The sequence below is a fragment of the Pogoniulus pusillus genome, chromosome 9 (assembly GCF_015220805.1).
Source record: "Pogoniulus pusillus isolate bPogPus1 chromosome 9, bPogPus1.pri, whole genome shotgun sequence".
In the NCBI taxonomy this organism is placed as follows: domain Eukaryota; kingdom Metazoa; phylum Chordata; class Aves; order Piciformes; family Lybiidae; genus Pogoniulus; species Pogoniulus pusillus.
Window position 1 is genome coordinate 17,875,468 of NC_087272.1, and position 143,090 is coordinate 18,018,557.

Below are 143,090 nucleotides of genomic sequence, written 5' to 3' on the forward strand. Positions count from 1 at the left end.
TGCTTTAGTTTAAAATAAGGCTGGCAGAACTGGTTTCTGTTTTGAGACACTTAGTGGATATACATGAGTACTGGGAAAAAATGTTTATGATGTCTTTGTACTAAAGCCCTTCAGGAGGAAACATCTGGCTCAGATAGTTTTTTCAGCAAAGGAAAGTCTCTCCTCTTTCTCCAGATGTAAATTCCAGTAATCCCAACTCATCTGTAATTATGTTGATAAAGAGGGTCTGGAGAGAATAAGAAGTCAAGAGACCCTGCAACACTGGTGCCTCTTAGGCCAGATGTCCAAGCCCCTTCAGGTTTTGGGATGTAAATCCTATTAAATGTCTGCAAAGGCAAATAAGGAAGAATAATCTCTATGAAATGATCACACATTCTTACAGTGCTAGTTGAACCATAAATGTATGTGATTCATAGGTAGGTAGATAGATAGTACTGCAGTGCTTCTTACTGTTTGTGTAGGGTGGCTGTAGATGAAATCTTTTTTTCCTCTCTCTGTTTAGACCAGTTAGATGGTCTTGTATTTTTATTAGGACACCTTTTAGTTTGCATTCATCTGAACTCAGGGAACCTGGATGTAGACATTAAATGAGGAACATACACTCAAAAGGTAACAGTTGCCCTGTAAAATATAATTGTCTTATTCTCAGTTACACTGCCTGGAAAGCATACCAAGGAGTTTTGAAAACAATGTGAATGAAATATAAGCCAAGTTATGTTCATTTGCATGCTTAAATCTTTTGGACTGTAAGACTGATGTACATAATGGACAATTTACATTTTAGAAGATGTATTCTGAAGTGTTATCTGTGCGATAATTATTCACATTGCTATAATGCAAAACATAAAGTTTGGTCATCAAATAGCTGAAAAAGCAAAAGAAGTTCTCTTCTTGGAGTATTGTTCCTAAATAGGAACCACATATTCTTCATGACAGTGGATGGCAATGTGGGCACAGTTTTCTTTTGATGCTTCATTCTGTACTTTTGTTTCACTAGAGCAGCTAAACATAGCTGACAATCTAGCCAGTATTTTCAACTGCAAATTTACTGTGCTTAATGAGCAACTTTTAGTTACCAAATCACTGTTGACATACCTATCATCTTATGGATCTTTGATTTGATAAAAGACATAAAGCAGCCTTCATTCTTAAGTAAACCAAGGAAAATTTCCACATTTAGGAAGCAACAGAAGTATTTCTAAGGCGTAAGCTACTCAATACTTGAAGCAGCATGGTAACAGGTACAGTTTGTATGCAGCCATCTGCCCAACATAGAGAAAAAGGTAGAGATACCTTTGCTTCTACCTGTACTGAATATAGCTGTTAAGCTTCAGGCAGAACCCTAAGCATGCTAGTGTCAGAGTTTGAGGTGAATAATTTGTTAACTTCCAAGAAAGCAGCTTCAGTCATAAGTAAATCTTTTTCTAGAAGCTGAAATGGAATTTTGACTTATTTCTACAGCAACAATGATTTGTATGCAGCTTAGTATATTTTTATTTTTAATGATGACACTAAAAATTATGATGCATACAACTGTGCTTTGCATTTCCTTCTACATAACACCTAGTGTGAGCTATAGAAAGAAGACTACAAGATGCTAGAACTTCAATAACACATTTGTAAGTACTACAAAATCACCATTATTTAATTCTATGCCACATATACTCAATTTAATTTCTATTACTTTGTTTATGGAAATGTGAGCCAACTTCTCTTTAACATAAAAGCCATTTGATTTAGTGAAACGGTTTGTTAACATTACCTGTCAGTTTGGAGTATAGGTGGCACAATGCTGGTTGAATGTCTAGGGGCACAGGTGCATAGAGTCCCCCAAAGAACTGACAAGTAGTTTTCAACAGTTTTAAAACTCTGTAATTTTAGATACTTTTTAGACCAATGTCGTATAGCTGCCAAGACAGAAAGTCAAACTGCAAGCCTTTCCCATAACCAGTAAAGAATTCAAACGGCACTTTCTTTCTTTCAGTGGAATCAGTTTAACGTGCTCAAAGCTAAACACTGTGTCTTATCCCATAGTACAGCTTTTCCGTGATGTTTTTGGAGATTCAGTTGTAGAATTCTTTTAAGTAGAAATATAAGCAGATATTGACTATCTCAATGAAATCAAATGTCTTCTGGAAATGAAGATGTCATTCTGATGTGCTACGTCTTACGCTGGGTAAGGAATTACCATGTAAAGCCTATTCTAAAACACAAAAATGTTGTGGCTTTTAAGATTTTAGGTAGGAAGGAAGTACTTACTGTCTTGCTAATGCAGACAAATGTTTCTTCAAAGTAGTAAAAATGCTTTCAAGTAAGGTAAGTCAAAACTATTTTTCAAAAACTAGTAATGTCCTGTGTCATGTTTTGATCCAAGAATTAGCTTGCCTCTCCTCCTTTTTCTGCTCTGCATTCCAAAGTTCAGCAATGTGCCTGTTTGTACCTCAGGTTTCTTGGTTTAAATATAACCACACTGAGACAAGAGGCTAGAAAGTGCTGCTGCTTCTCTATGTGTTATTATGAATTTAGAAGAGAGAAGTTCTCAGTGGATTTTCCATAGAGCAAATGTCTGCAGCAAAATTAAGTTTAGTGAGTATCATTGCTGAACATCTTTGAAAAAGAGGAGGGCTGGAAAGTGGCAACTCCCTTTGGGTCTGAGCTTCAGAAAACATATATGGTATGTACTACGTTTTGGGGTTTTCCCTGTTTATCCTGTGTTATAAAATCTTCAGCTTTTGTAGTTGGTCAGACTGCTTTTTTGAGAAATATCTTGCTTGATTTATTGTATTACCAGGCAAAAATAGACTATTCCAAAAGCATACATGATTCCTATGATGTAGCTATTTCCCATTCTCTAAATTCACTATTTCATGTATGTGTTTGTGCATGCACATATTTCCTTAGTCTGCAAGGTTTTCCTCTTGAGGTACCTGATTTAGGTGTTCATCATCTTGACTTCATCTCAGCTGACTGACTGCTTTTGAAATATATCTTACCTTGTTGACAAGTGTTAGCCTTCACATCATAAAAAAAGGTGATTTTTTTTTTTAACTGTGTGTCTGTATATGTGCCTGGTGGCCAGATAAGAATGCCTCAAAGTATTTAAACAAGGAGGAATCTGTGGAAAATCTTATTTTCATACAGTACATGTTTCCAAACATCCCTCTTTGCTCCTTCATATTATTTTCTTTAGACATGAAGAATGGTTGAAATGTAAAAATAGTGACATGCTGTTATTGGAAATAAATTACACTGTGCATTTTTCTGTATCTCAGTGAGTAATTGCATTCTTACAAAGGGACTCTGTTTATAAATTTCACTTCCCCTTACTTTAGGAACTACCATTTTTTACCTAAATAATAGCAAATGTTTGGTTTCAAATAGATTTGCATAAATAAAACTGCACTTTTCAGACCTCTCACAGTATGAAACCTAAAGGGAAAAAGAAAAAAGAAGAAAAGAAAAAAAAAACCCAACCCACACACACACAAAATTGACTATTGATGAAAATTCTCTGGCTGTGTTTTGTGCAGCAGTAGCTTTGTTTGGGGCAGATCTGTGTCTCTGCACACAGCTCAGCCTTTGGCTGCTGCAGAGCAGACTCCATCCTGCAAGGGAGAGCTTGAGGAGCTGGTGTGATCCCAGAAACTTTCCTCTGTGTATACCAGAGAGGGGAGTAAAGGAAACCTGGTGCAAGAGAGGAAGCAGGGGAGAGAAGGGAGCTTGCTTTGTACACTGAGAAGGCTGTCAGAAGCAGACTGTACAAGCAGCACGCTGGCTGGTGCGCAGTTTAAGGAGCAGCACTTGTTGACTTTATTCACTTAATTCACTGAAGGATGAGTATGACATCCAACTGCTGCTTCTATATGTTCTTGCTTATTGGTACCAAGGGTAAGTGTATCTGTTTTTTTCCTCTTGTTTTGAACACTGCAAATCAGATAGCTGATAAACTTCAGTAGTGTAGGGTTTTGTTTGGTTGGTTGTTGTTCTTTTTTTAAACACTAAACAAACTATGATATCTGTGATTTTTTGGTTCTTCATGGCAGTTATTCTTTGATAGAATCAAAATGCAATGCAGGCTAGCAATGTTACTAGCTACATGTAAGACTCAAATATTTTTGAGAGTTACTATTAATAGTGATGAGCTGAAATTGAGAGAGTTTAACCATTGCACAAATACTTGCTGCAAATATTTAATGAACGTAGATATGGAACTGACTAATTTCAGATGCCTTGAAATACATTTTTTTGTCTCCGTTCAGTAGTTTGTAGTGACACTGTGCAGTGTTACTAGAATCAGTAGTTCTCAAAAAGTGGATTGTGAGGGTAACAGAAATTTTTGCCGTATGATTCAGCATGATAGGCAGTACAGCATGTAAGATGAAGACTGAATTCAATTTAAGTTTTCCTTCAGATTTAAATCCCTTCACTGGTGGTAGCTGCAGCTGGTCTTCTGCTTCAGTAATGCTTTCTTCTTTTAATTCAAATATCCTGCTTGTAAGTGCTGGTTTCAACTTGGGTAAAGCTGTCCCTGTGAAGTTGCTAGTACTAATCTTTATGTTGGATTTCCTAATGATTACAATTTCTTTAGTTGTAGCATTTTTATTAATAATTGATTTTTTTGTGGTATTGTCAATGTTAAAATAATGTTTTATTGATTTTGCAGATGCAATCGCTACCTTTTGCTATATCAGCTAGTTTATTAAATTAATAGGAGCATAAGATTGAATTCTGCCACCTTTGTATTGGACAATATCTTGCTTGCTTTCGAGTTAAACTTTTTGGTGTTCACATGTGCATGCTATGAGGTTTAACATAAGATTTGTAAGAGATATTTCCCGTGCTAGTAGTCTGGGAAACTGAGCTCCACTTAGAGGTACTTTTACAGTTGGCAAGCTTAGTTAAATCTATGGGAGAACTATAAGCACTTTTCAAGGAATACTTAATATGTGAGCTGCAAACATAGAGGGAAAAAACAGTGATCCTAACATGCCAGTAGAGTGTGGTGAGATCTTATCAAGCCTGTCATCTTCACATGCATCCATGTTATACATGCAATAACCTAGTATATAAAGATAATACTGCAAGGTATGCAGAATAAAAGCTAAAGAATTTCAAGTAAGTTAAGACTCTCAAATTATTTTTTTCTATATCAACATTTCAAAACATTAAAACATCCATACAAAATATGCAAATTACAACTTACATAATTTCTGCTGGGTTAAATTGATCTCCGTTGTGGGATTTGTAAAGTCTATCAAAATACATGAAACCATATTGCAAAATAAGATAGTTGACTGAATGACTACAGAGCTTCCAGTATTTTAGTCGTGATGGCCATTACCTTTCTAGGTTGTTATTGGCTCATCAAATATAGCAGTTTATAACACTTAGAAGTAAACCACCTGGCTCATCTAGATTTCTTGAAGAGAGAAGCAGTGCAGTGACAAATTAAAGTGTCTTCATGCCTGGAGTCACTGTTGCCTGTCAGGACTCGGGTTTGCATTAAATGAGTGCCTGTTTAGTGACACTTCGAACCTCTCTCAGTGCACAGTTCACTGCCTTTTTTAGTTTTAGTCAGCAGCCTGAATTGTGACCACAGCTACAAGTTGGCTGATTTCATCCATGAAGTAGATTTAAGCTGTTCTCTGTTCTTTAGGCTAGCTGATATTAAATACTGAAGTAAGTATAGTTGCGCTTAGAAATGGGGTTTATTTGGTTTGGACTGCTAGAAGGCTAGTGATAGAGGTCTTTTGTTGTGTTTGGTTTTGTTGGTTTGCTCTTCTGAGTTTATTTATTTATTTGGGGGGGGTGTTTGATTTTGTTTGCATGATTTCACTTATGAGATTTGTTTTGTTTTGTTTCTATTTCTGCAATTCACAGATGCTCCTAATTCTTAAAAAGTAAAATGAAAAATATCTGTTGTGCAAAAACTATTCTTATCTTACCCATTCATATTTATTCAATCTACATCTGCTTAGCTTTCCATTCAATGCTACACTTGCACACAGATTACTCCAATACTTCTTTAATTTTACTTTCTTCTTTTGTATTCATCACCAAATATTTTTGTATTAATACCTTTTATTCCAAAATCCAGGTAATCAAACTATGAAGCTCTGTATGCACCAGCAACTCTTGGCCACTGCCTGATTATTTTTCCATGTGGAATATACTATACTAGGTAGAAGGCTTCTTTGAAAATGAAGCAGCATCTATACCATGGTTTCCACAAGTGCAGCAGTGTCAGCTGTAACACGGAGAAATGTAAATGTCAGACTGCACTTGTGGAACTGGCCAAGACAAACTTTCACGTGGGTAGCTCATCCTCCCTTGTGAATCTGCTGGGTTCATTTGGACTGTGACTTGCACTGCATGAGGTGCTGCTGTGTCTCCTGTCAGTAAAATAATCCACTGTAATTGCTGCAACAACTAGCATATATATTTATGTCTTTAGAGTCACTTTAATTAGCTTTCTGGGAACAAACTATTTCACCCTCCTGGTCTTTGGCTAAGTGACAGAGTCTCAAACAATTAATTCATAAATCACATAGAAAAACAGAACATTAGTATCTAGAACTATTCAAAGTGAATTCCAAAAGGGATTTGGCAGGCTCCTTGTTAAAAACAGTTGCAATGGTTACTATTCCAACCTTACATACGCTGTGTTCTTATCTGAAGTTTTACAACCCTATATCTGCTCTTGCTTATGGTTCCCTTTCCCTTCTCTTTCTTGTTCTTTCCTTTGCATTTTTTTTAATCCTTCCCTTCCCCTCCTTTAAAATGCCAAGGAAATATTTCTTAAAACCATCTGAAACTTCTTAGTCCTGATGCTGCATGCATATGACAGCTGTTTTGAAGGCCGAGTTCTCTCATACCAAATGTTTCCTGTCAAATGTGGGAAAGAGACCATCCCAAATTGTTTGGAGAAGTGCAGGTTTACAATTCTGCAGGATAGTGCTCTTGTTTACATAATTTGTAACAAATGTAATAAATCCTTCCAGATTTGTAAATAGGAAAGTGAATTTACTTCAGTCTTTGCAGGGGCTCAAATAATCATTGTGTAATGATTTTTTTTTTGTTATTTTCTCTTTGCCTTCATTTAACTCAAGTGATAATCTGCCTGGCTTCTCTGTGACTAGAAGAACCATGTATATCTTGTATATCTGTATGGAGATAAGTAATATCTTTACAGGAAATCAGGGCTGAAGATGATTTCCTGAGGAACAATTCCTCTAATGTTAGAGGATAGTGAAAAATCCACATAGTGATAAACTGAAGGTTTGAAATCTAGATCACTGTCTCCTGATCTGCCTTCAAGTGCTACAAGGGCAAGGCTGATTGCACCTCCTTATTAACAGCACTAGAGGCTGCCCAGCTTGCAAACTTGTCTTGTTTATAGCAACTCTACCAGCGTTGAACCATGTGCTCTGAAATTTTGTGTGCAATGTGGACTTTTTTCACCTTGAAATTGGCAAAATTTCCCCAAAGTCATTTGCATTTTTCAGAAAGTGAGGAACTGTGCCAGTGTTGAACAATTCTGTGAATCTTCTATTAAACAGTGCCTTTTTTGAAAGAAAGGACTGGTGTATTATCCCTGCACAAAAGCTCTGTGTCTGAAAGTCCTCTGACAGACCATTCCACTAGAACTAATAAGCCTCTTCAAGCCCCATTAGAGCAGTGTAAAAAACATCCTTTTCTGAAGGATGTTCTTGGATGCTACAGACCAGTGTGAAATTTGGTCTAGTTGATTGGACAGGACTGGGCGATGGGTTGGACTTGGAGGTCTCTTCCAACCTGGTTGATTCTATAATTCTATAACTGTCACTGTCAGTCTTGGCAAGGTTTTCCTGGTGGTGCCATGTGTCCTAGATTTTGAAGAACATAAAATCAGAATTTGAAATTACTGCTTCATGGTGAAAAGGTGTAGGAAGCTGAGAGAATCAGGAATTTTCATTGTGTCTTAAAGACAGAGGAGGTGAGAATATATTGGGAAGGACTAAACAAGGAGATGAAACAAGGACACTAAAAGCAGTGGCTAAAGGAAGAGGAAGGTGGGAAAAGGGAGCAGAGAGATGAAAAGAAAGGCTGATGCTACTTAGGGAAAATGGAAATTGGAAAAACGGTTGGTCTGGGAGGTTAAAGACAAGGAAAGGAAAGGAAACAATGGATTAACTAAGAAAGACAGGAGCTCTGAGAGAGGGGAGTGTCTGAACAATAAGGTCAGAGGATGACGAGACAGACAGAAGAGGATGAGAGGACAGGAAACTAGCGATCTGGGGGGGGGGGGGAATAATTGGTTGAAGTAAGTAGCCAAGGGGAGGAAAAGTTGAGACTGAGCAGAAAAAATAGTTGCATTTGGAGAGTTATGTACTCTATTACAAAACTGGAAGGAAGCCCAAGATTGTCCTGTTGTTTACTGTGTCCTCCTGTGTAACACACCTGCTCAGAGGCTGGTACTTATGTGCTGTATGGAAAGGAAAGTAATGCCTTAGTGAATTTAAAAGCCATGTGATTGTAGGTCAAATGCCTTGAGTAATCTAGAGATGTAAATAATAATATGATTGACAATGATTAACTACATTTTTAGAGGATTACTCATTAAAAAGTGCTGAGTTTTTTTACCCAAGTCTTACAAAGGGGAAAAAAGGTTAGCTGAGAGTATCTTGCAAAGATGTATTCAAGATCTGTTACTTGGGATAAGAGGAAATATGTTGTGATTTCCAAAATTGTAGCTGATGCACAGCTTGCTTAGTTCAAGCAACACTGCAGCAAAATAAGAGACTAAAGGGCAAAAGAAGATGGTAAACAAGAGAATAAAATCTCCCACTGAGCCCCTTCAGGTTCTTTTCCTCTGACTGTGATTAACCTAGATGGTCTCATCTATCTTTCTATCATCAACATTGCAAGATGTTTGTTCTGCTAGTTTGATTTTCTCTTTAATTTGATTTTTCCCCATCAGAAGAACATGCCAAAAGCTGGTATGAAAGAAGTACAGCTAAGTCATATAATTCTAGTTTAGTTTTGGTTTGTTTTGCTGGGGTGGAGAGGTGAAAAGGGGAGAAAAGATGAGGAGGGGGTAATAAAAAAAAAGGAAGGAGAGTTTTGCCCAATGGCATGTAATTCTCGGCTATTCTGCTTATTTACACATAAGGCATTCTGAGGATGTCACACAATTTGAAATATCAGCAAGTAATTTCCCTGTTCCTTTCTAATTTCATTCTCTTTCTTCTTGCAGCTTTCTTAGGGCTTTGCCACAAATACTTTGATTCATCTTCTGGAATTCTTTTTACTTTCACAAATGAATACATACACAAACTTCTCTCCTGTACATGATACTGTCATTAAAGTCACTTAAATCTACCTTTACTATATGGAAACTTAAGAGACATACTATGAATGGTTTTTGTTTGTTAATTTATCTTCCACTGATCTGTGTTTAAGTTTTGTTTACTTTACATATGGCTGACTGGGTTAACTTTTGCAATGCAACAAGTCTGAAGTGAATTCCTTTACAGTAATCTCTAATTACTGTCATAATGTACTTAATTCAGAATGCTGGTTATCTGGATTACATCAATGATTGTTGTTTGAAGGACACTGATTTGTTGACCTAGACTCTCCTGGATAATGTACATTTTAAATTATTTGATTGCCTTTTTAAAATCACTTTAGCTTGCTACTAAGAATGTTATAAGACAGAAAAATAAATGCAGGATACATTTATTGCCCAGCCCAAGAACACTTCTCAGTGACTGTGAGGGAGGATCAGCTCCTGGGAGGGTTTCCCCTGATTTTAATGGCTAATCATCACATTTTGGGGGTCTTTCAGGTGTGTTGGTACTAACACAGCATATTTACTGCATTTGCATTGATGTCTCAATTTTTGCTCTATATTCAATGCCACCCAAACAAAACCCTAGTCTGCAAGGGTGGTGGGACTTTGGAATAAGCTGCCTAGGGAGGCTGCCTGTGGATGCCTCATCCCTGGGGAGGTTTAAGGTTGGACGAGGCCTTGAGCAACCAAATCTAGTTGAGAGGCATGCCTGCCCATGAAGGGAAGGCTGAGGTGGATGATATATAAGGTCCCTTCCAACCTAAGCCATTCTTTCATTCTATGTTTCAAGACCCCAGGTTCAGACTTCATATTGCACTATTGTGAAAAATAGGTGAGTAAATTCAAAGGGTTTATATCAATGCAAAACAATACTAGAACAAAGGAAAGCCTACCTTGATTTTTTTTTCTATTGAAAATCATATCAGAATATGGAGACATAATTTATTTCTGAAAAGAAATGAGAGTCCAATATAATTTTGTGAAATTAAATAGGAAAAGAAGTTACAGAAAGTTCAGGTTTACTCATTAATTTGTGTCTTTGCTAGACAACGTGCTGAGCCCTCATCCTCTGGCAATGCCCTGCAAAATTGGAATTTCCAGATAAAATTAATCATAGTACATACTGGGGCTTTCTCAAATAATGTTATCTCTTTCAGCTTTTTTGGTGTGTCAGAATCTTCTTTATTCTAAGCTGTGTGTAAGCTAAACAAAGAGATAAATTAATAAAAGATATAAGAGCCAAATCCTCTGGCACGGTGCCACATAATCTGAATTGCTGAAGTTTCCATCCCTGGAGTGGATTTATCTGGCAGTTATACAAAGAGGACTATATCTGGATTAATTAGGCTGAATTATCTGTGGCATAACCAATAACTAACTTCAGTAATGTTGCTATGAGATCGGAGTTGTTGGTTTGTTTTCTTAAGACAGTACAAATTTTCTACTTCAGGAAACACTTCTGAAATGAAGCTACTGTGACATACAGGTGCTATTTGAAATTAAAATCCAAGATAATGACCTGATTGGTATGTGGTCTTGGCAGTCATAATATATGCATCTTTTGTGCTAGAATGCTTTGCACTATGCTGTGTTTAATGAAAGCAAACATTATACACAGTCTTTCATAAAAGTCTGTGTGTAGTTCAAGTACTACATATATTTCTGGAATGGCTTCTAATACTAAAGATAAATGTAATGCCATTAACCCAAAAAGTGTAATTCTGGTTACAAGACCAACAACTGAAGTATTTTAAATTGCTAGTGATTTAAAAATCAAGCTGTTGCAACCATTTGACGTTCAGAATAGATGCTGCTGTATCACATGCACTCCACAAACTCCAAAATCCCAAACACCATGTATTTGCTAGACAGGTATTTAGAAAATGCTATAGACATCAGGGACGAACAGAGGAGGAGAGGAGCAAATTACTGAAAAGGCAATCTAGTGATAGCAGTTTAATTATATTACTCTGGGGATCCTGTACAGATGATTAAATCTTTTAAGCCACTGATTCAATGCCTCAAGGACTCAAGCTAAATTATCTATTGCCACTACTGTAAGGTCTATTTCAGTCTACAAGTTTCATCCTAAAGGTTACACCAAATGGTTACATTAGCAGAATTTAAGTTCAAGTACATAAACTGTTTGTTATTGGGGTTTTTTTATTCTTGTATGAAGCTAAAATCTATTTTCAATGTGTCATTTATCAACTCCTTTTTAAATGTTAATGGAAGTTATTTTAATAGTATGAGATTCGCATTACATATTCACAGGAATCACTAGAAAGCATTTCCTGAAAGAAGTATCATGTTTAGGACAGTCTTTATAAAAGTACATACTGATAAGGCTGTAATAAGTTAAATACAAGAATGCAAGAATTCACTACACATTTCCTTCCTCAGATGCACTGGATTAAGTTCATCCTAGCCTCTATCATAACTTCCTCCAAAATTCTCTTGTTTAATGGGAAGAAGCTAAGTGATTCAGAACAAACCAAATAAAATCAGTGTAAGACTGAACTAAATATCATTAGCTTCTAGATACTACTGCAGTGGACAAATTCAGGCAACAAATTATTGTTTTAAAAGTTGGCATCTTTTTAAGATGTTTTGTCTCTGGTTTCCTGCCATTCGATGATTAAAATGCTTCTAATCAGAGCAGGTAAACCTCTTTTTGCTACTGTTCTTTGTCAACCATGAATTAACCATCTTTTAGGCTGTACGAATTCATAGTTTAAAAACTTAGTTTACAACCTTGTTCTGATGATTTATCCTTGAAAATAAAGGTTACAGGCTTGTAAGGTCTCCTACATTACACTAAAGGTCTTCTTTTCCAGAGGTCTGGAAAACATGACCTATGAGGAGTGGCTGAGGGAACTGGGGTTGTTTAGTTTGGAGAAGAGGAGGCTGAGAGGGAACCTTGTTGCCCTCTACACAACTACCTAAAAGGAGATTGTAGTGAGGCTGGAGCTGGTCTCTTCTCCTGAATTACTAATGATAGGACAAGAGGAAACTTCCTCAAGTTGCATCAGGGGAGGTTTAGGTTGGGTGTTTGGAGGAAGTTCTTTTCTGAGCAAGTGGTCAGGCACTGGAACAGGCTGCCCAGGGAGGTGATGGAGTTGCCATCCCTGGAGGTGTTTAAAAAAAGAATGGATGTGGCACTTGAGGCTATGGTCTAGTGATGAAGGATGCTGGGATGAAGGTTGGAGTGGATGATCCTGGTGGTCCCTTTCAATCATAGCAATTAGATGTTGTGCTGAGGGATTTGGTTTAGTCAAGGACTTGTCATTGTGAAACTAATGATTGGATTCGATCATCTTGAAGGTCTTTTCCAATCTAAGAAGTTCTGTAATTCTTCACAGCCAGGTCACATGCCATCCAAATACCTCTCATCAAAATAGGAATTATTTTTAGTCAACTATCATCCTGAAGTATTCGGGTTAGCACAAAAATTGTAAGCAAAATTGATTTCACCTTTGATGTTTTCTTTGTTGATTCTGTTTCAGTTGAAGAAAATATTCTGTTTCAAAACAAGCATTTCAAATAAATATTGAGCCCATTTCCCACAGTGTCTAGAAGTAGAGCAAATAAAATAAGTTGTAGAAGGGTGGGAGAAGTCTCACATTTGATAAATTTATACTGATAACTTTGAAAATCTTGGATGTTTGCAGGTAATATAACTTTCCATCACAGTAAGTACAGGGTGGATTCTTCAGCAGGATGGTCATTGCTCCGTTCTTGTCATGTAAGAACTTTTTGAAAACAGTTGGACTTCCTCAGCCTCAGTAATTTAAACTGTTATCCTACTTAAAGGGAACAGAAACATGTTAGCATATTTGATGGAACTTGAGAGTCATTTTGGACATGACAACTGGCCGTCTTCTGATTCAAATCTCTGACAACAACAACAAAAAATTGTGGTTTTATGATATGCCCTTATTTGAACATATATGCATTACAGTTGAGACTGATGTGGCTAACAAGTACCAAGAAATGAGTAATGCTGCTTTGATTGGTTTAATTGCTCGTGTATCAGTCTAATCTGCCCAGTATTGTTCCCATTACAGAGTCATACTCGTTTGGTTTGTGGAAGTCACAAGTAACTCTACTAAGTTCATGTCCTCCTTGTGCCCGTGTCCCTTATTTGGTTTCTCAAATAGCATTTTTGACGCAGTCTCTGTTCTCAAAATGTTGTGCCATTTTTCAAAGAATGTGCAATACTAGTGAGCTTCATGAATCAATTCAGTTGGAAGGACATCCGTGTTCTCCTGGGAGTATTTTGTTCTTGGCTTTCCCAAATGCATTCCCTCCTCTGATCTTGTTTTATGAGAGCTTAGAGAGGGGCTGTCATGTTCTTTTCACAGTGATTACTCATCTAAGCAAAAGAGGAAAGAGCCTAACCATCTTCTACTAGATGACAAGGCAATTCCTGCTTATTCCTTTAAAAAAGGAACACAGTGGAAAATTAATCTTATTTTTTAAAGACTAGCAGGAAAATATTTGCCTACTTTCTTCAAGCTAGAGGAAAGATCACAGATGTCTGTTTTACAATAATTGCTTCAAAGCAGGAGGACTGGACAATATTAGAAGTATTATAATGTGGGTTCTTGATTGTTTTTAATCTGAGAAGAAAAGAGGCTGGGGAGGAATCCTGAGTAAAAGATGGTCAGAAATATTTAATTTGCATGACCATGAGCCACTGGGTAGAACTTTACTCTGTATTGAGGTGGTAAAGTCTTGTCAGAAAGACACTTGTTTGTGTTTTTGCTTCTTTTACTGATAACAAGCGGCACCTTGTTCACCTCTATCATTTCTGGTTGTTGTTCAAGAAACACTGCAAATATTTTAACATTTATTCAGATCATTATGAGAAAAATAAGAGTTGGTGATATGGTATAGCTGAAATGTGCAAAATTATCTACATGTCACCAGAAGGCAGATCATTCTCTGTGTGAGGTATATAAATAAGAGGTAGTTTTATTTGGAGTGTCTGTAAAAACAAACATGATATTATCAACTCTGCCAGAGATTCATGCTTTGCATTTTTATGGCTGAGACCTAAACAAATTTGTTATGAGTTCCACTCTCTCTCTAGCTTCTGCTTTTGTAGCTAAGTTCTTCATAAAGACTTCCAAAACTTATAGTCTTCCTTTATCTATCAGTCTACATTTGCCATATTTCTGAAGGACATCAGTTGTTTTTTTTTCCTGTCAGCTGTGTAAGATAGCAATATTGACCCAAACTTACTTATTTTACATCACAAATAATTTATATTAATTAAGCCATGCCTGGGTTCGAATTGATTGCATGTATGCTTTGCTGGTGGTACTTCTTTTGTGCTGTAGGGGATCTTGTGCTTTTACAATGCTAGTTTGGTTATAAGAAGCAAAGCTCAGATGTTCTATGTTGGATTAGCTGTGAATGAGAACCTATAAAACAATAGAGGTACTTTTGAAGCTCGATATGTGTATGAGAGAGACATAACCAAAGGATTCATGAAAAGAGTACAAAATAACTAACATTTTTGTTTTCTTGAATTGGTACCAATGTGAACCAGTGAGTGACATAATGTGATGAAATAATCACTAATATTTTTACAGTTATTCTATCAGGAGGTTTTGCTGATTTTAAAAAAAAGGGACAATGAGATAAGATACTAGAACAGTGGTGCAACTTTCTTTATCAATCAATAACAGGTTGTACATTTGACACTTTCAATACTACATCACAAAGATAGTGTGACAGATCATTATCCTAGCATGATAAACTTATGTCACGAGAATTTGTATCTGCAAAATAAGAAGCATAATCTTCTGTTGATGTTGTTGCAGTGCTATCTTTATCCACTGTCCTCACATGAAAGACTCTATTTCATTTCCTTAAATCAAAACATAATTGTTTTAATATTATCTGGCATTTTACAACAGATTTTCCTGTATTGTCTCCTGTCTACCTTTGTTAGCTTTGCCAAATATTTCCTCAAATGATTGAAAGTTTTTCCATTAACAAATCTTCTGCAATCTGCAGGGTCCAAACTTCTGTCTCTTTTTGCATAAACAAAGTGATGTTAATAAGTCAGTGGACAAAGATCAGTGCTTTCAATGATTCAAACTGGGATGAAGTGTTCATGCCTTATCTTCTTTCCCAGGCAGATATTTACATACCAGAGTAATCCAACATAGCACAAAATTAATAATGCAGAGATTCAGAACAGATATCTTTTAAGGATATAAATTTAGAGAGAATTCAAAACATTAAATACAGTGAGGGATTGTGTACTCTTTCACAAGGAGTGATATCTAAACCCTGACATAAATTAATTATTTAGTTGACGGATTCTCACTATTTCATAGAATCAACCAGGTTGGAAGAGACTTCCAAGATTAACCAGTCCAACCTAGCACCCAGCCCTATCCAGTCAACTAGACCATGGCACTAAGTGCCTCATCCAGGCTTTTCTTCAACACCTCCAGGGATGGCGACTCCACCTCCTTGGGCAGACCATTCCAATAGCAAATCACTCTCTCTGTCCAGAACTTCCTCCTAACATCCAGCCTAGACCTCCCCAAGCACAACTTGAGACTGTGTCCCCTTGTTCTGTTGCTGGTTGCCTGGCAGAAGAGACCAACCCCTACTTGGCTACAGCCTCCCTTCAGGTAGTTGTAGACAGCAATGAGGTCAGCCCTGAGCCTCCTCTTCTCCAGGCTAAACAACCCCAGCTCCCTCAGCCGCTCCTCATAGTTTTTGTGTTCCAGACCCCTCACCAGCTTTGTCACCCTTCTCTGGACACATTCCAGTATCTCAACATCTCTCTTGAATTGAGGGGCCCAGAGCTGGAGACAGCACTCAAGGTGTGGCCTGACTTATTAATAATAATTTCTGGAAAATGTAATCAACATTCATTGAATGATAATGTAAGAAGATAAATGCCATCATTTGAAATTTAAATTGCATGAAGATCAATCTCTTTGAGCACAACTTTCAGATCAGTCTCAAGGGCTCCAGTGTGTAGGTTAAAAATGTGAGGGTTGTTTGGAGGGGACTTTTTAAAAGTTATTTATGTTTAATTTTTCTATATTTTTGTCTTTTAACTGGCTGTGTGGTACTTACTCATATTGTGATATTACTGTACTGAATGGAGCCTCAGTTGTCTGTGACTTCTTTCTCTTCACAGAAAGAGACCTTAGATACTAAGTACTACAGCTGTTCTGACTGTCCCTCATCACCATCCCTCTACCTTTCCCTTCAGCACTGCTTTAAAGAAGCCCCTGTGTTCTGTGAAATTACTTCCTATACAGCATGGGCTTATACAAGTTGTATCTGAACTTCAGACTGATAGATGCTGAACAATATCTTCTTTTGTTATGTTACTCATTTTTCAGCAAAACCACACCACAGATTTGTTCTTACTCTCCTCATTCTTTGGTCCATGATCAGTTTTACATTAGGTAATTGTTTTAAAATTACAATATATTTTAAAATACAGATTTTTTTTTACTTTATATAACAGGATTTATCTGCCTGGATCTAGAATTCAACTACAAATGAATATGATACAGTACATATCTGCATAACTCATCTGGCACGTTGCTATAATAGATTATTTTCTACTGCAAAGACAATACTTTTAAATAGTTGCCTGAGGTCATTTTTCTTGTGTGGTTGATATTTCCATCTTATTCATAGAATGGATGGAGAGCAATTAGCAGGTTTCTTTACAGCAAGCCAAATTTTTATTAGCTGCTATATTTTTTTTTACCAAGTACCTAAGAGACTATTGTAATTGCATGCATATTAGTATATTTATCACTGAACGTTTACATTCAAATGCAGATGAGTATTTATAAGAACATAATCTCAAAGATCACTAAAAACGAAGAGCACATCTTAATGTAAGCATATTGTTTCTGTTTCTATCTAGTCATCCACGACTCTTTGGAGGATCATGTTTCTGGAGTTGGGTTCAGATGTCCCCTGGGCTACTTTCCGTGTGGCAATATCACAAAGTGTTTGCCCCAGCAACTTCACTGTAATGGTGAGGATGACTGTGGGAATCGTGCTGATGAAGACAACTGTGGTACGTGGTTGAGATGTCTTTGTGTCTTGCACTTGTAGTCACGGAAACCTGTGTCATTCTCAGACTAGAGAGAGAGCTGAAGAGTGTTAGGAGTAGAAAACGGCTTTGCAGAAGGTATGGCAGGTCATTGGTTTCCCTAACGAAGCCATGCAACAAGTCATTTGTAGGAAAGAAGGATGTAGTGCCTTTTTGTTGATCTTGAGTGTCAATATATCAGATTTTATTCCTGCTTTGAACTTGTTTGCTAATATCATTTTGATGTGTGTGGTAGTTCAGCCCAGACTCTAAAACTGGGACAATGTATACAAACAGACATATGTAATCTAGCAAAGGTCTCTGCTGAGGAGAGGTAGATGTTTGCACTAACAGATTTTGTATAAAGCTAAGTGTGATTTCTGAAGCTGAATGGTTTTACAAAAATTCTTCAGGTTCTCTTTTGAGAGAAAAAAAAAAACATGATTATATGAATGTGCTGCAAAAACATATTGCTACCAGGCTTTGGGGTTTGGAAATGACAAAATGTCAGGAAATACATACAGTCAGGTCACTACTGCCTTCTGTTCTAATTCTTGCCACTCCTGGCCCTACCAAAGGGTAGGTGTGAACTTCACTTGGCTTGTAGGCTTTGCTTTTGCAGCAAACTGACTAGGTCCAGAGCATGGCTTTACACTGACACTCACTGGTCCCTGCTGTTTATCTGTGACACAGCTTTAGTCTACACCCAGCAACATTTCTCATGCTGCTGTGCCTGAACACAGTTCAGGGGATAGAACAGGTCTTCACAGTCTGAAAAAGACCTCACTATATTTTGTCAGAAGGGAGCTTAGCCAGTTGGCTGGGAGCTATGAATGCAGAGACTGGAAATCAGCACGGGAACATGTAATTTAATGGTATTTTCAGCTTACCAACAGCTGAATATTTTCAGAGCTACTCTCCTAACCTACTGATCTATGCCAGATGAGGAAATCAGACCTCTTATTCCTTAGTAGCTTGCCTGTAGTCATGGAGAATAGCCAGATGCATGGTACACTTCCTTAAATACTGCTTCCAGTTTCTTGGAGCCAAGCAGTTAATAATTTGCCTCTCCCAGCACAGTACACTGCTGTCAGAGCTGGGGGCAGGGAAGGGGGAAGAATTAAAATATTAAATGAAACTTCCAAAGTAAGTCTACTGAAATACATTTTCTGATTTATGGTAAAAGTATTTTTCACAACCATTCTCAGAAAAGCCAGTTAACATTTTGAAAACAACTGTTCTCATTTTATAGCCACAAAACTGGTTTTGGTTCTTATGGGCAGTATCTGGTTCTTAATTCTATCAAATTTCCCCATCTTATTCTATATGAAAGTCACTTTTCACTCTAATTCCAGCTAATGGGCTTGAAGCTTTTTTTACTTTTATGTCAATTGTTGATGCCATAAATATACTTTTTGTTGCCAGTAATCAAAATACTGGACAAAATTGACTCATTTTCTATTCTTCTGTAGTTATCTTACCCTATATTGACAGGAATTGCTAATGCTGATGCCTTCTTATGTCTGAGAAGCCCATAAACAATTTTTTTACTCATAATTTACAAGGACTTGCTGGACATGTACAGCTTGATCGATTGGCAGCTAGGGTATACATCGTAACTCAGGATTTGTCAGTGTGAAACTAATGATTGGACTCAATGATCTTGAAGGTCTTTTCCAATCTAAGAAATTCTGTGATTCTGTGGTAATAGGATGTGCATGAAATGATTCTGTGCAAGACAATTCAGCTGAGATATTGAATTAGTAATTCAGGAATGAGGTAGCCTCAATTTCTGAAAGTCTAAATTACCACAGATAAAAGACTCACTGCGTTGACTACTTGGGGGAATTATACTATTTGTGTTTTTCTCATAACTTGACCTCATATTCTCATTTAGAAATGCATGCCATGCATAGTGCATTATGGTCATACTCAGCAGTAATGTTTTCTCAAAACCAATATTGCAGTCAAACTTTGTTGTTTGAATAAAGGGAGAGTCATTTCCTTTCCTCAGAACATGGAATGTCCAGAAGACATTCTCTGTGGGGCTGCTACACTGTAGTGAGTGTGGGTGTCTTTGTGGGATACCTCTGATTTGTGAAGAGCCATCTTGCTTAAAAGTAATCAAAGGAAACCTCATTGATTAGCTGCCAAGGCAGAAAAACTCTCCAGCTACATTTTTTACTGCAGTTTCCTACAATTCCTTTAGTATGTTTGCCTGATATCAGCACTTCTATCTGGTTCCTTTTAACCATTTTGTAAATTTAGAACTAGTTTTAAGTTGAAGCCATTGCTCCTGGGTATGCAAAAGAAATTCAAAATTATATTATTGCAGCGTAGTAGTGTTGGGGAGGGGAAACTAATTGATGTGAGAAGACATTTTCCCAAATGAATATTGTTTATTAATTTTGATACTCAGAACTCTTGCCACCCTGAACCATTAATTTTAATAATATTTTGATTCTTACACCAAAATATTCTGGCTATGGAAACATTCTATGGATAACATCTACATCTAATGTGACCAGCAAAATATATAAACATTAATTGAACTGGAAGAGACCATTCCCGTGTTCAAGCGCCAGTTGAGGTCAAACACACTGCTTGCCCAGTAGATGGGCTCAAGCTCTTTCTGCTCTATGGCAGAAGGAAATAGAGAATTACAAAGAGGCATTGAAGCATTTGCTCACAGATTGTTATTATTATTGCCCTCACAGGGGCTAGCCACAGTCCAGACAGTGCCCAAATGCTTTCAGAGGACTCTGTCTTGTTGGAGGTTGAGGCTTGAACCTTCCTGGCTTCTGGGGAAAGGATGCAGACAATCTCTGATCTTGTCTCCTGGCTTTGTCTGGACTATCTGTGTATACGTCCAGGACTTCAGGGGCAGAGGCAGGATGTTGTGCAGTCTCAGCACGATGTCACGCTGGCCACACAGGCAGATTGTGTGCAGGCATCCAGGGTCTGCTCCTGGTAACTCACAGCAGTGGAGTTCACCAGGCAAGCAATAAGGCAGTGTGCAAGAGCAGCAGGGCTGGGCACAGCAGAGAGAGCACAGCAAAGAGCAGGGAAGCAAAAGCAGGTTGTTCACCTGCATATCTCCTTCTATCAGTGTGGGCCAAGATTAACTGCCCTTTGGACACAGAATAGCCAATCAGGATGGCAGTTAGCCAAACCATACCATATTAGGCAAATCCATAGGCTCACTTTTCCCTGATTTGGGAAAAGCAGAGGCCTTGCACTAGGCAGGCACAAGCTAAGTGTGTGTACCTTGCACCACAGGACCCTGGGCAGGCCAGAGTCAGCAGCTCCAGGTTCTTTTGTGTCCCTTTCCCATGCTTGCCTCTCTGGTGAAGCAGAAAAACATGCCTAGGCAAGGCAGGACATGTCTAGGCCTCTTTTGGGCCTGTCAGGCCTACCACAAGAAGTAGTTGCACAGTTTCACAAAGTGCCACTGGAATTCTCAGTCTAACTCACAAGGTACTCTAAGTAGCTCAGCTTTTAAATTCTTGCACACTTTTATCTTGCATAAGTTCGAACAAAAGCTTCGAGGTGGCCAATCTGCAACATTCAATCCAACAAGTGTGAGGAAGGAATAAATGAGCAGAGATTCTCAAAAGAATTCACAATCTTAATTTTTTTTTTTTAATCTCAAGCCTACAGAAAAATGTTATAGTGAAGACTTGCATCTATCTTATGTATAAACCAGTATTATAAGATGAAGAAACACAAAGTGAATATCTGTCATGGACAGTAGCTCTTCCTGTGGTGGAAAGGACAATACTGATGAAGAAGAAAAGATGGTTTCCTATGGAAAACCATAATATTGCTATTTGGAAAAAGACCAAGGTGCTCTAACTATATGAAATCCAAATCCACTTGCTCAGTACGAAGCCTTGGCACACAAAGATTGGCTTCCTGGTGCCTTCTTCAAATCTGCTTCATCTTTCACTTCTGCCATGCTCTCCATGTCCACATAGTAAATCTTAAACTAAGGTCCTGAGAAGCTAAATGCCCTGAAATTATAATCATAGACTGAGCTGGCAGCAGACTCTAGGTCTCAGACTGCTGTGTTAGTGCTTAACCTCAGGACATGAAGATCCTGCTGGTCAGATCAACTTCAGCATTTCTTCTACTTCTGGAAAGGGGATAATTGTAGCTGCTGCATTACAGCAGAGTGAAGCCATTTGTCTTTCAAAACTCACATGCCTTTGTCACCTAGTTGACTTTCTGAGACCAATAAAATGCTGTGTGTGATATCCTAATGGGGAAGAGCTTGAGGCAATGCAGTAAACTGCAATAAGAGGAGGCTAATAATTTATCGTGTCCAAACTGATGGCAGGTTCTTTTTGAACTATCTCTAGATAACCTTACATGTGCATGGAAAATTCAGTCTTACCTTTTGAACTTGAAAGCATAGTCAATCAAATAGAAGTGGGTAAGTGCAAATTTGTCATGAGTATGGTATTTTTAAACACAGGTGATTTATTGAAAGTCTCACAGTTTCTCATAAAAGCTTACAGTTTTGAAGACTTTCTTTCTTTTTTTTCTTAATTTGGCAGTATTTTTTCCTCTGCCATTCTGCCCCATGCTCATCTTTTCTGAAGCACTCTTTTCAAAAAGGCCGAGTGCATTTTCAACAGTTTAGCTTGTATCATGTTTCACTTTGAGCTATCTTCCTACCTCTTAGTAAAATTGAAAATATGTTGAAAAAATTTAACAAAATTCAGCAGTTTCAGCATCCTAGAGTGTTAAAGCTTGATTAAAGCTCATCAGCAAAGCAGAACAAGTGTAATCATGTTTTGTTCAGCTGACACTACATTCAATTTCAAATGTAGTGGCTTCAGCCTAATTTTCCAAGGAAAAGCTTTTCCTGTTTATTTACAACTGTAAGATTTTAGTCTGTAGCTACCTGATGTTTATAGACAGGAGGTTAGGACATTTGTTTACTTCACTACTTTTTAAAATGTAAGCAGGAAGGATAAATACTAGGCATAATCACAAATTCTGCTCACCTAATATTTATAGCAATCTCATCCTGGAATGGAAACTATCCATAAAACTAGCAGAGCGTATTTTTTACATTGAAGATGCTACTGCTGCAACATTATTGTTCATGTATTCTAAAAGTGCTGTAGGCAATGCTCTTTGAAGCCAAATGGCATAGTAACAGTGCAAAAGATATGTATTCCAAATTGGTTGTTCATGGAAAGAAGCATTTTGGAGTCTCTGCTATGACAGTGATGCTTAGTGATAAACAAAATAAACTTATAACTACAGCTGATAAAGCCAACAGTTATTAACACAAAACAAAATAACAGAACTACAACTACCTGAAGGGAGGTTGTAGCTAGGTGGGAGTTGGTCTCTTCTCCCAGGCATCCAGCAACAGAACAAGGGGACACAGTCTCGAGTTGGCTGGGGGAAGTATAGGCTGGATGTTAGGAGGAAGTTCTTCCCAGAGAGAGTGATTGGCATTGGAATGGGCTGCCCAGGGAGGTGGTGGAGGCACCGTCCCTTGAGGTGTTCAAGCAAAGCTTTCAGATTTTAAAGCTCTTCACAACCCCCATTGGGATTTGATAATAGCCAAACATGAATTCAAAATCTAGGTACTTGGATTTATGAAGTTTTATTCTAATTTAAAATGCAAATAGATCAGTATAAAATCTTCAATCACACCACATGAACTTTTGACTACAATGTGATGTCTGAGCTCAGGCCAGGCTCAGTGACAATGACCTAGACCAACTCCACTACAATGAATGGAAAGAGTCCTGTTTCAGTGAACAAAAATCACCACTTACACTATGCTAGAAGTGATTCCTTCTTTTTATCTAGGTTGTGATCTCCTCAGTTTGACACAAAATATAAAACACCATGTCTTCATGCACAGCCTGCAACATGCCTCTCAAAAATAATTGTCTTAATTATTTTCTTAATTGGGAATTGAGTAAGTATGGTTTACTCTGTGTTTAAAATTAAGGTTACTATTGCTTCTCACTACTGATATTGTGACATCTTAGAACTATTGTTGAAATAGGTTCTTCATTTGTTACCAGTTGAATATCTCCAAGTCATGGTTACTTACACAGGCAGAAGTCATACTTAGAACAAAAAGTATTTTAGCATAAGAACTTTAAAATAATAAACGAGGGAACTGCTACTCATTTCAAAATCAAAATCATGTGCATTGGGCCAAATCCTTTGCACCTCTTCAGAATGGATTGTTTCACCATGAGTGGGACATTAAAAAAGCAGCAGCTACTGTTAAATATTTCACTGCCACTCTGCTTACTAGAAATAATGAAAGGAGAATGGAACACCATGCTAGGGTGTTTCGTTTGATCTTTTTAACAAGCAGTCTTTAATTATGTAGGGTAGTTAAGGGAACAAAGTAGCCTGAACTATTTTGAGACTACAAGTTTCCTCAGTGTTCAGAAATTTGGCTTCAGGACAATTTTGCTGATAGTTCTGCAAAACTGTTTTGGTTTTTTGGCAGTTAGGCAATGGTTATAGTGTGTCTACATCTGGGTTTTAATCACAATGTCATAGCCACATTTTTCCAGTCCGGTGAAGCAAGAACAGGCACACAGATTTTATTTAAGATGTTTCTGACTCTGTGGAGGAGTTCTTCAACAGCTAAATGTACTTTAGCATTGTGTTGCTCCCAGACCTAAGAAGTCTCCAAACAAAATGGTAGCATTCAGCTCCCCCGCTGTAAAATTCATGTACATTAAATTCTGCCTAGCTGATAGGATGGAAATCAAAGACAGAAATTTCAAAGCAAGCTGGAGCAGGGAGCAGCTATTTGAAGTCCTCCTTACCTCTAAAAGCACAGGCCTCCTTGGTCACTGTGAACCATGCAGTAGCCAGGGGACTGGCTTGCCTTATTTAATTAAGTAGTAACATGATACCTCTTTTTCAGAAGGGCAAATAAATTCCAACAGCATGAAAGTAATAACAATCTGCATAGATGCCACGCTCTTTTCATCTATGAAAAAATTCATGTCAGATCTATAAACTTACAGAGAATTACTGCAGTTCTGCAGGTTCATTTAATCACCTCTTAGATATCCGTAGCAAAAATCTGAATTTCTATGGGATATTTCAAAAAATATACAAAATATATGTATTTTAATATTACAAGATTGCTCATAAAGGATGAGAAATTTTAGAGGGTCAAAGTTTACCATTTTTGCCTCAGCACACTACAGAAGACATTGATGACTTTATATTTCAAATTAATACTAATACTGAGTAATGCTATAGTTAGTCTCATCTTTTCCTGACATAGCAATTTTTCCCCATCATACTTAAAATATCTCATTTTAATGTATGAGACAATGTTCAGTTTTGAGCCCTAGATAGTAAATTGTGTTTATGAAGCAAAAGAAACCCTTGGAAATCACTGCCGTGCTCAAAATGTAGCAAATACCTGGCAGGAAGATCAGATTTTCAAGCTTCACATGGAAACCTTTTTGCATACAGTCAAATGTTATTATTAGCATCATTACCATTCATCCACGGTATCGGGCACTTAAATCTGGTTTTTACTGATGTGCAAATATCTGCAAATGGAATACCCCTACTGAGGTTCTAGAGGTTTTTTTAATCAATTTTTTGTATTGAGATTTTTTAATATTGTTGATAACTAAGAAGAACTTCTACATTTTACATTCTGATCTCCAATGTAGTGGCTTAGCACTAAGGAAACTTTAAAGCAACTCAAGTTCTTATAGATGCATTCATATTGAATTTATTTTGTCTCATTTAGTTTGAAAATAAAAATAGCTTGAGATAAACAGAATAGAAAATCACATTAATCTATGTAGATTAAAAGTATTGTTATATAAACTGGAAACATTTCACAGGAGTAAATTTGCAATATTGAGAAGATAGTTGTCTTTTGGAAATTTGAGCCTGGATTGTTGCACTGGATTAATTAATGTCTATTAAAATCAATAATAAAGTCACATAGAACACATAGTCTAGCTCAGCCAAAGAAGTGCAAATCTCACTACTTAAACTAATTTAATTGCTGTCTGTTTTTCTGTGATTATAGTGTCACATGTAAGTAGCCTAGCTACATTTCAGTTAATCAGCAGGTACAGCACACAGTCAGTGTGGAGATAAACGCAGTCTGATGTAGGATTAATTGCCTTTACTTTGGCTGGTAGGTGTCTGATTTTAGGTTCTTGGTTTTTTTCCACTTGGGTGTCTAATCTGTGAAATTTGCTCTGGAATTGAGAGCTTCAGGCACTGCAACACTCCATTTTGCAGAATATGAGTGTGGTTTTGGTCCTTAGTATGAGTAGACCAATCGTGGACTGCATCGGTATGCACCAACACTGTGGGAAAGGACAATCATATGCCTTCATCTGTAAACATTTTCAAAGGAATTGCTGCTTCTCTGGAAGAGAAAAGTTTTCCTTGTTGCACTAAAAGACATCTTTGTGAAAATCCTGAAGTAATTTCTTACAGCAAGAGATGATATATTTGTACAACTTCACAGAAAGAAATATGTCTATGGGTTATGACCACCAAAACAAAGGCAAAATCAAAGGGTGGCATAGTGTCTCTTTAGAGTGCTTATGCATTTGACTGATAGCTTTTCTCTGCATAAAGAGCTATGAAGACATGGCTGAGAGAAGGAGAAAGTGATACAGATAGCATCCTGCTAATAAACTCCATATTGAATGAGAGATGTATCTTTAATTGAGCAAAGATGGTATTTTCTTGGATCTGTCTTGCATCTGACTATTCAAATTTGTAGTCTGCCAAAATTACCATACTGTTTCTCTTTTTTTCCCCCATCAGAAATGGAAATTGACAACTTTTAGCAAAGAACAATGTAGTCAATCTGTAGTCAGGTAATTCCAGTTTACAATTAATTATTTCACTTAGCCAGTGTAGAGGAAGATTTTCTGATGCCTTGTTTTCTCAGATCTCATTTTTTTACAGCCGACTTAATCTGTTTTAGAACTGGCTCAAGAAAAAGCAATTTCTCATCTGAGCTGTACTCTCCCAAATGATAGATTTGGGATTTCAAGACCAGTACTATTACCAGTCATTTCTTAAAGTATTTGGAGAACCTCATCTCGACAGAGGTAAACAGGTCACAAACCTATCATAAAACTCTAAACGATCACAAAGTGATTTACAGTTCTGGCACTGAGTGCTTCACAGAGCAGTGGTAGTAAATATAGTTATTTGCACAATACGTTCTTCTGGGATTTGACAAAACTGCTTGTATAAAATAAAGACTGTCCCAGGCTCAGGCAGAAAGCTTGGCCCAAAGCAAACATTTTTGAAGATCAGAAGACTGAATAACTTGGTTTATTATATTCCAGTATGCCTTCTTATTTCTAGTAGAAGGTGGGAAAATCAACGCCACAAGAAAGGCATTAGAATGAAATAACTAGAAATTGCAGGCAATTGGAATGCTTCCAGTACAAAATAAACCATCTGTTTTATTCCCTGTAGCTTTTCCCCCCTTCTTTTCCATGGCCACCCAAATGTACACAGCTGCTTCTAGACTTTCCTTGAAATGATGGTGACCTTCCCCTTCCTCCTGAACCGCCCCCTTGTTCCAGTCGGTGTTAGCAGACACTGCTCAGCCTTTTTCTCTGCAGATGTAAATAGCAGTGGTGGTCAGCTGTTGTACATGTTTCGTGACATTACAAGGCATTTCAAAAGTACTGAAAGGTGGAATAAAATCTCATCTATGTACCTCTTTATTGTCAGAAGCAAGGAGATGCTATATATGTATATATAAAAGTATGTTCATTGGTTTATGAGAGGATTAAAATTGATTGCTTTTAACTCTGTCTTTAAAATCTGCTGCTTTCTATGGCTGCAATTGTGAGTTAGTCCAAAAATATTTTCAGACTGTATTCCTCACTGCATTTGGTATGATTATACTCAAAGAATAATCTCATTTTTAATAGATCTTTACAAATCTCTGATTTTAAAATTCTCAGTGAAAGATTCCTTTCTGCTTAAATCTCACCTGTTCTCTGTACATTCTATTCCCACTAGGTTCTTCAGGACCTAGTTGCTTTATCTAGCCTTGCAAATGAAAATTAATGCAGGGGCTCCAGTTAAATATTCAGAAATAGTGGTAGGGGAAACCTCATTACAACCCTAACCGCAGGGCAGTGCTTGGCAAAAGATCTGTTTTCATTGTTTCACCAATTACAGATTTCATGTTGCAGGAAGTCATAAAACTGAACTTCTGAGTTTTTCAAACAGGTAGGAGCAATATTTCTGTGGGTTTGTCACACGTGTTGTGTTGGTCCAAATCACATTAGACTGCTTCTGAGTATCAGCTTAACCATCTAAACTGGCAAAACTACTAATGGTTTAGAGCACACAAAGTGCTCTTGAGGAAGTCAGTAAATTGTGCCTAAATGTCTTCTCTGGGTGTGAAGATGAATGTCTCGTAGGGCCTAAATTAATTCACATCAGCTTTGAAGCCAAGGCAGCACTTCTCAGTTCTGTCTTTTCCCTTAATGGTGCAGCTTCTGAAGAGAGAGATTTTAGGTTGCTCTGAATCATTTATCTTTTCAATTTATATGTAGCAAATAAATAAGTACAATGCAAAGCGCTTGATAGAAGTTACTTGGTATTTCATAATATCTAATATGTATATATGCCTGTATAGTGCATCATTTCAGCTTAGACAGCAGAGAGGCAGGTGTCTATTGGAACACCTCCAACTGTTGGCACTCCATAGGCATGCTTCAGGAGATGCTTCAAGGCTGTTTCCCTACCTAACTGAGAAAAAACTAAGTTGTAATGTGACATGATAAATGAGACACCACTTCAGAATGGGAAAAATTGCAAAGGAGTAAATATATTTTATCTCTGTCTCCCTATTTTGTAGCCAATAGTACTAAGACTTTACTTGAATAGAAATTGTTATAGAGAAATATCCATGAGGAGTTGTATTTAAGAATAACAATTACCATACAAAACTGCAGGGAGAAAGTGTTGCTAGCAGATCATAAAAGCAGAACTACGACTGTAATAACTAACAAGGCAAAGCTATTCTCACAGTTCTCATCTATATGTTGTTTGACATGACTTATAAAGTAATGCTTTCAGTTACCACCAGCTAATGAATGCCATCCTAGCATGCATTTCTGCTGTTGCTTATTCATTAAATGAAAAGCTTTAAAAGTGTGTGGGTGTTGTCAAAGATGAGAAGTCAGATTCAATAGAACTAAAATCAAACCACAGCTTTTGAAGGCAAGTTCGTGGGTTTTGTGGGGTTTTTGTTGGTTGGTTAATTGGGAGGGGGGGTGGGGGTTAGGATAATGTGTATTCCTGCACTGTTTTCAAAGTGCTCATTTGATCAGTTCATTTACAGGTATACTACAGACCTCCCAGCAACATGTCTCTAGCTCTTTCCAGCACCACTGTCTCTGGAAATTCCCATTTGTGGGACAGAACCAAAAGGTCTCCTCTTCATTTTTCAGCTTTATGGCCATAAACCAGCCTGTTCCAGTACATTTAAAATGCACACTGATCAAATTAGTAATGTGGAAGAATGTTTTGTTCAAGAAGACACATACTAAGCTTAACTTAAACACACTGACTTGACATTACCCCTTTTCTTGAAAAGCAGTGTTCATTTGGCCTTCATCTAGATTTTCAGGGAAAAAAGTATGGGCTGTGATAGTGTCAGACAGCCCTCTGAAAGAAATAGTCAGAGCTGTTACAATCACAGCTTTCCTGGACAAAGTGACAAAGCAACATGTTTAAGGACATTGGGAAATACAACTGTTTCTTGTTTTCATACTCCTATGTAAACAAAAACTTATGAAGTGGAAGTTCACACTTTCTCACTGCAACTGCCAGAGAAAATGTTGTTGATGATGTAATAATGTTTTGCTACTATGCAGCTCTATTACATGTGTGTGGTTAGGCATTGTATAAAGATACGGTCATCTAATGGTCTAGGAAATATTCTGGGGTAAGTATTTAGGTAAACTTTGACACAATTAAATTTATTGAACATATTTCTACCTTCTATTTCTATTCTAACGTGTCTTCTGTTTGTGTTTTTTAATTAGAAGATAACAATGGATGGTCTCTGCAATTTGACAAACATTATACAAAGGACAAATATAATACGCTGAAATCTCTGTATGTGTTTAGGACAAAGACACCTGAATGTTGTAAGTAATTATAAATATAATATGTGGTGTTGTTGTTATGGATGATTCCTTGAAAGAAATGCATGGCAACATTCTTATGAGAAATAAGTACTGTATTTCCAGTCAAACAGAATTAGTGTCTCAGATGAACAAATGCACTGAAGTTAACTTCAGTTCCATTAAGAATGATAAATTTTCTGTAAGAGAACCATCAAATATATGCCAGTTAGGAGGGCAATAAAAACTCTTTGTCCAAATATATTAATAACATTTGAAAGATCATGAAATATACAGCTTTCAGACTAAAAAGAAGGTAGCATTCTTCCACAAGGGACAAAGACTTCCTGAGATAGTTTCATCTTGTTTTCATCATCTGGATAAAATCTAAAAAAGAGTCATGGATCATTTGTGCCAAATTCCTGTAATGCAAACCTAAATCTCAAGAGCTTTTACAAGCTCTTTTAAAGATGTCAGGAGTTAAAGTAAGTTTCTGTCCCTTTGTATTTATTGCTAGGACCTTCTGAGGTCTAAATCAATTACATTAAAATGTTTGCCATAATTTCTGTTTAACACAACCTAGTGGGTCTGTATTTGTGCTGAGTGCTCTTCCTTCTTTTCTCCACATCCCATCACACTATCCGGCTCACCTTTTGCCTCAACCATGTTCTTGTTCTTTTGCAGTAGCTGGTGCTGTGCCAGCAGAGTGTACCTGCCAAAGGCTGGAGATCTTCTGTGATGCTGCCAAGCTGCATGCTGTCCCATCAGTCTCTTCAAACATAACCATAATGTAAGTAGGGCAGAAAAGTGGACTCTGGCTCTGTTTGGATTTGACCATCAGTCTCATAACCTTTACACAACTACAGACTTAGATCTCTGACTGACTGATTGGCTCAGCTGGTGCAGTATCTCTCTGTTAACAAGTCCTTCAAAGTTTTCAGTACACCTTTTCCCAGCATTAAAGGAGAGAAAAAGAACTAAAAAAATCTGTGTGATCATCTAATGTGTGTACCAGTGGCTTGAGCAAGCAACAGATTCAGGAAATGTAGAGAAGACTTCAGAAGATATGCACTTTAAGACACAAGCCTTAGGAACTTTTCATTATTCTATGATACTGACAGTATTCCTAATCTGTACTTCTACCAATCACGTAAATAATCTTGAACTTAGTTGAACTACCTTCTTAACCACATCTTTTAAATCCTCCTTTAGTGTCTCTGAACATGCTGTTATTTAATTTGGTCTGGGTCATTATACAGATAGGTTTATGTAAGCCAGACTTTTTGAAGAGATCAGTGAATTGTTGCTCTTAATTTGCACATCTCTGTTTGGGAGGCTGCATGGTGAGCAAAGAGTAGCATTACATTTCCTTACCTGAGGATCTTCCCTGTGGAGCAAGGTTATGGATCTTTGCTCATATGTGGCTTAGGTTCATCTTGTTGGGTCCCTGTTCAAATACTACAATACTTCATAATGAAGATTCATGTGCAGTGTTAAATATGTACTTAAGTATGTATTTAAACTGGCTGTTAGCTCAGAGTTAGCAAAGACCTTTAGAAATAGCAGTGAGCCAGTTCAGCTGGCTTTTGAGATAGGCTGTCTTCTAATCCAGCCATGCCCTGAATGATTTTTATTCCTGATGGTACATTTGAGTTGATGCCCAGTGGAAATGGGAACACGCACACTGGGAAATAAGCTGTACAGGCATTCGAGGTTTGGGGGGAAAAAACTGTGATATAGTTCATATCTAAATCTTTTAAAGTATTAATTGACATTTTGTCTGTTGCTCTGGAGACATGAAAGAACGTTGGGGTTTTTTGATGATTTGGCTTACTGCTTAAGTAGATCTAAATACTCAGACAAGGAAAACTAGTGTATTCGGATGGTTTCATGGTGCTTTCGTTATTTAGCAGTGTGAAAATCACTCTTAATAAATAATAGAAGTGTCAGCACTGTAGAAAGCCGGGGGAGTAGTTTTACTGAGTGTATTTATTCCTACAGGTCTCTTCAGAGGAATCTGCTAAGGAAACTTGCTGCTGACGTTTTCAAGAAATACCAAGACCTTAAAAATCTGTAAGGGAGTGTTTCAACTTAAAATACCTATTTAGTGGCTTAAACATTCATCTTCTCATACAGACACACATACAGGGCTTATCACCTAAGTGACAGCTTTCAGTTTACACTTTTTGGATTTTTTCCCCCCTCCCCCCTAATTTATATTGGCAGAGTGCTGACTGTTAATTGTGTCTGAAGGAAGACACATTTATAATGAGCAATAGTAAGCTAAAATAAATTAATGTTAATCATTCCATTTATTCTCAGACCAAAGTTTGGAAATTTGGACTTCACGTTGACATGGAAAGCTCACTCACATGGCACTTGGGTTTACTCTTAATTATGCCTCATATCAGTTTGATTATATCCCAACCAGCCAAGTTCCTACGGCAAGACAATGCCGTGTTTATGTTTTAGGACATGTAATCTATATGGTGGTCAAAAATCATAGCCCTTAACAGCTTTACTTTGTGTGGGATTAGAGAAATAAAGAATCAATGAGGAAGAATGGTGCAGAGCTCCTATGGCACCAGTTCAAGACGCTTCACAGTCCTAGGAAAGTGCCCGAGTTTAACGCTGGTGGAAGCTGTGCTGTACTGCAGCGCCATCTTGTGGTCACAACGTTAACTGCCGCTACCACAGTAAATCCTGGGAGACACCTCTTCATTGAAAGGACTACATCCCTACCTCTCTGTACAAACCGTTTGTTTCTAATGCCAGCTTTATGCCTTTGTGATCGGTAATGGTACATTCCATAGGATCCTAGAATTCTAGAATGGCTTAGGTTGGAAGGAACCTTAGAGATCATCTACTCCAGCTTCCCTACCATGGGCAGGAATGTCCAGAGATCTCTTGAGCAGTGTTTGACACAAAGCTGTTTTGTACAAGCCAGTGACAAATTCCTTATTGCTTTTTAATAGGAACACATCCCAGGGAGGTGGTGGAGTCGTCATCCCTGGAGGTGTTGAAGAAAAGCTTTGGATGAGGCACTTAGTGCCATGGTCTAGTTGACTGGATAGGGCTGGGTGCTAGGTTGGACTGGATGATCTTGGAGGTCTCTTCCAACATGGTTGATTCTATGATTCTATGACAAGGATGTTCTATTAAATGTAATTTAATTCAAATTATTTATATTTAACTCTTATTTAGAAAATAACACTATAATGCCTTGAAATTACTTGAAAATGATTTAATGTTTGCAGTTGATAATATTTTTAACTCATTTATCAAAACATATAAAGAAAGACAGAGCAAAAAATTAGCATTCCTTAGTTCACAGAAGTTTAATATTTAACTATCATTTAGAAAATAACACTGTAATGCCTTGAAATTATTTGAAAGTGATTTAGTGTTTGCAGTTGATAATATTTTTAATGCATTTATCAAAGCATATAAAGAATGACCGAGAAAAAAATTAGCATTCCTTAGTTCACGGAAGTTTAATATTTAACTATCATTTAGAAAATAACACTGTAATGCCTTGAAATTATTTGAAAATGATTTAGTGCTTGCAGTTGATAATATTTTTTATTCATTTATCAAAACATGTAAAGAAAGACAGACCAAACATTAGTATTCCTTAGTTCACAGAAGATTAATAAGACTCAATTTACATATTTATTCTATTACCTTTTAATTGCATCATTTAGAAAATTCTCTGATACTATAAATGGAAAATTTGATTGTACATTTTAATTCAACATTAGTCATGCCAAATTTTGCTTTAGTGTTATAGCTGTGAAATGGCAACTGTCAAATTGAAGGTGTAACAACTTTGACAGCTTCAAGTATCACACGTACATTCAGTTTAGTTGATCAAATTTAACAGGTTATTGCTTTGACTTTCATAGAATCATAGAATCAACCAGGTTGGAAGAGACCTCCAAGATCATCCAGTCCAACCTATCACCCAGCCCTAACCAATCAACTAGACCATGGCACTAAGTGCCTCATCCAGTCTTTTCTTGAAGACCCCCAGGGACGGTGCCTCCACCACCTCCCTGGGCAGCCCATTCCAATGGGAAATCACTCTCTCTGTGAAGAACTTCTTCCTAATATCCAGCCTATACCTACCCTGGCACAACTTGAGACTGCGTCCCCTTGTTCTATTGCTGGTTGCCTGGGAGAATTATTGCCTGGGAGAATTATTGCTGGTTGCCTGTGTTTAGATAATTAATTGCTGTGTTTAAATCTTCTTAGGTATCTTCAAAACAATAAAATCAGAGCAGTATCTGAACGTGCTTTCAAAGGTTTATATAAATTGACAAAACTGTAAGTATTGCTTTACAAATATTGAACCAAAAAGCAGTGGGAAGATCTCTGAAAGTCACTGTGGACAACTCTTTTTTTTTTTTTTTTTAAATTTATTCAATGTTAAAAAGTTACAAAACTATCCAAATGTTTAATTCAGTGATTGAATTGAGAAAACAAATATAGACCTATACAAGTTTATGTGGCAGTACAACACTTTGAGCATTCACATAGGCTCTCTACTTCATTCCTATTCCCCACATCCTCATTATGGAAGAAGGTATTGTAGTTAACACTGCAGGCAGAGAGGGTGAACAAAGAGTAAAACCAAAGCAAGAACTTGTGATGGATAAAAATTCTGTAACGTTTTATGCTGGTTTACAGAGACAAACCAAAAATTATCAGTGTTGGTAATGAAAATAACACTTTTTTCTTTATTTTACAGCAGCTTTTTGAAAGGTTCTTCTAACTTTTAAAGAAAATGCTCAGTGAAAGAGATGACACATAAATTGCATTGTTTGGTACATTTTTCTGTTTCTGTAATGTTTTTTAAAAGGAAAACTTTTAAATGTTGTACCTCCTATTTTTCCATCAAGCGAGTATGGCTGATTATCTGTTATTACAGCTGCTGTTATTGCCTTCTCAGACCATTTATAGTGTCCCTCCCCCTTCATTTCTCAACGTTTGTAATTTTTTTCCATGATTATGGTATCTACATTTCTGACTAACATCCGTAGCAAAGACTGAATGAAATCCTGGGAACATTCATGGAATAAATTGCTTGCTCCGCAGAAGGAAACTGGGAAAGGCCTAAAACACAACACAGTGAAAATATTTAACTTGCTGTGTTTTCTTATGGATAAGATAAAATGTTCAGCATAATTGTTTTGAAAGGCCTCACTATAAAAGATTTCTGCTTTGCTCTCAAGGAAGGGTATGAAAATTACCATAATCAAGAAATATCATGATGAAAATTTCTAGCAGTAGTTTGATCTATTATCAAGGAAAAAAAAAAAGAAATCATAAAATTCATTTTCATTCAACTGATGCTCATTAATCATTCCATTAATAGATTTTTTTCTTGGATTTGTTTTAGATACCTGAGTAACAATAAGATAACCAGTTTGAAGCCTGGTGTCTTCGAAGATCTCCACAGACTCGAGTGGCTGTATGTTGGTTTCTCCTTTGTATGTTTATTTTATCAAGGGATAATTAAAGCATGAAAAATGAATACTTGGGCTGATTCCAGTTTTGTGCATAGCAGTACTTTATATTGCTGCACTTTAAGGTAAAACTCCAGCTGGTTTTGGTGAGAGCAGAAAGTAGTTCTTGGGCCTTAGTGGCTCCAGTGACTGACAACCTTCACAAAAATAAATTACATTTATTAGTAACCATTTGTTACAAATACATACATGAAAAAACTCAAGTACTGTAAAACAAAACCACCATTTTTAAGGCAGACCTTTCCCTGTGAATAGTGCTTGAAAAGTCCCAGACAAAATGACAGCCATAATCTGAAATAGTGGTTTATTATTACCTTTTAGATGAAAATTAAATACTATTCTGACTTGATAAAGTTATTAAAAATAAGGAAATAATAACATATCTAACCTTTTTCTTTGTGTTTGGAACTGTTAGATTGCCCTAGAACACTGTTATGTGGTGCTGCTTTGATTCACAGATAAGCCATTCAAAGCTCCTTGTAAAAACTCACAGGATAACACTTTTTTTTTCTCCTCAATTGAAAGTAATTAATTTCTCTCAGTAATTAATTTCTAATTTTTTTTTTTTATTCTTCTCAGAGGAAATGTAATTCAGTGACTACTCTGATCTGCTAAAGAGCCCTGCATTCGTTTTTAAAGTAGTTTGAATAGACATTTGAAGAAATCCACTTCAAAATGTTACTTTTTATCATCTGTTCAATTTAGGACTGTGGTCAATCATCAATCTGATATGTTCTTTGCTGTAATTTACAGGATAATTGAAAATAATAGAATAAATCGGATCTCTCCATTAACATTTTATGGACTCAAGTCACTTATTCTCCTGTAAGTATGGAATAAGAACCAATAAGGACTTTAAATAACAGAACAGAAAGGGCAGATACATATAAACCTCTTTCTGTAAGAACTGTGCTTGCTCACCATGGAGTGCTGGCAGTTCACATGCAGCCTTTTCTTCTCCTCAGGCAAAATGTGCTAGAGTTGAAGGATTTTGATAGCTAGTGGACACATGATCTCTGAGAAAATGTAGGGAGATCAGTGGAGAAAATGGTAAAAAGGCAATGTCACTGAGAGGGCAATGAGGTGGCAGCTGCAGCAATGTGTGCCAGTTGTTCTCCAGAGCCAACATGCAGAAGGCAGGGGGCACATAGCTTCTAGTCTCAGGCAGCAGCCTGGCTGACTTTATGAGAATCTGTCCATTATCTGCCACTGCCATTTCCAGCCCCAAACACAAGGGACCTTCTCTTGCAGCCCAGAGGGAAAGCTGCTTCCAATATCACCCTTCCTCTGTCACCCACAGAAGTTACCTGTTATGACTGGATACTCAAAATATTTGTACTGACTTTCTATGTTTTATTTGGACAGCAGTGATCATCCTTCCTTTACCTGGTAGCTAACAAGTTAAGGAAAAAGTACTCCTGTGCAGAATGCCCCAGCAAAAATACATGGAAGTTTAAGGAAAATACCACTACCATCTACTACAAGAAACAAATAAAGCTTTGACTGTCTTTTTACCAACAGTACAAACAATAAGAGATGTGATTTTTTTTTCCCTATACTGTAATTTGTGGGAAATATAGACAGCTACACTATTTCTTTCTTTTTCAGAGAGATGATGAATAACTCTCTTGCTCGTTTGCCTGATAAACCTCTGTGCCAATATATGCCAAGACTAAACTGGCTGTAAGTCAACTTATTTCACTAGAAAAATGTTTTGTTGCCTTTGCATAGTACTTTCATGTGCCTTTTTCTATAATAAGGTGCTGGATCGTATGAAGTGCCTGCTAGGTCACACTGCAAGGTTGATGGCCTGAAGTCATTATTTAAGCCTGTAGAAATATTACATGTCTGCTTCCGACTTTCTCTGCAGTCATGAAGTTCTGGCAGTAATTTCTTTAATTGCCTTACAACAACTACCTGAATTTTGGTGACTGACACTTTGGTTTTATATCCTAGAGACCTTGAAGGCAACCATATCCATCATGTAAGGAATGTCACTTTCGTCTCCTGCAACACTCTAACTGTACTGTAAGTAATAGGATGCACTAGCCAGAGTGAGATATGTTTGTGCTGAGCAGTCAAGTGATTAATTATAGCTAATATAGTTGTAAAGAAGCATAATATAAAAGTTTTTGAGTATCATGGTTACTTTACAGTGCTTGAGTTGAAATGAGCACCATACAGGTGTTTACATTTACAGCAAAGTTCAATGTTGATATATGCAAATAAACATCACTGGAGCAATTTTGACCGATTATTAAGATTTAGAAGTGTTCATCCTAAGTTTTTACTTAGAAAATGAGGGGAAATCTCACAATAAAAAGTAGTAGGTGCATAAAATACATTGTTCCTTCATTTTAAAGAATGTGATTGGCTGGTGGGGTTGGCTGTCTCATCTGCAAAGTTCATGAGTGATAATGTAATCACGTTAGGAAAATTCGTTGCACTTCTTGATAGATCAGTAAGCTCCAGCATACCTGTCACTTACAGTTTTATCTCTTGTGCAGTACCCATATTCTTGGCCTTCTCTCTGTTTTTAAAATACAGGTTGCAAATGAAATCCAGTGGCAAATGAAAAGTTGCATGGCCATGTGCCTGTGTCTGAGTTGTGGTTAGGTCCCAAGCCTTCTAGCCCACCTAAATCTTCCTGCTGCCCTCAGTTGATTTATACCAGCCTCCTATGGGTGTATATATATACACATGCACAAAAACATGTGTGCATATACAACAAAAGTCATATGTAAAATGGTAAGCTTCTAGATCCAGTTATCTTGTTAACCAATCAGGTCAGCATTCAAAGATGTAGAGAAGAGAGAATTAGAGAATTTTAAAAGTTTACATTTTTTTTTTCTCAAAAAATCAAATAGCTGTCAGGAAGCAGAAACAGAAGTTTGTTTTATTCTTTCAGGGTGATGAGACGAAATAAAATCAGCTCTTTAAATGAAAACAGTTTTTCTTCTCTTCAGATGCTAGATGAATTGTGAGTAGTTTTCTTCTCTTACTTGTATAAGTCATAGAGTTTTATAGCTCATATTGCAAATACAATTTATCATAATTTCTATTTTATATGACATGCTCTGGAGACAGCACTTATCCTCAAGGGGTTTTCTATATATTTTACAGGTAATAGATAATCAGTAAAACACATACTCCATGTCAATAATATCAGAGTTTTTGCTTATGAGATCATTAAGTACCTTGATAATATAAATAAAATAAATTAACCTTGCACGATCTCCAGTCTAGAGGTGTGAGTGCTTTCACTGGTCTTTAGACCAGTTTGCCAGTTCCAGTCAGACTGATACATTTGTTCCTTTGTACACTGTCATTAGGATTTAATTTCTTTGTGAAAATAAGGAGGAAAGCTGATAGAGGAACTAACAGAAAAATGTGATCTTTTGTCCATGTGAAAGAATTACCACCATAAAACAGTATATTTACTTTATTTCCAAGTTAAGGGTATTTTATTGTCTTTTTTAAAATGCAAATAAAATTGGAATAACTTAGATATCTACTGGCATGCCTGAACTAACTAGACAAAGAGAGATCTGCTGTATCGAGCTTCCCACCTTGTTTTAACAGCATTCTTTTACAGACAGGGTTTTTAATAACATATATAATAAGCAATATCCAACAAAACTCTGTATCTTGAAATTGCAAAACTGATGTGAAATTACTGAGCCAACAAAGAACTTACTGTATCCTACATGTGGCTGTTTCTGCAGAGATTTGGCTAACAACAAGATTGAATCACTTCCTCCATATATATTTAAGGATCTAAAGGAGCTTTCACAACTGTAAGAATTCTTTATTATTATATGAAGCTGTATATTACTTATTTGATACGATACTTGCAGTTATTAATGCTGGGAATGTACAAACATACAAACACCATTGTTTGTATGTATTATTTAAGCTCTGCTTTAAGAATACTTACCCCAAATGTAGTTCTGTACAACGTTTTACCTGAAAAAGTTCTGTAAAGGTTATGTATTTTTATGTTTTAAGTTCAAATTATACATTTTCCTGGATCTTGTCATTATATACAAATAGAATTACACTAGCTATATCATGAGAAATTGATAATTTGACAGGAACATTCAGTGTGTTGCAAAGATTTGGCCCTAAAAATAGATCATAAACATTTAAGTGCATCATAGAGATACCTTGATTTCAACTGTGTTATTCCTGTGAAGGATTTCCAGAGAAGCACAAAGTATTATGAAACCAGGACAGACTCACTTTTCCCATGGTGCATACATAGGCAAATTCTCAAATGTTGCTGCTGGGAAGTCTCAGTCTTTCTTACACAATCTGAAAGATGATCACAAAATTGAAGAACTTTCTGGAGAAGAGGAGGTTACTTATAGAGCAAAGGAGTTTGTGCTTTTCCAGCATCCTTTGGATCCATCATACAACAATGGGGCAACTAAGTGTGTACAGATGTGTTTATTGAGTTTTCACATTTGGTTACAATATCAAAATGAAAACATAAGGGAAAGTTATAGGGAACGGGGGGGGGGGGGGGGGGGGGGGGGGGGGGGAATGAGGAGGGGGAAATACCTAGAAACGCTCTTGGACCAAGTGTTAACATCTGTTTTTACATTTCACTTCTTCTGTCTCTTGAACTCACATGAATGATTTTTTTTTAATCTATTTTAGCAACTAGCAAAATCAATTGTAATTTATTTCTAAATGTGTGAAATTCAGATGGGTTCTTTTACTTGAAAGAAAAGTCTTGGGAGTGTATTTCTATATCCAAAACCTTTTAAGTGTTAGGGTGGGGAAGCAGTTGTGTGTGTGGAAAGCCTGTGAAGCGTCCAACTACAGTTTCCAGTGGCTTAGCAAGCTGAATAACACTTAATGAATGTTACTGTTTGCAGTTGTAACTGCCAAATGTACAAGTCATTGCTACAGGACTGGAAAAGCAAATGGGTTATGTAGTTTGACTTTACTTTAAGAACAATCTGTAAGAAAGATATACAAAGTTACTTATGTCCATACTATGTTTACAGGAACCTTTCTTACAACCCGATCAAGAAAATACAAATAGATGAGTTTGATTTTCTAATTAAACTCAAATCCCTGTAAGTATCAAGATATTATATTTTATCTACATTTCTTTTCTGATTATGCATATCTCCCTCAGAAGAACATGATCCAGGATATGTTTTTGTAAGAAACTGCCCTTGAAATATAGTTATGTTGATGATCTTCAGCAATTTGAGCCTTCCCTGCAATGTGCAAATCTTCCTTCTTGAAAATACCAGTTTCATATTACATTTTTTTATCCAACAAAAAGAGATCATAACTTCAGTTTAGAAAAGGACATTGTCTATTCACAGAATCATAGAATCACCCAGGTTGGAAGAGACCTCCAGGATCATCCAGTCCAACCTAGCACCCAGCCCTATCCAGTCAACTAGACCATGGCACTAAGTGCCTCATCCAGGCTTTTCTTGAACACCTCCAGGGACGGTGACTCCACCACTTCCCTGGGCAGCCCATTCCAATGGCAAACCACTCTCTCTGGCAACAACTTCCTCCTAACATCCAGACTATACTTCCCCCAGCACAACTCGAGACTGTGTCCCCTTGTTCTGTTGCTGGTTGTCTGGGAGAAGAGACCAACCCCCACCTGGCTACAGCCTCTCTTCAGGTAGTTGTAGACAGCAATGAGGTCACCCCTGAGCCTCCTCTTCTCCAGGCTAAACACCCCCAGCTATTATAGAAAAAAAAAGTAATTCAACCTTCATCTGACCTTAGACAATTGGTTCACTGGGATTAAGAGTCATGGAAGAACCATCTGGGACTATTGCACCATTACTACAGATAGATAAAACCAGGAACATCCCAAAGATGATGAAAGAACATCAGTAGAACAGTACTTTGGTAGGGCAACAACAATGGGAGATTCCTCTGCCCCAGAGAAGGTTTATTTGTGATTTTTGAGAGAACAGCAAGTTTATTAGAATTAACTGCTATTTATTTTATTCCATATCAGCTTTTATGCAGGCTCTCTGTTCAAGTTTCAAAGAGATGACAGATTAGATGTAATTAAAGTTCATCTCTGGTTTATTATAACAATAGATGTACAATTAAATGCTTGTAAAGTTTGTTCTTCTACTAGTGAGTTTCTTTTACTGAGAGTAAAATGTTGTTTACAGCAGCTTGGAGGGCATTGAAATTGCAAACATCCAGAGAAGAATGTTCAGACCCCTGAGAAATCTTTCCCACATGTAAGTAGATTACTTCAGTTTCCTTTCTTTGCTCTGGATTTTACAGTTTACAGACTGCTGGATAATTGAAAACAGTGTATGAAAAGTAGCGCATGAGCAGTTGTCAAATTTCACAGACTCTAATTTTAAATTTGTCTTCTTTGAGAATATGTTTTCTGAGTAGTTACTGGAGAATTTTGATATTCTGGTAAAAAACCCAGAACCATCTCTTATCTCTTTTTCTTTGTCACAACCAGATATTTCAAGAAATTCCAGTACTGTGGATATGCCCCTCATGTGCGCAGCTGCAAGCCCAATACCGATGGGATTTCATCCCTTGAGAATCTTTTAGCTAGCATCATACAGAGAGTGTTTGTCTGGGTTGTATCTGCCATCACCTGCTTTGGAAATATTTTTGTTATCTGCATGAGACCTTACATCAGATCAGAGAACAAGCTCCACGCCATCTCGATAATGTCTCTCTGCTGTGAGTATTCTGTGCCTAAAAGAGTATCAGTCTAGCCTGCTCGCAGTGTGTGTTCTTACGATGCAGATGACTTATTTCCAGTGTTGGATTAACTGATTTTTCATGCTGTTGCAAACAGCAATACAAAATGCTGTACCTTATGCACCAGGAGGTCTCGTTAAATGCTGCCTTTGCAGCTAATGTGTTCCAAAGGTTTAGCATTTGACTTATTATGGTGAATATTGTGTTTAATTCCTACTTTCTTCATCATAAAGAAAGAAAAATCCACTTTTTTTTATGACCTAGAAACATAAATTTCACTATTCATTTTTGAGTGAATAGCCATTTGTGCATGTAAATACTATGCTCAAGAGTATTATTCTATCTTGCACATGAGCAAAAATTCACTTATGCAAGTAAATAAAATGAATCGCTTTTTATTCCCCAAAAAGCAAGCCAAGTTTATGGATGATTTATTTGCCAGTACTGTCACTACAGTCTTGTACCCTGTCTCAATACAGAACAGCCTATAAATATTTCACAAATGCAATGAGTTGCATTTTGAAACGTAATTGTCAACAATATATAAAATGATTGCAACGTTTCTGAACACAGCATGTCTGGGATTTTGAAACCTTGCTTCTTCAATGGGAAGAAGCTGAATACTACACAAAACTACTAAACAAAATACCTGAGAAGCCTTCAGGTATATGTCAACAGCTCCTCTTCCCTTAGTATATTCAGAAAATCTTTGCAAGTCTGTTTAGAATTAACATAAGTTGGACAAACCAAAACTAACCTCTGAGTCCAGCAGAGATACCCTACTCAAAGCAAATTATCTTCAGTCAAATGTCAACACAAAATGGAATAAAACCTGATAAAATGATGTTCACGTGAATATTTTTTTTAAATGAAGCCATATATTTTTCCTACTTGCAGCTTGCAAAGGGAGAAAAGAATTGATTGATATTGCTTTAGCTATAATTCACAATAGCACTCCAGCAATAATATTCACTTTATGTCTCTGTACTAGCTAATTTGTAAATACGTATTCACATATACGTGTCTATGCCTGTTTTCAAATGCACAGCCACACACAGAACAGGAAATTCAGATGTGTAAATATTGATGTTAAGCACTGTGCCCACAGGTGCTGACTGTCTGATGGGAATATATTTATTTGTGATTGGAGCTTTTGATCTTAAATATCGTGGAGAATACAATAAGCATGCTCAGTTGTGGATGGACAGTATTCACTGTCAGTTGGTTGGATCGCTGGCTATTCTGTCTACAGAGGTATCGGTCTTACTGTTGACTTACCTGACTTTGGAAAAATACATCTGCATAGTTTACCCTTTTAGATGTCTGAAGCCCCGAAAATGCAGGACAATTTCCATTTTGGTTCTTATCTGGATTATTGGGTTTGCTGTTGCATTTATCCCACTGAGCAATAAGGAATTTTTCAGGAACTACTATGGCACCAACGGCGTCTGTTTTCCTCTTCATTCAGAACAATCAGAAAGTGCAGGAAGTCAGATTTATTCTGTTGTAATTTTTTTAGGTAAGTGGCATATCTTCACTCTATATGATTAGAGCTACAAATGAACTTAATCAAAACTCATGTTTAGATGCTCCATTTTGCACTTTTTTCAGTCTGAATATTTTACTATACTGTGTAGATTTGTATATATCTTAAAATGCATGAAGGGCTGAAAAAGTAGAATGAAATTAATGACTATTATGTTCTTGAATTAATAGACTTTGTCAGGGAAGTACAGCAATGGTAAGACCAGAAAAGAACTACATACTTTGGATCTCATGCAGCCATTTCACAAGTGTCAAATGAAATACCTACCCAAGTAGAGGCAGAAATTCATTGTTCAGCTGAAGGCAGACTCAGATTTTCTGGGCACTTAATTCTGTGGGACTAGCAGTTTAGATGAAATATTTCTCTTTACTTCCCATCCTGCAGACAGACAATGTGAAATTGCTGTTATGTTGTTACTTTACAACTCACTGTAACTTCTTAAACAGGTGTAAACTTGGCAGCTTTTATCATCATAGTGTTTTCCTATGGGAGTATGTTCTACAGTGTTCATCAAACAGCTATTACAGCTACTGAAATTCGGAATCACATTAAAAAAGAGATGATCCTCGCTAAACGGTTTTTTTTCATCGTATTTACTGATGCCCTCTGTTGGATACCTATTTTTATTTTGAAACTCCTTTCTTTACTTCAAGTAGAAATACCAGGTATGGCCTTCCTTTTGTGAAGCTGCTTCAGCTGTGCCTCTATGAAGAGTGTTGTTTACACTATAGAAGAAAAAGAATTTAATATGCTAAACTATATTACTACAATGAACTTTGTTATGTACCTATATGTGTGTGTGTGTGTGCATAAAATGAGCTATATAGTTTTGCTACTGATTACTATACTCATCAAAGATTACTCACCTTTAAGTCAGACAAAACCACCCAAAATTCAAATCTGCCTTGGTATAATATTTGTAAAATGTACAAGATGTATTTGATAACCAAGGCTGAACTGCATTGTCTTTTACTGGTTGTTTGATGTTCTGTTGCCTAAATTTGGTTCAGAACAATACAATGTTTTCTCTCTTGGTTTAACAATACAGTTGTTACCTTGGAATAACTTTCTTTCACTAACTGGTACTTACAGTTCAAAGTTAAGTCATATAAATTCTGCTTATCTTTTTTATGCAATAAATATATTCCCATGCAAAACCAGCCTAATCTAAAAGATTTTAAATGACACCTTAATATTTCCCTTCTCTTTGCAAAACATGTATTGGTATGTGCCAGAGAAATAGCCTCTTTATGTAGGGCTTGTAAAATCCTGTTAGAAAGGGCACAATCGCTGGAATATCTGTTACAGCTTCCTTTCTTTTTCCCTCATTTAGGTACCATAACTTCTTGGGTGGTGATTTTTATACTGCCAATAAACAGTGCTTTAAATCCTCTTCTCTATACTTTGACTACACGACCTTTCAAAGAAATGATTCATCAGGTTTGGTATAATTACAGACAACGAAGATCCAAAAGAGGTAAAGGCAGTCAGAAAGCATATGGTCCATCATTCATTTGGGTAGAGATGTGGCCAATGCATGAAATGGCACCAAAGGTAAAGAAGCCTGTGCTTTGTACAGACTCCTCTGAAGCTTCAGTGACTACACAGTCAACAAGACTAAATTCATGCGCATAAATACGTTTTGAATCTTCATGGTGACACTGCACTGTTTTACAGCAATGAGGAAAGAAGGAGGAGGTATGACACCTGGGCTCACGTGAACAAAAGCAAGTATAACTGACACAGTAATTTTACCATCTCACAATGGCACCTGACAACTTGTCCCACATCAGAATGAGAAGTCAACAGTTTTTTTCCTCTCAGAAGTAGAGTATGGAAAAAAAATAAACTGTCACTTGAAACATCTCACTCTGAAAGCAGAATGTTTCAAAATCATCTACCCTGGGGGAAGGTTGAAGGTTGTTTTCATTAGTTTGTTGGAGTTTTTTTTAATTTCTCATTCCAACAGCTGAGATTTCTTTTAAGTTGGTTGGTTTCCTTGATTATATTTTAGTGATCATTCCAATTCAGACAGAATGAACTGTGGAATTTTTTTTAAGCTTGTTTTTTTCTCAACTGAGTGTGGAATTTTCCCCCTTCAGAAAAACATCCTTGCCTGGAAAGACTGGACTAAGTATTTTAACGTCTTGATGCTGCTCTTTCCCTCACTGGGCTTAATGGGCTATCATAAGTAGCTCCACACAGGCGGTCTTCAGCAAATTTCAGGTGTCCATCTCTCTACGTGGAATAATGGGGGATAGCCAAATAGAAGACTTAACAGGTGTTAACGTCTACATTTTAATCCTCTTGTGCATCTGAACCCACTACAGTTCAAATAAGCTGCAGAGACAGTCAGCACTTCTGGGGGCATTACTTCTCACCATTACAAGGATAAAAAACTATCCCATCTGAAACCATCCTCTAGAGGCAGTTTCTTTGTGTACATTTACTGAAGACAATCTTTTCAATTCTGAATTATGACTTCCCTACTTCTTTCAGTACCATACTCATGGTCTGATGGCTTAGAAGCTCATGCTAGTAAGAGAAATATTTCTTTCACATTGATGATTTGAAACCTTTTAAAATGAAGTTAAAAATACTTCTAATGTTTGCACTTCTTAACAGTGTAAGAAGTAGAATTAAGTGTGACTCACACTTCAACTGTTTACAGAATTTTGGATTATCTTGAAGATTGTAAAGCATCTTGTTTCCACTGCTGTATGTTTTACTGAAATAAAAGATTATCCATTGAACAAAATTACTTCTTTTGTGCATTGGTTATCAGCATTTTGGGTTATGGGGTTAAATAAAGCTATCCACATGGATTGTCTTGAACTGGTGCAATTGCAATTCAATGGAATTTGCACTCAGGCTTTTTCAATGACTGTAACCACTTTTGATGTGATATTGGTTAGGGCTGGGTGATAGGTTGGACTGGATGATCTTGGAGGTCTCTTCCAACCTGGTTGATTCTATGATTCTATGTGTCCTTTTTTTTTATGGATACACTCAATGTCAAATTTTTTTCTATGAATAACATCTTTATTGTTTTGATAAGAAAACTACAGTTTCTCTTTTGAAAAGTAAAAATACTAGTAAAAAATAAGGCTAATAAATCGTAGTACAATCATGTTCTCCTGCAGCCTCCCCCTGTGTTTGAGCATTAATTTTTTCACATTGTTCTGGTAAAGGTAGGTGAGTTTCAGTACAGCTATTTATTTCAGTTTATTTATTAGATACTCCAGACCAAAAGTTCTGTTAACTGTAAGATCTAGATTAACTTCAGGCAGAGACATAAAATAGGACCAAATACTTCTGAAGAAGCTCCAAGGTGCTTCCCAAGAGATGGGATAATGCACTTCACAGACGCTTTTCTAACTGATTGAAGCTTTTGCTTACTGTTCAAAATAATCCATCCTATCAGTAAACAATGATGTCTAGCATGCAGAGATATATGGTCAATCATAAGGCACTTTTTAGCAAAAAAATAGTGTAACATCATTTGCAGTGATAAAACATAATGCAAAAAATCTGTAACTCTGTAATACTGCTAAAATAGTAAGTTTGGGGATACAGGGCTTTTCTAAAACTTGTAAATAAGCCATGACTCGTCATCTTATCCAATCCTTAGGACAGAGAAAAAGTGTGCATAGAGAAAAACTTGAGGTTACTTCAGCCAGTTTCTCTGGCATCGGCAGGATTTCCGTCGGCCACAGCTGTTAAAAAGGGCTTGCCCGCAGGGCGCCACTTCTCCACCAGGGGCCGTGCCACACATACTAACTTTGTCCACTACATAAGAGAAAAAAAAAATACCAGTAGAGTATTTAATAAATGAGATCGCTTGAGCGTAAATGGAAGAGGCCTGATTCCCTAAACAAAGTCATTTTTCTCAGTGACTTACACCATCCACACAAGCCATCGAGTATTTCTGAGAGCGCTCACGGAGAGCTGCTGCGGGAAAACCAAAACCTAAGCGGACTCCGTAAAAACGACCATTTGAAAAGCAACATCACATTCCAGTCCGACACAAGCAGGCAGCTCGCCGGGATCCGGAGGAGACATCGCAGGACCGGGTCAGCCGCTTGGCTTCAAGGACTCGTACCCCTCCCTCAGCAGGTCCCGCCATGTCCTGAGGAACCGGGCGTTCTCTGAGCACTTGGTGGCGAGCTCCTCTACCTGGGCCGACACAGCCGACGTCGCCTCCAGGATCTTCGCCAGAGAGAAGGCCGCCTAAAGAAACGGCAGAGTTTGAGGGTCGCCGACGCTTGTCCGGCCCCAACTCCCGAAGCCCTCCTGAGAGGTCGACCGACAGCCACGTCGGCACTTACATCGCCGATCTGCATCTCCACCTCCTCCAGCAGCTCCCGAGTGCCGCCGGCCGGCAGATCCGGCGACTGGGACACCTCGCTCCCGTCACGAACGCTCTGCGTCCCGGCGGCGGGAACTCCGTCGGGCACCGCCGTAGCCATCTCCCGCTCTGCTCAGCGACACCGCCCAGCCCCACCCATCGAGCGGTGAGCCCCGCCCAGCCCCGCCCATCGAGCAGTGAGCCCCGCCCAGCCAGTGCCGAGGTCCGGCCCATCCCCGCCCCTCCCCTTCCCGGCATGCCCTGGTGAGGGAGGGGGGTGGCGCTGCGCGCTGGGAGCGGCAGTGTTCCCCTCACCGCCTCCACTTCCTTTGCGCCTGTCCTCTTTAAATAGGGAAGGGTGGACGCTGAGGGAAATCGGGATGGCTTCGCTGCCGAGCCCGCCGGGAGCTGTAGTCCTGCCAGGGGCACGGGGCGGAATCGCCGTTTTCTCGCCGGCAGCCGAGTGCGCAGGCGCGGCGTCACCGGGGGCCGGCTTGGGGCGTGCGCAAGGCCGTCGCGGAGAACCGAGAGCGCCGAGGGGGGCCGCGGTCCGGGCTGGCGGCCATGATGTTCGTTCGCTGCCCGTCCTCCAGCCAAGGTAATGAGGCGGCTTGCTCCGGGGGGCGGCTGACCGTCCGGAGCGGACGGGCCCGGGGTGCTGCCGCTTGGCTGGGTGGGGCCATTAGCTGGCACAAGACGGAAAGAGAGCAAAGGTCGTGGCTGGGGCACGTCTGGGTGTCCGGGCGGCGGGGTGGCCCCTGGGCCGGCGGCGGAGGGGGGCTCTGGGGCTGGGTTCTGTGCCCCAGCGGCCTTTGTTTATCTGCCTGAAGGTATTCCTGGCCGGGAGTACAGAGCTGTGCCTGAATGCTAGACGGGTCTTACTAATGTATTTTATTTGTAACGTGGTGCCTAAAAACTCTAACTTTGGTGGCAGTGATGATCTAAAGGTTAAAATAAAGCAATTGAATGCATGTTTTTGCTGACGAAGTAGTTGTAGAGGCAACGCTGACAGAGCTGCAGACAACTTTTTGGAGGTGGCTTCTTTGGTGCTAGCATATCAGAAACGCCTTGCGAAGCCTCAGCACAGTGTGGTAAAGCCAGCTCAGTTTGCTCGTTGGGAAGATTCTGCTCGTTCAGGGTTCACACCTGCCTTTGTAATTATCAGACGTGTTCTGAGCTGAGTTTCACTTCTTTTGTATGTGTGTGCATGAAGCGGTATTTTAAAGCTATGCTGTGTAATTCATAGCTCTGTCTGTTCTGCTTAAATAAAAACATCTCGAATGTCACGTGTCGTGTTGTAATATATCCATATAGCTGTAGCTCTTATCGTGCTTCTGAAATACATTACTTGTTTTCACGTCTGGTTTCAGTTAAAGGGTAGATAAAAGTGTTGAGGTGGAATGGTGATAGCTTTTATGTTATGTTGGTTATGGACAAATTTGTCGTGAAGAAATAACATGGGAAATACTTAGTAGCTTGCATACGGAGACCAGTATCCCGTCCGTATGCAGTGTTTTAATGGAGGGTGTTTATGTTGGCTTTGACAGTTGCTATTCGCAGTAAAACTTTTCAGTCACAGGACATTGGTTATTTTACTTAGCGTTGTAGAAATTCTCTACTTTAAATATGGTGTTCTCTTTCAGCCCTGAAATTAGAGAAAGGAAATCCTTAAAGGAACGAAAGTATCTGTCAAGATGTTTTAGTTCACAGACTGCTTAACTATAAGTAGTTTTAGTGTTAACAGTACGAGTTGTCTGAGTAGAGAGCCTATCTTTATAGTTTCTTTTGGGAAAAGAAAATTAGAAGAATGTGACATGCAATAGCCCTTCTGAATATTTTGGTCTTGTTAAACTTCTGTTAAACTTCAGTATTTTCTATTTGCTTAAAAATCTCATTTGTTCTTGCAACAACTGACATCTGCAGTAAAGGTAAAGATTAACTGTATCTACTGTTCTTGGGTTTGGCTGAAGTATACTTGTTTAAGTCTGAACTTTTATTGTAGACCATGATGTTTACTTTAGATATACTCTAGTAGCCCAAAATGTGTGTCTCAATGTGTTGGGATGACAGAAGAGATTGACTTCTCTGTTATTATTTCTCTGCAGTTATTTGGTCACTTGGAAGTATGAAATATTTCAAAGTTCAAAACTAGGAACTTAAAAATGTGTTCCACCATATACACACATGTTATTCTGTTTCATCTGTCAGAAATGGCTGGCTGGTGTATTGAGGGGTATCATGTGAGGAATGCTTAGAGGGGAAACTCTTGGTTTTGTTTTTTTTTTCCTGTTGTAAAATTAAACAGCTCATCCCTAACTCGAAAGTTTATGGTCCCTTGTCTTCCTGGTAGCCTTTGGAGGTGAGAAGCTGTCATATTTGTTGTGACACTTGTGTCTGAAAATCGAAAAATACAGAAAAATATTGAATTAACAAATTTGTTTATTGTTTTTGCAGCACGTCAGTGCTTTCATGCTCTAAAGTTGATAAAGAGAGACTGCCTTCCATCGCTGCATATTACAAGATGTGCCTCTACTGCCTCTGTGCCTCGCATAACTACACATTATACAATTCATCCTCGAGACAAAGACAAACGATGGGAAGGTGAGCAAACAGTGCATTCTATGAAAGCTTATTTACTCCTCGGTTTTAAAGGCACAGGAATGTTCTGCTGGTTTTGGGTTTTTTTCCTTTTTACAGAAATTCTATACAGTACTAATGCTTCAAATTTTGTGGTTGCTCTCATAGTGAGTGTCTTTAGGGTTATAAAATGGGATCAGAGTAAATTTGAGCCTATTATTAATAGAAAACATATTTAAATTGCTGTTTGCTTTAATGACTATTTCAGCAAGATTTGAGTCAGGTGTGTATCCATGGGAGTTTTTCAAATGCTCTTACCGTGAGAGTTTGTGAGAAAATAAGATTGGTGTATGCCTCTAGATATTCCATGATGTATGTCCCTGGATATTCCACCATGGTACTTGATAAAATTCCAGAAAAGGTGTTAATTAGTGTAAAATAAAGTTACGTGTTCTGACTAAGGGTCTGCTTTTGCTTTTTTTGTCCCTTTATGTAATGTTTCACTGAGCATCTTTGGTACAGCTAGCCACTGGGCTCTGAAGTTTAATGTTTTAAGGTGACACTTTCTTTCAATGTAGAGAAAATATGTATCTGTTTTCTTGTTCTTCTAAGAACTTGAAAAAAGTCAGTTTTACATGGGAGTGCAGCTGTCCTTCTACACTCTTCCAATTGCTGTTGAAGATTTGGGCTCTTTTTAAGCATGGTGATACCCAGTAGCCAGTCTCATAGAGAAAGTTTAAAATAACTTTTTTGGCCTTTTTCTATTAAAGGGGTAAACATGGAAAGATTTGCAGAGGAAGCAGATGTTGTCATTGTTGGAGGAGGCCCTGCAGGTCTTTCTGCAGCTATTCGACTCAAACAGTTAGCTGCTGAGCATAGCAAAGAGATCCGTGTTTGTCTGGTGGAAAAAGCTTCTCAGATTGGTGCGCATACACTGTCTGGTGCTTGTCTTGAGCCAAGGTCCCTACAGGAGCTCTTTCCAGACTGGAAGGAGAAAGGGGTATGTATAAGCCTATAAACACTGAAATTAGTCTCTGATTTGCAGTGAACTCCATATCTGACTTGTTCTGCTAGAGCTTAGTAGGTTGGTGTCACTAACAGGTAGTGCTGTTTAAAAGTAATGTTGTTCTGCAAAACAAGTGAATTCCTTGGTTTTAGCTTGTTTCCTCTAGCTTGACAATTCTGAAGTTTTCTGTCTACACAGATGTGCTATGGCCTCTAGTCTTTTATATGGTAGTCTTACTGCTTATACACAGTATGTCTGGTTTGTCCTGAGGCACACTACACTTGATATGTTTGTGCAGAATCCAGCTTCTGGGCACAAGCAGCAAGGTAGGCTGATTCTTAGCAATGTTAGATCTGCTGGTTCCTTGTCACCTTGGGAACAGCATATAGCGCACTGATTTTTGTGCAGACAAAAGTGTAATGGAGGCCTAAGATGCTTTTAGGAGTGAGGATAGCAAGAAATGAGTGGCCGTCTCTGCCAAAGCACCCACCTGTTTGCAGCCAGCTGCCTGCTGTTACCTGCTATCTGCCACAGGTGTGCTGTTGGCTAGTTGTTTTGTCTTACTGGGATGAATGTGCAAGTTGAGCTGTCTCCTTCAGAAAGGTGTAGTATATTGAGACAGTTCAAGCCTTTGTGCAAACCATAGAAGTGACTTGTAAGGTCCTGTTCCACTTTTTAACACAGTAGTTACGTTGATTCTTGCCTGACATCTGCCTCCAAGTATCTTTCCTCTTGTGACAGCTCCTAAAAAGTGCTTTATTAAATCTTTACTTGCCTGACAGTTCAATTTTGTATTATTTGTTGTGGGTTTTTTTGGGATTCATTAGAAGAACGGAACTCTTGGTACTGATTCTACTTTCTTCATGTTGTAGGCTCCACTTCATACTCCTGTAACCGAGGACAAGTTTGGAATTTTAACAGAGAAATCTAGAATTCCGGTGCCAATTCTTCCAGGTAAAGTTTAGTGAGATATGGTAGAGAGTCATCTTTCTCTGTGCTTTTCAACTTTGCTGCAAATCAAACTATTTTAATTCAGTGTACTGCAGCAAGTAGAACATAATACCTTACAAGGATAGCATCTAAGTGCATGGTGGCTGTGATTAGGCATAATGTGACTGTTAAGAAATAGATATGACATGTGATGTATACAACATCTATCCTTTTGCTTAGCATTCAATGATTTGTGTGTGTCTCTCTCTTCTTTGCATAGGACTTCCAATGGTTAATCATGGAAATTACATAGTACGTCTGGGCCACTTTGTGAGTTGGCTAGGTGAACAAGCAGAGGCTTTGGGTGTTGAGTTGTATCCAGGCTATGCAGCAGCCGAGGTAATGATGACATCATTGCATGTATGAAAAGTGGTTTTGGAAATCTCTTCACTCCATTCCCAACTATTTGTGCATTCGCAGTGTTCCTTTTAACAGATATGTATTGTGAAGGCTGTTTTGGTGTCTAAATTCCCTGGTCCAGACCCAGAAAAGTAAAAGTGTATATTAATACAGATATAATCTTCAAGTTTGACCATTAAAGACCTAATGTTTAGAAGTTCTGCATTAGGACTTTTTATTAATGGATTAAATTGATCGTTAAAAGTGTTTGTTTAAATATTTCCAAAGGTTCTTTTTCATGAAGATGATAGCGTGAAAGGAATAGCAACTAATGATGTAGGCATTCAAAAGGATGGAGCACCTAAAGTAAGTAGTTATCTTCCCCATAACTCGGAGTCTGGTTATGGAAATTGTGATATATCTGTTTCTGCTGGTACTATTAGTAGTCTTCCTGCTGCTTAAGAGCTGGTCTTTCCTTTGTATACAGAGGGGATGAATTGCTACCTGCAAAAGTTCTGGTTTCAGAACACTGTAAACATCATCTGAGATGAAGAGAAAAAGCCTTTGCAGAAAGGAAGTAAGTTAGAGAGCGACTTGAAGGGACATTATGTAAAGGTGTTTTGGCATATGTGAAATCAGGAAACAAAGGGAAGAATTTCAGGATTTCCTATGGAAAAAAAAAAGTAGGAAAGCGAAATAGAAAGCTGCTATTCAGCTGGTAACCTACAGCCTGATTTGTTTTCTTTGGTATTTACAACTGCTGTCACGTTTGTTGACAGTCTGCCTCATTAAGGCAAGGTACAGCTGAATCTTTACGCCTTTTGCTGATTGGTCACATTTCTATATCCAGAAGGTGACTGCCTGCCCTAAGTGTTGGACTTTGATTTTTAGTGGGATCCAGAACCTGTGGTAATCTTGTTGCTTCCCTGTGCAGTACATAGGGAGAATTTTCTTCGATAAGGTTCCATACAAGCAAAAAGAGGTGCCTACATTCATGTAAGTGCGGGCTGTTTTCCCATTCGAGGCAAGAAATTGGAAGAAAAGACTCATTTCTGTTTTGAGAGAGTATAGCCAAGGGAGGAGGAGTGGTGTCAGGGAAAAGTGGTACATTCCCATCCCCCCTTCTCCTGTTGCCAGATTCCTCATCCACAACAGGCTAAGTTTAGACTGGACATTAGGAGAAAAAAAAATCACTGGAAGAGTAGTCAGACATTAAAACAGGCTGCTCAGGTAGGTGGTGGAGTCACCAACCCTGGATGTGTTTAAAGGTTGTTTAGGTGTGGTGCTTGAGGATATGGTTTGGGGATAAGGTTTATAGAGTAGAGTTAGTGGTTGGACATGATGATGTCAAGGATGTTTTCCAACCTGAATGACTCTATTGTTTGGTTTTTTCCCCCCAGCATAATGTTGTCTGTCTCCTGTAGGGGACAGACATGCTCTTTTCAGACATGCATTTTCTCCAGTAGGAGACTTAAATTTATGTATACATTTTGCTGCTGTAAGAATGATTTCTTAGGAGCTTGGTTTGGTTTTAAAATGGGAATGAACTGTGGCTTCTTTTTTCCAAGCATCCTCAGAACCTAGGATTCTTTTCTGTTCATTTTGGAAGAATGTCCATTAACTTACCTGATGTTAATCAGTGTGCCACTACTGCAGATTTTTGAGTATTTAAATATTTTTGCTGTGAGCTAGGTCTGCTGATAACACCTCCAGTGCATAGAGTTCAGACAAATAAACATAGTTTGTATAACCTTCAGAGGAAGAATATAGACACATGGGAGATAAAGTAGATTGTAGTTACTGAATAGAGTTTCACATTGCTATCAGCACCAATGAGGTAAAAAAAGTAAAATTACATAGCAAAATGTACATTGACTTTTGTGCAGATGCTGGAGAATGGTGATAACTGTGAAAATGTTACAAATTAATGGATTTCTGGTATTTCCCTTATGGCATTATAAAACAATTTTACCTAAATCTGCTTTAAATTGGACAGTGTGCATCTGCAAACTTTAGATCAAATAGTAAGTCCCTGGAGTTCGCTTAGTTTGTTGCAAGGTTAATTCATGTTCAGGGTGACAATGAGAAATTCGAAGGATGCACACAAGAGGGCAGAATCTCGTAATTTCTGTTTAAAGGTAATTACTGATTCGAGGAAACATTTTCATTTGCTAGCCTTTTTCAGGGATTTCCAATCAGCTAAGTTTTAAGCAGAATGTACCTGACAGGCAATTCAAAACCAAAGCAATAAGCATCTCATGCACCTATGTTAGGTGGGTTTATTTGACGCTGCCAGATATAGTAATCCAAAACTGTTCTCATCTTTTTCAATATGAAATTTTCTGTTTGAAGTCAAGTTGCTGCTTCTTGAAATGTTTGGGTGTTGTTTGCCTGCAAGACTATTATATTTAGAATCTTGAATCCTTCCATTGCAAATACAATCTGGTTTGCTCACATATGGAGGTGACATGCTCATACACTTATATGCCAGTTTCCCTTATCTTAATCTCTGTGTCATTGTTGGAATTTCTAATGAGAATATTTTTTGAATTTTACTTAACATTAGCTTAATTTTCCTACGTGTTTTAGTGTAAAATAGATGTAATATTGTGTTAGCTTTTTTCTGAGGTAGTGGATGTGGTGGTTTGGGTGTTCCCTGCCCCCCCCCACTTTAGAAGGTACCCAGACTAGTCTCAGCCAGCTCTGGGAATATAAATGAAGCTATTTATTTACAGCTAGCACAATATACAAGCAGATACTTACAGTTATATACAGAAATATACAAGGTAAAAAGGTAATACAGAAACACAACTCCCCTCCCGGAAACCTGAGTCCCCAGGAGGGGCTCTCGACCACCCCTGCACCTTCTCCCTGCCCCTCTCAACCTTACCCCAGTCCTACAGAAGAATAGAGGTTCAGCCAAGATGTTAAGAAGCAAAGGTGAGTGGAAGGTGAGGTTAGGGAGATGCAGCTCAGTCAGCAGCCAGAACGAGAGTGAAAACAAAATGGCGAGAGTGTTATCTAATGTTTACATTCTTCTTCAGCAAGACTCTGAGGAAAGCAGACATCACCATTGTTTTCCTTTCACAGCCTATAATCTACTTTTTCTCACCAAAACATTCTAGCCTGCTTCAGACTAGCACAGTGGGTTCTTTTAAGGACAGGAGAGGTTTTTGTGATCTGGTGTTTCTGTAATGTGACTTCATGAACAAAAACTCAAGTGTGAAGTTGTAGGTTAAGATTCTTTGTTCTGATAGGATTCCTTTGCTCCATTTGAGCAGATGTAATATCAGTGCCCTCCAATCTGGAAAAGACTCTTCCAATGACAAATGGCAAACCGTTGCAGAGCTGCTTTGCAGAATCTCCTGACAAGATTTACCAGGGGTCCATCACAGATAAGTGAAAAAGATAACCACATTAGAGACGTAACCTACAATAGTTAGTAGGTTCTGGGCAGTGCCACAAAGTAATGTATCACTTATTGCTCTCCAGTTTCTTGATGTGACTTTTGTGTAGCACAGATCTATCTTCTGATGAAGTGTTCTACTTTTTCAGGCTACCTTTGAGAGAGGTTTGGAACTCCATGCTAAAGTTACAGTCTTCGCTGAAGGTTGTCACGGACATCTAGCCAAACAGATGTACAAAAAATACAATTTAAGGGAGAAATGTCAACCCCAGAGCTATGGCATTGGACTGAAAGAGGTATTGCCTGCATAATTTTAACAATTAAGGAAAATACCATGAAGCTATGAGGTGGTTTCTGTTTGCTTTCAAGCTAATGTATGGCATTAAATTTTGGATTACGCTTTCAAGTCTCAGAATCTTTGCTCTTGTGAAGCTGATCAGAGATAATGCTTTCTGGAGGATGACAACTGTTTAGTTTCAGCTGCTGCTTCTTTTCTCTGTATTACAACAAAGGTATTAATGAATACACTTTGTTAGTGCCTGAATTTGAGTTCAAAATATATTTGAAGTCTGTGTTCAGTAATTTTCTGAAGTGAGAGAGGGATTCACGCTGCCTACTTCTTTTCCAAGGTGTTTTAGTACCCAGGGAAGGGAGGAAAGGCTTTCTCTGGATTTCTGTATATTTATGGGAGTTTGCACATGTGCACTGTTCCTGATGCTGAGTCACTCTGAAACACTTTGTAGATGAGCTGCCTTTTTTTCTCCAAAAAAGTCCCTTCATTTGGCTTTCAAAATTGGAATAGGACTCAGATTCCCTTTTAAAAAGTAGATCTTACTCAGGAAATATCACTCGTGAAAAGGAGTTCTATTATTTGGAATACATTCATTGTTTGACTGTAACATACTCTTTTATTTACTACTTTATAACTGGAAGCATATGCTTAAATATTTATAAAATAGTTTACACTTCTGTAGAGAATAACCACTCTGTAATTGTATGACTTAGTCTTAACAACAACTTGGGTATTAGAAATTCTAATCAAAATAGCATTTTGCTGTAGAGATCAGACTTTAGCAAACAGTGGTCCAATAGAAATGGATCTGAAATAATTGGTGCTGATGAGCTGATACTGTGTGCACTTCAGATTTATTTTTACTTCGGACTAGCTCTGATGTAGTCCTGTGTGCCCCTTTGTGACTAGAATGCTTTAAGTGGGCCTCTGGAGCCTGCCTTACGTTTTAGGTTCATGTGAATGGAATCCATATCACTCCTTCATATATACCAAAGCACAGGAAGTTGGGAGAATTGGCAGTTACACTCAAAAATGTGCTTTTTAGTCTAAATGGGAATATTAGTGTAAATCAGCCCCATGTTTGAGCTGACAAAATGGTGTTCAGCTGCCCTTTGTCACTGGAGTGCAGCTTGCATAAGTCCATGGTGAACAGACATGTGAAATAAGTAGACAGTTGACTCTGTGTTGGAAACAGGAAGATGCTTTTGAGAGTCCACCGCGGGTCAGATGAGCACTGGAGATGTGTAGGAGTGAGCAGAGAGAGGGCAACCTGTTTGACAAGATCAACTCAGGCATACAGTTAAGCCTGAGGTTGAAAAACTTGTGATGGAATTGCAGTGATTCACATGCAAAAATGACATCTTTAAAGACAAGACTCAACATGGCATTGCATTCCTTAGCAGCAGTATCTAGTGAAGTCACAAATGTAAAGAATCTTGTGACTGAATGAAAGCTTGGGGTATAGTACTAGAGCCTCAGTCATATTTTCTGATGCACAACATTTCAAGAAAGAGAACTAGTGGGAAATTCTTAAATGGTGATTAAAAAAAATATATACTTAGAAGAAAATACCAGGTAGTATGAATTTGTGCATTGGCCATAGCAGTAAATTGATAATTCTTCAGTGTTTCATTGTGTACTACTTCTATTACTGAAATGCCATTACTTTGCAATGTCAAGTAATTCTTTGTTCATCTTCATTTCAGATGTGGACTATTGATGAAAAGAAATGGAAACCAGGAAGAGTGGAACATACTGTAGGCTGGCCTTTAGACAGACACACATATGGAGGATCCTTTCTTTATCACTTAAATGAGGGTGAACCTTTAGTTGCTCTTGGATTTGTGGTAAGTGAAGTGTGGGTTTTTTCATGCTTGTCTGTGTTTTTTTCCATTTTCCTGCATTTTCTCTGTGTTTATATGGATATAAAAACACAAGAATAGCAACAGACTTAATTTTATGCATTCTCAATCTTAAGAACAGTTATGCCCATATTTATTAGGGATGGATAATAAAATATTAATCTGTCAGTAATCCAGTGTATTTTATTAAATTCTTAACATTTTCTACCTTTCTGGTTTCTTTTTCTCAAACCAAACAAATCTTGATAAGGCCAGAAACAGATGATTAATCAAAACCAAGCTTGCAAATTTTTTGCAAGTTAGAAAACTTACAAAGTGTACTTTAGACAATTCCATTTTCTCCTTCCTGCATTAACCTTAGGTGCCTCTCCCCTTAATGAGAGAAGCATGTAAGGTGGAAGCACTCTGCAGTTCCACATCCAGCATCTCCTCTTCAATTTCTGAGCTTATCAGTTTGTTCTTGTATTCTTTCCACCCTGTTTGCCTTGCCTTCTTTATCAACTGTCTTTTTGAATTGGTCAAACAATTTATTTCCTCTATCAGAAGTATCAAGATCACTAGAGAATACAGTCTTGTGTCATTCTGTCATCCAGTGATGCAGGATGTTTTTCTAGCATCTACTATCCTAAATGAAGCATGCACTATTTATCCTGTGCATGTGCTTTACATACAGATGTTGTAAGAGTCAGGCACAGGATCTGGACTTTGAGCAGCATGGGACTGAGGTGACATTTTGGTCTCCTAAATTTCAGAATGGTCTCAGTCTGGGTGGGTGAGTGTGAACACACATTTTTGTCTAACTGTTTGTAAGAAACATTGTAAAAACACGTTAGCTTTTCTCAGACACACATACTTGTCCTGTACACGTTCCAATACTAGAATTGGTAAGCACAGACAATTGTAACATGCAGATTATTTGCTTTTAGTAGGCTAGAGAGCTTTGATTCTTACATTAAATGGCAGTCAGTAATGCTTATATCTCCAGTTAAGATAGGAGAAAATCAAGTTTCGTGTCAACACAGAAGCATTTTTTTGTCTTTGAACTCAACACTCGTGACAGTCTTAGCTGCTTTTTTTGTTAGGATTATCTTGCACTTAATTTTGAAAGTGCTCATCTAGCAAGGAAAGTAGGTGCAAGCAGAGCTTTAAAAGTAGTGAGCTGTCAGAGGAATCAAGTTATTGTTTGTTGCTAACGTGTGATCTAGTTTGTTATTCATCTCAAAACTTACAGGAACTAGAAATAATCTCTTTTGAGAGAGAATTTGGCAGCAGTCCTTTTAAGAATATATTAGAGATGGAAATGCAGAGTGTATATTTGGGCAAATTCTCAAATGCATAAGATAAAAATCTTGCATGTCCAATTTAAAGAGTTTCCTGCCTTTGATTTTTGCTTTCATCACTGATCCCTTATGCTCTGTTACAGTAGTTCACCTAACTGGAAATAACTGACTCAGCTCAAGAATCTGAGCTCAAGGACCTAACTATCTAGAAATAATTGTTTAGGTCTCTTCAGCTTTTTTAGGGCTGAGAGGTTTTGCAAGTTTTCCCACTTATTCTGCCTCTTAAAACCTGCTTAATTCAATTTGACTATTTCATTTAAAAGATAGAGGGTGGTTGCACTATGATTGAATCTTTTCCATGCTTAGGTTTTAGGCAGGACAGATTTGCTTCTGCTATGCTGTTAATAGAATGTATTTTTGGCAGTAATTACTTAAATGAGAAAGATGCTGAGGTTGATTTAGTATAAAATAAATATAAATAGTTGATGTGATATCTGATTGTGTTCTTTTCAAGTTGTTGTTGAAATTCTATGCTTTATTTTCATTAATGTTGCACTTCTCTTTTTTTAAGGTTGGTTTAGATTATCAAAATCCGTATTTGAATCCATTTAGGGAGTTTCAGAGGTGGAAGCACCATCCCACTGTACAGCCTACTTTGGAGGGTGGAACAAGGATTGCCTATGGTGCCAGAGCATTAAATGAAGGTGGTTTACAGGTAACTCTTTATGAAGAAACTACTTTGAGTTCTCTATAGCACGGTTTCAGTGCTGCAGATTTGGGCTGCATGCTGTTGAGTAACATCTGAACTGTAATAAAGCTGAGTGTAACCAAGAGTTGTCTTGCAAATCTCAGCATCCAGTATCCAGCTAGACTTAAGCTTCTTCTATGAGTAAAACTCTTATGACCTGGTCACTTTCTAACTGAAACATGAAATTGAGTTTATATTACAATCCAGTGAGTTCAGCAGCAAAGCAGCTACAGAAAATTATTTGGCCATAACAACCCCAAGCAGTGCTACAGGCAGAGTGGCTGGAGAGCAGCCAGGAAGAAGGGGACTTTGGGGGGCACTGGTGGATAGTAGGCTGAACATGAGCCAGCAGAATGGCCAGGAGAGCCAGTGGCATCCTGGCCTGCATCAGGAACAGTGTGGCCAGTAGGACAAGGGAGGTTATTCTTCCCCTGTACTCAGCACTGGTCAGGCCACACCTTGAGTACTGTGTCCAGTTCTGAGCCCCTCAATTCAAGAGAGATGTTGAGATACTGGAAGGTGTCCAAAGAAGGGTGACAAAGCTGGTCAGTAGGCCTGGAACTCAAGCCCTGTGAGAGGCTGTGTGGTGGTTTGGCTGTTACCCGCCCTCCCCACACTTGGTGAATCACCCAGAGTAGACTCAGCCAGCTCTGGAAATTGAATGAAGCTTATATTTACAGCTTAGCACAACATACAAGCAGATATTTACAGTATATACAGTTATATACAGAAATATACAAGGTAAAAGGAAATAGAGAAACACAACTCCCCTCCCAGAAACCTGAGTCTCCAGGAGGGGCTCCCAACCACCCTTCCCCCTTTTTCTTCCCCTCTTCCTTGTGCCCCAAGGAAGAATGGAGGGTCGGCCAGGGGGGTTAGGAAGCAAGTGGGTTAATCAGAGAGATGGAAGGTGAGGTTAGAGAGATAAGCAGCCCACAGCCTGGACAGAGGTGTTCAAAAGACTGGATGAGGCACTTAGTGCCATGGTCTAGTTGATTGGACAGGGCTGGGTGCTAGGTTGGACTGGATAACCTTGGCAGTCTCTTCCAACCCTGCCGATTCTGTGATTTGTTGTGCTTGGAGCCATGGGTGAAAGAGAGAGAGAGAAATGCTACTCATCTGTTGTTTTTGTGAGATAGTGTATTTTCCAAATTACTTATTTATTCTAGCAGAGGAAACTTCTTTCTAATGCTTCACACTAAAGCCTGTGATGGTGCTGAAATTATGTAGCTTGGCAGGTAACAGCGACCCTTATCTCCTTGGGCACAGATACCTTTGGCATGTTTCATGCTCTGCTTTCTTAGGAGATGGAATACCTTGTTCGATTAGTTCACTTACGGAGTCTAAGAAGTGAAACCTCAGAAATCTATTCATCATTACTTACAGTCAGTTGAAAGGACTGAAAACCCATGCAGGAGAAGTATCTTAGAGCTAAACAGCTGAAGTCCTTATCACCTGTTGGCTTTTTGTGAGAATCTTGAAACACAACATACAGCAGTGTCCCAGATTCCCAGATCCATTTTCTAGATACTGCTTTGAGTTTGGAGCTTGAAACTTAGTCTGAGTGTTCATGATAGCCTGTGTGGGGCCATTCCACTCTGCCCTCCAATTACATAGTCTTTCCTTCTTGAATCTCTTCTTCAGTATAAATGTGGCTTCCTGTAGCTTTTGCAATAGCTAGAATTGTTGCAGCACCGTAACTTGTCACAGCTATGTGGACTTTTGGGATTTGACATCACGGTGCATGCCTAGAAACAAAGAATGTGGGTTCATGAAGCAGCTTCTTGATTACAGATGGTGCATTGCCAGTCTGTGAGTTGATTGATTGTTTTCCACTCAAGTGGTAATATATCTTAATGTGTTGTAAACGAGCTGTATTACCAGCTTTTTTGAGAAACCATTGTTGGTCTCTTATTAACACAGATAAAATACAAAATGCCAGAATGTTTTCGTTTAGACTTCTTGTGCAGGAGAGACTTCTCTTTCTACCCTGTGCTCTGGTTTCTCTATCACAGATAGTCATTGTTGAATTTCTGGCTTTGAAGAAGCTGCCAGATTGTGACTTGAGCTGGATACTCCTTATTCTGCTTGTAACATATGGCTAAAATAACACGGTATTTTTCAAGCCACTTACAGATAGTGTTTGTGCTAAGTTACACAAACAGTAGGATTGTGCATCACTGCCTAATTGCTGGACTTAAAACATATCACTTTACACTTAAAGGCACGTTTTGTTCTGTAGGGTAGTGTTTTTATTTCCTGTAGATAGAGTTGTCTAGTTCACAGTGAAGTCATACTTTTACTTTTTAAAATGCATGCTTTCAGAAGAAAAAAAGCTGTATTGATGATTCACACAGGAAGATTTTTAAGATTAGCTCTTCTTTTGCATGTGTTGCTTTGATTAATAGCTGTAGCAGTCTGACTCATTTGCAACACTGCAATCTAGGAATATTTTCTTATGTAAGTTGTTCTCTATCTCCAGTTTTCATTTTGGTGACAGTATTGCATCAAATAGATATATAAAACTGCCATCAAGATAAGCTTTTGTCTGTTGTAGATTATCTTACAACCATGTTCTTTAGTCTTTACCGTGCAGCACTGCTAAGCTGGTGTGGGAGACAGAGTTCACTCTTCTGTTTCAAATTTTGTAGCTTTTTGGGATATGTGGAAGGAGGGGACATAATTTAAGAGACTGCATCTATAAAGCTGCTATTTCTTCTGTGTACCAAAACAAAGTGTACCAGAAATCTTAATACTACCTCTGGTTGGTATCCCATTTTATGGAAAACTTTGAAAAGATGTAATAGTTTCAGTTTACCCACAAAAGATGTTGCTGTTGTTGAGCAATGTGTATTAGGAACATTAGGGTAAAAAAAAACTTCTATGTATGACCTGTACAAGTGTCAAACATGGGAACAAGCTGCCCAGAGAGACTGTGGTGTCCTCCTCTCTAGAGGTTTTTAAGATCTGGATGTTTTTCTGTGAGACCTGCCCTAGGTAATCCTGCTTTGGCAGGAAGACTGGGCTTGATCTCCAGAGGTGACTTCCAACCTCCACCATTCTATGATTAGACTCACTTAATAGATTTTTCAACCCCAAGTTGAGCTAAAAGGAGAATGTGGGATTTTCTTTCCACTGGTAGGGAGGTCTGCAGGAAGCATTTATCTCCCCTTCTTCCCTCCTCCAAACCAGTGTTGTTTTGTCTTTGCTGTCAAGATGGTGGTGGCTGCTCCAAGTGGTCAGTGTTGAAAGGACTCTCCCTCTCTTGCGGCAGGGAAGGCTTGTGCCATTCTGGCATCACGTTCTTTCAAATGACTGAAAACAGACACCAGCTGCACAGTACCAGTAACAGGAAATGCTAACAAAGCTGCAGCATGTGTAACCTTTTGTTCTAAGACGAATTTCTTTTATACTTTGACAGTACACTTGTTACTGTGTTGTATTCAGTGAAACAGTGCTTGGAGAAGAAATGTATTTGATCACATTTTTTATGTAATTGAAGAGTCAGTCAGTGCAGCAGCATTGCATCCTAATAGATAATAAAGGAGTAACTGTTTTCAGCCAAAGGTCTTGTGAAAAGAGAGAACATCCTATGTACTCAATTCCTTTTAAACACTTATGTGGCTGAACTTCAGACATGAAAGTCATTGAAGTGTGTTAAATATTGGAGCTGTGTTTTCATCCTTGAATTACCTTTCGTACGAATCAAATCACTAAACAAGTAATCCAGGATATGCTGCCTAGTACAACTTCTTTTGAGTGGCTACTATAGGAATCTTGTAGTGTAACCAGCCCTGGGTGAATAGTAAATAGGTAACAATTGAAAAAGAAGAAATATGCGTTTCAGATTATCTTGAATTCAAAGGGATACTTTTTTCCAGGAAACTACTTGTTTGGGGTAAATTTAAGATGTTAAAGATGCCTGAAACAAATCAACTTTTAATTTAAAACAGGATGCTAGATTCACACATCTTGCTCAATGCTAAAGACTTAGAGGAAGGCTAGGTTCACAACTGGAATTCAGCAATTTTCAGACCTAGGATTTTATTACAACTTTACTTGAAGTGCTGCAATCAATTTGTGTTTTTAAGCTGTTCTCTAAAATCCTGATTTCACTGGATGAGAGTGCGAATAGCTGTCTTGAAAGATGAGGCATTCCTTAGTTAATTGAGGTACATAATACAGTATATTAATACTTTAGACCTGATGTTTGCAGCTCATCTGGCTTTTTAGGCTTGTGAAATGGCCATGCCTGGTGACATTTTGCTGCTTACAGAATGGGAGTAAAACAGTGGTTTTGTGACAAAAAAGGTGTTGTTGGCAGCTGAAAAACTCTTTATGTCTGTGGGATGAGAGATGAGCTGGGCACTGTGCAGTTTCAAAGATTTGTGGAAGATAGATTTAGTAATAGACTGTGAGATGAGTCCAAGACCTCTCAGGAGTTTGGGATTCAGATGCCAAGTACTTCCATTGAAGCTTGAGTGGCAGCAGCCCTGTGAGTATGGACACCCTGGGCTGGCTGAAATACCAGTAGTAGTTTATGGTCAGCCACCTAAACCCCTCTCCTTTAATCAGCTGGAGATGCCTACAGCTTAAGGTGTGGAAAACAGGAATATAAATGTTGGGGTTTTGGTGGGTTTTTTTTAAGAATTCATTTCAACTTAAACAGTATTGGTGATGTGTGCACAGTCTTGCTGCAGATATAGTCATGATTTTATACTCGGCACAGTACAATGTCTGTGTTCTTATTTGCTTACTGTGCCAAAATTCCTTCAGTAACTCTGTATATTTACATCATATATATGCATGCCTGGAATTGCCATAGTTTAATTTCCACAATGTTACTTTCACCTTACAAAAGAACAAACAAACCTATCGGCTTTCTTTGTTCTCTCTTCAGTCAATACCTAAACTCACCTTCCCAGGTGGATTATTAATTGGTTGCAGTCCTGGACTCATGAATGTTCCTAAGATCAAAGGGACACATACAGCAATGAAAAGTGGCATCTTGGCTGCAGAAGCCATCTTTAAACAATTAACTAATGAGAATCTCCAATCAAAGACAATAGGTAAGATGGCTGTACTTAGATTTTTAGTTACCTTGTGTTCAACTAGAACCACCAACAGCATGGCAGTAGCTACATGTGTCTGAAGGAATTAGTTGGAAATGCAACTAAATCCTGAAATGAGTGTGGTGGTTAAAGGAGGTATGGGTTGTTTACTTACTGGTTACACTGGCCATTTGTTTATTTCTTAGGAAATTACTGACGTTTTGCTTAATTACTCTTAAGTATTAATCCTATTGCTAGAACAAAAATGTGTCTCTGACAAGCATCTGAGAAGTAAGCTTTCGCTTTCTGTAGAAGTACCCAAGAAGGTCAAGTACTTCATTCTACAAATAGGTTAAAAATGGTGCTTTATGATTCAAAAAGTGTTGCTGAAGACTGCAGAATCAGAGGAAAAAAATAAAGGAACAGATTAAATATAAGCAAAACAGGATGAATTTTTTAAAGTTTGCTCTTCAGTGTTACATGTTAAGATACTTTTTACCTTCCATTCTCTTATTCTGTCTTTTATTTTGTAGTCTTCTCATTTGGAGACTGAGTGTATATCCTTTTATATGTAATGCAGTCACCTGCTCCTGGCCACATTGTGGCTATTTACACCTTAGTTGTTTCCTTAAATCTGTTAACAAAGACTGCAGACAGAAGCCAATTACAATTTCGGTCATTATGGAGATTGATGCTGTAGCCAGATGCCATGTGATTGTCATTTTAGAACTACTTTCTCTGGAGTAGTGAGCTCTCATTCAGCTGAAACACACAATACAGATTGCCACAGAGGGTATGTGAAACAATTAGAACTTCACTATTTTAACAGGTTAAAATGCTTGAAACCCATCTGAAAGAACTAAGACTGAGTAGTGTGCCACTCTTGTTTGATGAGTGACAGGTTTGATATGCTGTTTTCATTTTTTGTCAGCACACTTTGTGCAAAGAAAATGACCTTTTTCTGAGGGCATTAGGTAAGACAAACAATATGGACTGAACCATGTTTTTCTCATATAGACAAGACTTAAAACTTGTTATTTAGAACATATATTCCTATATGGTAGTAATGAGAATGGTGAAAGGCAGGCTCTCCAAAGTATTTCATTTGAAGAAATGTATTTCTTTCCTAGGATAATCTCTTGGCTGCAGTAGATGTGTCAAGGGTCAAGTGTGCAGAGTCTAATATTTGGAAAGAATACAATCAATGTTTTAAAATTAGTCAAATACCTCTCATTAACTTGCTGACTGCCAAGGAAAAATAAATAAGGTTCTCTGGGACTGGTGTCAGCCACTGGACCATAGTCACCTACTGAAATTAGTGTCTGATTGCATAACTTGTAAGGGCTTTTGAATCTGACAGCATTAATATTACAAACCTGGGTCTTTGATCACAGGTAAACTCTCCTTATATTCTAGGAGTGAGTAATTGTTTTCCTGTAGAGAAGCCAATACAGCCACCTGGCAGGTTATATTTTGCTGAAGTCTGAGGCAATTCAGTGATGCTTATGGGCTTTTAATAAGGACTGCAAAGGCGCACAGTAGGTATTTGCTGGTAACTGCCAACAAAATGGATCTCTTCAAGAGGCTGACATGAGTATATTCTTTACTTACTATTCAGAAATTCTCATTCTGCTGCCTTTGTTGCTAACAATTGCCTTTCTTCAGCAATTATTTTTTATTTCAAGGATAGTCTTTATGTACTGTAGGTACCTAACAGTAATGTACTGCCTTAGGACTTGATGTGCAAGAGTATGAAGAGAACCTGAAAAATTCCTGGGTGTGGAAAGAGCTGTATGCAGTTAGAAACATCCGGCCTTCCTGCCATAGTGTACTTGGAGTGTATGGAGGAATGATTTACACAGGCATATTTTATTGGCTGCTGAGAGGAATGGAACCATGGACATTAAAACATCCAGGTAACTTCACTATCTCCTGAAAGATGATACTAAATCTATATGTTAGTCTTTTCTGTTCTTATTTGAAGCTACAGCACAGCTGCTCAAGTGCTGAGACCTTACAGTTTAGAAAATAAGTCAATGGTAATGCATTGCAGCAGAGTTTGTCATGCTGTTTAGCAATAATGTAACCTAAGGTATTTAAACACTATTTTACTTAGCATAGTTTTTTATCTCATGAAAAACACTGCCTTTTATGGAACACTTCATTCTGATGACAAAGGAAGTTAAAACAGATTGTTCTTAACTGCAAATTACAGTGATTCCATACTGAAACTTTCTTATTGAAAATATATTTAGGACCAGATTTTGCTCAGCTCAAGCCAGCCAAAGATTGCACACCTATTGAATACCCAAAGCCTGATGGGAAAATCAGTTTTGATCTCCTGTCGTCTGTGGCATTAAGCGGTACAAACCATGAACATGACCAGCCCGCTCATTTAACTCTCAAAGACGACAGCATCCCTGTCAGCAGGAATCTGGCTGTATTCGATGGACCAGAACAAAGATTTTGTCCAGCAGGTAAGTAATGAAAATGTCTGAGCCATTTTTGTGAGATGAAAGACGAAGTACTTCAGGAAGAGTTTGCCTGGTTTTCTCCTCAGTTCAAGTGTTCTATCCAAACCCTCTTCCTAGAAGGGAGTTCAGATACAGTTCTTCAAATACACTGTCAACAGCACTTGCATGATGAAATAAATTAGTACATACAGAACAAGGCAGTTCAGTTGTACTGCTAATACACTTCCCTCATTATGTTTGCTGGTAAATTATGCCAGGGGAAACTGTTCAGTGAAGTGACAGCTCTCTTTTGCTCTTTGCAGGAGTTTATGAATATATTCCTCTGGAAACAGGAGAAGGATCAAAACTGCAGATAAATGCTCAGAACTGTGTCCACTGCAAAACATGTGATATCAAAGACCCAAGTCAGAACATTAATTGGGTGGTGCCTGAAGGTGGAGGAGGACCAGCTTATAATGGGATGTAACTGACAGAAAATCTATTCAGTGACTTGTGATCACCAACAAATAAGACGGAATATTTTATGCTGCTGTGTAATTAAAGTATAGCACTGACCTGAATGTTAAAAAAGTGCCATTCTAAATTTTAGGCATGACTGTTGCATTAAAGGGTAAGTTGGTGCCTTCTGGTTAAACCCTAGCCTTATTTAAATAGGACTTTACATGTCATGTGGCAGCCAGAAGATAATTCTTCTCAGGACTAATACAGAACTTTGGATCTTTATTACTGAGGTCCAGCGGTAACAGGAGTCTTACCCAGAATCATGGCCATGGTGGAAGAATTTAGTACCTATCCTTCAAAAAAAAAACCAATTTTCTTGCTTTCAGTGATACACTGTATGAATCCAACAATGCAGTAGGGAAAACACATTTGTCTCAAAAATTGTCAGTGCTTTTAAGTGTTACACCTTTTCTATCCAATTTACAGTTGTTTCTTTCCCGAGGATAATACTAGGGAGCCCATCTGCAGCAGAACCTGTAAGTGTTTTTTAAAAAGGTGCATTTGCACATAGGTTATGGCTAGCAGCATTTTTATACTTTACAAGAAATCAGGTCTGCTCTAATGAAGTCTACTAGGAACTGCCTGAACTGTCTTGGTGTGAAAACCAGCTTCTCATGAAGCACCAACTATTAAGCTGCAAACCCACCACTGTTACTGATAGACGTATCAGAAACACCTGAATTACAAAACAGCTTTAGGGAAAAAAAAGAAAACCTCATCACCTCTGAAGAGTTGGTCTTTATTATTAGACTTCAGAGTTGTAAACACCAAGAACTGCAGTACAGGGCGAGTGAGAGAAGCTGTTCCATTTATCCTTTTGCATGAGTTAGTGCATAGATTCAGAAGTTTAGGGAAAAAAAAATCAAGCAAACATTTTAGCATAAGCTGCCTTCTCTTTCTCCTTCTCGGCTTTTATCTTCTGCTTGATTTTCAGTGTTTCTGTCTGGATAGCTGCTCAAAAAGAAAATCCAAAATACAGTTACAGCAATCTCTTTACATAAAGCCTCACATTATCTCAAGACCAGGTTCCACTCCTGCAACGTAGCTGTGCTATTTCATTCAGTAGAACCACATGGGTCAGATAGTAGCAGCAAATGTCCCTTACTTTGTTTCACCTGGTAAGATAATCAGGTAGAGTGCGGAGCAAGCCTAGTCTTGGTTCTAACACTGAGCTGCAAATCTTAGTAAAGTTAGTAAGAACACTGTGAGACAAGGAAATGGTTCAGGAGGCATGCTGTTGACTTAGAAAAGCAGGCTTCCCAGCAGAACAGAAGCATCACTGCTGTATAAAAACAGATTTTCAACCTCAGTGGACTCTATGCTCATACATCAGTGTTTCAGCTGTGAGTTCAGCCATTTAGGCATTCTATTGATAAAATTTCCTTCTAAATATTACCCTGGTTAGTTTGTTACATTCTTAAAGCATTTATGAAAAAACAGCTTTAATTTACCTTTATCTTCAGGGGCTATTTCATGAGCCTTTTTAAGATCAGCCTGAAATAAAAGAGAAGTATAAATTAATATTCTGGTTGAATATTTAGTTTTAAGAAAAAATGAAAAAGTGGGTACTGTAATCATTACCAATGCCTGATCGAATTCTTTCATTCCCTGCCATCCTTGAGCCCGTCTGTAGAGAGCTTTAGTACTTGCTGGGTCTATTTTAAGAGCCTGTAAATTTAATAAAATTGTCACATTAACATTTCATGTATTTCACAGTCTACTATCACTGCAAACAGCACAGTTCACACCAGCAGACAATCTCCCCACTTGGCTGGAAGCTAAGCTGTCAAAACATTAACTGTGTAAAAAGAAATGTTATAATGTAGCATACTGAACAGCTAGCTAACCAGTTTACCTCTACACCAGGAGTGGTCTTTGAAGTACAAGTATACAAGACAGTGAAACGGAACCTGTTTTGTGTGACTATGTATGTACACGGCTGTTAAGTCAAAGCTATTGCTGCAGTTCAAATGATCCTAACCTTGAAGCTCAGAGTAGAGTTTTCTATATTGAGGCTCCTTTCTTCACACCAAAAAACCCTCAAATGGTATCACAAAGAAAACGTGCAGATTTCCTGTAAAGCTTCTTCTGACACATGCAAGCTCTGTGTCTCATGTTTCAGCAGCCTTGTCATGTCTCAGTCACTAGGCCTTTTTGAGCTGAATGGTTTCACTAACTGGTATATGCCAGCTCTAGTATGATAGTATCAAAACAGGAAATACAGTGGCTGGGAAGAGGTTGTTCAACTATTTGATTAAATTATTTTTTCAAAGAACCTCAGTTAACTACCTAGCTGTTTTGTTTTCTTGAGTGTGAAGAAGATGGGTTTTTTCTTATTGCACATTGTTCTATAATGTGGTTTCAGTTATTTTAAATAATACAATTTCTTAGTGATTAATCTATTTGCATAAATGTGTTGCTTTAGTTCTTGATGATTTAAAGTTAATATAATCATTAGATGGCACATAAGGGAAGTCTTCCCCTGGGTGCTCATCCTGATCTGCCTGTTACAAAGCCAAGAACCTCTTCTGTGGTAACAGAAAATCAGGTGCCTGTACTGGATACTCATAGCATTGCTTGGTTTTAGCATGACCATTGTGCTTACAGACATTTTAAAGTAAGAAGTGTTTTAGCAGGTTCAGCCATCTGTAACTCCTTATTCACACCTAATAATGCATGTATAACAGATGGTTTGTTGAAACTGCTTTTGGCTTTAGGAAATCATAGAAGTGAAGTTGTATAGTTGCTCATTAGGAATTATCTTTAATAATTAATCTTGGGAAACTGTTGTTCTGATTAAAACACTGATGCACCATTTAACACTTGTGATATGTAAGCTAAATACCTAACAGAAGCCCACTACAGCTATGCAGTTGCCTCTATGTGACTACACTGTAATCCTGAAAAAAGTGGGATGATTTTCTCCATGGTGGCAAGTACTAAGATTAGTAACTTCTATATGTTACACTTAAATGTTGTTTCAATTTTCACCATTTTCTAGATGACAAATATCAGATTGCAAAAATGTCTTCTATTTTCTTTCCTCGTTCCCTATCTGTTCGCTCTGAATATAGGTTTAGGACAATTTTCCATGTGTTAGCACCAGCAGCACCCTGGAAAGCAGCAAGCCAGGTCTCTAAAGACCCTTCACACACAGATAAACTTGACTCCTGCTTCCAGCATTGAAGGATCAGAATTCTCTGCTAACAGATAAGAGCACTTTTTACTCACTTCAGAGTTTTACTGAATTACTTAAAGCTTCCTCAAATGCACTAAGTTGTACCAGTATGTCTTTGTCACTGTTCCTATTTTTTTTTTAACCAATTTTTCATTGTTTCCATGTTTACTGTTTCTTTCTTTCTTCCTCTTCACTTGGTTTATTTCACCTCTAAGGCCATCTGAAAAGGCTTTAGTTAGGAAAGTGGTGTAAATGAATTTAAATACAAGACCATCAACTCCAAAAGCAAGTTAAATGTTTCTTTCACTGAAGAGTTCAACTCATTGTAATATGCAAATCAGCTCAAGCTAACAGTATACCTTTTTTTCTGGCAGTAAGCAACAGCCCTCTCTTTCTTTCTAATGAGCCGCTGCAATTTCAATTTTTTAAAGCCATATACTGAAGAGTTAGTAATGACTTCACAATCATCCTTTTACTCTACTTTCAAATCCTAAGCTTGTCAGAAGATCAGAAGACTAAAAAAATATTAGTACTTTGTCTCCATTGTCTATATAGGCCAATTCTTAATCAGAGTAGTAAATGTTAACGTTTACCTCTGAACAACTTTCAACAGCTCCCTGCCAATCCAACAGTTTTAGTTTACAAGCGCCAATGTTTAAAACACAGCTCAAAGCAATAGGCTTTAACTTTGGTTTGTCTGCCTCCTCTGCCACTTCTTCAGAAGCTTCTACATACCTGCAGAAAAAGAGATTCACAAAGAACATGGACTAGTGTTGCAAGTCCCTTTTTGTTTTGTCCTGTCTTTCTGTAGATATATGTGAACTGACTTATCCAGTTATTTTTAAAGCAGCTTCAATTCCATTACTGCAAATACATATTACACAATAGACAGACAAGAGAAACTGACAAAAAGTTTAACTCATTGGTGAATGCTTTCTTGTAACTCCTAGTCCTCCACTGTACTAACACTCTTCTTTTTCTTAGACAAATACATTCTTCTAGGTGATGTGAAACCATCAGAATTTATCTCAATGCGTGTTTATTCTCAAAAGACACATTGCTTATCAGTGGCAAAAAGTCAACACCACCACAGCACCTTGCACAATTATGGAAAGCTTAATCTCTTCTTCCCTAGTAATATTTTAATCAGTTTAGGCATTTATGACTAAAATATGAAGCTTACTTTGTAAAGGGAGGTGTTTTAATAGCATTAGTAACTCCACTTTCTTTTCACTGTTATCATGTTTTTCCTCTGCTTCAAAACTGATACTGGTTCAGGACTAAGCCACAAAATTTAAAGCATTTTTGTTTCAAAGGCAAATTCTCTCATTTTTCTTACAGTGTGCTAGTGCTGTCAGGTTTTTGACTGATAAAGGTCTGTTCTGGATATAAAAGTTCTAACTCTTCCCCTAGGCCTACTGGCTAGCACTGTCTGGTTTATTTTAAAAATAATCATGTGTTTCCATATATTCACATTTTAAGCATGCCACAACTCATGCAGGCTTTGCAGATCACACCTATGTAAGTTCAGGCTTTTGTATGCCTTATCTTTTGAGTGCTGTATGGCTTATGTAAAACTTTGGATCACAGAAATACTTCAAAATTCAATTATACAGGCCCAGTGATTTTTCTGTTTGCTGGGCATCATACTGAAGATGAAAAAGAACAAAAAGGACAAAACTCTGTTAAGCTTGAAACAAACAGGACACACCTAAACTGTTTACTTATCACATGAAAACATAGAAGACTTTAACCATTCTGGAAACAAAATTAGACCTTCCAAGTCAAAGAAAGTAGATGTACATCAAGGGAGACAACAGGAAGCCATTTTTTGACAAAAGAGTGTCAATTCTTGTGTATAAAATAAATGTAGTTAAGCAGCAATAAGATGAGAAAAAGAACAGCAAGTTATAATTGCTTCTGTTGGTAAAAAGGAAAGAAAAATAACACTGCCAAATGGTTTGCTAGGTGAGTTGTACATTACGACATGGGAGACACCCTGCTAAGTTATTCTATTCCCATTGGCTTTGGCAAAGCACCAGCTGAAGTACACCATCTTACATAAAGTATTAGATTTCAAGATGCAACAACAGGGCATGTCCACAAAAGTATGACCTATGAGGAAAAGCAGATGAAATGTTAGGATTATTTCAGGAAAGTTATTATTCTTTCCAACCACCATATAGAAGCTGTCTACTCAAACTGAAGGCCTTCATGGGATGCACGTCAGAGTGAGCAAGACAATGGATTTTAAGGTATGGCATAATTATATATGATACTTAAGAATGGAGTAAGAAATGAACAGAGAGAAAACTAAGATCCTTAAAGATCCATTCTAGCCTTTTCTCTGTATGATATCTAAAAAGTTTACATTGAAATCCTATTGGCTTCAGAGTTTCTATGATGGGCTTTTTGAGGGCAGTGGGAGACATTCTATTTTTGGCTAATGCCTATAATTAAAGGATTTATTTTTTTACTTCAGAAAGATATCACTTACTTGAATCCTGTTAAAAATTGAGATGAAGCATTAAATAAGCCTGAATTATTTTTCTTTCATTATTTTTACTACTAAATAAGCAGTGGTTATTTAAAAGGTGAGGATAAAGGTTAATATAGCTTTTTTAAAAACATTTTTAGGAGAAGATCAGATGCATAAGAGGGAAAAAAACATGAAAAGAAGAAAGGTGCAGTATGGAAACAAAAGCAGAAAGATTTTGAAGACAAGTCTGAATTATACATGGAGCCAGGATAATGGTACAGAGCCTCAGAAAAAGTAAGGGTCACATTTAGTGGTGCTCTATTTTGAACTTATCAATTGCCTAAACGTACTGTTTTTTAGAGATCAGAAAAAGTTCTCTCCCTCTATTCCTGTCCATTACCTAGCCTGCATGCTATTGTGCTTTTCTTCCCTATTATGCACCAGAACAGCAAGAGTACTAAAAAAAAAAAAAAGGTAAGCAATACTTCTTGCCTAAAGCTCTCACCTACAACGAATAGAGCAGCTCTTTGAATAAGTAGAGAAGAATCAATCAGACCTTTTCCAGATTACAAAGGCTCTTCTTTTGAAAGAGAAAAGAGCACAGTAGCAGGCACTTTTTAAATGCACATATTATTGTTTGATGGCACTATTAATTTGAGTTACAGGAACTACCCGACTGAATGATGTTAGCCTTACCGTAAGCTTTTACTATACTTTTTAGCTGCCACTGCCCAATTTTGCGATTTGAAGAAAGTATTTCCTATATTCTTTATGTCTTCTGCTATGACCACAATCTTGTCAACCTAATAAAATAGATGGAAAAAACAGCAGGATCAACATGCCCATCCTCTTTCAAAGACTATAAAATCTCAGAAAAATATTCCAGTTTTAGACAAATACTAGCTTCAAATTATTCCTGTAATATTTGCTACTTTATTTTACACATTAGCCTGAAAGATGAAATTCCTAATGGGTTTACTAAAGTATAAAGTGTGACAAAATACCAGAAACAACAGAGCAGTTCAACTCTTTCTCTAAATGCTGCTACCCACACAGAGCTATATATAAAGGTGTTGACCGTTATTCATGGGAGACGTGTTAACAATCAAAGTATTCAACCAAGACTGCTTCTTCCCTGTCTTCTATCTTCTCAAACACTATTTGTCACCTGAATTCTGCACACTGTTAAGCTAAAAGTCCTATCAATGCAATTCTCCTTTTCCCAATACACAGCTGTGGAAGGAGAAAAAAACAACTGCCTGTCTTCATCAGACTATCATTTCTATTTCCAGGACGGAACACATTTCAAGTGTTAAGTTACTTTTCCAGTGGCAATAAATGGTTTATAATTACTGCCACCTCTACCACAGTTGTTTTAAGGTCTGTCAAATGTATATAATGCCATTTGTAATACTATCAGTTTACACGTCCTACTCTACTAGAATGACCTTGAAAGAAATTGACCACAGTGTGAGACCAATGTCACCATAGTTTCTGTAGTTTATATGAACAAGGCAGGCACCTCAAAACCACAGCAAATGCTATAAAAAAATTTTCAGAGGTTGAAGTGCTTCTCAATAGCCAGATACACAGAGTTTCTGGTTTCTAGTTGTAATGTCTTTTAACTAGTTCAATTCTGTATTAGCAAGTTGCATGTGCAGCTCCTTTTTAATCCTCTCACAAATTATTGTTTAATTTACAATTTATCTATTCCACTTTTGTGATAGTTAAAACCTGCATAAGAGCTACTTTCATCAGACTGCTCCCTACCTCAACATGTCTTCAGTTTGAACAATCCGAAAAGCAAACAGCTACTGAGAATGAACAGTTCTGATGTAGTAAAAATTTGATCTTTTATTATTTCTACTAAATGCAGCAAATATTTATAAAAGTGGATATTAAAAAAGTTGCACAAAATGTATAGGTACAATGTTAAGTTAGTCAGCTGTAGGATAGAGTTCAAGTAACTGCTATTTGTTGCTATGGCACAAACAAAGGTACAGAGAAACAAAGAACAGGAGAAAAAAAAAGATCATTAATAATTATGTAATTATGTTTTTAGTTACTAGGGAATCAGCTGCAAGTAGCACAGGAAAAAAAGAGACAGCAATCCTCATCCACAGCATTCTCTTTCTTAAATCTGAATGTCACCATTTTATCAGGACCTTGACCTATCCTTAAGAAAATAGGCTTACTGAACATCATCACAGACACCATGTAATTAGATTACCTACAAGTCTTGCATTTTGTAAGAAAAATACTTACATCCTTCAAGTCAATGTCTGAATCTTCAGGAAAATCTGGATGAGCATCTCCAGATCCATCCTGGGGGACAATTCCCCAGTCATCTCCCTCCTTCAGCTCTCCACATTCTGCTATGATGCACAACTGAAAAGGTAAACATCAATATTACTTATTAAGGGAATTTCTTCTCCCCCACAAACAAAAAAAGCTACGCCTTCTGAGTGCCCTTTGAAATTCAGTAAAAATGCTTTCTTCATCTGTTGTTTTGGTGCAGGGACTTCTGAAACTCATCATATCATTAGCCTATCCCCATCAAAAGGCTTTTATCATATAAATTGTTGCGTTTGGAGGAGCAGCATTCCAAGAGCACCATACCCACACTTCAGAGAAAGGCTACAAGAGGAACTGGCAGCAAGCTGAGCTGCAGCAGAACACAAGATACGGCAGTTGTGCTACATTAGAGAAGACAGCTTGCTTAAACTTCCACCTCTTTTGTAGTTACAGAGATAGTTTTCAAACAACCAGAAACTGACATGACCTCCACACCAACTACTTTTCCAGAAACATGATTTCTGACATAAAATTCTTAAGAATTACCTATCACTTAAGTAGGGTTATGAATTCCGCACTTTAATTACAGAACCTGTCCTACCCTTCTATCTCTGCACTTCCACCTTCATTCTGATAAAGGCTTCCAGACTCACAGCTGTATTAATAATGTATCAGTTGTTTCTGTAGGGGAGATTTACAGCAGAACAAAAGCCTCTTACAAAGGACTGTAAAATGGAAATAGACACTATTTGAAAAAATAACCAGCTAACACCAGTTCTAAACATTATACTAAGCATTTAGAACAAAATAATATACATTGTATAATTGAAGAATATGTATCATCCCTAAGTGCTTTGAGTTTTATTTACCTTAGCAGGATTTTCTCCTTTTACTTCAACGTTTTCTAACATTTTAACTACACCCATTCCTTTGATCACTTGGCCAAACACCACATGCTTCCCATCCAGGTGAGAAGTAGGCACCGTTGTAATAAAGAACTGAGAACCATTAGTACCAGGTCCTGCATTTGCCATGCTCAGCAGCCCTGGCTTATCATGCTGCATTGGGGAAAAAAAATACACAACATGTAAAAGATCTGTTACAAACCATACATATGATTCTGTAAGGTTATTAATATATAGAGCAAGAACAGTGATAATGACAACTTGGTAAACCAGATAATTACATCTGGCAACCAGTTTTACTTAATCATGACTGAAAAGGGCAAATGCCCAGCTCTGCATCATTACTTGCTACCTAGCAGTGTAGTAAGATTGCTGCATGTCTGACTTGATGCTGTAATATCTGTCTGCTTCTTGTATGCTCAATCCCTTGCATAGCTGCTGAGCTTAGACTGATGACCTGAGAAAAAGTGAGATTCCTCACTGGATTACTCAAGATTGCTGGCCTCAAGAAACAAAGCTAAACACCACTTAAAGCAGCTTTAATGTTACAGTATCAAAATGGTAGGTATTGTTAATTTTATTAACAGCTGCTCATAAAAAGTATGTTATGGTACTGTGGGGTTTAGGGACTGCAGTCTGTATGTAAAGGCCAGTGGTTTGGTTAACTCCTTCACTTTCCTACAAAGTTCAGTTTTTACTCTGCTGGGACTTTTAACCATCTCATTTTGGCTCTTGCTGCCTACCCACAAACTAGCAAATTTATTAAACAGTCTAACGCAATAAGATGCTGTTTATCTTGTATCCTGTGAGTACTTTTCCCTCCTTAGAAATAACAATTATCTTGCTCCATGACACAGATTATTTCACTTTCACTTGTACTGCACCAGTGTACTTTTTGTATGTGTTGTAAATCTCTTGTTTAACTGGCATGACACGATCATTAAGATACTATCCTCTCCAAGCTGGTCTGATTATTATTCAGTGCAAGAAACTATTTAATGTGAAGTCAGTATCTTATATCAAAACACCAGTACATCTCTGAAGAATGCAAGCTGTAATATTCCTAAGAAACCTGATCCTGTGGGGAGGAGAGGAGAGCTGAAAAATAAGTACGACAGCACAGAAGAGAGGCAGAAGTTGCTGTTAAATAGACCTCAGAGCTCAATGTGAGGTTGACTAGTTTGAGACAACAGTCTGAGACAGCTGTACTTAAACATCGTTTGTCCCTATAGTCTCTACCACTTTGAAGAACCTGTTATTTTGAAAACTGTTTTCCCACAAAGTGTTTGGATGTTCACGGTGTTAGGGAACACTCTTTCCCTAAGCCACGAGTTTGAATCTTTCAAACGGGATTTAGCTCAGAAAGTCTGGGAAAAGGCTGTACAGCTGAGAGCTGGAATCACACCCAGCCAACAGAAAGCTACTGGAATGTTACTGAAAGTCCATAACTCATCCTAGAAATGGCAGAGGGGAAGCAAGAGAAAGCATCTGGTAGCAAGCCTGCAGGAATCCAGCCTCTGAAACAAATATCCGACATTCGCATTGTAGCTGCTAGTAAGCACGTTAATCAGGAGAGTTCCCTCATTCTTGCAAATATCATTTGAGGCTGGCCACCGATTCACTGCCCAAGGGACAGAACAAAACCTATAAATCTTACTAGCTTTTTTTTTCTCCTCCAATTACAAGTAATGCCAGACAGCAATGGTTTGTAAACAAAGATTCAAGCAGCAATAAGCTCTGGTGTTACACTTGCAGATTTATCTTTTGTCTGTGAAGATTTGGAGGACAGGTTAGAAAGTTATGGAGTGTAGTCTGGTGGTCCAGAGGAGCCCGAAGAACAGTAATGGATGTTTTGCAAAAAAAAAAAAAAAAACACCAAAAACCAAGAAAAGAGACAGGACATATCCTGAGAAAACTGCTGTTCAAAACCAGTATTTATGTGTAAAGCACGTGCACCTGCAGTCTTTCTGGTGTCACTGACACTGATTTCAATAACAAAGACATTTACAGAATTTCCTGCTCTCACATCTCCCTCCTCTCCTCACAGCTGGACTGACAAAACTGCTTGTGGGACTGCAATAACACAATGAAGTCAAAAGCAGAAGTAGGAGTAAGTAATGTGAGGGCTAGGAATTTCTGTCAAAGCCAGCATCTATTAAAATGACATCCATAAATTATGACCTTTGTATACTCCTGAACAGCCTTTTATTTCTTGTAAAAATAAATCTAGTGGGGACAATACTTGCTGTTAAATTCTCCTTTAGACTCCCTCTGCAATCTACCATGGACTCTCACTTCTTAAAAAACATATTTGTCATATCTAACTTTATGAATGCTATTAGTTTACTGATAACATGCTATATGCTTCAGAGTGTCTAAGTTCACAACTCTTTCAAAATAATATCCCTACTTAAAGGAGAACTAAAATGCTATTTTAATTTCTGATAGTGAAATTAAAAAGAAAATTTGAACTATGGTTGTCTTTGTCTTAATGAGTTTGACCTAATTTTCTATGTATTCAACAGAGACTTTTAAAGACAGACTAGTTTGGGACTTTTTTGCTGCCTTCTTTCCATTGCTTAAACAAACATTAACTTCAGACTAGAGAGCACTAACTCTGAACTTGAAGCAAAATAAAAATCACAAAAACTTCAAAAATTCAATATAAATTTAGCATTCGCAATAGAGTACCTTATAATGAAAGTTTTCATCTTCAAATTTTTCACCATATATGCTTTCTCCACCTGTGCCATTTTGGTTTGAAAAATCGCCACCCTGGACCATAAACTGCTTAATAACTATAAAAGAAAATAATTATAAAATACACAGCAAGGCATGAAAGAAAAACAATTCAGACATGAAAAGTAATCCTAGTCAGCAGAAATTGTACCTATATAAAACCAAACCTCATCTTTTATTTATCATAGCCCCTAAATACTCCTTTCAGTCCTTTTCAAGGACATCACTGATATTTAATCTTTTAGCTGAAATCCATTTTAAACTATTAATAACTCTAGCAAACTAGTTTTACTAACCTACTAGTGAATTTGTAATTTAATATTGTCTGTGCATGGTAAGGACATGTAGTTATTAGGAAGATCCAAAAGTTAAAAATTTATTTGGAGCAATTCCTTAAATGAGTCTTCAGAAATACTCTTTAAAATTATTTCCAATACCAGTAATGGAGGGCTTCTGTCACAAACACGAAAACAAAGGAGAACTTACTTCTGTGGAAAGGACATCCTTTATAATGGAGAGGTTTTCCAGTGGTAGCCCCTGTTCCTTTCTCTCCCGTACATAACGCACGAAAATTTTCAGCAGTTTTAGGTACAACATCAGCAAATAGTTCAAAGACAATGCGTCCAACTGAAATGACAAAGAGAGAGCAAAACATTTTTAGGTCTCACCCCTGGCAGGGTGAAGTGTTGAGCATTACAGGGCAAAAGATATTAAGACCTGATAATTTTTATTTAGATTATTATAAATTTAGACTTTAGCACTGCTCCATAGCAGTCACTAGCAGAGTTACATTAGGTTATTTATAATTACCAACAATAAATCCCATTGTCAAAAATAATTTTGGGGGAATAAAGACAGACTCTCCCAAAAACTACCAAAAATGCCACATGCATTTTCTGAGAAGAAAAAAAAAAAAGGTGTGTGGGAAATATATACTAAAGCCAAGTTATGTATTTTAACATGCATATGTATTTTAACATATATATGTAGCTCATTAATCAAAAGTAGATGATTTTTTTAACATGTTTTGTATAGACTTTTATTTGATAGAAACTTATGCCACATGTAGACTAACTTTACTCCCCGTTCTCTTAAACCTCAAATTCACTAAGACACAGTGATACTTAACACACACATGAATAGGTATTTACAGTTACAGACACTGCAGGAAGTCGTTAAAATGTTTTAAATGTTTATTTTAGGGAGGAGAAACCTGAGTAGCACACAGGTCCTCTAATATATGCTCAATAAATGGATTCTGTGGCAAATGCTCTTCATCTCAGAAGCTTGCTTCTCAGGGAGCCAATTCTCACTCTTAGCAGCCACCATCACTTGACGCTACTGTTCTCTCACCAGGCTTACACTCGATTAACTAAACTTCACTCTACCGGAAGCTAAATCTATTAATTCTAATTAATACAGGAACAAAAACAAATTAGAGAACTGAAAGTCAATAAAAGACAGTCAGGCTTTTTTTTTTTTGAGTAGAATGAATAAATGAAAGGCACTATCTTGACAGTATGGCATCTAGCTTTACTCATGGATTCTGAAAACCTATGCTCTCAAGCGTTACCCTAGCTTCCATGTGCTTGTTTTCTTTCCATTTTGACCATCTGCCCAGATTTTCAAGTAACCTCTGGCAACACGGGCAATAACAAGAGACCAATCAGGCCTGTACGTCTGCCTAAGTTATACCTCCGCAGACCACCTCAGGCGGGCGCGACCCCGGGCTCAGGCCGGCAGCAGCCACATGAAGCCTGCCACGCTGCAGCGCATCCCCAAGACATGGCGGGGCCGGGAGCCACCCCCTGACAAGTGAGTCGCTGCGATCAAGGCCAAGCTCGGCACGCCGACAACACGTGGAGCACGCGTGTAGGCGCAGGCTGCCGCCACAGGCACCCGCGGAACGGGTGGCAAACACATGGAACGGTGTCAGTCTGCCACGCTCGGCAGGACGTGGCTGTGATGGGTCCGTGCTGCGGAGCGTCGCCGGTGGCGGCAAATATGCCTGCTCCTTCGCATCACTCACGACTATCTGCCTCAGCTAAGAAGCCACAGTGTACAGGGTGCCAGTGCAACCATGTCTTTTTCTGTGTCCCTCGGGCCTGTTCATTCTGGCGGGAATACCCCAGAGGGCGCGCAGCACTCCCGCTGGGGGGCCCACCCTCGCACCACAGGAAGGCCCGTTCGCGGAGCGGCCTCCTGCCCGGCGCCAGCTGCGTGCTTGCAGCTCCTGGGGGCAGAGCGCGGCCCGGCGCCGCCGGAACCAAACGTTCCCTCCCCGTCCAGAACGTTCCGGCTCGCGGCCCTGCCTTGGACAAGGTCCGCCTCGCCCCGGCCCGCTCCCGCCGCCCGGCCCGGCCCGGTCCCAGCCCCAGCGCGGTCCGCATAAGGGTGCCCCAGGCCCAGCCCTATCGCGCGCCTCTTGCCCAGGTCGCGGCCGCGAGGAGCCATTCCTGCCCCCTCCCCACCTCGCTCGCCCCCGATGTCCACATCGAAGAACGTGCGGGGGTTGCAGGGCTTGCTGGGCCGGGCGAGAGGGGACGGGTGCGACATATTGCAGCTTCCCGCTAGCGCCTAGATCGGTCTCCTCGGCTGCCCGCGATTCCGGCCGCCGCGGGATCGGGACCGCTCCTCCCACCGGCGGAGGCGGGCGGCTGGCGGAAGCCAACCCTGGCCGCCTCTGAGGAGGAAACCTGACCCCTCAGGTTCGTAATGGTGGTGGCCGGTGATGGCGGGTATTGCGCGGAGAGCGCGGCCGGCGTGGGCGCCTCTAGCCGGCAGCGCTGCGAGGGAGTAGAGCAAGGGTACGGCTGGTGTCGCTTGGTGTACCGGGCATGGCTCCGCACCGCTCTCCGAGGTCGCAGGCGACCGAGCGCCGACGGACTGAGAGCCGCACGGCGGTGCTAGGGTCCTACAAATCTCTGTAAAGAAAGGTCTGCCTCTGCGTCCTGCCTTTAAGCAGCCATAAACCACTTGGAAATAAACCGTAGAGAGAAAATGTTTCTTTCTTGAAGATACATACACACAGAAGGCTTTGAAAGGCGGGTAAGAGGGATTTTGGTTTGGTTTGGTTTTTTTTTTCCTCTATTCATGTTTTTGTGAGAGAAATGCAGGCTTTGTGAAACGCCTGAAAAATGGGGCAAATGTTCCAAAGTGATTTATCACCATATAAAGGTTTAGAAGCACCAAATAACTGCAGTCTTCTGGAGTTGTTACAATGAAACGTGTTCCTTCGAAAATAACAAATGACAGCCTAATTGCTCTAGGGCAAACGATGCCTTTCAGCTACTTAGGCTGGCCAACACTCAAAAGTGTAGAATTCCCCAAGCACACGAATGGCCAACTTGGCTACATCCTTTGCTCTCCGGTGTCATGAAGGCAAGGTATGTGTTGAGGCAAAAGCATAAGGGGTAGAAAAGTGCTGGGCTCTTGACCCTTGCAAGCTTGCAGTCCTGGGAAGGTGTGGATAAAATAAGCTTCTCTATTCCTTGGACTTCTATAATTCTCCCCAGGTTCTTTGATTAATTGCATACTCCAAAAGCTATCTCCTCTAGTTCATGTGATCTTTATGTGTTTGGATTTGACTTTCAAGCTGGTTTTCATCTCTTTCTCAGTATTAGACATGTCAAAAGGCAGTTGTAATTCCCAGATTGATGGAAAAGTAGCATTGATACTAATAATGCTGCAGTCCATATACTGACTGCATTATCATAATTCCCACAGCCTTTGTACAGATGTTGGATAGAAGTGATCATCATTGAGTGCTGTTTCATATTGCATCTGGGAATCCTTAACAGAAGGTAAGTGAGCTGCCATCTGGGATCACTTAGAGAGGAATCAGTGAAACCATGCTAAGTCATTTCTCTCTTGGAGCCAGGTCATGCAGCTGTGTTTGGGATTTTGCATGCTTCATGATGTCAAAGGCCACCACCAAAGTTTGACTCATCTGAAAGTCAGCAGGCATCTGGCTATGGTTACTATCTGAGATATTTTTATCATTATGCTTAGCAAAGGTGAGATGCAGTGCTGTAGGACAAATGATCTGAGAGAGGCAGTTGCTAGTCAAATGAGTATGGTCTAGAAGATAGCTCTTTTAGCAGACAGTAAAGTGTGTTTTGTTGGTCTGTCCCCCGCAAGAGCTGTTGGCAGCTTCCTCTCAGGAAGAAGCAGTGATTCATTCTTCCAGAAGCAACTTATGCAGTCCCCACAGGACTTTTTCCTGGCCAAGTTGGAATAGTCTAGATTCTAGATTAGTAACTTGTATTACAGTAGTTTCTAAGATGTCCCTATGTGCAAGGTACTTTAGAGGTACTAAAAAAGAGGCAACTCCTGTGCTAATTTGAAGATGTGATCTGAACAACAGAGAAATGAAGCAATTTTCTCAGTGTCTGTAGGAGATTCTGGAAGATACAAGAGCCGAATGAGTATCTTCCAAGCACTGCAGTAGCATAATTACTATACATACTAATTTATGGTCATTGACAGATTGTAAGATACAAGTAGTGACTGTCCCTAGAATTTACTGAGTGATTTTGTGTTTGAATTAATATGTTATATGGTAAATTGATAAATAGATAAATAATCCCTTTCAAAGTCACACTATATAACTAAGTTCTCTAAAATCCGTTTTCAAGTACTAAAATTGCCTTTCTGATCTCACAGTTTGAAACTATTTTCTATCACCAAAATATCTCTTATATTTAGATACTTCCAGTAGTTTACATAGTAAATACTTGTAAAGCAGTACATTGAAAATGCATAGTGTCTTATATAACAATATAGTTGTAGTGCTTTATAACTGCATTGTCTGTTAAATATTTTAATTCAGATATTTATTTTTCTGCACATACAGCTTTGGCTACCCAGTAAGATTATCATTAGATAAACACATTGTGAGTGCTGAAAGCTTGAAGCCGTTAGCTTCAAGTACAAGTCTTCCTTCTACCAAGTACATCATACTTGCTGGAGTATGACACTCAAAGATCAGTCAGAAAAAGGGATGTGGATCTTTTATGTTCAGCCAGTTATAAAATCTTCTTTTTCACCTCTCCTTCCTTCCCTGACTAAAGAAGCCATCCCTGATAAATGCATAGAAATGCATGTATCATTCTAACACTTGTACTCGAAAAACTTAAGATACACATCTATTTCATAATCATTCTAACCTGTTAAATAGCATTCACAAACAAACTGTAAAATAAGGACTATTTATAATTGATTCTGATTAAGTAAGATGGGCAAATATGTAGACATCCAGACTAGGATTTTTTTTCATTTGGTTTAATTTCCATGCTCTTTTTTTCACCTTTAAATATGTACTTGACATGGGGAAGAAAACAGATGTTTAAACACATTCATTCCACCAGAAAGTGAGTGCTTTGGCTCAGTGCAGAAATGTCTTATCTAAGGATATTATGAAAGCCATTTTGGTTTTTCTAGGAGTAACTTTGTGCTTGTGGGTTTTTTACTAGACTGAATTGTAGCTTCAGATTATGGTCCAGTGGTGTACTGATGGGATCCATCTGACAAGTGACTGAAACATATACCTCACCAGCTTTTCAGAACAGCTATCAAGATGCTCCCATTATGCATTTTTTTTGGTAACAGGCTTGGTAAGGATGCTTTTCACTGTGAAATAGAGTAGCCATTCAGTCTTTCTTGTGCCATATGACACACAGTGTACATCATGTGCTATTCCCATGTGACCTGGCACATCAAGCATGTCACCTTCATGAGAGAGACATGAGACAGGAGAAAGAGAAATGTCTTCTCATCACCAGGGTTATTATTCTTCATAAGCACTAAGTACTAAATCTTTTTCTGCAAAAAGCTGAACAAAGAGCACCCAGATTAAACCCATACTGAAGAGTTATTGATTCTGAGCTGAATTGAAATGCAATGTTAAACAATGAAAGAACCATATGTTCTTCTCTCGGGATGTTTTAAAAAAGAAAATTGTCTATACAGAGCTGACATAATATGACAGAAATTGAACAAAATGTCATGCATTTACTTATCACTAACTTTCAGATATGCTGATCTCTCAAGAAATAGTTCAGCTAAGAACCAAGCAAAAATAAGCAGACTTTTTAGCTATATATTTTAGCTCTACTTAGAACAATTTTTAGAGGCAAATAACCAGAGCAGCATTTAAGACTTTGGGGTCATGAGGAAGCATGGCAGAGTGTGCTTGTGACTTCTCTGCCCTAAATGTTAGCTAGCTGCTGTTACCACAGCATTTATGTGGGGTGTTGGCTTTGTTGCTAAATTCCTGCCCTCACTTTTGATATAATGTATGTCCTGTATATTACTGCAATTTCACAGAAGTACATAGTGTTGTTTAAGCATATTTATTACTAAGATGTATTCAAATATCAATTATGATAATAGTATATTTTATTATGTAGAAAGTCTTTTTGGTCTGCATGAAATACCAGTAGAATGAAGTCCAAGCTGAACTGCATCAGCATATATTTAAGGACAAGAGTGTAACCAGCAAGTAGTAAGTTCCACAATGGATTTTGTCATCGAAAATCTGGAACGTGAGGATTTCCAGCTTTGCTTTGAGTGGAGTCCTGGGCAGGACATTTAGAAGTGCAATCTATCAATATTAGCAAATGTGCTATAGAGAGGAACCAAACCAGGTTCTAAAAAAGTGTGTAAACATTCACAGGCATGCACAAGATACAAAAGTATTATTTGTGATTTCAGAGGATTGTAAATCCAGTTCTCACCATATTACTCAATTTTTATATTGTGATTAAAAGAAGATATTCCTTATCTGCCCTTTCTAGATTATTGAAAATTAAATGTTTCATTACATACATCAGTACTTCCTAGCAATTTTGAAACCATTATCTTAGTATTTCCCTTTAAATTGTCTTTTATTTTGAACTGACTGCATCTTCTGTATAAAAAGACAGTGAAACTGCTTACCTATATTAAGAAAGCATCTTTGTGGCACTGTTCTGGGGCTGGGGAAAGTTGCTGCAGCAACAGCACAGGTTATATAACACTGTTCAATGAAGGATGAATAGGCTAGTGCACAAGGGGCTGCAATCCCAGGCTCTCCATTTCTGTCAGCTTCTGTCTCTGCTTGCAAAGGTTCTTAAATTATGTATGGAAAGTACTAACAATGTGGAGAAAAAATAATTCTAGATATTCCTTGATGTCTAGAATTATTTTACTTAGCATGTTTGGAATGGCAATCACAGTAAAAATTGTGTTTTACAGAATCCAAAATGTTGATGCATTGCAAAGTACAGCAAGACTTAGCCATATTTGTGTAACTTACACAGCAAGACTCACCAGATTAAGCATTACAAGTACATTAATGAGCTTCAGCAAACCTTGTCAGAGCTTGCCTGTTCAGGCTTCTAGTTTCTTTTTGTGATTCCTCCAAAGCCTAGAGGTTTTGTCCAAAGAAACTGGTTTAGGAACACTTTGGACTTGGGCATTCGGGACTGAGCATGGCAGATGGGAAGCCACTGCAATGGAACTCCAAGTTTCATTCGGGTCTAAGTGGTCCTGGAGTGGAGACCAAGTGGATTCTAAGTGACAGGGAAGCAATGTGTGACTTGAGACACCTGGATTTTAACACAGCCTGTACTGGCTGTAAAACCTAGTTCATGTACCAACTCTTCCCTCTTACAGTTTGGAGAACTATTCTGGAGGAGGTGGAAGGGAAACCTTACCACTTTGTACATGTAACCTGAAAAGAGGTTGTAGCGAGTTGAGTCTTAGTACCTTCTCCCAAGTTACTAGTGTTAAGAGGAAGTGGCCTCAGTAGTGTGCAATGTGAGGTTAAATTAGATATTAGGAAAGCTTTCTCTACTGAGTGATCGAGCATTGAAACAGGCTTCCCCAGGAAGGTGGTTAGGAGATTATGTACCCTTGCTGGAAATGGGCTTTGCTAGACAGATGGCACGGCTTTTCCCATTGCATCTGCTTATATTCTGTGCTCATAGAGACCGGGACTGGAAATATGGAGTTAAAAAAAAAAAAAAAAAAAAAAAAAAAAAAAAAAAAAAAAAAAGAAGAAGAAGGTGGTATTAAAACCTTCCTGGACTGGTGACTGAAATTTGTGCGGAGCAAAAAGGCGAAGGGCCAGAGGCTTGGTTGCTGTGAAGGAGGGGGTTGCTGGCATAGCAACCGTGGTTAGTCAGCAGCCCAAAGGGGGAATGGCCCCGTCTGACACAGGTGGTCGCTTTATGCGCGCACCAGCGTTACTATAAATCACAGGTGCGCGGTTGTGTAGGGGGGCGCACACGTGTCTGTATGCGGACACGCACCTGCACGGAGAGGAATGGGAGCGGAGGCTATGGAGGCGCAGCTGCGTACGCGTGCGGGTACCACTGCGGATGCACACGGCCCTTCGACACCTGTGGGCGAGCACACGCACACGCGCGCACGTGCAAGGCCGCGGCGCGCTCCGCCGCCGCCCGCGTGGGGCGGGCGCGCGGCTCTCGGCCTGCCTCCGGCGCCTTCCCACGTGGTGGAGGCGGGGCAGAGGGGGCCGTGCAGCCAATGGGGGGCGCCCGAGGGGTGCGGCGCTCTGCGCTCCCGTGGCCGTTCGCGTCGCGCGGTTGGTGTGGGCGCGTAGAGTTCCGCTGTGCAGCGCTGTGCTCCGTTCTGGCTGGCCGCCGGGCGGGAGGCAGGCCATCAGGCAGCTGTCAGCGCCGCCGGGCGGGCTCAGCCCCTCGGTCAGGTGACGGGCCGCCGGGAGCGGCTCGGCCGAGCGGGCCGGAGCTCCTCTCGCCGCGCTTCCGCGCAATGCTGGGCGGCTCCGTGGCGGCGAGGATGCTGCCGCGGCCGCCGCCGCCCTGCCCCCGCTGAGCCACTGCGAGAGGTGCAGTAGGGCCGCCACCGGGCAGGGCGGTGGCAGCGGCAACGAGCCAGCATGGCCCCCACTCTTCTCCAGAAGCTCTTCAACAAAAGAGGTGGCAGCGCAGCGGCCCCCCATGGCCGCGCTCCGGGGGAGGGGCCCGCCTTCAGGTGAGCTACGGAGGCAGAATGGGTCCGGGCTCGCCCGAGGTGGCTCCGCATGGGCCTCGGGATCTGTTCCGGCTGCGGAAGTATGTCTAGGCAACGAGGGAGATGTGCGTCCCTCTCCACTACTGAGGGTCCGCGGCGGAGGTCTGCCGCAGCCTCCTCTGGGGCTTTCCTTCTGCGAACTTCCCTCAGGGGCCGGGAGGAACGGCCCGTGAGGAGGAGGCGTCTCCGGGCGGGAGCGGGTGGCAGGAGACACCGGCGTGGTTGTGCTGCCTCCTTTCCATATCTTTGGATCTCAGCCATTTTATATTCGAGCTGGAAGTGGCACGCTCGGGAGCAGTGGGGCGCGCACCGCCCAGCCCCTGGGCAGCCCCGGGAGAGAGGCTACAGGCGTTCGCTTTCCTCGTGTTTGCATGGTTGCTGCCATAATTCCTGGTGGGGTCTCATCAGCAGAGGAAAATAGAAAAATGGCTTCACTGTTGTGACCTGAATACACGTGCATTGTCTGTCTGGTAACCCACTGAGCGTGAGGTACCTTTCATTGCTCTCTCTGCTTGTGATATTGCCAATCATTAAAGGTGAGATTTAGTAGCTGTTGATACTTCAGGGCTTGAAAGCGTAATCTTAAACTAAAATTGAATCATAACTGTTTTTTAAACCCTTGGGGGTAGCAGTGCGCTCAGGGAGCTTTGTTACTTGTAGCATCTCTTCCGTTCTGAAAACCGAACTGATCCCTGTGTACGGTGACTATCCCATGTGTGTCCGGTAGCCTGCCTGTTTTTTTGTGCTCCACGCGAGTTGGCTGGACTTGTGATCAGTTAGTATGCAGCACTGAATTGGAATCTGGGCATTCATTGCTGAAACTACTAAGAATGGTGAAGAAGAGGAGTGGAAAATAGCCTGATCCACCAAGTGCTATAATGCCAGGTATTAAAGGTCACAGTCGTGGAGTCAGCATGGGCTATGGCCAAGTTTGCAAGATTGTGGTGAAAAACGGAGTAACGTCAAAATAACATTAAGATATTTGAATTATAAGGCCATTTCTTTGCAAGTAGTAGGATACAGTGCTACTGCTGTATTCATTTAAGAGACCAGGGCTAGTGAATTTCAGGATGCTGTGACATCAGTGTGATTTACTTGCTAGTTACTTTTCGTAGCATCTACCTTGTTGAATTGAATAACTTCTTTAATGGGAAACAAACCAAAAGACTTTTCCACATTTAAACTGAGTGACAGTTCCCAACCAACTATTATTTTGCCTTGTGTTTAAAATCTTAGCAAGTAATCTATATCGGAGATCAGTGCTGCTGGTTCTGTTCCTAAAGGTTGATTTATCAAGGATCTCCATGATCTCCAAACTATAAGGAAGTTCCTTATAGTTTGTCCCCTGTAAAATCAGTAAGATTGCTCCATCTGGGGTATTAATTTTAAGTCTGCAAAAAAAATAACACATTTGAAGCATTTTGCATGTGGATTTGTTTATTTTTTTCCACCTGTTAATATTTCGTTCATCTTCTTCCTTGTGCCTTCTAAATGTGATGCAGTACTTTTTTTAGTAACCTGCTGGTGACCTACAGGAGCATACTTATTGGTTCTTAGAAGCTCTACTACAATGTTTTTAATAGATTTTCTGTTAAACACTAATCTCTGTTTGAATAGACAGATGTGATTTGACCTAAGTAAAAGGGAAGACTTAATCCTTTGGTAGCTTCTGTACTAAGTATGCTGCTGGTCACTGTTGGAGGCAAAGTGGCAGGATTATTTTCTGTTCAAATGGTAAGCCTGTATTTTTAAGAATTTTAGTTCCTTATTTCTTCTGCGTGTTTTGGTTAGTGAGGTCCCTCCACATTCAGTGTGTTTTGCTGTATATAACTCTCGTAAATGGCCCTGTAAGATCAACAGCGATCTATATCCTTGGACTTTGAGTTTTTATGAAAGTCTTGAAAACCAAAATGTATTCACACAATCTCCTCACCCAGAAAAAACAGAATCACACACACATACAAAAAACAGTACATAGTACAAATTGACCTGGCAGTTTTTTCTAGTCTTTCCAGAAGCACCAGCAAAAGTTCCGATGCACAGAACCATTGATCCGACTTGAGGTTTGCCTGTAACAAGTACCATGTGTGTTTGTTCTTTTGCTCCCCTCTTCTTTGGTAGGAGCTAAATCTTGATCAGATATAAGTGCTGCTTCCTTTCTTTGTCTCTGAATAAAACAGCGAGCTACAAGGTCCATGCTGCTTACCAGAATGAGCTGGCACAGCCTTAAAGAGAGACATGGTGCCTGTAGCTGAATGTGGAGCCACAGGAAATTGTTTCCTGGGTGCATGAGCATTAACATATTAATTTGAATCAGGAGTGCACTTTTAAAGAAAACCTCTCAGTTGTCTCCACTTACTGCATTTGGCCAACGTAGCCAAGTGGTTTGGGTGTATAAACTGGATTCCTCTTGGAGTGACATTAGAAAAGTGCTCCAGCCACTAAAAAGCATATGGTCCCTGGGACCAGATGAAGGCTGGTCAAAAGTAAAACCCCAGAACACATAGTTGTGGGTGTCAGGTCCTCAGCACCAATTAATTCACTAGTTATGTTGGGCTGTGCTACATGTAAACACAACTCTGGCATGGCTAGGTGAGGAGAAAGTAAACAAGGTGTAGAGGTCTGTAAAGAGCTATTAGGACTGCAGGACTTCTACTGACCTGCTTCAAAATAATGGAAATATAAGAGTAGAATTTGGAATTGTAGAAAGTATTAATTGATTTTCTAGAAAAATAAATTATAAACCAGCTGGAGAACAGATGGATATTAGTGGTATGATAATATATCTTTCTAAGCAATTTTGTACACAGATATTCAGCTTTTGGCTTCTGTTATTGCTTCTTTTTCCTTCCCTTACCTAAAAATATCAATGTAATATATACACTTGTGTGTATAATGCATGCATATAAAATATATGTGTGTATATACACACAAATGTATTTCAACAGAGACATGTGAGTGACTGAGCTTGTTTTTAGTGTCTGTCTTACACTCTAAGGAAATTCTCATTACTTTGTGTATGAGAAATTTGTATTTTTATGGTTAAATTCCCCATGTATTTCTTATTTCCTTATCAGATGTTACTTCCCTTTACAAGATTGCTTTGGAGTCATTTGTACAGGTTTTTTTGGAATGCCATCAGGATTGTGCTCAGCACAAAAAAAGGCATCTTACTACTCATTATTTTTGAGTTTTATGGATTGAGTATTTTGTAAGCACACAGTATCACAAGAGAAGAATGTCTCAAATGCTAAGTAAATATTTGAGTAAGGTTTTGGGAGATGGCCTTAAGAAAATGGATTTAGGTTGCAGACAGCTTGACTGTACTGAAATTCGTCGCGGTTCCTCTATAATTGTCCTTACCGGATCCTAGTATGAAATTTCATGTCGGTGTATTCCTGTACTTCTCAATGTGAAAAACTGACTTTATCCTTAAACTGAAAGTTAAGGTTTCATATTAATTGCAGTTTTGGGAAAGCTCTTCTTTCACTGCTGAATGTAACTTCTGCATTGCAACCTCTGATGAAATTTCTTTGATATTTGTGTGTTTAGCGCAGGAATACCGTAGAACAGAATAACTTAATTTTATGTGAATTAAAAAACAAGGTTGTGTTGTTTCATAAGTGTCTGAAACCTGAAAATGGGCTGTTTCTTCAGCTTTAAGTATCAGCTCCTTCTGCTCTTATGTTGTAACTGCAGAGTATTTGGTAATACTTTGTTAGTTTTGGTATATGAGATCATCTGGTTGGCAGCTGATCCTAGTGATTCTTTTGGTCATAGCACTGAAATGCTTGGTGAAATCCTACTTGCTGAGCATTGTTTCACAGCATGGCAATGTTCCACCTTCTGAAAAAAGGAAAGAAAGGAGTAGTGAGCTTTGAGTCTGCTTATGTGTCAGTTTGTTATAGCTTTTTTTTAAAACAAAGTATTCAGTCAATTCTGGTAGCCTAATTGGGCTTCTCTGAGCTTCTTGCAGCTTTGTAGACATCCACACAGCAATGACATTGCTGAGCATCTGTAGCCATCTTTCTACCTGGACATATCACAGAACATCTGACTTTAAATCCTTCAGATTTTTTAATACACTGTAGGGAGGGTGGTGCAGCTCAGGGCTAGATTGAGCATGGGAGTAGGAAAGGTTAAATACATCTAAGCCACATGCCTCTTCACTGACAGCTGAAGGTGAGCCTTTTCTCAGTAATAAGAGCTAAAGTGCAAGTTTTGCAGAAAGAGATTTATTACAGCATCATTCAAGAAAACAGAGAGGAAGTGATTGAAAATATGGTCTTTCGAGTGGAAACCACACTTCTGTCCTGGGGCTGCTTTGAAGGACAACAAACCAACCCCAAGTCCTCTGCTTTTGAGCTTTTCAGGAACCAAGGCCGTTCTCCTTTTTGTTTAGATTTCCCCTCTCTTACACACTTCTGTTGCTGAACAACTTTTTGGTTTCCTCTAGGTTGACTCTGAGAATTAACGCTTGTTGCAATAAGACGCTTAAAGTTGCAATAAGATGCTTTATATATATATGGGGTTTTTTTCTACAGATGTCTTAAAAACTGTGGAAATGCATAAGCTGCTAATGTTCTGAAGGGATAGGCGTCCTTTGGTTAATTCCATGAGAAGATACGTCCTGACCTGATGGATCAAACTAATTTTGCCAGTGGATTGTCTTATTTCTGACTTTTGAGTAACGTGCATGTAACATAACCAGCTAGTAGTGTATTTTTTACACATCTGACAGCTGCAGGACAGCTACTATGCCCAGTAGAAAGTGATTTTTTGGGAGTAGTAGCAAAAGAAAGTCTTGGAGCTACCTTCCTTTGTTGGTAGCATAACTTAAAGCAGAACACACCACAATCTAAAGCAGTGGTGCTCATACTGTAGGGGAATACTTATCTCTTGGTGTCAGTGGGTTGATGTGAATGAGAAAACAGCTGCTTGGGGCTGAGCAATGTAGATATTCATAAAAATCAAATTTGTAGAGAAACTTTGAAAGCTGATGCAGAGCTTTGTTGCCAGTAGAGGCTGACTTCATTAAAACTTGTGTAAACTTTGTAGCTTCTTATGTAAGCTCAGCAGAACATCTTTATTAAAGTTTGAGAGGGAAGAAAGATGAAAGAGATTTGACAAAAATATTGTTATCATTAGTCATCATCCCACTTTGACACTGTGGGATGTAAGTGTTCTAGTGCATGGTAATGGTCTTCAGCTGTAGCTTTGGTCTGAACAGAGAGTAATGGTAGACTTAAAGTGCAGAAAGAGTACATTTGATAAAATAGCTGGAATCAGAGAGTCCAGAAAATGGAGTAATTACTTTCATAAAAGCATTTTATTTCTTGTTTTAAGGCTGCTGAGGAATCGCTTTGCAAAGAGAATTCTTTGGATTAATACTGACTGTGTGCAATAAACCTTGGTGGAATACTCGTTCCTTTAAGTACTCCTCCTGACACTAACAATCGTGCTTTCATCTGGAAATGAATATGCACCTTAATGTCTTCATTAAAACAGAAATGTTTTCTGAAAACATAGTTTTAGAGCTATCTGTGGTGTTTTATATTTGTCAACAGTTGTTTCTACTAAGTACACCCTTGATCAAAAACCTGCTGCTACTTTTTATGCTGCTTAGACAGTGTTGTCAGAAAAGTATTCTTACGCTATCCTGAGCAGCATTTGCTATGGGAAGGTTTCTGTGGGCACACTTATTAGGCAAAATGACGAGGAGTAAAATTCTGTAGGATGGTGGTGAACAGATGTGCTAGAGACAGTAAGCAAGAAAATAATTGGTTACTTCTTGTGTGAGGACAACAAATGTGACTACCTGTACCTTTGCATGCATTTCCTGTGATAGTGTCGGTTTGCTGCTAATCTGAATAACAGGCGTGGATGTGATTGTTCACCTTTGTCTGTCCTCAATCATTTCTGTGTTTACTCTGCCTCCACTTTTTAATCTTCAGGATCAGATTCTTCTGCGTTCTGCATTCTCCTTACCTTAACAACGCTTTCTGCCTTTCTTGACTCACTTCATTTGCCCTATTTATATGTGTTTGTCACTCAAATACAGTAGCAATGTCATGTTTTCATTGCGCGATTGAGATCACAAGACGAGCTTCTGCTAAGACTGCAGGGCAAAGCATTCTTTAGAGACATAGAGCTTAGGAGTTTCAGTAACAGAGCCTGTTCCTCCTCCACTATAATTAGGGCAAGTATGGGTACTTTTGCATGAGCAAAAATATCTGTCTTGTCAGTCAGCATGCTTCCTGGATATCGGTGAGATTCCTAGAATTGTACAAATGGGCATGCAGGCTTTACGTCACACTCGCTGCTGTTAAAACAGACTCATGATTTTCTTTCCATAGACTGCTGAAGTGAAACTTGAGCTGTGTGTGATGTAATTTTTGAACTAGTATGGAGCTTTCACCTCAGTGCAACACTTTTCTCCTCCAGGGTGCTCAGTGCAGTTTCACATATGCTAATGAAATCAACTGTATTAAGCAAATAATCTGACAATATTTATTTGCTGCTCAAATAGAGCTGTTAACAAGCTGAATTTGTTATTAGCACTTTCAAATTAGAAAAAATGTGAACACTTTAGTACTTCATATTTTATAATGAAGTCAGGAAGTTTCTTACAATAAAAAAAACTTTAATTGTTAAGTTTACTTAGTGAAAGAAAACAGTGCTTTGAATGAACTCCATGTGCTGGATTTCTGTACAGAGTCTTTACATTAGTTTCTGAATCTGGATATTATCCAACACCTGAAATGGCTGCAGTGGTACAAGGTGTTGTTACAGTGGTACAAGATGCTATTGCATGCTCTGCTGAAATTGGCTGGGCAGTTGTTCCTTCCACAGTAGTGCCAATAGAATAGAGTATTGGAGCCTCCCCTCAGTCATGTTTGTGTAAAGGTTAGTGACGTGACCATCTCTTACAGTAATTTGTTTCAAACTTAGTGAACTTAGATGGAAATAGTTAAGGAGGACTCCAGTTCTAGTCCTCATGTCTGTTGAGAAGGCTGAAGTAAATGACTGGAAATCGGTAACCACTAAAGTTCACTTGGTAGGCAACTGTAGTGACATGTATCTGAACTCAGTATTGGCTTCTGGCCTAAAGGAAGGTTGTTTTTTCATAGCCAGCTGAAACAGCTTCAGGAGTGCCATGCTCTGCCTTACCAACTGTTAGGAGTTTCTAAATCCTTAAGACAAAGAGTTGGAAAATTTATCCTTTGCTAATTATGAAGATATTTATGATATTTGGCTGTGGATATGCAGCATGCTTACTAAGTCCTGAAACAATTTCATGTATGGTTCCAAGTTCTAGCGTGGATGAGTAACAGAGGATGACTTCAGTGTTCATGAGGTACAATGAATGATGTGTCAGTCATCCACTATGGACTAGGTCAGAAGACAGCTTAGTTTCAGGAGGAATTCAGGTACTGAACTTCTTGTATTCAGAAGTTCCTGAGTGCGGTCTTACAGACAGGAATGTGTTTGGGAATGCTTTTAAATGGGATTGGGAAAATAATTGTATTTTAAAACTGTCTTTTTCTATTTGCTGCTTTATGGTGGCACTTAGTAACTGTAAAATGCCTGTGTATATCTGGACTGGGTAATGGCTTCAGGGGTAGGTATACAATAGAGAGTAAAACTGAGAACAGAACATGGTATTTTATAGTGGGCATGTTTTCTTTTAAAGACTCTGCCAACCTAGTGAGTCTGTGTACACAACGATGCTACACCTGCCTGATTTCTTTGTTTTAAAGCTAAACACACCAGTGTGGGATATCAAAGATATTTTGGACCTCAGTGTTAAACTTCACTGCTTAGAGAAACAATTGTATATTTGTATTGAAATGTGGTGTTGGCATGAGAACTGGAAATGTGATTGAACCAGTAGCTTTTTGTTTGTGGAGCACTGACATTTGATTAGAATATAAACTTCATTAGAGTTGGATACATGGGCTCTGTTTTAACTAGAAAAGAAAGTAAAAGTTTCAGTTGTTTTTTTGATGAAATTGTCCTGAATCCAGAATTGTTAAGGCTCTTAGTGACTCTCTCTGGTAGACTTCATCATGGGAGAAAGTCACGTTTGTTACAAAATACTTCCTTATCCGGTGTTTTGCCATGGAACACTGAAGGAACTTGGCCATACCTTCTCACAAGGAGAAAGGTTTTTAATCTGAATAGATAATTGCTACATCAGCTTGTTGACTGAAATTTTAGATTTGTCTCTTGCTGAATCTTCAATGTGTGAAGCATTTTCCTGTTGCATAACATGATTGCAAGTAGTGCTTTTTCTGTGATTTTAATTTTTTTTTTGTTCAGATGTTTTTTGATTTACAGATTGGTTCTTGGCGTGTTACTGGGTATGGTCAATAGTAATTATGTATAAACCTTTAAGTCTAATGCCAGCATTTATGAGAAAATGTTTAAGATCCCATGTGAGTAGTTAGAGCAGTTGGTCTGCTTTAAGGAGGAGGCTCTCTCATAACTTAATGACTATTTATATATTCAAAGTCCTATGCAATTGGTGGTAAACAGAACGTCAGTCTTTCATAGTGTCTTGCAGGAAGGCTAGGTTTGCCAATGCCAGTCAGCTGCAGTGCTATGGATTGTTTGTTTGCTTACTTCTGTAGTCTTTTTCACTGAAAAAGGTATTATGGTATGAGTAATTTTATATACTCTAGTCTTCTGTATGGGGTCCTAAGATGTGTCTCTTCCTTCTCTTTCCAGTGAAACTTGAAAGTAAATGTGTGTAAGCCTTTCAGTGGTAGTTACTGAAAAGATACTTTCCATGCTGTCTACAACAGAGGGTTAAAGGAAGTGTTTTAGATGGAATAGACAAATTACCATAACAACAACAAGAGAAGCAAAACATATTTTTGGCTATAACTAGTGAAAAATGCCGGAGCTGACGTTATATCCATCCATGTTATCACTTCATTCAATCTAAGTCAGGATTTCCTGGCATTCATGTAGACAGAGGCGATGGACTTCAGTTTTCATGCTATAGCAACTTTGAGTGATCAAGCATGGCTTCTTGTGTATGTTTTCTTTCATCTGTCCATGCTAGTTGGGTATGTTAGTGAATGTTCATGAATATTCAGCATACATAGTTTTTCTGCATTCCCTTCCTGATTATTGCAAATTAACTTTTCAGTTACAATATCTATTTTAAAATATTCAGAAAACGTCTTGCTCTCACAAACAGGTTAACATAATCATTTACATGAAGCTCACCGATGGTATGTTAGCCGATTTGAAAGGAAAAAAACAAACCCAAAACCAAATGGGGCTGCTTCAGCTCTCTTCTGATGCCTTTGAGTCCACAGATTATGAACTTTGGAGGTAACTTTTTTATTTTTTACTGCAGTCATACTGCTGAATTCACTTTGGGGTTAGTTGAAACTGATGCCTTCTGAAGCAGTTTCTCTTGGGTCCCTGGTGACGTTTATCTCTAGCCCTGTTGAGAGCACTCTCTTGTGTGGTGTGTGCATGTGTTCTGGCAAGGAGGGGATTTAAAGTGCTTTCTGCACCCTGAAACTTATTTGGCTGTAAAATTTCAGAGAGTGCCATGTCCTCTGAAGTCTAAAAAGCCTACTTATGAGAACATTTTTTTTTGTAGCAGAAGTGGAGGAAATGTGTAAATTTTCCTATTAATATGTGGGTGGCTTTAGTTACTTTGAAGGTGGTTGTGTGTTGTAGCAAAAGGAGTGTTTTTCAGCTAACTGGAAAAGTCAAGGGAGGGTGATATTGAACTACAAATACTCATATCTCTATATCAGTTGGCATTAATATGTATTTACTTATGTCTAATAAATAACATTGTTTCTTAGTCTTGGCTTTTTTATGTTCCTATTCTAAAGCTGTGCCTTTGAACAGTCTTGAAAGCTGCATGCAGAGTTTATTAAATAAAATAAATAAAAAAACGAGTTTTACAGAAGAAAGAGAAGGAACAGGAAAGAGCAGGCAACCAAACCCATGCCTCAGGGCACCACCCCTAAGGTGTGGTGATGATGTCTTTGCTGGCCTGCTCATTTACGTAGGAGATCTTAAGGTCTGAGATCCATCAGTAGTTCCATGCAGTGTAGAAATGCAACACGAGCTGGTGCAGTGTTATAAATACCAGGCTCTGCCTTGTGCTGTTGCTCTTTCACATGTGCAGTGTGTAGTAAGTAGTTCTTTCTACTCGAGAGAAGGTGAGGAAAGGCAGAGGCAGTAAAACTGGGAGGATAAGAGATTTCTATTCATCTCCTTTTCTGGCAGGCCGTTCTCAGACGTGCCTTGGCAGTGTCTGCGTTTAGTAGCTGTGTTCTTGGGCGCCGGCCCAGTCACATGGTGCTGCTGGAACAAGTGACATGGGAGTGATGCATTAGCTGGGCCGCGGTGCTGTGTGCTGGAGGAGGAGGTGTGGCCCTGCCAGCCGGGTGGCCTGCGCCCTGCTGCAAAACAGCAGTGCTGGACCAAGCACCATTCGCTCCCGTCCAGCTGCTGTTCTTGGGTCAATCTGTTTGGCTCCAGTGAAAGCTGGAAGTTGGTTACTTGAAGTGTCTTAAAGATCAATGGGAGGAAGGTGGAAGAAAAACAAAAAGCTCCGAGCAAACAAAGACCCAAACCCTAAGGAGCATTAAATGAATGAGTAGTAAACTTTCACTTTCTGGAAATATTAAAGATGTGTTACGACACTTCTTCTAAATATTTGACTTAATTTAGACCAGCTGAATTTTCTTAGCTGGTAGAAGTTAGGAGCATTGGATGGGGGGAAGTTGATTAACACTAAGCGAAACATTTCTGTACTGAGGAAGGGACTAAGGTGATGAATTTGGAGTCCTATAAGGTGATGAATTTGGAGTCCTAACCTTGTTGTGTTCTTTATCTTTCTTTGTTTAAAGTACTAGTTCAACAAAAAATATCACTCTTCTTAATGGTAAAACACAATTGCATTTATGCACTGTTTATGCAATTACAGGTCTTGAGCTCTCCTTGCTAATAAGGAATTCCATTTGTGGGGCTAGCAACCGAGAGCATTGTTTGGCTAGGTGATTGTTGGGGAGGGTTTATAGCTCGTTCCCCCTCCCCCCCCCCCCCTTTTTTTTTTTAATATATCACTGAGACTGTATGAAACCTGACTCCTAAACTTCTGTCATGTAGATAAGGCAAAAAGAAGTTGAGTTGTGAAACACTGTTTTAATAGGCTGTTCTTGATGTTTGTCAAAAGATGATGAGTGCAAGTTATGGTGACTTGTATAGATCTGTTTGTTAGCCTCGTATCAGGTGTTTGTGGTTTTAGTGGTCATTTTTGTGTGTGCATGTGATGGTATTGCTTTCTGTCAACAAAGATGGTTAAAATTGCTTCCAACTTTGCAAAAATCCAATATACCCTCCTTGAAGCAAGGAGCCTGTGGAATTCCAACTTTGCAGTGAATACATACATACAAAGTTTTCTGGTTTTCTTATAGTAGCATATGGAATTATATGTTGTTGTTTTTTTTAAGTAACCTTTCTGTACAGTGATCTGATACCTAGAACTTTCTACAGGAAAATCTAAACAGAGAAATGCAGCAAATTGTGTGTCCCTTTGCTAGTTACATGACTAACTTGCAATGTATCCTGCTGAACTTGTGTGAAACTAGTAACTATGTATCATGCTTGAACAAGGTGGTTCGTCTGAGGTTAATAGTGGTTTACCTTATTAGGACAACTTCAAATCATAGTGGAAAAAGAATGTGGTATGGCTTCAGTACAACTCTTCCATATCTAAGTTTTAAAAGAGGAGGAGTAATGCAGGATAAATGCTTGAAATTGAGAGCAAAGAAGGGAGCCTACATCTACATAAGCTATTCAACAGAATAAAAGAGGGAAATTCATCATTAAGCAATCCAAAATAGAGTCCACTTCACCTTTGAAGATGTATTTTGGCAGTCATCCTTCCTGAGTGGCTGGGTTGTAGGCATTTTTTGTGTATCAATTTTGTTAAATGTATGTTTTGCAAAAACATGTTCACTGAAACAGCAGGTATGACTCAAACTTTCTGTTTCCTTGCTCTTCTCTATCTTGCTTACAAAAGCTGTTTGGAAGATAAAACCTTGCAGGGGTCTCTGCACATGTTCTGTTCGGTTTGAAAATAGTACTTAAGTTTTAGTTGTACAGCTGTAAGTTATACAGAAAAAATGTTCTTGATTGGGTAGCTCCATCATATATATTCTTTTTCCCCACCCCAAATTTTCTAACCTTGAATTTGGATCACTTAGGTGATTGCCTCTCAGTGGAGACGAAGGACAGGAAATGACCTACAAACCGAGCAGGTGACATAGCCTGGTAAAATGAATGATTAAATTCCCAGATGATTACATCTGGAAAGCAGGGCACTTTCTTCCATTTTCTTTATTATCTACACCTCAGATTCAAGGTGTTTTTCATGTGTTGGGCTGTGGCTTTTTGTTTACTTGTTCAGAAACTCTTCTGTGGATTTTTGTTAGTAATTCTTCAGGTATTTGGGATTTATAGTATTCTGCAGATGACTTTATCCAGAGATAATAGATGTGCTTCAAAATACTACGTTTAGTGAGCTCACAGGAGTTCCTAGTTTTAGTCTTTCACATGAATCCAATATTGTGGTTATTTCACTGAATGTTTCAGATTAATTTGTGTGTGTGTCTGGTTTTGGTTTGGGAAAAGATAGGACAGAAGTGTCAGTTGCTGATCTTAGTCTTAAGTGTAGGAACCTTGCCATCAGTTGCTTATTTCGTTTGCACTTCAAAGGTGTCTGGGGGGAACACTGACATTTAAACTAGCCCGCCTCAATGAGCTGAGGGCTAGGAGTCCACCTTTCCTAGATGGTTTGAGTAATTCGAGAACAGGCCAAGACTTCTCACTTGTTTCCCTTGCTTGGGAGGAGTGGTTATGATCTGGTACTTCTCACATCTCTGGGAATTGGAACTGAAAGAGTGTTTGATTGCTATAGGCTTCCCTCTGCAACTGAGCAAGTTGTTCAGCTTAGCCTTGTTCTGGTTTTGTGCTTGACTTTTGTCCAATGTTTAGAGGCTGGAGTTTACTAAGATTACAAAATCATTTTAAGAGGAGTGCTGTGCTATTAAGCAGGTAGCACGTAGACTAGATTTTGAAATCTTACTTTGTTTTCTCTACTGCTGTATTTCTAGGTAACCATTATCAAAGCTGTTTTCCCTTTTTAGTCTGGAAATGAGACAGCACTGTGGCTATCACCTTATAAACTGTCTAGAATTTTACTTGTGGGAGAGAAAGCTATATAATACGTGAATTATGGGCAGATGCATATAGGTAACTTTTTAAAAGCAGAAATGGGGAAGAGGACTTTGCACTAGAATTACACAAAAAAATGTCAGATTCCCCTGTTGTGTTTAAAAACTTAGATTTTCTTGGTCAGAAGTATTATATATTCTTGTCATCAGTACTGCTGCTGAACTGTTTAATAGGCACAGAGCTATGGACCAGCTTGAGTCTGTGGCAAACTTTTTTGATTCTCATTCTACCTTCTTTTTATGAAAAAATCTTTTCAAAATAACAGCTTTCTTGGCCATGTGTAAATACTACTTGTCCTAGAGACTAAAAGCATTACAGTGCAAATATCCAGTGTATTTCATGGTGCTGGCCTTCTTTATTTTAACCGATAACCATATGGCAATGATGACAGATTCTCACTTGCTCCTAAGCTGTGTGAGGTTGCTAGGGGTAGTCAGATGACACTTGCTCACATGAGTGCCATTAACAGGGTGTTGTAGCCAGTGTTAGAACAACCTTGCAACTAAGGGCGAGTCACTGCAAAAGCAACTATGCTTGGGTTTTTGTTTTTTTTTTAAGAGGCCATATGGTTCAGTCTTGTGACTACATAATTGCCAGCTACCTAATCACATACCAGGAAACAAACATAGTTAAAGTCAATATTAGCTGTTGTATCTGCTACAGCTTTGTGCCAGGCTGGGTAGGAAAAGCTCTAACAGCAGCAAGAGAAGTCTGCGATGGCCTCAAACTTGAAAGTCGCGTCTGCTCTGTCTGGAAAAATTGCAGCAGTACATTAGTTACAGCTGTCTTTCTGCATTAATGGCTTACAGAATACATGAAGATCTCTCTGCCTTTTTTTCCTCTAACAGGAAATTCAGCAGATTATGTTCCTGTTCAGGGAAGAAAACTGATGGTAAATTACCATCTTAATGGTTAATCTGTAGTAAAGCTTGAGGCTGTAGCTCTTCAGCAGGTATTTCTCTTCAGCAGAGAAAATGTGTGGGGGTACACCAAAATCTGCGAATGGCACAGGGGGGCAAATAGAAAGAGCAAGAAACAACGGCAATACACCACTTGGAAATAATCTCTCTTGTACCAAATTGGATGGAAAGGTTATAAAATCTTTGAAAGACCGAAGAGTCAACTGTGTAAGCAAACTGACTAGACAGCTGCAAAACAGGTATGCATGTAACTTCTTTGATATATGTGATTTTGGACAGAAAATGTTCATTTTTAGATGATATTTGGTTTATAATGCTGTATTTGAAAGGCTAATCTGTAAACAATTAGAAAAGTTCTATTAGAAGATTAGTCTTGCTAGTGATGGTGACTCCAGCAAGTCTTCCCTGTTTGAAATTGAATCTACATTCTTGACTGTAATGTGTAAGGTTTATGTATATGCAAACTGAGGCTTGAAGGATAATTGCTTTTCTTTTCGGTTCAGGTTAAATAGTGTTTAAGATTGTACGTTCAGGAGGCAGAAAGGTATAGATGTTTCAGCCTTTTTATTTTTACAGCCTATGGATGTTGCACTGAAGTAGTGAGTGTTTAATCACTTTCAGAAAACGTTTTAAGGTCAGCTGAAGTAGTTTTTGAATACAAGTTAGTAGGTTGCTCTTCAGTTACTGCATGCATGCTGATTATTATAAAGGTGAACCAAAAGCTTTCACTGTAAAGATTGGCATTTGGTGGTCTGTATCAACTCAAATTACTGAATCAGGGCAGAACAGGGCAAAGTTCTTATGACTTCTGCCCAGAAGCAAATGTGTCTGCTTTCTCTTAAGAGAGATCTCCTTGCCTCCATGTCTTGCATTGTTAATGGAAGAAATGTTGAACAAGCCCAAAGTAGTTTATATGCCAATTTAGGGGAAAATAAAGCAAATTTAAGCTTAATATGGAATCTGAGGAGAAAATGTCCCAGGATATCTGAAAGATGTTCCAAATTTATGGCTTTTGTTGTTTAAAAAAATAAATAAAAAATATCCAATGCTGTAGAATCTTCAGTAGACCAGGTTTTCTTGCTGTATGAATGCCAACAGCTCAATTTTATTTTACTATTGAGGATGATGTTTATTAGTTCTAGTATCTTCCATATGCGTGAAAGATCTGCTGTGAAGGTGAGGCAAGATAAGCTGAGCTGTTCAAACAGACTGCTGATGCTGAAGGGAATAATCACATTGCCTCTAACTTTGCTTTCTGGCATTGAGGTCTTGTCCTTTTTTGCCTTGGCTATCTAAGCCTTCTGGAACTGGCTCCCTTTAGGGAGTCAGGTAAGTTCACTAATTAGGCAGAAAACTGACTTGGGAACAAGAAAACTCATCATTCTATGTAGCCTCAATACTTATTTGGAATATATAAGGAACATTTTCATTGTGCCCTTTCCTAAAGGTGTATATATATCTCCGTGGATGTCGTGAGTTTGTGTAACTCATGCTGCCACCAAGAGGTGGAGGTTCCATTGTCTTCTTTCTTTTTCCAGTTTTCTTTCTGTTCTGCTTTCATATGCTGGGACAGACTGCTGCTGCTGCTGAGAATTCATTTAGCTTACAGAAGGGTCTAGAACAGAGATGAGTAATAGGAAAGGTCACATCATTTCAAAAAGGGAAGAAAAGATATGTAGGATTTCATTTTTTTAGTCAATAAGAAAACACTGGTCAGAATAACCACTTTTAAGTCATCTAATTTTAAAGAATGTGTAGGAACTGGTATAATGCATTGTTTTTCAGCCAAAGTGAAATATTTCAGTTAGCTGTCAGTTTCTTCTCCTCCTTTCCTTTCTAGGATGTAATGTTGTCAGAAGGCTTTTTGTCATTTTGCAGTACAGTGACATAGCAATGGATGAGAGAAAAACAAACCCCAAAACCCAGGAAGAAATGCCCTGCTGCAATGCTATTGGTTTAATTTATAACATTTGTTTTACAAGTGACTTAGCAACTTGTATTTGTTCAGCACAGATCTTGTATTCTATTTATTAAGTGGTTCTTTAAAAGGAATTGAACATGTACCATCTTTATATAAGCAGAATGAGAACATTTTTATATAAGCAGGACTAAGGCAAGTGACATCTTGGTTAGTGTTTAGCAAAACCTTACTTTTAAGGCTTTCATAAAGCTGGCTGAAAGAAGCAACAGTTGTTATCCAGAAGCAGTGATTTTAACAATCTGTTCACCCTTGAGTCTTACCCTGGGGATTATGTAGTTTTATTGTCAGAGGTAACATTTTCAGCAGTGAGTATATATGCAATACTCATATCTAACTCTCACATAGCTTACACATGGTTGAGTGAGCTACCAAGTGTGCCAGTTTAGATTTTACCAGATCAGATTAGTGTAAGGAAAACAACTGACTTTCAAGACATGAAGTAGTAGAGTGTTGGAAGTGGTGATAAGGAGCTAAAAGAACTCATCTGATATCAATAAACATCATTTTTTCTTTTTTAATTTGAGATGCAGTAGACTGGTAGAAATTTATAATGTGGTGCAGCTGGAAAACAAGGGGCTTTTTGTAAGCGTGCTGAGCATTTGCTTTCTAGTAGTTTTTGTCACAGAACAGTTAATGAAATGTGCAAATTCAAGTGCAGGCTTTTCACATAACCTGTCTCCCACATCTGTTTTGTAAGGATTTTCTTGGTGCCTTAATGTTAATTCACATTGTTGCCTTGGAGTGGAAAGAGCAAGTGTCTGTTGTTGTCTCCTTCCATATTTTTGGAGGGTGGAAAAAATATATATGCTTCAGCTTGGTGGTTGAAATTGATTAGTGAATTAGTAATAAATAGGAGGTCACTTATACTTACCTGTCATCATCAGACTAATGTTTAAGGAGTATAGCCTCACCCAATAAGAGCATGCAGACTCAGCTTTATGTAGGTATTCATAGAATCATAGAATGGTTTGGGTTGGAAGGAACCTTAAACATCATCGAGTTCCACCTGCCTTGCTATGGGTAGTAGTGACACCTTCCACTAGACCAGGTTGCTCAAGGCCCCATCCAGCATAGTCTTGAAGACTTCCAGGGAGGGGGCATCCACAGTAATTGGGCAAGATGAACCTGTATTCATATAGGTTGTGAGCATAGGAGCCCTTTTTCTTTAGGTACAATATTCCCATTGCCTGTTTCAAATATTTTGGTCTTGCTTTTTAGAAACAACTGATGGAAGAGTGAAAGTTGGTTTTCTTAGTCAAAGCCTTAAGCTATTACTTTCAAACTTCTAAAGTAATATGCTATACAGTGCAGAAGCATGGTGGAATTTCTTCATAAACTTGTATTTTATGCAAGGAGATCTTATATTTTTCAAAAAATATATATGAAGAACAAACAAAAAGCAGCGCATGCCTTTCAGTATCACTAACTTCTAAATAAGCAAGAAACTGATACAGAGATAGTCCAGTACTGATCTGAGATTTTGGGTTTTATTTGTGTGAAAATGGACAAATTAATCTATCTTACATAAAAGTTGGCATCACGCAAACAACATGATGTTTACTTTGTTGCAGAATGTGGGAGTTTACATATTCATAAGGAAACGTGAACTCTTACAACACAAGAATTGAACATGCTTTTAGCATCAGGGGACAGATGGAGGGCTGGATTTGCTCCATCTTCACCCAAAATGAATCTTTCTCAGTTTAAACCTGTAGTCCTGTGGCCTGAACTACAGATCCTGCTGTGCATGTCCTAGAAATAACTAAGGCTTTGATTTTGCATGCAATGTAAATTGAGGCCATTGAGATGTATCTTTTCTTAGTCATTACAAGGAGGGAAGATCTCTGGCCTTTTAAAGAAAATTTTGTCTGTTGCAGAAGTAAACAAATAGGTAGCTGTGTAACTGAAAGGTTATCAGTATCTGGTACTGAGGAGCATCACATTCATGCAGCAAACTAGAATGAAGTCTGTTCATGGTCCTGAATTCTCTTGCATTCTCTGTGACTGGATTGCACAGTCAGTAGGCTGAGAAACAGGTAGCAGACTTTCAAAACAGATTGTGGAGTTGCAGCTCTGTGTATGCAAGGCGTGTAGGATCTTTGGACAACTATCAGGGACGGTATGAGGTCTGATCTCATGCAGGTTAACCTAGTACTGGGACTTCCTTTGAAAGGGAAGACTTAAAAAGAAATCTCTCTGGCACTTCTATCATTTTGAAGGCAGTGTGTTACAAACACATCAAGGTTCCTAACTGCAGATAACAAAACAGCCTTCAGCATCATTTCTTGAACAGTCTTTGTGTACTGGACCCTTGTATATTAAGTACATGGAACATACTTGTATCAGAGTACCTTACAGTGGAGATACCAGTCTGGCTTATATTGTTACAAAGGCATAAAAAATAGAAAAAACTGTACAGGTTGATAATGTTTTCAGCTTTGAGAAAGTTGCCTATTTAGGCTTATTTTTCTTTCTAGTTGATTTCTGAAATGCAGGATGAAGCACAAAGAAGAAATTAAGCTGGCTTTACTTAATTATTTTAAACTTGTCTCTTGAGTGCTCCTGAAGCTGTTGCCCATGGTTACCTTACTAATTCTAGCAGGAGTTGATAGTGTTTACCTCACTATTGACTTCTGGCTTTTAGAGCACAAAAGAGGAGAAATGGCTTCAGAAATTCTTGGGTTTCAGCTGTAGAGTTTCTGTACCCTTCCCACAATTCTCTACTTCCCTTCTCTATAGGGCAGTCTGGAAAATTCCTGATGAAACATCCTTTTGGTTGGGAGATCAGTGTGGCCTTGACTGAAGTCTGTTGCACGTTTTGTTAAACTAACAACTATTAATAACAGTGCTGCTCTTACCCTCCAGATGCAATCCATCCTGGCCAGGAATAAGGCAGTATGATTGAACACCAGTGCTGTGTAGCACTGCTTTATGCAATAATTTATTTCCCCCCATTAATTCTGCTTGTCAGCTATGTAACTCAGGGCATTTTCTGTAGCTGAACCTGAAGCCAAGCAAACCTCTGTGTTCTGGCATACAGACTGACTATGCTTTGGAAATGGGAAATGAAGTGTTGTCATCACACCAGCAATCAGTTGTGCTGTTTTACCTCTTGCAGTAGTGCAAGGAGGCAAGTGGTGTATCTCTGAGGAGTGGGCAGATTCTGGCTCGAGACATTTCTTCAGGTTGAACCTCAGAGATACCTTGTTTTCAACTACAAGGTGAGATCAGGTATTCTATGATGACTTCGTAAACCCTGAAGCATCTCAGAAAAGAAAGAAAAATAATGGATCAACATTAAGCCTTGTCTTTCAGTTACAGGAATTCCACTTCAGGAAAATCATACCTTGCATTGGCAGGAATTTGCTTTCTGTCTAGAGAGAAGGATGAGGGAGAGTGTAAGCCTTGAGTTTGTGAATGGTTTGTAGTAATCCTTTGTTCTTTTTTGCCACAAAATAGTACACTTACCTTGCAACAGGGATGATCCAGACTGTATATGGAGAACAGAGTAAATGTAAGAGCTCTGAAGCAGATTGCTGCAACAAAGTTTTCTGTGTCTTTTATGGAAAATCTTGAAGAAAGTTTGGATATGAACTGTTCTTGCTGTGTCTGCCTGTATACGAGTGACACTGGTCTTAGATCCTCCTTCGAGTTCCATTTTGGTTGAAATTCTGCGATTACAGCCTGATTCTCATAAACACTGAATAAAAGCTGTATCTGCCACATACCTGTTTCTTCACTTAAGCTTGTGAACTAAGCATGCTCTTTTAACATTTTGTGTTTATAACCTACAGCTGGTCCTCTTCAGAGTTTGACTTGAATGAAATCCGCCTGATAGTTTACCAGGACTGTGAGAGGAGGGGCAGACAGGTCTTGTTTGATTCCAAAGCAGTCCGCAAAATTGATGAAGCTATGGTTCAGGTATGAAATGCTAATTCTGCTTTTGTTTCCCTTCTCAAACACAGAGATTTTAATGTGGCAGTGTCAACTTCTTCATTTTACTTGTGATCTTTCGACTGATCATGATTCTGTGATAGCTGCAGCAAGAATGTGTTAGATTCCAAAAAGCCTATGAACACAGACTAGGAAGCATAAGTAGATGCTGTCAAAATGCAAATTCTTTGCCTTCTGGGCCCACAAATTGAGGAGCAGAGTTAGGCGATTTTAAGACAAGTAAAACAGTAGTACTTTCTGTTTTTTTGGTTGGTTGGTTTGTTTTGCCTTGCTTTTTTTTTGTTACCTCTTTTTATTTATTTATTTATTTAGAAGCCTTTGCTGCAACCAAGAGCTTCAGCCTGCTAGGCTAACATAGTCTATTGTAAAATCTCTAGCTGCATACAAATAGTGGCAACTTCCAAAAATTACTCAGGAGGACACTTACAACCCAACAATGTCTATTTCAGTCACACTGGAAATATGCCGTTATGCCAAATCACTAAGACTGAGCATCATCAGCTAATGGCTGATCATCTACTTAAGAGGGTAAATGGCTCAGACTGGTCTGTTAATCTTTCCTGACATCCCTCAAATCAAGGTTGTTACTTGGTATTTTAAATTTAGCTTAAAACACACAGCATTTCAGAAAGAAATATATTTCTGGCTTCCTGTAAACACTCAAATTATTTCACTTGCTTGGGTGCTTTAAGCTGAAAGTTAACTACAGAATATCACAACAGAATTTTTATGCAACACTAACTCAACAAAGGGACATATCACATGATAGAAGCTATAATCTGTTTTCTAGCCAGACACTAATCTAGGTACCCTTTTAAAACAGCCAAAGCAATTCAACTGGCATGCAAACATATAGTTGAGCCCATAGTATGTTATCAGAATATGAGCCTAGAGCTTGTTTCATTTAAAGTTAAGGCAAAACTACTTTTTTCCTCCCTCCTATTTGAAGTCAGGAAGGCTTGGTGTGTACTGTGCATTGATCTGTTTTCCTGAAATACAGAAAAGCCTATTCACATGGAATATTCAAATGCATTGTTTCTGGTTTAAGTATGTGCTAAACTTAACTGAGGGAGATGGCAGGTCTGTATTCTATTCATCCATGTGTGATTAATATACTCACTTTCTTTTCTGTGTTCTTAATCTAATCTTTCTGTAGATGGCATATATCAGACTACTTCTATGAGACATTTTTTGTCAATAGCTCATTAAACATGACTGCTGGGACTGGTGCATTTCTAAATCATTAATGACAGTCACATTTGGATTAGATAAGCAATAGTACATAGATACTGTGCCAGTAAAAACTGCAGAAAAGGAGTGTAAATGTAGGATAAAACATAGACGTCCAAGATTTCACATGCTGGTAGAAGGAGCTGTACTATATGTAACTTATTGAAAAAATGCCAGATCATCTTCTTCACCTTTACTGGCTTGCTCTTCTCTCTCTTTTACATCTTTCCTTTTGCCATTTCATCCTCTTGTCATAATTTGAGTCTTCTGAAATTTATCACAATTTCTGCACTATAGCATTCAAAGAGTTTGTCTTGAAAATCGGTCTCCTGAGGTGTTGGATTCTACTTATATTCAGATTTTATCTTCTTTTATCACTCCTTTCTTGTCTTGCTGAGCCAAACATCAACTTGGCTGTGGCTTCTTTTTACTATCTAGGTTATTTCTATTTCTTTTTGCCTGCTTGCTTATTTGTGTGGGGTTTTCTGGTAAACTAGTACATGTACCTTGTTGATACGTAAAAAAAAATCTAATTGATCTCTGCCAATGCATGGTCCCAAAGAGGTAAACCATGCTGGTACAAAATAAGACTTGGGAATGTTCATTAAGGGATTTTTAATTTCTTAAATATATACAAAGCTGCAGAATGAGATACGCTTTATCAGACTTTCTTTGCAGTTCTTGTTGCTTCAAGGTTAAGTTTTGCTCCCTCATTCAAATCCTTCTCATGTGAGTTGAGGTTATATTTGAAATAACATGGCCCTTGTAACTGACATCTAATGGATATACAAATTAGGAAAAGAAAAAGAAGCCAATAATGAAAACAAGAAACTCAATTATTTTTATTTTTGAGACTTCCTTTACATATTTCTGATTGGTTCCAAAAGGTTGTTAGAACATAGTGACTTGAGAGTAAACTTTGCATTAAAGAGTTATTTGAATATAAGCATTTATTTGCTTGTCAATACAGGCCCTCTATGGGTTTAACAAGTAGATTGTATAATTTGATACATGATGCATTATTCACCCCTTGATTTTGCTGGTCATTCTTCTTTTTATTTGGGGAGAAAAAGTTACATGTGACTTATATGATTAATTGTGCAAATGATTACAGCAAATGGTTTGGAAGTAACCCATAAGCTGAGATTTTTTTAACATAAACTTTGGCAAATGTTACACAAAGTGACTGATAAAAAATTGGTATGAACTTCCAGGAGAAATTTGACTGGCTGCTGTGACTGTGTGGTACAAGGAAAATTTGTCTGACAAGCTGAAATACTTTTTTAAAAGAAACTTTAAACCAGATACTATGTTTTGAACCAAGTAAAAATACCTTTTGCTTCTGTTGCTTACCTGTAGTTCAAGACAAATCTTGCCATGGTATGTTCACAGACTGGAATTATGTTTGCTTTATTTGTTTTCATCTTATTGCTCCCTTCTGACACAGAAAATGGTGGAGGATGCTTCTGTAAAGACTTCTGCCAAGAACTTCCAAGTAAGCAATGGGAACAGCAGTATTTCTTCCCACGGTCCTTCAATAAGTTGTATGCAAAATATCAAAGAACAGATACCGAAGTATCAGGTAATGTTCATTGCCTTTCTTCCTTGTATTCTTCCATTTTACTGAAGAAGTCTGTATCTAAAAGCCTAAACTTGCATGCATTGAATGACTAATGATACTTCTAGTGTATTACAAGTTAATCTGAACCTTGAGATGCCCTACCTGACTTCAGGAGTGCTGTAGAGTAAGAACATATGGATACAGCTGAAACTTTTGGTCTGTCTTGTTATAATCCTTGAAAGAGAATTACAAAAGAGGTTTAATAATATTAGTATTTGTGAAGGTTGTGAAAAGCACTATTCTCTTGTCATGTTTTGAAATATATCTACTTATGCTTCAGGTCAATTCTGAAGAGATTGTTGAACATGGTATATTAAAGAGTCACTTTAGTCTGTCTTACTGTGACATGGAGCTGTATTTTAGGTAATCAAGCAGTTTCTCAGTAAAAGCATAAATGTTTCATCCTAATTAAATGTGATTTGATGCATGTATAGATTAAGGTAGGGAAAAACACATTTATTTAGAAGATAAGTGATTTCTTTCATAATTAAACTTCTCTACATATTTGCTGTTGATGATCCATCTTGCAAACTGAAGAAAAACTTGGTCTGATTATACTCAGAAATAGTCTTCACAAATTATTGTCCCATCAAAAATGTTTCCAAGAAGATTTCTGTAAGGGCAGGGAAAGGAGTGTTTACTCATTTGAATAAGGAAGATAGTTTAATGCTTGGGGATCCAGACCAGAGGATCTAAGTCCTGTGAACATCTACAGGTTTCATGAAACACTGTTATATGGGAATGTTGCTGGGCATAACTATTTCTTTGGAAATGCTAGTTCTTTTTCCTTTCCTTTTGAGGCCTCCCTGGAGCAAAGGTAACAATGCCCATCTAGTGAGCAAATGGGAGCATGTGTTTCAGCTGTACCTGCACTCAGCATGTTTGAACCATGCAGGATCTCAATCTGCATTGAATAGCAGAGCTTACTTTCTCAAAATACAGCATTGAAACTGACTTTGTTCTTCCTATCTTCTTGTCTACATAGTACACCAGACCAGCCTCTGATGTCAACATGCTGGGAGAAATGATGTTTGGCTCAGTGGCAATGAGTTACAAAGGCTCCACCTTAAAAATTCACTATATACGGTGAGTGTCATTTTGTGTTGCACTCTTTTGTGAGGCACTTAGAACTGATGACTCACTGAAGTGGTTGTTTATCCTTTCAGGTCTCCCCCACAGCTGATGATAAGTAAAGTCTTCTCAGCTAGGGTAGGAAGCTTCAGTGGAAGCAACAATAAGTAAGAACATTTCTTTTTTATGGTTGTGGTTCTTTTCCTCCCCGTGCTATGCAGTTCTTTCTCCTTCTTTCTTCTTTTGTAGTCCTTCTGTCTCAGTATTACAGAATGATAGATGTTTGAAGCAACCTCTGGAGATCATGTAGTCCTACTCTCCTGCCAGAGCAGATTCACGTAGAGCAGGTTGCACAGGGTGGGGTCCAGGCAAGTTTTAAATGACTCCAGAGATAAAGGCTCTATTACCTTTCTGGGCAGCCTATTCCCATGCTCTGTGACCCTCAAAGTAATGAAGTTCCCCCTCGTGTTTCAATGGAACTTCCTGTGTTCAGGATTGTTACCTTGTCCTGTCACTGAAAAAAGATTGGCCCCATTCTCCTGACAGCCCTCCTTTAAGTATTTGTAACCATTAATAAGCTACCCTCTCAGACTTGTCTTCTGTAGGCTAAAATGTCCCAACTCCCTCAGCCTTCCACAACTTCTAAGCTTGATTTAGCCCAAGCAGAAACGTCTAGTAGAAATGGCAGCTGTGTAGAAGGATTCTCTTGATACATCCCAGCCAAGCTAGCAAAGTTGAAAAAAAAAAAAAAAGAAAATCTGTCTTGAGTTCTTGCTTTTACATTTGTTAAGGGCACATAATAACGTTCAGAGGTGAGGTGCTTTGGACAGTCAAAGCCGTTATCCTTCCCAGAAGGGTGAAGAAGGGATGTGTAGTTGAAAGTTTTGTGTCCCCATGCATCACTTCTGTTTCTTTTAGCAGTGACAGAAGATAGTTCTCATGTATTCCTTTTTCCCCCAAATGAGTGAATGTGAATAAATGGAATCCCAAGTGTGGCATACAAAAACTTAGAGTAACTTGAAAGAGGGAGCCTATATAGAAAGTGAATGTTTCCTTATGGTTCAGAATACCTAGCGGTCCTTCAGTTGACGTCTGAAGCTAATCTTCATAATACGAACCAAATTCTCAAGCTAATATTAATGCTTTTTGATCATGTTCTTAAAGAACACTGTCTCCTGTTTCTTAGCTTGCAAGATAGCTTTGAGTACATCAACCAAGATCCCAGCCTGGGAAGGTTGAGCTCGAATCAGAATGGTTTGGGAACCTGTCGCAGTGGAAGTAATTTAGGTAAATATTTCCAGGTTCTATCTCTTTCTGAAAACATGAGGCCATCTGTTCATTGTTGATTTTTTTTTTTATATTATTATTTTATTTTTTACCTACACATAACCTTTTTTTTTTTCCCTTCACTTTTTTGCATTGCATTTTTCTCTACGTTGCTTTTGTTTCCTAGGTGTGTTACAGCTGTGTAGCAGCAAGCTGCTGCAGGGTGTGTCTGAAGGAGGTCCCCTCCGGCTCATCCGCAGTGCTTCTTTCTTTGCAGGTTTGTGTGGAATGCCAGCCAGTGTGACCCATCCATATGCACACACAAATCCCACTCCTGAATCCTTGCAGGGCATACATAATTACTCTCTAGAAACACAAAGGGCTAAAACAGTAACAACAAATGTATTTGGCTTACACCTAAAAATTTCCTTCTGAAAAAACAGCTAAATTAATTGCTGCTTGTTCTCTTTCATTCTGTTTATTTTCTGTGATTAAAAATACTGCATGAAAATACCTTTAATAATACATGAGCCCTTATGTTTCTTAGAGACCTTATGTTTCCTGGCTTATAGCTGCTTTCTTGCTAGTGTGCCTGGTGTACAGCTTTTTTTTTCCTCTCTTTGCCATCTTTTTGATTTGATGGCAGACATTCACAATTAATTATTGATCTGTCTCTGGGAGGCCCTAAGGTTTCTCTTAAAAAATATCAAGTTTTTTAATTTTCAAAACTCTAAACTACCTGAAGTCTCCTTTTACAGGCATACTGATGACCCATGCAGGTGGGTAGATCTTAAGCCTAATAATGTTAATTGCAGAATGTGAGCTGAAATACCAATGCAGTTTCTTCACAGCCTTTGCAAATTTTGCATGTTTTACAATTTCAGTGACTGATCTACTAACACTTCAGTGTAATAAAACCTAGGCTCAACATTTCTTACTGTGAGGCTTCGTGGATAGCAAATCTCTGCTTGGGGAGTGTGAAGCTTAATAGACCTTGTATTTGACTAATTTCGGTGTTCATCTGTGTAAAAACAGAGTCTTGCACATGCATAAAAATGTCAAATTTGACAGGTGGAGGTGCCATCAGCCCTCAATTTCAAAGTATATGTGATTTCTGATAATGTAGACTGCATCCACTACTCTTAAGCTTCTTTGAGATGTTTTTAGATGAACTTTCTCTAGTTACATGAACTCAGCATAGGAATACTTTTTGCTGCCATCTCTGTTCATAATACACTGCTTACTTGGAATAACAGTACAGAATGTGACTTTGCTGGTTTGTGAGCCTTAAGCTTAAACATTTTTTTAATTCTCACAAATAGTATGATGAGTTATGTAATTTACTGATCTGTTTATTTTAGCACACAGCACACCTGTTGATATGCCTAGCAGAGGACAAAATGAAGACAGAGACAGTGGCATTGCTCGGTCAGGTATCTGCTTTCTTAATTGCCTACTTCTGTAATTACACTACAATTCTTTGTTGCAGTGATTTACCTGAAATACAGGCACCTTATGACTTGTAAATCCAGAATCTTCCGTCTCTGTTAGGCAGATCTGCTTTTGTCCCAAGATTTAATGCAGAAATATTTGTAATAATGTTTATTTTATCATTTTCTGAGCTTTTTACCAGTTTGTGTTTTGGAGGACTAGCTGGCTGGAGCTTTTACCTAAAACAAGAGAAGAGAAAATATTTTTGCACTGACTAGGAAAAGGGAGGACAGGAGGCCAAAAGATCTGTCTGTTATAATGAGAGGGCATCACCCTTTTGGGGTACATTTAATGAGAATAAATATATTGTTAGTATATTCTACTAGGGAAAGTCTCTGACTTCATAAGACAAATGTCCTCAGGCAGCAAGATTTATTTAAAATGATTCTGTCTCTTGTTGCAAGTGAGTTATACGATAAAGATTAGCAAAAAAGAATAGCATTTGTGGGAATTTATTCCCACTTAGAGTATGAAGAAAAATATTCACCCAGCACTCTTTGTAACTTGGTATATGTGGGGTTTCTTGCTTTCTTGATAGCATCTCTAAGCAGTCTTCTGGTCACTCCTTTTCCGTCTCCAAGCTCTTCATCATCATCATCTAGCAGCTACCAACGTCGCTGGCTTCGAAGTCAGACAACAAGTTTAGAGAATGGAATTATTCCACGGTGGTGAGTGTAACACCTTTCTTCTTACACCAGCTGTTTGGCAGTAATTCAAGCTAAGCAAAACTTAAGCCTCTTTTCTTTAAAAGGCCGGATCCTGTGACTAAATGCTCTTGGTTCAGTCTGACTTCCACGTGTGTTACATAAGATTGCTAGTATGAAGAAAGATCAAATTTGGGCTGAATTTGAACTTCAAGACCCAATTTCAGATGTACCTTTTTTTAATTGAATGTATGTATAGGCTGTGTCTGAGCCCACACTATGAAAAGCAAATTAAACTGTTTCTGGAGCAGAACATCCTGTTGGGATAAAAGGGACTGTAGCAGCGCTGCTGCCATAATTACATTATACCATAATGAAGTGTGACTAGTGAGCAGTTACTGAAGTTTTGGAGTAATACCCCTTGACAACTCTCTTGGCTGGTACAGGATGTTCCTGATGTGACTTCTGCCAAAACAGGAAAGAAAAGAAAAAAAAATCTGCAGTCAAAAAGCTTGGCTTCTGTTTGGGAGTTTAAGCTTTTGTAGCTCAGTGGCATAACAAAGCATGGAATGCAGCAGACCTTTCTTTCATAGCTAATAAGCAAATTCTTCCCTTGTCAGCTGAAAAATGTCAAATGGTTCTTGATTATCGTGGTCATATGTACTGATCCACCTGCACACAGAGACAGTATGGAATTTCTTGAGGCTCTCCACTAATTCCTAATTTTGGCTTCTCTCTCTCTTTGCTGTCATAAGAGAAACTTAAAGCTGGCAGTTAAAATATTATGTGATCAGTAAAAAAACATACAAGACCTTTTTGAAGAGATTTCTTTCCCTAGCATCAATGCTTCAAACTTTCTCTAACATGAAAAATCATGCACTGGTGCTAATGTAGCAGTCATGATTTTTAAGTCATGTTTTCAGTTGAGAATAACCTAGGAAATGTTTTGCTTTCAGTGAGTTGGAAGTACTTTTTAACCTAGTTTCCTAAAGAAATAAGGCTAAGAGTGTGCAAAAAAAGGCTAAAAATCTGTGGTAAATAGAATAATTTCAGTCCAATCTAAGTAGCCAAAATTTCACAAATAGGAATTCCCTCAAAATCTGAAGAAAGTAACAGATTGTTTAGAGGAAAGCAGCCTTTTTAGGCTGCTTTTTCACTGTAGGGGAGCAGGTTGTGTTTCTTCCACTTTGGAGAATCTATGCTGGGGAAAGACTTGAAACAGGACATTATTTCTAATATCTAGAAATATTCTTGAATTGGGGGGGGTCCTTTCTAAGCAAAAAGGCCTTTTCGGATGCCTGTTTTCCAATTAGTGGCTTGAAAAACAGTAGGCTTCTGGCTGAATATTTCGGTAACAGCAGAAGTTGTACTTCGGTTTGTACAACTAGAATTCTACAGTCTCTGTTACTGGTGTTTTAGGCAACTAGCTCAAAGAAAATGAGCAGTCTAGCTGGAAAGTCGTGTAGTCAAATGACAGGCAACCTAGAGTAGCAGCTTCACTGGAAAGGGTTTTCTCACAGACCTAAATTCTTCAATTTCTGTTCTTGGGAAGCAGCACAAGTGCTTGTGATGTTTCTTAGATGCTGACTGATCATCCTTTCCTAACTTCCTTGGGAATTCCTATCTCTGCATGCAAGTTCCTGAAGTTCAAATTAGTTTGTTTTTGTCTTGGACTCTTGTTTTCCCGCAAGCTGTTTTTTGCTGGCATTTTATTGTGTGTGGTTTTTCCTGGACTCATACCTCTATGATGAGAAACTTTTGTATATTTAACCTTGTCAAACCAATTAAACTGTAAACCACTACTTTTTTGAATGATCTCAGAATGAATGCTTAGCATTCAGGCTTTCCTCTGCTGTTTTCTTTCTAGTGGTTTGTAAATACCACAGACTCGATTTCAGGGCCATTCTGATGTGAAAACCCTTCAAGCTTTTAATTACTATTCACCAATACTGCAGTCATAGCTTATAAATAAACTCCAAAACCAATCTCTTTCCATGAGCTGCTGTTCTGAATGTCTCTGTGTTTTGGTGGCTTTCTTATCTGTTCTAGCCCCTTCTCCCTTACAATATCAATGTGGATTAAAAGCTATTATTTGAATTTCCTTCCAAAAGACATTTTAACTGTGCTGTTTTACTCATTGATTTTTTTTCTCTATGAGATTCAATGAAGAAACTTTAAACAGGAAAACTTAATAGTTCTGTAAGTCCAGCAGCCTTGGTATCTAACACTACAGTGCTGCAAGTATTTGTGGAGAAAGAGTGGGAGGATCACCACCTTTTGTGTAATCATAGGAACAACTTATGCTGAGCTGAGACTCGTGGATGTCATTTGAATCAATTGCCTGTGCGAAGAACTTGATGGGCATTTACATGAGTTTGCTGCGGAACTTGTCTAATTGAGTCTTGAAAATGTCCAAGGATGGGGATTTCAGTTTCTCTGGGCAGTACCCTTCAGTGTATTGACTATTTTCCCACACTGTTCAGCACCATCTCCAAACTTACTTGAAGATGTACTGAGCGGTGTTATCTCAGGATCAACCACTACATGATATTTAAGTGGCATCACTGCTGCAAGAGACGTGACAGAGCTACCATGTGAACAAACAGAACTTGGGGGTGTAATAATGGTTATGTAGCCACTGGTTATATTTTTAGCATAAGACAAAGTATTTTAGACTGAGAGTACCAAATCTGAGCTAGGCACACATGTATTTGTAGGTGTATTGGCTGGACAAACAAGCCCAGAGAGTGGTGGACAGTGAAGTTACATCCAGCTAGTGGCTGGTTACAGAGTGGTGTTTCTCAGGGCTCAGTGTTGGAACCACTTCAGTTTAACATCTTTTATTAATGATCTTGATGAAGATACAGAGTGTGTCATCAGTAAGCTCACAGATAATGCCAAATTAGGTGGGAGTGTTGATCTGCACGAGGACTGGGAGGCTCTACAGAGGGAAATTGGGTAGATTGGATCAATGGGTCAGTGTTAATGGGATGAGCTTTAACTCAGAGCAACACTACAGGCTTGGAGCAGTGTGGTTGAAAACCTGTCTAGCAGAAAGGGATCTGAGGTTTTTAATTGACAAGCAGCTGAATAGGAGCAAGCAGTGTGCCCATGTGGCCAAGAAAGCCAATGGCATCTTGGCTTGTGTTAGAAATGCTGTGTCAAGCAGGAGTAGGGAGGTGACTGTCCCCTTGTAATCAGCTCTGGTGAGGCCATGCCTCAAGTACTGTGTTCAGTTTTGGGCACCTCAGTACTAGAGAGGTGTTGAGGTGCTGGAGCAAGTGCAGAGGAGGGCGACAAGGCTGTTGAAGGGCCTGGAGACAAATCTTATGAAAAGCTGCTGAAGGAATTGGGGCTGTTTAGTTTGAAAAAGATGAGGCTGAGGAGGAGACCTCATTGCCTCATTGCTCTCTAGGATCAATGTGCCTGAAAGGATATTGTGGCGAGGTTGGTGCTGGTCTCTTCAGTAATTATAGAACAAGGGGGAAGTGCCTTAAGCTGCAACTGGGTAGGTTTATGCTGGACATTAGGAAACTTTTTTTCACAGAAAGAGTGGTCAGGCATTGGAATGGGCTGCCTAGGGAGGTGGTTGAGTCTCCAAACCTGGATATGTTTAAAGATCATGTGGGTGTGGTGCTTGGGGATATGGTTTAGGGTGAACCTTGTAGAGTAGGGTCATCAGTTGGACTTGCTGATCCCAAGGGTCTTTCCCAACCTGAATGCTTCTGTGATTCTGTGTGAAATTTGTGGGTTTGCAACAATTATGGAATACTGAGATTTTTTTCTTTGGTTAAAATAGAAAATTTTATTTTGTATGGTTAAGTGCCTGAAAACATCCCATAAGATGCTGGAACAGTATAGGTGGTGTTTCTTTCCCAACTTCCCTTATACATAGGAGTACAGATTCAAGAGCATCATGGACATACCACTGAGCACCTAGATAACAGCTTGAGTGCAGAATGAAGTTCACAGCTCCGAAACTACCTTTTGCCTTTCTTTTCCTTATGATTTTGGTTTGTGTCTTCATTCCCTTTTCTTAATCTTCCTTAAAGATAAACCAGGGAGAGATTTTATAGTAACTGTCTGTCAGAGAGGGTAATATTCACATCACTTTAGCAGCTGGCCTTACTGGGGTTTGCCTTCCTATCTGAGCAAGCATAGGTCTTATTCATCAGAATTTTGAGTATTCTCTGGTCAGAGACAGGTAAAAGAAAAGTCCTGTGTTTTAAGTCAAAGGAGACCTAAGTATGAATTGCCTTCTGTGTAGACAGGTATGAGTAGAAGACAAATCACCTCTCAGTACATAGGTAACTGTCCTAACAAATCTCTTTTTTGCAGGTCCACTGAAGAAATGTTTAGTATGGCTGATGAAAGCTGCAGCTCCAATCCTGCAATAGTTCGAAGAAAAAAGATTGCAATAAGCATAATCTTTTCTCTGCCTGAAAAAGAAGAAGCACAGAGAAACTTCCAGGATTTTTTTTTCTCTCACTTCCCTCTTTTTGAATCTCACATGAACAAGCTGAAGTATGCAATAGAAAAGGTACAGAATACTAGTTTCACATTTATTTTTTCCACATTACATCAAACAGAATGAAGTATTCAAGAATCCAGTAGACGAAGACTGGGGAGAGGGTGTGTGATTTCAAGCTTCCCTCCTTAGACATGTAGTCTTGAGCTTACCCTAGTGTTGGAATTCAGCATTTGCTGGAAAAGAATTGTGGTTTCTTTTTTAGTCAAAATAAGAATGGAGAGTTCTAGGAGCGGATTTTCTGTTTCTTGCCTTCTCATTGTATTTCACTCCGAGATTTTTCTTGACACCTTGTACAGTATTCTGTCCTTTCCTGCAGTCACTAAAAGATAGCAACAAAACGTGTTGCTGTCTTCCCCTTAACTCTCAAAATATTCTCTTCTCCCTTTGCCCAGTCTTAGAGATCAGTCTCTTATGAGATGGAGGGAGGTTGGCAGCTGTTGCTGTCCTGAGTGGCTGTGTAGCACTAGGGCTAGATCTTAGTTACTTTGATATGTTAACGAGTCTTAAAAAGATGAATAAGAATGTGAATCTTTTAAGAAGCTGCTTTGTGTCTTTAACTCTTATTCAAGGCCATGATCTCATGTAGAAAAATAGCAGAGTCCAGCCAAAGGGTGCAGGTTTATATCAGCCGTGTTATGGATGCCCTGGGAGAATTCAGGTGAGTTGATGGAATTTTTAAATACAAGAAGAGTTCTTCCGTGCCTGTCTAAAGACTTTTGCAACTTCTAGTTAAGAGCAACTGAATGCAAGATCCTGTAATTCAGGCAGTCTTCAACGTAGCGTGATGGAATTTTCTGTCTTGAGCATCTGGTAAATGTTGTTGTACAACTTTAGCAAAACTGACTCAGCCATTTTCAGGAAGAGAGTAACAGTAGTTCCGTTGCACTTGCCTGTGCCTCAGACTGTCAGTTAAAGCCTTTAAGATCTCTTCAAGAGTTGGCTTTTGCTGGTGCTTGTGCAGACAAGTGGACTGATTGTGTTCTGACAGATGAGTTATCTACTCCTAGCCACAGATACTGAAGAGTGTAACTGATGAGAAAGTTGTTGTTAAAAACTCTCTCTTTGGTACCTAAGAGAAAGGAATGACCAGAGGCATTCTCCAGTTTTAGTCTTCTACATCTCACAAGAAGTAAAATCAAAGGACAATAGAAGAGTAAAAGGTCTGCTTGTATTTGCAAGATTGAAATGTGCACATTAACACTTCTTGGGAATTTCTTTTGAGCAGAGTTACCATCTGGAACCTATATTCTGTTCCAAGGATTGCAGAGCCTGTGTGGCTTAATATGATGTCCAGCACCCTGGAAAAGAATCAGCTATGCCAGCGGTTCCTTAAAGAATTTACATTTCTAATAGAACAGATCAACAAAAACCAGTAAGCTTCCCTCACCTCTTTATTCTTAAAATAAGCTTGTGTAGTTCCCAGTTTGTGTGGGCGTGTTACAGTACATCGTGGAGTTCTTGTGCTGGCGTAACTTTGATTGTGTTCTTTTCCCTAGGTTCTTTGCCGCTTTGTTAACTGCGGTGCTGACGTATCACCTGGCTTGGGTTCCAACAGTAATGCCTATTGACCATCCTCCCATAAAGGCCTTCTCTGAGAAACGCACATCGCAGTCTGTCAACATGCTGGCCAAGTCTCATCCGTATAACCCTCTCTGGGCACAGCTTGGTCAGTAGCAAATGGAAAGCTTCATATTTCTCTATAACCAGCATCTTTCTGTATCTACTCCTTTTAGCCAAAAAGTACTCGTGATCCAGATCACATTTGCAGATTGGTCTTGGTGTGAGGTGGGCAGAGCTAGCAAGAGGTGTCTTCCACCTGGTTAAACATAGCATTTGGAAGCCTGTCTGCATAGCCCAAGTGCTCTGCTCTTTCCTTGGTCCCCTGTCATCCTCTGTTATGGTGACTGGTTAAGTAGCTAAATATGGAAATGTTGAGATGGTGCAAGTGCTGTAAACAGTCTGAGTAGTTGGGGAAGAACGAGAGAACAGACTGGATTAAGGGGGTGTTCTCTGGGCTTTGGAGGCTGTTTATATCTGAAATTGCCCTGTCTACCTCCTTTTATTCCTTTCTTACTGGGATAGACACTGAGACTACAAAGTCTGGCAGTTGGCAGTACTTCCATTCATTTACAATTCTGTGAATGGGTTTGAGTCAAGATTTTATTTCTGTGCTTAGCTTCCTGGGCTGTTCTGACAGATATTTTACAGCTTGTAAGTTATCTTGATACAAGGGGATTAAATAGCTCTCACTTATCTACACATTTGATAGCAGTTGAGACAATAACACTGTCAGCATTATTCCCTTGAAAATTCCTCCTTGCAGCATCTGTGAGTCTGATATTAGATTTGCCTTAGTTTTAACTGATATGCTGTGTTGCCACATAAAATAACACACATGCACAGTAAAGCAGTAATGTGATTTTCACACTGGTTGTATTTGTTAATTGCCTCAGTTGTGTTGTTTGAGAATCTGTGTGAAAGCAATCTTTGTGAAGGAATCACTACCTTGGCCATGCAGTTGTTGTAGAAGTGGTTCTTGATTTAGGATGTCCTTAAAATGTTATGCAGAACAGTAATGGATTAAACTTGGAAGAAAAAAATAGAAATTTGCTTCGGGTTTTGAGGATGGAGCCAGGGCCAGGGTTATGAAAAACAGCTGGACTGGAGGCGTAAGATCAGCAGTAGCTCCTGTGGTCACTCCCAGGAGCCACTGCTGGTGACTAGTCAAGAATCTGTTTTTCTTCCTGCCTTTCCAGGCTGTATATTGCAACCAGCATTGGCCTAGCCAAGTTCTCAGTCCTTCAGTTTCAAACTATTTTACGTTTTGTTTCTATAAAGCCCAAAAACTGTTACGGGTGATTGCTGTAACTGAAAGTGAGATGTTGCCCTCTGCTGGTCTCTTTCGTTAAAAGAGTGGGGGGGGGAATAAAAAATCATGGGGCTTAATGCTTTAAAATCTAAATGACCTTTTCTTAAGGAGAATTTTGACTTGCCTGTATTTTCACCTTCAGACCTGTGTTTTCATTATATACTACTTATCAATTACAATTACATACTTGTAGAAATCCGAAGTACCGTTGTCAGGAAGACCTAATGCTGTCTCTTAAACAGCAGCTTCAATCCAACTGTATTAACAGCAGACATTATGAAGACTACAATTTTTATTTTTTATACTATCTTATTGCTAATAAGATAATGTTACTAATACTATCTACATATACATATTGGTAATTTTTTTTTATAGAAGTTGGCTGTGCAAATTAACATTAGCCTCAATTTGATTTCCATAGCAATTGAACAGTAAAAATGTATCTTCCCCTTTCATTTCCAGATTGCTAGTCCTTGTGGCCCACCAAACACTGAGGTTAATTCCACATGCTTAGTCGGAAGCTCGGTTTCCTTACTGAAGAATTAATTAGTTGGCATGTTAGGCTATGGTACTGTTGGCAAGGATGTTCTTAATTGTGAGAAAACAGCACGCTGGTTTCACCACAACAGCCTCCCTAGTGCATCAAGGGTGTTGCAGGAAATGGCAGATCTTGGAGGGAAGACTGTGAGAGCAATGGAATTACTATCTCAATCTTTGCTTTGCAAGAATGGAGATAGGAGCCTCGTTCCTTTTATATTCTGTATGGCAAAGAGCAGCCTGGGCGTGAATGTGCTGCTTGTGTTGTTTGTCTCATATTGAGAACAGAGTTCCCCTTGCACTTGGTAGAAACCTCTGATCATTTTCATGTACTGTTGCTTCATGAGGTCTAGCATAAAATGCTGGAGGCAAACTGTTTAGAACATTTAAGCAGCCCTGAGCAAGGCATTAGCACCTATAACAGTCTGGTAGATGAGCAGGTAGATGATAAAACTGGGAGCCAAAAAAGCTTGCTTTCAAGGTGAACACTTGCACTGGCTAAAGAATATTGAGCTCTTGATGGTTGTCTCTCACCTGCTGGTAATAGCAGCCACAATTTAATTAGGCAAAAACAGTTTAGTGGGTGTCCTCTCATGCCTGTTGTGTGAGGACAGCTGGGTTAACTCAACCTGCTAGTAGGCATTTCATGAGTTAATCCATCTTTGTGTGACAAACTGTTGTAGGTTCACTTACTGGCTATGTATGTTTACTTCTCCCAGAACTCTGGAGTCACTGACAGAGGATTATAAAGGGAAGTGGAAAATAGTTAACTGCTCTCCCAAAAGAATATATTGACAACAGGACATGTATGACCTTAGTTCTGTTTACCAAAAAAAGGGCAGTTTTTCAGGGTGAAGGAGCTAACAAGCAGTTTTTGGAGGAACTCAGATTATGTTTAGTACCTGCCTTTTGCATTACAGTTGTGTACTTCGGGAATATATTTTTTTTTTCTACTTTGCTGACACCTTCTACCAAAGCTTAAGTTAATGAGGTTGGCTTCAAATACACAGAGGTGCACATGCCTTGCCCAAAAAGGTGGTTACATGCATCTTTTTTCAGAATCTTGTACAGCTAAAATGGAACAGGTTTTTTTCTGATACTCTAATCCTGAAAAATATAATTTTGTTTTTATTCCTATGTTTAACAGAGGAAGTGACTGCAATAGAACAACAACTTTGTGAAAGAAAACGAGTAGAAACATAGTATAACTGGCTTCAGAGTTTAACTGAACTTACATTCCTCTTCACTCTGTTATGTCAGTTTTCAAGTGATAATATCTTGTAAGCATCTTGTAAATAAAACCTTGGTGTCTTTGAATAGAGAGAAACGGAGTAATAACAGCTAATCTCTCACCAAAAAAAGTATCAAAACTCTTCTGGACACAAGTCAGGTGTAAGAAGTGCTAGAAGACTCCTTTTGTTATTCTTTATTTTAAACTTCTACAAATTTATTGTGAAAGAAATCATCTGCTTTGTGTCCATAGTAATTGCTGTTTCAAAATGCATTGATTTTAAACAGCATAGTACAATCAAATATCAGCATGTGCTTTGTTTTTTCCTTGCATAGGTGATCTGTATGGTGCCATAGGCTCTCCAGTTAGACTGACTCGAACTGTTATTGTTGGAAAACGCAAGGAGTTGGTGCAGCGCTTACTCTACGTCCTAACTTACTTCATTCGATGCTCTGAGCTACAGGAAAATCATCTGACGTGGAGTGAAAGAAACGGGGAAGGAGAGCAAGTCCTAAATGGAAGCAAGATCACAACTGCATTAGAAAAGGGAGAGGTAGAGGAGTCTGATTATGTGGTTGTCACTGTTAAAAATGAACCTGCTCTTGTGCCTCCAATCCTACCTCCAAAGAATGATGGAAGTAAGAATAATAGTGTTGCAGAGTGCATACATGATCAAGACAGCACTCATGCTATCCCAGCCTCTTCAAAAGAAAAAAGAGAAGCAGTAGGAAAGACCAGTCAGAACTCATCTGTCAACTGTCTAGCTAGCAGTTTTTGTAAAGGAGCAACTAATAGTAGGAGAACTGCCACTGATACAGGAGTTGTATCTTACCACTTTGAAGAGCAATCCAGTTTGGACGATTTAATGGATATAAAGAACAACAAGAACCAGAATGAGAAAAAAGTGGAAAAGCAGTTGTCTAATAGGTCATCTGCCTTACCTTGTCCTGAAAGGTCTGGCCACAGGCGTTCACATTTAGAAAAGGTCACCTTTCAGATTGGAAGTTCTGCATCACCAGAGTCAGACTTAGAAACTCATAGAAGGGAGATGGAAGAAACTATGAAGGCATTCAGAAATAATCCAGAGGTAGTACATTGTGCCTCAAGTTCCACAAATTCAACTGTGGAAGCTTCCCAGAATGAAAAAGCAAATTATGAAGCTGCCTTTATACCTGTCAGTAAACATAATGTTTGTCATGCAGAAATCCCACCCTGCGAGGAGAAGGAGTGTGTACGTAACCAACCAATGGAAAGTAAAGGAACTGAAGTGAATTTAGCAAACACACTACCTAGTGAACCACTTTTGCTTACAGATAACACAGAAACTGTGAAGTTGCTAAGTCTGAAAGAAACTAGAACTTTATGCTCTGGCAATCTGGAAAGCTATTCCCCTGTGTGTGTAGAAGTTGGTTCTGCTGTCAAACAGGATTCCCCTAAAATAGGTGCTAAAGATATCCCCTATGGGGATGATGGAAGGAAAATCTCCTTCAGAGTTGAAGGGGACATTCCAAGGAATGAGAGTTCAGACAGTGCTCTTGGAGCCAGTGATGAAGAAGGTGATTGTTGTATCTCTGATGAAATGCGTCGTGATAATGTCAGCAAAAGACTTGAGGAGTTTGCAGAAGTGGAACTTCCTTTACCAAGGTAACGAAGTTTAATTTAGAACTAGATGGACTCATAAGTTGTTGCTGTGTTAGAGATGTTCAGAGTTTCAAATCCTCTGGGATTTCAGATCCTTACAAATAAATCCTTAGCACTGATGTCATTAGGGTTCTTGTAAACAGACCTTGCAAAATGAAAACTAAGACAGAGCAGGTGTAGGTAGTGAAGCTTTGTGACAGAAGTGTTCTTCAAATGTCTAATAAAAAACAGTCACACATTTATATCTAAACTGCCTCAAACCATTAAATGTGGACAGAACATCTGAGGATAAGCAAAACTTTGATAACTCTTTAGATTTTATGTATTTGACTAAGACAGATTTGAAATAAGAGCATCCTGCTTGGGAACTTTTGCACTTTACAGGTGCATATGAAGCTTGCTGATGCTTAAGGTAGGTATCTATAAAGTGTTTGTTGTTTGGGATGAGTTGGAGAAACCCCAAATTTAGTAAATCTGTTTGCTGCAGAATAGGGAGCTCATACATTCCACAAGCTCAAATACATGTAAATTTGCCTTTTCATAATTTTGAGGGAATCAGTATATTGTTAAAATTCAGCTTCTAGAATCCAAGTTTCAAAGAGCACTTGTAATTAGCTTCCTGTATTTTGAGTGCAATTGTTGATCAATACTTGCTGTAGAAGCAGGAATTAAACCAAACCTTGCATTCATGTGTAATCTGAATGCAAGTTGTTAAGCAAGAATCTTACCTCCTTTGTATTCCTCCATTTCAGGTCAAACATCATCAGCAGTCAATGTGTGAAAAATTTTGGAAGATCACTTCTAGGTGGTTATTGTCCTACATATATACCTGATCTAGTGCTGCATGGGATAAATAATGATGAAAAACTCAAGCAGTGTCTACTGGGAGACCTACTTCATGCAATTCATGTGAGTGAAAGTACTGTTCTGGGTCATAGCAGGAGTTGTGATATTCATAGAAGCCTTTGAACAGACTTCTTTCTCCTTACTGTGTCTTCTTAACAGCCACGCCTGATGTGTCTTGCTTCTTAAGTAAGTTAAGCCCTTAACTAGTGTGCAAAGCTTGTTCACGTTAGAATCACTTGTTCTTTCCTTTATACTTTCTTAAAGCTTCTCTTCAAAGATACAAACAAGGGGGGGAAATCAAACTGTTTCTTTTCAGTCACAGTAGCAGACAGAATGATCTATATTTCATAAAAGTTATGTGCAAGTTGAAGTATTTTATTTTACCACTTAGTGGCATGTGTTGCAAGGGAGATACTGTATGGCTTGTGGAGGCTTGTATCACACTAGACTGTAACAGAAATGACTGACTACACAAAGTAATTGTCTATAGGGAAGAACCTTGCCATGTTCTTACTCTATTATATCATAAATTTATAACTAACCTTTCACTAAAGCAACTGAATAAAGTTTGCAGTTCTGTATATTTAGCTAGTAATAATCAACAGCTTCTCTCTAGCAATTAAAAATCATCCTGCTGGAATGAGTTCATATACTATCTGAAACAGTGGTGCTTGTGTCTGTAACTTCTTAAACATCAGACTGGCCTTACAATACTGTCTTTTCATACATATCCCACATTGTGCATACTGAAGTCTCTCACACATCTCTGAAACATTTAATATACTTTCCCAATCACTGGATCAGTATAATTATTACACTCTTAATCTTGGAAGAAACTTACCTTTTCAGAGAAGGTGGAACACAATGTGAGGGAAAACCAAATTGGAGTAGTGATTTTGAAGCACCACTACAGCAAAATTTAAATGCCTTGCTCAAACTGACTGACCTGCTGTTGCTGGAGGTAAACTGTCACTAAAGTTGGCATTCCTTGTCTTTGATATGCTTCTGGTTTCTTTTGGGACAAAACCACTTTTTAGATGGATCAGTTTCCTGTTCCCTACCTTCTGGAAAAAGTAGAACTTCAAACTAAGTTGTGGAAATGTATATGAAAATGTCACAGTGTTTGTATTTTTTGTCTATTGCAGCATCCAGTGCTAGATGAGCCCATAGCAGAAGCTGTCTGCATTATTGCAGACACAGATAAATGGAACGTACAAGTAGCTACAAGCCAGAGAAAGATGATGGATAATATGAAGTTAGGCAAGGATGTTTTGGTTTCGAGTCAAGTATCCAGTTTATTGCAGTCAATTTTACAGCTCTACAAACTCAACGTTCCAGCTGATTTTGTAAGTACACTGTTACTGAAAACTGAAACGAGTGCCAATTGCTTTGCTTAGACAGCAAATGCAGAGTTTTGCACAGTGTTTCTATGCCAGTGAACTAATGCCTGAAATAATGCAGTTGATAAAACATATTTAAGAGAATGCATGCTGCAGCCTAGTCAGGTTTATGTGTAAATTGTCTCTAATAGGTTCAATTAAAGTTGACTACTCAGAAATTTATATTCTAAAACTAAAGTTGTTTGAGCAATTTTAGCATGGTCTTAACGTGTTTATGATTAGGACTCTTAAACTTGTGGGATGTTTTATTTGTTTATATTGTTTCCATACTTCTCTGTTGTTAAGGCTTCTGTCTACTCAAGCCTGTTTCTAGCGTACTACTTTCTATGCTTTGGCATTCTAACACCATGCTGTGGATTCCTCTTCTGTTTCCTCAGATGATTCTGTCTCTGTATGTTTACTTGACCCTTCTGTTTTAGGCATGTTTTAGCCAACCCTGTCAGCAAATGCTGCCTTGGAAAGGCTCGCCAACGTTCCTGTAGGATTGCTGGGTGGAGACTGAAACCTGAAAACACCTGGGGGTGGGTGCGTTGCAACAGGGGATGTTACTTTGTCGTACTATGTGCTTCCTATTCCTGCCCACATTAATAGTGTTCTTCAGAGCTAGTCAGTAATGCTGGTTTTGCCGATTATAACAGAATTGCCCACTAACATGATAATGGTAATTACAATATGTATTTTTTTACACACACAATTGTAGGTGAGGTGGTACTTTTTTCAGTATTCACCTCTTTTAATTCAAAGAATTGATGTGTCCTTCAGCAGATCACCTTGAGAAAGTTCATAGGAAGCATGTGTAATGACCGTGCTAGCAGATGGAAGAGGAAGATAAAGCTAAATACTAACTAACAACTGTAAACAGTGTTAGTTGGCATTATTTCGGATAAAATTAGTGGTATTGATTATGCTGATTTCTTGAAGACAAGTGCTAGGCAAAATATGTGAATGTTGTCTCTGTATTTTTCTGACCATCAAAAAATATGCAACTTCGGTTGAGATTATGTCCTAACGTTTGCAAAGTCACACCTTAAATTCTGGTGTTTTAAAACCAAACAGTTGATTCTGCAAACGGAGTGTTCCTTCCAGTATTGCCTTGGGGTTAACATATGCAGTTTCGGTATGCTTTGTGTGATATGGGAGGAGTTTGGAGGGGGAAGGTTTTTCAAAAAGGAACAATGAAGTGACAATCGGTGGATTTTACAGCTCTTTGCTAAAACAGAATCTTAGATGCGTGAACTTAAATGTTCTGTTAAGCTGTGGGGGATAAATGTGACTTCTTTTATCCTAGTGATTCTATTACATTTCAATGAAAACATATATACTAATATCAATCAGACTTAAGCATAATGCAGTGTCTGACATTTCCTTTAGGAGTGCACATCTTTGTGTACAATTAATTACTGTTCAGATGAATGTGTTGGGTTTTGTGGTACAACAAAAAACAGAACTCAGCCTGAGACAGGGTAGAAGGCAAGTGATGGATGTCTTTGCTGCGGCATTTCGTCCTGCTACCCATGCTGCAGAGAGCTTTGCCATATGCCAGTGTGAGACTGATGACTGCAACTGCTGCATTTCAGCAGTATTTCAAAAGGTTTACCTTCACCTTTAAACTTATTTTAACCTGCTTTTCTAATTGTATAAATTACTTGATTTTTTTTTAGTCAATGAGAAAAGCTGAGGAGAAAGATAACCAAAAAGCACTTATGTACCATATTTAACAGGGCCATTTTGGAAACATTGGATTCATGTACATGTTAAGGGAGAAAATGTCTTTCAATTCTTTGGTGTTCAGGAGGAGCAGAAAATCTTACATAAATCTCATTTGCAGTAATGTGGGATTCTTCCATACTTTCTCCCTCACACCTTATAGAAAAATCCATAACCCTTTTGCACAAGTACTGAAATCAAGATATATTGAACTGCCTCGTTGTGAATTGGCTGTATGCTCCCTTGACCCACTGAAGGAGTGTTTATAGGCTTTTTGCATTAGCGTTACCTGTAATGGAAAAGATACAGAAGCATTTCTCTTTAGGCTAGAATCAGAAGTCTTATGATTATAATGACTTGAGTGAAAACTTGCCTGAGGCAAATAGATGAAATGACTCTCTTTTGCCTTTCCTCCACTGGAGGCAGGTATCATACTCTCCTACTATGTAGCACGTTTCTTAAAATGCCTCTTTGCCTTCCTTAATTAAGACCTGATTTATAAGCTGAGAGAGTCATTAAAAATCTTCCTCTTGCTCCAGACCACTGGAAGAATACATGGTAGACTACCTACAAGCATGAGTACTTTTTTCTAACTATTTTTAATTGGCAAAACTGGTTTCACAGTGTGTCATTTCTGATACTTAAAGGTTTTATTCAACTTGAGAAGTACACTGGACAATGGTGTGAAGTTTGGCAGTGCTGTTTTTATTTGCTGTCTGTGCCTACCAGATACATTTGATAGTGTGAGGTTCTGCACACGCTTTTAGCTTTCATCTCGTGGAGTTTGCAGAGCTAAACTAATTTAACTTTTTTGAAGTAGTCATTCCTATGGAAAGGAGGAATATATCCAATTGAATTTATCTTTTGTCCTAGAAAAGACATCCTACCTACTCACCATGTGAAGACATCCTACCTACTCACCTTGTCTTACAAAAAAAATCCCCTCTCTATCTTTGAAGCTAAGGTTCATCTGCTTTCCTGCAGTTGGTGTATGAGAAATTAACATGCAGCACATGACTGTATTTAAAAATAGTATGTATTTCTAGCATGGTACTGCTGAAAGAAAAGGGATATGATTAAATTGGTATTTCACTCTTAATTATTACCTTTTGACAAACAGCATCAAATGTTTAAACAGTTTTTACCTAGAAGTACCTAGAACTAATGAATACATACCAAGTTCTACAGTGAAGTAGTGAGCAAGAGAGCTGTAAATTTATGATGACTAACTAATAGTGTCTTTAAGTTCTTGAGTTTTAGTTTTTTGAATACCAGGTCTCTGAAGTTAGAGTGCTAAATTCAGGAAGTGTTGTATGAACTGACTCTTTCAGAAAAGACAACTGACTTATAAAAAAGGTATCCTGATTTGATTCCAAGTAAGGTGTCTTGAGTGTCTTTGAAATTTAAGCTATTTAAGCTAACAGAAACACTGTGGCTGACTTGAGCAGAAAATGGAATGTGCAGTGTGTGCAACGAACTTGCTGCCCAGGAAGCTCCAGCTCCCTGAGGGAGAGTATAACTTCTTAGAAGCTAGAATTTATGTGTTGACATTTCTGTAAAACTTGCATGCAATTGCTAAAGCCGTTCTGAGGGTTTTGGTCTGTGTTTACAGTGCATAATGCATCTTGAGGATAGACTACAAGAGATGTATCTGAAAAGTAAAATGCTTTCAGAATATCTTCGAGGCCATACAAGAGTGCATGTAAAAGAACTAGGAATTGTGCTGGGGTGAGTATTGCAGGTATTGTTCTTAACCAATGGCAAAAGTTGGGCAGTTATTTTCCTTTTCAGTTTTTGAATGTTTACTTGTCATTCCCACGTCATTTTACATATTTGGTGCTCTCATTCTTGCACCTGATAAAGTTAAAAGATATGTTCTACTGAGCTGTCTGGAAATCAGGATAAGACACAGTCTTAAAGCAAGAACAAACTCCTTGTCATTCCTAAGTCTTCAGAATGAAGAAAAGTTTGGTTGTTACAGGCTGTCCGTGCATTCATACTCACTCTATTTTCTTAATGAAAGCTCTGTATCAACAAGGATTTCAGAATTGTTTGAAAAGTTGGTGGTGCAATTGTATCTTGAGGGAAGAGGGTGTCTTAAAAATTGTGTAGGAAAGTGGACAGGTGTCTTCTTCAGCAGCTGTCTTCTAAAATTACTGTTTGATTGGCATACAACTTCAGGGATGCACCTGCTGACAGCAGAAGAGGGAGAAGGGGAAAGATGTGTCTAAACATTCCTAAGAAGATGATCGTTATCAGTGTAGAAGAAAAATCATTTCTCTTTATTCAGAGGGCTCAGTATTTGAACCTTTGACATACAGCTATCAGTAGCAAAACCCTGAAATAAGCACCTTTGTATGTCCTGTAGTGATACATTTGGAAATGAACTGCTGTGGTTGAATGACATTCCTGGTTACTCATTGAGTAGCAATTCCAGCTTTTGGTCACTTGTAGTAAGAAAGTGCTACCGTGTGGTGAATGGAGTTATATTCAAAACACACAATTCGTAGCCTTCCATAAGCTGATGTTTAGTTCTTTCTTAAGCTGGGCTTATTTGTGCCTGCTGACTGGGAAGACTACAGCCTAAGGTGTCTGTTTTAGTAATAAATAAAAGGTTTTGTTCAAATCACAAATTATTATATATTGCAAAATCTGATACTGCTGTCTTTTGACTTAAGTAGTAGTATACTTCATGGTTTTAAACATTCTTCCCTGCCTTTACTGGTACAAGTAATAGTGATGTGTGTTTAAACAAGGAACTCAAGCAAGCAAGAGGCTTCCAGTTTCTTCAAAGCAGACGAAAAGTATCTTCTTGTGTTTCTCTCTTGTGAAGGTGACTGTATATTTTAAAGTCTGTCTCTTTTTTTAATTTCTAGGATTGAATCCAATGACTTGCCTTTGTTGGCTGCTATAGCAAGTACTCATTCCCCATATGTTGCTCAAATACTCTTATAAATTAAAATCTCAGGATAGTCATTCCCTTAAAGTAAAATCAAGAAAATGGGAATGTTGAATGAAGAACAGAGGTGCCAAACACTGGTAAAGGGGAGACTGAGGAGAGCAGGTGATGACTGTACCTTCTACCACCTCCGATTCTGATTTCAACCGAATGTTGAGGACTTCAGTTTACATAACGTAAAAAGCATTCAGGTTTTTCTTACAATCTCACTTATGACGTAAATCAAGAAAACGACAGCATTCTTTTTATTCAAAGGACAAAAGTTAACACTATATGGCAGACCAGGAGCTGCCATCCAAAACGCTGCTCAAAACCATGAAGTAATAGTTAAAAGAACAAGCGGGTTAGAATGGATTGTGTAAGACTATGCTTGTGTGTAGTGTATGCTTGTTGTGTTTCTTTTTATCCTTCTGGGGAGGAAGAGGAGCTGTAAACTATGTATATAGCATTCCTGTACACAAGTGGATAAAGATCTTCCTGCAGAGCATGTGCATGATTTTGTATAGTAGAGTAATGGGCTCAGAACAAGAAATGTGGTTTCAGCAGCCAAATGTTATGTGTGATGGAGGTGTATGTGATGTTATGTGACTTTTCCCTTTAAGGACCAGAGACTATGAAAGCTGTGGCTGCTCCTGATTTAATGAGGAGGCATTCAAATGAGCCCATGGCTGGAAGTGGACTTCTGAGGGATTTTGTGGGAAAGCCTTATGGAATTTCTGCTACAAGTTTACATTTGTTGCTGATGCAACGTCAGTGACTCTTGAGTTTCTGTATGACTGTAGTCCCAGGATCTAAACTTGTGTCTTGGTGTCATCAGGTATTCTCTCTGAGGAGTATGAATTTAACCAACTTTTGTGTGATACTGGTGCTGGCTGCTCACCAAGCAGTTGGCGCAAACTGAAGACAATCCTATTGGGGAAATAAAAGACAATAAGCAACCCCTCACCAATCTTTAGTCAAAAGTATTAGTTCTGTCCAGCTACTAGTTATCATTCTGAAGCAAAAAAAAAAAAAACCTAACATTGTTTGAAGTAAAATGAAAGGTAGGGAGACAAACCCCAATATTTGATATCACTATGAATGTTTGCAGTGACCCTTTCTGGTTCTGTAGAAATCTTGAACTGTCATCTGGGTGCCTTTCCTTAATAGATTAACTGTTCTGAGACCAGAAACTACTTCTCCACTACTTGATACTGGCCTTTGTTTCTAGAAAACAAAATAAAATTTTGTATTTTACTGTTTTCACATGAATGTAAAAAAAAAAAAAAAAAAGACAAAAAAAACCCCAAACCAGCCCACAACTTTTTTTGCATAAAGCACGTTAAGCTGGATATGAAACTCTGGACCAGAATGAGGAGAGAACAAAGCATCAAACTAAACTTCTTAAAGAAAATGAAAACTCAATGTTGGATCTTTCTGTTGTGAGTCAGCATGAATGAGGTGTCTAAAACTGTCAGCATGCAAGCAATTAGCTAACTGCATAACTGTTTGAGAGCAGTGAATTCTGATAAACTGTTCGGCACCAGTTGTGAGTTCTCCTTGTTGGTGATTGCAGATTTTTTTAACACTGAAGGGACATGCTTTTATTAAGTGGTTTTGTTTCCTACTACCTTGATGTTTGAACTTTTATACAGTAAACTTCCAATAATTTGAAGTAATGAAATGTGCATATTGTAAATCATTTAAATGTGATGGGATTCTTAACTAAGCTGTTGCTTTTTGAGGGAAACAGGCAGACAAGCCTGCTGTGAGGTGAAGTTGTTTCTAAATAGAAGGATGCTTAGTATTCTATTTTGAGCTGTTCCTTCTATACTAGGTTTCAAACCTGACATTCCAGATGTTTCTTTTATAACATTTTCATACTTGTTCCTAGTATTCTACCTAAAAAACACTAAAATCCTTTCTATGGTTCAGTTTTTCTCCTACCACTTGTAGTTAAGCAAACTTTTCTTATCTTTGGTTTGTGAGTCCTATCTGATGGAACATAAACTTACCTCTGCATATAGCTGTCAGGAGATACCACTCTATTCCACAAGATTGAGACCAAGTAAGAACCATAGAGCACGTCACGTGTTCTGTGATGGAGAACATGTGCATGCATATGTAAGACTATGAACTGCTTCCCTAGTTGTATGTAGAAATCCTTATGTACCTTCTTTATTCCGTGTCACTCTTTAATAGCAGCTGAGTTCATTGAAAGTCAATTCCATTTTTTTTAAAGCATGAGTTGTGTTTTTATCTGAACAGGCTGACAATTCTTTGAAGAGATACGTGCTCATGTAAGAACTACGCTTTTGTTTTCATAGCATACAAAGAAAGTCAAAGGCTAGCCAGTGTTCACTGGTGTCAAGACTAATACCACAATCAGTAATATCTGATTTTGCTACATGAACTATTTAAGAAAAAATAAAATCCTTCTTTTGGCAAGACATCAAATGAACCTCGGGGTGTCATGTGAGCCAGTGGTCAAAAGCACTTGGATTTTCTTCAGCCAAGGCTAAAACTTTATAGTTCTTGCTGCTTTCTCTGACTTTTTGCTGCTCTTCAGAAATTTCATGATGAACTATCTTTGTTCTCAGTTTTAGTTTTGAGGGAAGAAAAATCCAAAAAAAAAAAGGCTTTAGACTAAAAGAAGCTAAATACATATTTTCCCCTCTACCAAATGTACTACCTCAGTTGACAGGATTCCACCTTCTAGGACTTTTTTTTATCTATAAGTCTTTAACTTGGTTTTGGTAGCATCTTGCTATTTGTGTAAATTAGTGTGGCATGACAGGGCAGTAAGTATTTACAAGTGTGTTGTTAGCCATCTTTAGAGCATGTTTCTGTTTTTATTTTAGTAGGATGAAAAGTGATATGAATGTACAGATGTTTTGAAATTGATAACATAGCTTAATTTTCAACTGTTCCAAAGTTGTTTTTATCAGTATTATGTAGGCTTTTGTAAACTTAAATTACATACTTTCTCAGTTAAGTGGGAGTGCACAGTCTTTCCAAAATCCCACATAAATGTAGTTTACACAGTGCAGTTTAAAGAATGTATGCTATTTTTCAGGCACAACTAAATCATCATCCACAGATGGGAGGAATGAACTACTAAATTGTGGTATTCAATCTAAATGAATTACTTAACCCCACAAGATACCAAGAGCTAAACATTTTAGATATGTATTCTCTGAACTAACCTACACAACTTTCTTCTACCCAGAAGAAATTACTAGAGTCTGATTTTTCAGTTGACATTTGTAATGACATCCTCCAGAATTATAGGTTGGTGTCATCCACTCCTTATTATATACATCTTTATTTTTAAAAGTAAAAAACCCTTTTCATATACACCAAGCTCTTGCGTATAAGATTTATACAAAACAATCAGTTATCTCCAATGTGTAACTTCTTTAGTTAAAAGAAGCCAATGCAAAATCAAGTCTGAACTGCTGAATATACTTTATACTTCTTTTTTGAGGTCAAGTGGGATAGTTTAACACACGTAGCAGGTTTTCCATATAGAAAAAAGTGTGTGTTGCTATTGCATGTTTGGAGAGCATAGGCTTTTTTAGGAATGACTGACTACCAATGTCAAACTACATGGTTTTATTTGTTTGGTTTTTTTTCTCACAGTTGTTTATGTATGCTTTCAGTTTGGTCTATTTCTTTGCGACATTTGGTGCAATAAACTTTCTGAAATGAACGTAAGTGGTGTTTGGTGTCTTCCTTTTAAAAACTTTGGAAATAGCTGTGCTTGTTGCTGAGGTCTAATAGTGCATAGACATCTGATAACCCCTAGTGGAGTAAGTGTTGCAAGAAATGCAATAAAGGAAGACTTCACAGAATTTTGAACTTGATTGAACACTGCTAGCATCTTTGAAAGCTTTACACCACTTATATATATAAAGAGGAGCTCTTACAGTGTGAAAATTGACTGCAAAAAGTAATGGAAAGAGAAAACACTGGCTGTGGTCCCTGCAGAGGTTCCACATAGCTGTGTGGCTGGCACTTAGCTTAAATGAATGAAAAGAGCTACCTGGAGAATGTATTACTGTACATAATATATCCAGTTGCAGAAATTACGCACCAAGGGTGAATGACACCACCTGTCTGGACTAGGTTATGAACTGGTTAGCAGACTTGACATGAAGGCATCGTTATAAAGCCTTCAGTTTGTGTCAAACTCTTTATGACCTGAATTTCTGTTTAATGGCCTGCAGTTTACTGGGAAGCCTCTACTGATGAAATAAAAATGAAGATGTTATCAACTGTGATTATGCTGAACATTCTTGCACAGATCTGAGGTACAGTTGAATTTCTAGAGTGTAAGCACTTCTTACCTGTAGATGGAAAGGTGTGAGGTTTGCTTGTTAGTCAGGCTGAAAAGATTTGGAAATAAAAGTAAAGCCCAATAACTTTGTTGTGAAGGACTTTTCACAGTGCTCTGAATACAGGTTTTGGCTTTCTAGTCTGGCTGAAATAATCATCCACCTTGGAGAACTGGGAAATCAGTTACTTGTTTTCTTTTGCTTGAAGGCGCTAAATGCATGTGTATGCACAGTAAGGAAAAATGTCTGTTGTCTTGTCAAAGACTCCTGTGTAATTTGTGCTCCTGTTAATAATCCTGCAGGAAATGGTGACCTGTTCTAGAGGTTAACTAGATTTTGTGTTTAGGAAAACTAAACCATTTTAGTACATCAAACAATGTTCCTGTGGTGAACATAACCTCATTCCATCTCTCCTCCTGCAAAACTGTGTAGCAGCCTTCCTTTTTCCTAATGCTGTCTTTCCATGACAAAGCTTGAAACAATTTAATAGCTAACATATTTAACAAGGTGAAGACTGCATTACCCTGCCCTGTCTACCTAGCTGCATCTGCAGTTTGGTTATGCTGTGGCTAGCTGTCTTGCTTGTTGAATCAGTCATAGCCAAGTGCAGCGTGTTTGCAGGAAAACAAAGTTGCTGATGATTGTCTGCTGGGTTAATTGATTGAATTCAGCTCCAGTAAATCCTAATGTAAGGTCACAGAAAGAGATAAGACTCTTCAACTAGAAACAGAAAAAAAAGAGACTGCTCTGGCCCCTGATGTCTTCTGTACTTGAATTGCCTTAGCAATTTGTATAGACCAGCAGCCTGGGCTTCCATTCAGGTTTTGTAAGACTCCATGGAGCTCCTCTGCTCTGACTTTGCTAATTTATAAAAGAGTTGTAGTTAATCAGTTTATCATATTAATTGGTTTAACTTTTTTCTAAAAGACATAGCCAGTCTCTTCCAGACTTAATGTGACTGGGGCAGGTTACCAAGAGGCAGGTGCAAAGGCTGACTAGTATAAAATGGCCAAACCCTGGGAAAGGGTGGAGACCCGTATTACTTCGGTGTTATGGCTGAGAGGGTCTGCCAAGGAGCTTTTAGAGTTGACAGCTGCAAAAGAGAAAATAATAACTAGATTTGAAGAAGTTGAGCTTTGCAGTCAAATTCTGTGATTAGTTGAAAAGATGTGACTTGTTCAACATTAATACTTGTATTAACTGATTTTATCATTTTATTTCATATAAATTGCAAGGAGAATCATAAAACCAACAAAGAGATTCTTTTATGTAAGGAGGACTTCAAGGCCACAGCAGCTGTAAGTAGATATGAAGCTGTATCACAAACTAAGTCTTGCACCAAATTTCTGCCAGTCTTTCTCTCCACTTTTTTTACCTAATTGAAAAAGTCATATAAAATAGCAAAGTTTTTCTAACAGTCCATACTCCATATTCATTGTCTTTCTGTACATGTATAGTTAAATCATGACTGAGCATATGAAATAGGATTTTGGATGTAAAGAACATGCAACTGAGTAACAAACCAAAAGGTTGTGACCTCCTAGGGCTTCTGATACCATATAAAATTAGCTTAAGTGGCCACATGCTAGCAATCCACATGCTGGAAAATTACTCTTATAATAGCTGCAGTCAGTTGCCTGTCTGGCCCAATCCCAAAGCTACAACAGTTTAAGCAATACAAGTGGAGTAGCATTTTGTCTTGAAATCCTGAAGGTCAATGCAAGGCCAAAGGGCTTAGCAGCAGTCAAGTACTTAAAAATAAATATAATTTCATAAACTGGATTTCTTCCGTTTGGAGCTTCAGGGGAGATTCCACTGGGGTCTGACAAAATAATGTTTGAGAGAGAGCAGACTCGTCTGAGGAAGGAGCTGCCCACCAAGGAACAAAGCTTCTACTCCTACAGGCAGAGAAATGTTTGCAGATATGAAAATATGAAGTGATACTTAGGTCTGCTTGAGATCTTCCCAGGGAATAGTTGTGCTGTCTGGGAGTTCTGTGGGGTCAAGGGCTGAGATACTTGGCTCACCAAAAGAAATATTTTCTGTTGGATTGAATTCCAACTCTTATTTTCCAAATAGGTCATTAATTTTAGCTTTTTTTTACTACCTGGTGTCCCTCTGCTTCCACACTCAGTTTTTACTTGCTACAGGATTCTGTCACCTCCTTTTCGTCTCTTATTTTTTTCTTTTAAGATCTGCAGAGGCCCTATTAGGCTTAAGATGGAAAAAACTCCTGGAATTGTTCACTTGAGCTTTGAACAATATAGAGGTTTTGAGATGATGGTGGTTTGTTGAACTATTTTTGATTTTTCTATAGCACAAACCTTTTTTGACCTTAAACTGCCACTGCACTGTGAGCAACGTGAAATTAAAAATCACTTTTCCAAACTATCAGTTCCTCCTGCTCCTCCTCCACTCTGTAATGGAGTGGCTCAAGTAAGGACACTACAGTCATGATGCAAGCACTTGAATTCTGCCAGTTTGTTTCTAACAGAAAACAGACCTTGCTTTCTGATTTGGTAAGTGGAGGTGCCTGAGATGCCAAATGATTGAGGCCTGTTTGCTGTGTGGGTGAAGGCAGCCTCCCTGTCTGCCCACAGCCCAGCCCAATCTAGCTCTTGCGTTGTGGTCTGGTTGTTGAAGGGTTTAGGGAGCACTCTGCCTGGTGGGGGGCTAAAACAAGAAAGGAACTAATGCTGAAGGAAACTGAGCTGTATCCCTTTGCCTCACCATTTATCGTAATTGCACTACTGACAATGTCCTGTAAGGGTTTGATGTCAACAAGAAAGGGTGACTGAATCTCCATGCTTGCTGAGCAGGGTCCTCTGCATGCTTGTCTGATGTGGCTGCCAAAGAGAGCAGTGAGCTGGCTAATGTCAGCACAGTACAACTGGGGACACAACAATTCAAGTGAGTTTTATCAGGCCTCTGGTATTTAAACCTTCTGTGTTAGACCTCGCTATGGCTACACCCTGAAGTTAGGCAGCCACCTCTGTTTTTCCATGTGCCACTTTATTCCCACAAGAATGCAGTTGCTTCTCCTGTTGCTCAGTAGTGAGTAAACACCAAAAGCAAAAGGCGTGGAGTCCATTTGTAACGTTGCTAAATGAATTCTGCATGTCATAGGTTACTCATTGGCTAGAGGGAGCTGTGCATTATTATATGCTTGAATTCATCTCTGAGTAAGACCCTGTGGCTTTTCGGGTGTAAACGCCTGTGTTCTTGACAGAAAGTGAAGATGGTGATTTAAGAACAGTGCTCCCACATCAGAAAGTTTCTGGTCCTGAGCCTTCTGATGTCCACAGTACATTTCTGCTAATGATCTAAGCTAATTTATCTTTGGGATCATACTAAACTGTACGTGGCTGCTGGATTGCCTTCTCCCACCCTTGCTTCTTTACAAGTGAGATTTGTCTCTCTTCCAGATATATGAAGCTTTTCCTGTGTGTCTGTTTTTATGGCAAGCAACTGCTCTGTCTACCCTAGAGAAAGCTGATACAGACTTTGTGATTTATGCTGAGGAGATTACAGACCTTACTCTGGTCGGAGAGGTAGGAGGTGGGTGGTCCCATACTGTCAGGCAAAACACTTGAAGCAATGTTCCCTGGAGGCTACTGTCCCACTGTGGCGAATAGACCTAAAGGCCGTAAAATGGGCTTAAGCATGTCCTGTTTTACTTACCTGCCCGTCTGCCTTGCAGCCAGAGGCGGGAAAACAGGGCGAAAGCAACGCAGGCAGCTTCGCTTCTTTGCCTGAGAGGGGTTCCGTGGGGACCGCGCGCCTGCCGCGCGCCGGGCCTGTGCGCCCCCGTTCTGTGGAGGACAAGAGCCTGTGGGTGCTGCCGTTTCTCTGTCTGCTTGGGTGATCGTGTGCCCAATGACACTATTAGCCTCGGCCATTACCCTATCGAGGGGCTTGCGTGCTCGTTCGTTCCTCGCTGATCTGCCCGCCCGTCGCCTCGGCCGCCTCAAGCCACCTCAGCCAGCAGCCCAGGTGGAATTCGCCACAGGACTTCTGTTGAGTATTTTCCTGCCTGTGTTTTTGGGCCACGGACGTTAGGACTAGTGAGTATTCTCCATTCTTTGTTCAAGTTGCTAAAGGATTTTAATCAACCCCACAAGCGGCGAATGAAGCCGCCAGACTCTCTATTAAAGATATTTTCTGAAACCTTTCAGAATTCCATTGTACACAGACATTCTGTGAAATAGTTCTGCTAACCGCATCCAAGAACCTGTGTGGATAGTTGTGAATAAGATTGGGGGAGTTATTTTTGTTAATAAATATTTCCTAACTTTTAAATCCGCCTCATTGCATTTTACCCCAAACTCAGATTTCAACTAGCCCCATTTACAACACCCAGCGAACCTGGATGGGAAACTGCACCTGCAGCTCATCTTGCTACTAAATGTTCAGTGTCACTCTCCCCGCGAAAGGGACGACCCAAAAAAGCATGTAACTGCAATTCTGTGTACAGATGAACTTGTTATTCGTCCAGAGTGAAGTCTCTGTTAACGTCATGCTGTGGTTTCCATTTGCTTCCAGTATTGTGGTGGTTGCCTGCCAGTGTGCGCACACGACTGTGAGCTTTATAGCGTGGAGGACTTGCTTGAGTTTGCAACCGAGTTTTATGTGCTCTGTGATGCAGTGCAGCGTGCAGCTAGCATAGCTTGGCAGTGTAACACTGAGCACCAATGTTGAGATCATCTTTGG

At 38.7% G+C, this 143,090-nt stretch overlaps 5 protein-coding genes and 2 long non-coding RNA genes across 12 annotated transcripts; 5 read left to right on the forward strand and 2 right to left on the reverse strand.

The window, feature by feature from the left end:
* The first annotated feature begins 3,617 nt into the window (after positions 1-3,617).
* On the forward strand, positions 3,618-46,142 carry RXFP1 (relaxin family peptide receptor 1). Of its 2 annotated transcripts, none has more exons than XM_064148720.1 (18): positions 3,618-3,888; positions 17,256-17,411; positions 29,501-29,605; positions 30,266-30,371; positions 31,583-31,654; positions 33,836-33,907; positions 34,983-35,054; positions 35,863-35,934; positions 36,718-36,792; positions 37,066-37,137; positions 38,018-38,089; positions 38,835-38,906; positions 40,125-40,196; positions 41,277-41,348; positions 41,585-41,814; positions 42,944-43,354; positions 43,828-44,046; positions 44,715-46,142. In XM_064148720.1, the coding sequence occupies exons 1-18, from the start codon at positions 3,834-3,836 to the stop codon at positions 45,014-45,016; spliced, it is 2,307 nt and encodes a 768-aa protein (XP_064004790.1). In that variant the 5' UTR covers positions 3,618-3,833; the 3' UTR covers positions 45,017-46,142. The 2 variants fall into 2 exon arrangements, with proteins under 2 accessions (XP_064004790.1, XP_064004791.1); XM_064148721.1 differs by having other exon boundaries at positions 29,504-29,605.
* A 259-nt stretch (positions 46,143-46,401) lies between these two features.
* C9H4orf46 (chromosome 9 C4orf46 homolog) lies at positions 46,402-47,903 on the reverse strand. The gene is made up of 2 exons (XM_064148727.1): positions 47,710-47,903; positions 46,402-47,611 (listed from the first exon to the last, which is right to left on the reverse strand). Exons 1-2 carry the CDS (start codon positions 47,848-47,850, stop codon positions 47,456-47,458), a joined length of 297 nt encoding a protein of 98 aa, XP_064004797.1. The 5' UTR covers positions 47,851-47,903; the 3' UTR covers positions 46,402-47,455.
* Positions 47,904-48,097: 194 nt separating this feature from the next.
* On the forward strand, positions 48,098-71,527 carry ETFDH (electron transfer flavoprotein dehydrogenase). 2 transcript variants are annotated; one of them, XR_010303380.1, is made up of 14 exons: positions 48,098-48,327; positions 50,184-50,330; positions 51,077-51,306; positions 52,185-52,266; positions 52,523-52,641; positions 52,930-53,007; positions 56,197-56,343; positions 58,046-58,186; positions 60,053-60,196; positions 65,130-65,298; positions 67,014-67,196; positions 67,536-67,757; positions 68,057-68,364; positions 71,330-71,527. XR_010303380.1 is itself a non-coding variant. In XM_064148722.1 (13 exons), exons 1-13 carry the CDS (start codon positions 48,294-48,296, stop codon positions 68,218-68,220), a joined length of 1,860 nt encoding a protein of 619 aa, XP_064004792.1. In that variant the 5' UTR covers positions 48,098-48,293; the 3' UTR covers positions 68,221-69,957. The 2 variants fall into 2 exon arrangements, 1 of the variants encoding a protein (XP_064004792.1); XM_064148722.1 differs by lacking the exon at positions 71,330-71,527 and having other exon boundaries at positions 68,057-69,957.
* PPID (peptidylprolyl isomerase D) lies at positions 68,974-82,409 on the reverse strand. Of its 3 annotated transcripts, XM_064148726.1 has the most exons (10): positions 82,323-82,409; positions 80,338-80,478; positions 79,804-79,910; positions 77,077-77,265; positions 76,178-76,300; positions 74,609-74,715; positions 72,027-72,168; positions 69,837-69,923; positions 69,707-69,749; positions 68,974-69,206 (listed from the first exon to the last, which is right to left on the reverse strand). In XM_064148726.1, the coding sequence occupies exons 1-10, from the start codon at positions 82,405-82,407 to the stop codon at positions 69,118-69,120; spliced, it is 1,113 nt and encodes a 370-aa protein (XP_064004796.1). In that variant the 5' UTR covers positions 82,408-82,409; the 3' UTR covers positions 68,974-69,117. The 3 variants fall into 3 exon arrangements, with proteins under 3 accessions (XP_064004796.1, XP_064004794.1, XP_064004795.1); XM_064148724.1 differs by having other exon boundaries at positions 69,707-69,923; XM_064148725.1 differs by lacking the exon at positions 68,974-69,206 and having other exon boundaries at positions 69,657-69,923.
* On the forward strand, positions 72,167-78,960 carry LOC135178144 (uncharacterized). Its single transcript, XR_010303381.1, has 2 exons — positions 72,167-73,688; positions 74,071-78,960. It is a non-coding gene; the product is annotated as an uncharacterized LOC135178144 (long non-coding RNA).
* Positions 82,410-82,468: 59 nt separating the features above from the next.
* LOC135178145 (uncharacterized) lies at positions 82,469-83,842 on the forward strand. Its single transcript, XR_010303382.1, has 3 exons — positions 82,469-82,559; positions 83,578-83,654; positions 83,732-83,842. It is a non-coding gene; the product is annotated as an uncharacterized LOC135178145 (long non-coding RNA).
* Positions 83,843-88,394: 4,552 nt separating this feature from the next.
* Positions 88,395-137,755, forward strand: FNIP2 (folliculin interacting protein 2). 2 transcript variants are annotated; one of them, XM_064148728.1, is made up of 18 exons: positions 88,395-88,848; positions 108,861-108,987; positions 111,698-111,832; positions 112,857-112,957; positions 113,038-113,109; positions 114,129-114,229; positions 114,396-114,485; positions 115,570-115,641; positions 116,238-116,367; positions 120,682-120,883; positions 121,444-121,532; positions 122,100-122,246; positions 122,371-122,540; positions 125,847-127,155; positions 127,905-128,061; positions 129,144-129,344; positions 132,718-132,833; positions 133,982-137,755. In XM_064148728.1, exons 1-18 carry the CDS (start codon positions 88,754-88,756, stop codon positions 134,058-134,060), a joined length of 3,393 nt encoding a protein of 1,130 aa, XP_064004798.1. In that variant the 5' UTR covers positions 88,395-88,753; the 3' UTR covers positions 134,061-137,755. The 2 variants fall into 2 exon arrangements, with proteins under 2 accessions (XP_064004798.1, XP_064004799.1); XM_064148729.1 differs by lacking the exon at positions 114,396-114,485 and having other exon boundaries at positions 88,396-88,848.
* The last annotated feature ends 5,335 nt before the right edge of the window (positions 137,756-143,090 follow it).

Bases quoted from the DNA above. Each gene is read 5' to 3' on its own strand.
- RXFP1 (XM_064148720.1), top strand. From the start codon at position 3,834: ATGAGTATGACATCCAACTGCTGCTTCTATATGTTCTTGCTTATTGGT. The intron at 33,908-34,982 runs GTAAGTATTGCT...GATTTGTTTTAG, and splicing joins TTATATAAATTGACAAAACT to ATACCTGAGTAACAATAAGA. The intron at 38,907-40,124 runs GTAAGAATTCTT...CTATGTTTACAG, and splicing joins CTAAAGGAGCTTTCACAACT to GAACCTTTCTTACAACCCGA.
- C9H4orf46 (XM_064148727.1), bottom strand. From the start codon at position 47,850: ATGGCTACGGCGGTGCCCGACGGAGTTCCCGCCGCCGGGACGCAGAGC. The intron at 47,612-47,709 runs GTAAGTGCCGAC...CCGTTTCTTTAG, and splicing joins TGGAGATGCAGATCGGCGAT to GCGGCCTTCTCTCTGGCGAA.
- ETFDH (XM_064148722.1), top strand. From the start codon at position 48,294: ATGATGTTCGTTCGCTGCCCGTCCTCCAGCCAAG. The intron at 48,328-50,183 runs GTAATGAGGCGG...TTGTTTTTGCAG, and splicing joins CTGCCCGTCCTCCAGCCAAG to CACGTCAGTGCTTTCATGCT. The intron at 53,008-56,196 runs GTAAGTAGTTAT...CTACTTTTTCAG, and splicing joins AAAAGGATGGAGCACCTAAA to GCTACCTTTGAGAGAGGTTT.
- PPID (XM_064148724.1), bottom strand. From the start codon at position 82,407: ATGTCGCACCCGTCCCCTCTCGCCCGGCCCAGCAAGCCCTGCAACCCC. The intron at 80,479-82,322 runs GTGGGGAGGGGG...TTGTCATTTCAG, and splicing joins GGACATCGGGGGCGAGCGAG to TTGGACGCATTGTCTTTGAA. The intron at 69,207-69,706 runs GTAAATTAAAGC...CTTTTTGAGCAG, and splicing joins AATAGCCCCTGAAGATAAAG to CTATCCAGACAGAAACACTG.
- FNIP2 (XM_064148728.1), top strand. From the start codon at position 88,754: ATGGCCCCCACTCTTCTCCAGAAGCTCTTCAACAAAAGAGGTGGCAGC. The intron at 111,833-112,856 runs GTAATGTTCATT...TTGTCTACATAG, and splicing joins AACAGATACCGAAGTATCAG to TACACCAGACCAGCCTCTGA. The intron at 122,541-125,846 runs GTCAGTAGCAAA...TTCCTTGCATAG, and splicing joins CCCTCTCTGGGCACAGCTTG to GTGATCTGTATGGTGCCATA.